The 113,162-nt window shown below is 36.2% G+C and overlaps 1 protein-coding gene and 1 long non-coding RNA gene across 4 annotated transcripts; one reads left to right on the top strand and one right to left on the bottom strand.

Moving 5' to 3' along the window:
- Positions 1–39,019: 39,019 nt before the first annotated feature.
- On the top strand, positions 39,020–112,350 carry dusp8a (dual specificity phosphatase 8a). Of its 3 annotated transcripts, none has more exon segments than NM_200880.1 (7): positions 39,020–39,090; positions 60,909–61,263; positions 75,826–75,964; positions 108,765–108,931; positions 109,005–109,164; positions 109,308–109,431; positions 109,701–111,880. In NM_200880.1, coding segments are annotated over 6 exon segments (1,890 nt in total). In that variant the 5' UTR covers positions 39,020–39,090; positions 60,909–61,032; the 3' UTR covers positions 110,770–111,880.
- Positions 79,518–92,996, bottom strand: LOC141380963 (uncharacterized). The gene is made up of 2 exons (XR_012400407.1): positions 91,926–92,996; positions 79,518–83,621 (listed from the first exon to the last, which is right to left on the bottom strand). It is a non-coding gene; the product is annotated as an uncharacterized lncRNA (long non-coding RNA).
- Positions 112,351–113,162: the final 812 nt, after the last annotated feature.

Below are 113,162 nucleotides of genomic sequence, written 5' to 3'. Positions count from 1 at the left end.
CGAAATGGGCGACGCCCAAAATGGCTGACCTGTGAAAATCAGACATCATTCGACTCGGCATGCTCTGCCGGATGTAATGAGACCAATTTCATGAGTTTCGGACGAAAGGTTGAGACGTTATAAGCCAAAAAGCAAGTTTTTTGTATCTCCGGACCACTAGAGGGCAGTGCGCCGAAACTCCGCAATTAACCTTAGACCCTAGTTGTCATAACACACACCAAGTTTGGTGTGAATTGGTGAATGCGTTACGGAGATATCGTCTCAAGTCCATTTTTGCAAGTTCTACGTTAAATTTGATTGCAAGTTAAACGAAAACGGTTGGTCAAATCAACTTGAATTCCATAACTTTTGGTTGGCATGGTCTGTAGATCATGTGATTCAATTTGGGTGATAATCGGAGAAACGGCCTAGGACGAGTTCGATCAAATAGGTTTTTCGAATAATTTAAAATAACGCGAAAAAATTCATGACGGAAAATGACGTCATAGAGTGCGTTTGAATCGGACTGATCCAAGGAATCAGTGGGAAAAAGAATTTTGATTGTAGCCCATTTGGTTCAAAAGTTATCATGATAAACATACATGAACATTTGGACAAGTGGTGGCGCTAGAGAGTTTGATTTTGAGACTTCATATTTGGTATGATTAATGTTAATGCTGTCCTCTATCATTGTGCCAGATGCTTACCATGTTTTGTAATGATATGTGAATATGTTGGTAAAATATAGCATTTTTGGCCAAAAATCGAAATGGGCGACGCCCAAAATGGCTGACCTGTGAAAATCAGACATCATTCGACTTGACATGCTCTGCCGGATGTAATGAGACCAGTTTTATGAGTTTCGGACGAAAGGTTGAGATGTTATAAGCCAAAAAGCAAGTTTTTTGTATCTCCGGACCACTAGGGGGCAGTGTGCCGAAACTCCGCAATTAACCTTAGACCCTAGTTGTCATAACACACACCAAGTTTGGTGTGAATCGGTGAATGCATTACAGAGATATCGCCTCAAGTCCATTTTCGCAAGTTCTTCGTTAAATTAGTTCGCAAGTTAAACAAAAACGGTTGGTCTAATCAACTTGAATTCCATAACTTTTGGTTGGCATGGTCTGTAGATCATGTGATTCAATTTTGGTGAAAATCGGAGACACGGCCTAGGACGAGTTCGATCAAATAGGTTTTTCGAAAAATTTAAAATAGCGCGAAAAAATTCATGACGGAAAATGACGTCATAGGGTGGGTTTGAATCGGACTGAGCCAAGGAATCAGAGGAAAAAAGAATTTTGATTGTAGCCCATTCGGTTCAAAAGTTATGATGATAAACATACGTGAAAGTTTGGACAAGTGGTGGCGCTAGAGAGTTTGATTTTGAGACTTCATGTTTGGTCTGATTAATGTTAATACTGGCCTCTATCATTGTGCCAAATTATACAACTTTCCCGCATACGCCTATATGGGCTGCCATTCAAATCCGGCGGAAGAAACGGAAGAAGAAGAAGAAGAATAATAATAATAATAATAAATATAGCTGCAAGCAGCAATTAAGGGGCCAAGCACTATTGGCCATAAGGTGGCGCTGCTCCAGACGTTGAGAACTTTCAGGGCATAGGGTTGAAGATGCATACCATGTTTTGTAATGATATGTGAATGTGTTGGTAAAATATAGCATTTTTGGCCAAAAATCAAAATGGGTGTCGCCCAAAATGGCTGACCTGTGAAAATCAGACATCATTCGATTCGGCATGCTCTGCCGGATGTAATGAGACCAGTTTCATGAGTTTCGGACGAAAGGTTGAGGCATTACAAACCAAAAAAGCAAGTTTTTTGTATCTCCAGACCACTAGGGGGCAGTGCGCCGAAACTTCACATATAACCTCAGACCCTAGTTGTCATAACACACACCAAGTTTGGTGTGAATCGGTGAATGCGTTACGGAGATTTCGCCTCATGTCCATTTTTGCAGGTTCTTTGTTAAATTTGATCGCAAAATAAACGAAAACGGTTGGTCTAATCAACTTGAATTCCATAACTTTTGGTTGGCATGGTCTGTAGATCATATTATTGAATTTTGGTGATAATCGAAGAAACGGCCTAGGACGAGTTCGATCAACTAGGTTTTTTGAATAATTTAAAATAGCGCGGAAAAATTCATGACGGAAAATGACGTCATAGGGTGCGTTTGAATCGGACTGAGCCAAGGAGTCAAGGGTAAAAAGAATTTTGATTGTAGCCCTTTTGGTTCAAAAGTTATCATGATAAACATGCATGAACATTTGGACAAGTGGTGGCGCTAGAGAGTTTGATTTTGAGACTTCATATTTGGTATGATTAATGTTAATACTGTCCTCTATCATTGTGCCAGATGCTTACCATGTTTTGTAATGATATGTGAATGTGTTGGTAAAATATAGCATTTTTGGCCAAAAATCGAAATGGGCGACGCCCAAAATGGCTGACCTGTGAAAGTCAGACATCATTCGACTCGGCATGCTCTGCCGAATGTAATGAGACCAGTTTCATAAGTTTCGGACGAAAGGTTGAGACGTTATAAGCCAAAAAGCAAGTTTTTAGTATCTCCGGACCACTAGGGGGCAGTGCGCCGAAACTCCGCAATTAACCTCAGACCCTAGTTGTCATAACACACACCAAGTTTGGTGTGAATCGGTGAATGCGTTACAGAGATATCGCCTCAAGTCCATTTTTGCAAGTTCTACGTTAAATTAGTTCGCAAGTTAAACGAAAACGGTTGGTCTAATCAACTTGAATTCCATAACTTTTGGTTGGCATGGTCTGTAGATCATGTGATTAAATTTTGGTGAAAATCGGAGACACGGCCTAGGACGAGTTCGATCAAATAGGTTTTGCGAAAAATTTAAAATAGCGCGAAAAAAGTCATGACGGAAAATGACGTCATAGGGTGGGTTTGAATCGGACTGAGCCAAGGAATCAGAGGAAAAAAGAATTTTGATTGTAGCCCATTCGGTTCAAAAGTTATGATGATAAATGTATGTGAAAGTTTGGACAAGTGGTGGCGCTAGAGAGTTTGATTTTGAGACTTCATAATTGGCCTGATTAATGTTAATACTGGCCTCTATCATTGTGCCAAATTATACAACTTTCCCGCATACGCCTATATGGGCTGCCATTCAAATCCGGCGGAAGAAACGGAAGAAGAAGAAGAAGAAGAAGAAGAATAATAATAATAATAATAATAATAAGAACACTAACGAAAGCAATAGGTGCCTACGCACCTACGGTGCTTGGCCCCTAATAAATATAGCTGCAAGCAGCAATTAAGGGGCCAAGCACTATTGGCCATAAGGTGGCGCTGCTCCAGACGTTTTTGAGTACTTTCAGGGCATGGGGTTGAAGATGCATACCATGTTTTGTAATGATATGTGAATGTGTTGGTAAAATATAGCATTTTTGGCCAAAAATCGAAATGGGCGACGCCCAAAATGGCTGACCTGTGAAAATCAGACATCATTCGACTCGGCATGCTCTGCCGGATGTAATGAGACCAGTTTCATGAGTTTCGGACGAAAGGTTGAGACGTTATAAGCCAAAAAGCAAGTTTTTTGTATCTCCGGACCACTAGGGGGCAGTGCGCCGAAACTCCGCAATTAACCTTAGAACCTAGTTGTCATAACACACACCAAGTTTGGTGTGAATCGGTGAATGCGTTACAGAGATATCGCCTCAAGTCCATTTTTGCAAGTTCTACGTTAAATTAGTTCGTAAGTTAAACGAAAACGGTTGGTCTAATCAACTTGAATTCCATAACTTTTGGTTGGCATGGTCTGTAGATCATGTGATTCAATTTTGGTGAAAATCGGAGACACGGCCTAGGACGAGTTCGATCAAATAGGTTTTTCGAAAAATTTAAAATAGCGCGAAAAAAGTCATGACGGAAAATGACGTCATAGGGTGGGTTTGAATCGGACTGAGCCAAGGAATCAGAGGAAAAAAGAATTTTGATTGTAGCCCATTCGGTTCAAAAGTTATGATGATAAACATACGTGAAAGTTTGGACAAGTGGTGGCGCTAGAGAGTTTGATTTTGAGACTTCATAATTGGCCTGATTAATGTTAATACTGTCCTCTATCATTGTGCCAAATTATACAACTTTCCCGCATACGCCTATATGGGCTGCCATTCAAATCCGGCGGAAGAAACGGAAGAAGAAGAATAATAATAATAATAATAATAATAATAATAATAATAATAAGAACACTAACGAAAGCAATAGGTGCCTACGCACCTACGGTGCTTGGCCCCTAATAAGAACACTAACGAAAGCAATAGGTGCCTACGCACCTACGGTGCTTGGCCCCTAATAATAAATATAGCTGCAAGCAGCAATTAAGGGGCCAAGCACTATTGGCCATAAGGTGGCGCTGCTCCAGACGTTTTTGAGTACTTTCAGGGCATGGGGTTGAAGATGCATACCATGTTTTGTAATGATATGTGAATGTGTTGGTAAAATATTGCATTTTTGGCCAAAAATCGAAATGGGCGACGCCCAAAATGGCTGACCTGTGAAAATCAGACATCATTCGACTCGGCATGCTCTGCCGGATGTAATGAGACCAATTTCATGAGTTTCGGACGAAAGGTTGAGACGTTATAAGCCAAAAAGCAAGTTTTTTGTATCTCCGGACCACTAGAGGGCAGTGCGCCGAAACTCCGCAATTAACCTTAGACCCTAGTTGTCATAACACACACCAAGTTTGGTGTGAATTGGTGAATGCGTTACGGAGATATCGTCTCAAGTCCATTTTTGCAAGTTCTACGTTAAATTTGATTGCAAGTTAAACGAAAACGGTTGGTCAAATCAACTTGAATTCCATAACTTTTGGTTGGCATGGTCTGTAGATCATGTGATTCAATTTGGGTGATAATCGGAGAAACGGCCTAGGACGAGTTCGATCAAATAGGTTTTTCGAATAATTTAAAATAACGCGAAAAAATTCATGACGGAAAATGACGTCATAGAGTGCGTTTGAATCGGACTGATCCAAGGAATCAGTGGGAAAAAGAATTTTGATTGTAGCCCATTTGGTTCAAAAGTTATCATGATAAACATACATGAACATTTGGACAAGTGGTGGCGCTAGAGAGTTTGATTTTGAGACTTCATATTTGGTATGATTAATGTTAATGCTGTCCTCTATCATTGTGCCAGATGCTTACCATGTTTTGTAATGATATGTGAATATGTTGGTAAAATATAGCATTTTTGGCCAAAAATCGAAATGGGCGACGCCCAAAATGGCTGACCTGTGAAAATCAGACATCATTCGACTTGACATGCTCTGCCGGATGTAATGAGACCAGTTTTATGAGTTTCGGACGAAAGGTTGAGACGTTATAAGCCAAAAAGCAAGTTTTTTGTATCTCCGGACCACTAGGGGGCAGTGTGCCGAAACTCCGCAATTAACCTTAGACCCTAGTTGTCATAACACACACCAAGTTTGGTGTGAATCGGTGAATGCATTACAGAGATATCGCCTCAAGTCCATTTTCGCAAGTTCTTCGTTAAATTAGTTCGCAAGTTAAACAAAAACGGTTGGTCTAATCAACTTGAATTCCATAACTTTTGGTTGGCATGGTCTGTAGATCATGTGATTCAATTTTGGTGAAAATCGGAGACACGGCCTAGGACGAGTTCGATCAAATAGGTTTTTCGAAAAATTTAAAATAGCGCGAAAAAATTCATGACGGAAAATGACGTCATAGGGTGGGTTTGAATCGGACTGAGCCAAGGAATCAGAGGAAAAAAGAATTTTGATTGTAGCCCATTCGGTTCAAAAGTTATGATGATAAACATACGTGAAAGTTTGGACAAGTGGTGGCGCTAGAGAGTTTGATTTTGAGACTTCATGTTTGGTCTGATTAATGTTAATACTGGCCTCTATCATTGTGCCAAATTATACAACTTTCCCGCATACGCCTATATGGGCTGCCATTCAAATCCGGCGGAAGAAACGGAAGAAGAAGAAGAAGAATAATAATAATAATAATAAATATAGCTGCAAGCAGCAATTAAGGGGCCAAGCACTATTGGCCATAAGGTGGCGCTGCTCCAGACGTTTTTGAGTACTTTCAGGGCATGGGGTTGAAGATGCATACCATGTTTTGTAATGATATGTGAATGTGTTGGTAAAATATAGCATTTTTGGCCAAAAATCAAAATGGGCGACGCCCAAAATGGCTGACCTGTGAAATTCAGACATCATTCGACTCGGCATGCTCTGCCGGATGTAATGAGACCAGTTTCATGAGTTTCGGACGAAAGGTTGAGACGTTATAAGCCAAAAAGCAAGTTTTTAGTATCTCCGGACCACTAGGGGGCAGTGCACCGAAACTCCGCAATTAACCTTAAACCCTAGTCGTCATAACACACACCAAGTTTGGTGTGAATCGGTGAATGCGTTAGGGAGATATCGCCTCAAGTCCATTTTCGCAAGTTCTACGTTAAATTAGTTCGCAAGTTAAACGAAAACGGTTGGTCTAATCAACTTGAATTCCATAACTTTTGGTTGGCATGGTCTGTAGATCATGTGATTCAATTTTGGTGAAAATTGGAGACACGGCCTAGGACGAGTTCGATCAAATAGGTTTTTCGAAAAATTTAAAATAGCGCGAAAAAATTCATGACGGAAAATGACGTCATAGGGTGGGTTTGAATCGGACTGAGCCAAGGAATCAGAGGAAAAAAGAATTTTGATTGTAGCCCATTCGGTTCAAAAGTTATCATGATAAACATATGTGAAAGTTTGGACAAGTGGTGGCGCTAGAGAGTTTGATTTTGAGACTTCATAATTGGCCTGATTAATGTTAATACTGGCCTCTATCATTGTGCCAAATTATACAACTTTCCCGCATACGCCTATATGGGCTGCCATTCAAATCCGGCGGAAGAAACGGAAGAAGAAGAATAATAATAATAATAATAAATATAGCTGCAAGCAGCAATTAAGGGGCCAAGCACTATTGGCCATAAGGTGGCGCTGCTCCAGACGTTTTTGAGTACTTTCAGGGCATGGGGTTGAAGATGCATACCATGTTTTGGAATGATATCTGAATGTGTTGGTCAAATATAGCATTTTTGGCCAAAAATCGATATGGGCGACGCCCAAAATGGCTGACCTGTGAAAATCAGACATCATTCGACTCGGCATGCTCTGCCGGATGTAATGAGACCAGTTTCATGAGTTTCGGACGAAAGGTTGAGACGTTATAAGCCAAAAAGCAAGTTTTTAGTATCTCCGGACCACTAGGGGGCAGTGCGCCGAAACTCCGCAATTAACCTTAGACCCTAGTTGTCATAACACACACCAAGTTTGGTGTGAATCGGTGAATGCGTTACAGAGATATCGCCTCAAGTCCATTTTCGCAAGTTCTACGTTAAATTAGTTCGCAAGTTAAACAAAAACGGTTGGTCAAATCAACTTGAATTCCATAACTTTTGGTTGGCATGGTCTGTAGATCATGTGATTCAATTTTGGTGAAAATCGGAGACACGGCCTAGGACGAGTTCGATCAAATAGGTTTTTCGAAAAATTTAAAATAGCGCGAAAAAATTCATGACGGAAAATGACGTCATAGGGTGGGTTTGAATCGGACTGAGCCAAGGAATCAGAGGAAAAAAGAATTTTGATTGTAGCCCATTCGGTTCAAAAGTTATCATGATAAACATGCGTGAAAGTTTGGACAAGTGGTGGCGCTAGAGAGTTTGATTTTGAGACTTCATAATTGGCCTGATTAATGTTAATACTGGCCTCTATCATTGTGCCAAATTATACAACTTTCCCGCATACGCCTATATGGGCTGCCATTCAAATCCGGCGGAAGAAACGGAAGAAGAAGAAGAAGAAGAAGAAGAAGAAGAAGAAGAAGAATAATAATAATAAATATAGCTGCAAGCAGCAATTAAGGGGCCAAGCACTATTGGCCATAAGGTGGCGCTGCTCCAGACGTTTTTGAGTACTTTCAGGGCATGGGGTTGAAGATGCATACCATGTTTTGTAATGATATGTAAATGTGTTGGTAAAATATAGCATTTTTGGCCAAAAATCGAAATGGGCGACGCCCAAAATGGCTGACCTGTGAAAATCAGACATCATTCGACTCGGCATGCTCTGCCGGATGTAATGAGACCAGTTTCATGAGTTTCGGACGAAAGGTTGAGACGTTATAAGCCAAAAAGCAAGTTTTTAGTATCTCCGGACCACTAGGGGGCAGTGCGCCGAAACTCCGCAATTAACCTTAGACCCTAGTTGTCATAACACACACCAAGTTTGGTGTGAATCGGTGAATGCGTTACAGAGATATCGCCTCAAGTCCATTTTCGCAAGCTCTTTGTTAAATTAGTTCGCAAGTTAAACGAAAACGGTTGGTCTAATCAACTTGAATTCCATAACTTTTGGTTGGCATGGTCTGTAGATCATGTGATTCAATTTTGGTGAAAATCGGAGAAACGGCCTAGGACGAGTTCGATCAAATACGTTTTTCGAAAATTTTAAATAGCGTGACAAAATTCATGACAGAAAATGACGTCATAGGGTGCGTTTGAATCGGACTGAGCCAAGGAATCAGGGGAAAAAAGAATTTTGATTGTAGCCCATTTGGTTGAAAAGTTATCATGATAAACATACGTGAAAGTTTGGACAAGTGGTGGCGCTAGAGAGTTTGATTTTTAGACTTCATATTTGGCATGATTATTGTTAATACTGTCCTCTAATAATGTGCCAGATGCATACCATGTTTTGTAATAATATGTGAATATGTTGGTAAAATATAGCATTTTTGGCCAAAAATCGAAATGGGCGACGCCCAAAATGGCTGACCTGTGAAAATCAGACATCATTCGACTAGGCATGCTCTGCCGAATGTAATGAGACCAGTTTCATGAGTTTCGGACGAAAGGTTGAGACGTTATAAGCCAAAAAGCAAGTTTTCTGTATCTCCAGACCACTAGGGGGCAGTGCGCCGAAACTCCGCAATTAACCTTAGACCCTAGTTGTCATAACACCCACCAAGTTTGTTGTGAATCGGTAAATGCGTTACAGAGATATCGCCTCAAGTCCATTTTCGCAAGTTCTTCGTTAATTTAGTTCGCAAGTTAAACGAAAACGGTTGGTCTAATCAACTTGAATTCCATAACTTTTGGTTGGCATGGTCTGTAGATCATGTGATTCAATTTTGGTGAAAATCGGAGACACGGCCTAGGACGAGTTCGATCAAATAGGTTTTTCGAAAAATTTAAAATAGCGCGAAAAAATTCATGACGGAAAATGACGTCATAGGGTGGGTTTGAATCGGACTGAGCCAAGGAATCAGAGGAAAAAAGAATTTTGATTGTAGCCCTTTCGGTTCAAAAGTTATGATGATAAACATACGTGAAAGTTTGGACAAGTGGTGGCGCTAGAGAGTTTGATTTTGAGACTTCATAATTGGCCTGATTAATGTTAATACTGGCCTCTATCATTGTGCCAAATTATACAACTTTCCCGCATACGCCTATATGGGCTGCCATTCAAATCCGGCGGAAGAAACGGAAGAAGAAGAAGAAGAAGAAGAATAATAATAATAATAATAATAATAATAATAATAATAAGAACACTAACGAAAGCAATAGGTGCCTACGCACCTACGGTGCTTGGCCCCTAAATATAGCTGCAAGCAGCAATTAAGGGGCCAAGCACTATTGGCCATAAGGTGGCGCTGCTCCAGACGTTTTTGAGTACTTTCAGGGCATGGGGTTGAAGATGCATACCATGTTTTGTAATGATATGTGAATGTGTTGGTAAAATATAGCATTTTTGGCCAAAAATCGAAATGGGCGACGCCCAAAATGGCTGACCTGTGAAAATCAGACATCATTCGACTCGGCATGCTCTGCTGAATGTAATGAGACCAGTTTCATGAGTTTCGGACGAAAGGTTGAGACGTTATAAGCCAAAAAGCAAGTTTTTAGTATCTCCGGACCACTAGGGGGCAGTGCGCCGAAACTCCGCAATTAACCTTAGACCCTAGTTGTCATAACACACACCAAGTTTGGTGTGAATCGGTGAATGCGTTACAGAGATATCGCCTCAAGTCCATTTTCGCAAGTTCTACGTTAAATTAGTTCGCAAGTTAAACGAAAACGGTTGGTCTAATCAACTTGAATTCCATAACTTTTGGTTGGCATGGTCTGTAGATCATGTGAATCAATTTTGGTGAAAATCGGAGACACGGCCTAGGACGAGTTCGATCAAATAGGTTTTGCGAAAAATTTAAAATAGCGCGAAAAAAGTCATGACGGAAAATGACGTCATAGGGTGCGTTTGAATTGGACTGAGCCAAGGAATCAGAGGAAAAAAGAATTTTGATTGTAGCCCATTCGGTTCAAAAGTTATCATGATAAACATACGTGAAAGTTTGGACAAGTGGTGGCGCTAGAGAGTTTGATTTTGAGACTTCATAATTGGCCTGATTAATGTTAATACTGGCCTCTATCATTGTGCCAAATTATACAACTTTCCCGCATACGCCTATATGGGCTGCCATTCAAATCCGGCGGAAGAAACGGAAGAAGAAGAAGAAGAAGAAGAAGAATAATAATAATAATAATAATAATAATAAGAACACTAACGAAAGCAATAGGTGCCTACGCACCTACGGTGCTTGGCCCCTAATAAGAACACTAACGAAAGCAATAGGTGCCTACGCACCTACGGTGCTTGGCCCCTAATAATAATAATAATAATAATAATAATAAGAACACTAACGAAAGCAATAGGTGCCTACGCACCTACGGTGCTTGGCCCCTAATAATAAGAACACTAACGAAAGCAATAGGTGCCTACGCACCTACGGTGCTTGGCCCCTAATAATAATAATAATAATAATAATAATAATAATAAATATTATAGTGATTTCTGAAGGATCATGCAACTCTGAAGACGGAAGCTAAAAATTCATCTTTAAAATCACTGGAATAAATGATTAAATTAAATGATGAAATACTTTAAAACAGTTATTTTATAACATTTCACAATTTTACAATTTGAACTGTATTTTTGAATAAATAGATGCAGCTTTGGCAAGCAGGAGAAGCTTATTTTAAAACATTTAAAGTCAGTGTACATCATAGTGTACATCATGATCAGACACCAAAATGGGTAGATTTTACATCATATAATAAATAATTTGTTGGGTATATTGTGCTGAAACTTTACAGACACATTCTCTTATGTTAAGAGTCTTATGTTACATCTTGTAAAAGTTGTAAAATAGGTGCCCTTTAAAGGCTTAACAAGGTTAGTTGGGTTCATTAGGCAAGTAAGGATAATTAGGAAAAACTGTATGTATAACAGTGGTTTGTTTGGTAGACAATTAAAAAAAGGAGGCTAATAATATTGACCTTTTTTAATTTTTAAAAACCATTTGGAAATTTTTAATTAAAAACCAAATGGTTTTTAAAAATCAAAAACCTTTTATTCTAAACAAAATAAAACAATTAAGACTTTCTCCAGAAGAAAAAAAATATTAAATGAAATACTGTGAAAAATCCCTTGCTCTGTTAAACATCATTTGGGAAATATTTGAAAATATTCAAGAAGGGTGAATAATTTTGACTTCAGCTCTATACTAAACACTCATACTAAATAGCCTGTATGTACTCCAATATTATATAGCCTGTATAGTACTCCAATACAATACTACAGTTAATAAAACCCAAGTGAAACTAAATAAAACATGACTACCTAGTACCAACACAATACGGACTCATCATCGCTATGATATAATCTGCTTTATTAGCCATTAAATGGTCAGATGGTAAAACAATGATCTGAAAGACACGCAATTACAGTATTTGTTTTGAGAAAACTCATTTATAACCACAAGCACACTTCCGGGCTCAGTAAAGTTTTCATATATTTAACCATGCAAAACAGTATGTGTCTTTCTTATCAGGCCGAATGCAATGGACACAAAAGACCAAATAAGTCTGCATCATATTAAAATGATTTCGAGAGAAACAGGGAAGCTGGCACCTTTAGAAATGCAAATAGTAATGAAAACCACAGACACACACATAACAACAAAAAGATCCATGAGAAAAGCAGAATAGTTCCTTTAAAAAAAGGACTGTTGTAAAGGTTTAAGGTTTGAGGTTACATTGACACACAAAAAATGGAAGTACTGTATGTATGGACGTGCACGCATGTTTTTGAAACGTCTATGGAAACTAATTTGTATAATGAGATTACATAGGTATCGCAAGGAGAAGATGATTATGAGGACATTGCACATGTTCCTAGTTTTTAAAGGGTTCATGAATCATATACATTTGCACAAAGTTAGTGTTAGTTGTATGGTTAGTGTAGAGTAGGGCGATATAAACCAAAACAGTTTATTTGATTTGAGAAATTTGAGATGCAAATTTATTGTTATTATTATTATTATTATTGTTATTATTATTATTATTATTATTATTATTATTATTATTATTATTATTATTATTGTTATTATTATTGTTACTATTATTATTATTGTTGTTGTTGTTGTTGTTGCTCTTGTAATTTATTGGCTTTTGGACTTAAGGATTGCTGACATACTGGGTATAAACATGATATGTTTTTTTTTTTTTTTACTTCATTTGCATTCGTTTAATGTTACAAAATGTATTCCCCCAGTATTGAAATGGATATTGTTCAAGGTATCATATCTAAGTTGGTAATTCCAGCATTGTCATAACGAAACCGTGCGGGGGAAACTGGAGCACCCGGAAGAAACCCACATGAACATGGAGAGAACAAGCAAACTCTACACAGAAATGCTAATTGGCTCAGCTGAGACTCGATTCAGCAACCTTCTTGCAGTGAGGGGACAGTGCTGCTAACCACTGAGCCACCATGCCACCATACAGTTGAAGTCAGAATTATTAGCCCCCCTTTAATTTTTTTTTCTTTTTGAAATATTTCCCAAATGATTTTTAACAGAGCAAGGAAATGTTCACAGTAGGTCTGATGATACTTTTTCTTCTGGAGAAAGTCTTATTTGTTTTATTTAGGCTAGAAAAAACTGTTTAAAATTTTTTTAATCCAATTTAACGTCAAAATTATATGCCCCTTTCAGCAATTTTTTTTTAAAAAGTCTACAGAACAAACCATCGTTATACAATAACTTGCCTAATAGAGGTGTGAACCTACACTACTCTCACGGTTCGGTTCGGTTACGATTATCATGCCATCGATTCGGTTCAATTCGATATCTCGATCCATCACGGTGCATTGATGATGCTTTTCATACACAGTGTTATATTGTAAAAGCTGTCTGTATAAACACACACACACATAGACACAGGTCAAATGGGCCACAGTGTGTGAGAGAGACAGAGAAAGAGAGAGAGAAAGAGAGAGAGAGAGAAAATTGAGATTACTTTCATTCTCTCAATTGCAGTGGAATAGGAGCTTCTGCTGGAAGTGTCAGTGAAAGACTGTCCAGCAAACATACACGCAGTGAAACTGAGCACAGTTTCTGCGTTTTTAAGTAGTTGGAGCGTTGTAAATACTCACGCTCGCCTCCCTCACCATAGTAAGCTATGGTGACATAGCACATTTGAGATAAATGAAGTCAGTACGTAATAACAGGTTATGATTATTACTGAACCGATACCGATTTGTCCATGTCTGCATGACGGTGCACCGAAGAAACAATACATTTTGACAACCCTATTGCCTAGTTAACCTAATTAATCTAATTCTAGTTTATTAGAAATGAGTTATTAAAACTATTGTGTTTAGAAATGTGTTAAAAAAAATCTTCTCTCTGTTAAACAGAAATAGAAATTAAACAGAAAATAAACCAGGGCTAATAATTCTGACTTCAACTGTATATGTTTGTTTATTTATATACTGTATGTGTTTAGATTTTGTTATTAACAAAATGTTAATTTTGCTGGGAGAGTGTGCGTATTTGCAATAAACAAAGGCGTAGTTTGATGACTCTGTGACTGAGAAATAACGTGAAATCTTATGAAATAATGGAGTTGTTGTGATTCCAATAGAAGACATATTCAGGGATGAGCTAAAGTATTCAACACTTATTAACATTTCTAATATGAATCAGAATAAGGCTGAAAGCTGGCGAAGTGAAACAAGAGCTCTGAAGCTGGTGCTAATTGCCGACGAGTATGAAAGAAGCTGAGCATTTATTATGCCACTGACCACCGCTTCCATTTCTTCCTGTCATGAAGCTGGCACATGGAGAAGAAACAGTGATGTTTTATCATACTAACTACATTGTAGTGTTCTGTTATAATGCTGTTTTGTGCTGTTTAATAAAATGTGCAACATTTTAATGCTTTTTTCAACCCAGGCTTGTTCTGAAAACCTATCCCTATATAGCGCCAAATATGGCCCTGGAGCTACGTTTTTTTGTAATTTTTGTTTTCTCAAATCCACCAGAGGCCACTGTGTACACTTTTTCAGATTTAAAATTTCTCTCGCAAGTGAGTGAAAGCCACAAGAGGCCGCTGTCGACTGACTGTTTGGCTGACTAAATGACTGTCTGACTGACTGAACGATCGACTGACCCATCGCGTGCGTTTTCAGCGGTAGTGTGGAAGGAGGGCTGCTCAGAAATGCTAGATGAAACGCCAGAGTGGATGTTTCCGTTCTAAAATGCCATTTAAAAACATAAATTAGATAGAAATTAAATAAATAAAAAGACATATTAGTGTAAACTGGGCCTAAGTGTGTATTTTTTACAGATTTGCAACGGGCGGGGCGGAGGATCGCGATGCTGGCTCAGCATCGTGGTGTTTCTCAAGATTCTGATGTAAAATAAAGGTTAATATGAGTGTGCTATTATTATTATTATCAAGCATATGGATTAATTTTATATCTAGGTCTACTTTTTATTCTCATGCACAACACTTTGTGTTTGCTAAGAAAGAAAAAAGCATATCAAATGCTTGTCGTAGCCTAATCATAACTCTATAATGCCATATAAATATTTTAATGATGTGCAACGCTTTCGGTTTTATTTTCACTGCTAAGTGCTGTTCATACTTCTCTCAAACTCTCAAACAATCACTCGGTTCCACAAACTGAACGTTATTTAAAACTTTCTTATGTGATATTCACAGCCTATGCAGGTTCTGTTCACTAAAGTAGACTTCATTGACAGGCGCGCACCCGCCCTCTTTGTGGTAACAGCTCACGGTCAGCAGCTTACAACACGTGTGATATCGCAGCCGCAAATACATCATTACATGAAGAAAGAAATGGCATTTTTGGGTGAATTATACCTTATGAATACAGTATGTGACTCTTTCAAGACCATTTTGACACCATTGGTGTCCATGTTGCTAAACAAAGTATGTAAAACAATGTGAAGACTTGTGCAGCCGCCATTTCTTCTATCCTAAACTACAAAAATATGATTGGCAGAATCATAAAAAATGCTGGATTAAGATCGTCTAGGGGGTCAAATCGAGATTGCGAGCTTTTTTCGATATACTGCGATCTTGATTTTCGAAAGTAATACATCGCTTTGTAAACGTTTATATTATTACCATTTGATGAGTCTCCCTATACAGTTTGATAGAGTGCTTGGACACAGAAGCCGCTTCGTATGACGTCACAATTAATAAGCTGATAAGCACATAAGTCATCATAATAGGTGACACTGTACTTGAAGGTGTATTCATAAGAAACCTTTATAATCATGAACTGACACATATCATGAATGTGAACGAGATTTCATGCCTGCTTATAACAACTGTCATTAAGTTTCATTCCCTCAGTTAGGATATATTAAATGCAAAGATGTTATGCACCCTATTTGAATGTTATCACTCAATTGAATGGGTGTTATCAGACTCAGTGTTTATCAGCTGATAGTTATGATAGTAACCTACTAGTAGGCTACTAGCCGCAGCCATATCTTATCTATAGTTGATTGATCATGTGGATGGATGATAACAGCCTTATGAGCCTACCAGTAGCCACAAAAGGCCCCTATTGGACAATATCTATCAGCTGATAACCATCGATAACGCCCATTAAATCAAATGATAACATTCAAACCGGCTGTGTTATGACAACTTGACATAAACATATATATCACAACCTGTTTTTTTTTTTTGTGTCATGACAACTTGATACTACCAAGACAACAAAACTTGTCATAAATCTGTCATAAACATGACTGTCATGAAGCTAATATAAATATTTAATGATTTTATCATAAATTTTGACCTCAACTACAGTTGTACAAGCTGAATTTGTCATTAAAATGTCATAAACATTAATGACAAATTATTAATGACAAATTAATTGATAGAGTAATGGCACTTTTAATAAGACATTTTAATGACACATTCAGGTTGTTCAACTGAAAAAGTGATCAGAAAATATCCATGACAGCTATAATGACAATCATGTTTTAGACAGATTTATGACAGGTTCTGTTGTCTTGGTGTAATGTCAGTTTGTCATGAATTTTATAGCAATAGTAAGGTATTCGTTAATGTCAAATTGTCATAACAATCAGTGTCAGCATTTAAAAATGACATAACTGAACAAATGACACTCAATAACAGTTGTCAAAAGCTTGCATAAAATGTCATGTCATGACTGTAAAGGTTTCATGACAGACTGAATGTCCGTATCAATTAAAGTGTTACCACAAAATGGATAACACTATTCTAGTGGTTTTGGAAATTTCCATTTTAAAAAAATTACCTTAAAGCTTCAAAATGTAAAAAAAAATATCATAACTAGGCATAGTATGATAACTTGTTTCAAGGTTTACCATGGTTTGGAAAAGGCATGGTTTAAAAATCGCAAAAAAATGTTCTGTTATACAATTCCTAAGGTATTTGTAAGGTTTTTTATGTATTTTTATGTTTTGTAAAGAAATTTGTGTTTCTGAAACTAATAAACATAGCAAAAGTAATTTACTTATTTAATTTAGTTAGCTTGACATGTTAAATGCCCCAAAATATTATAAAAGTTTCCTAAAATAAAATATATAGTGTTCAATGGGAAAAAAAGTTATTGTTTATACTTTATTACATACATTTAAAAAAGAACATTATTTTAGAGCAGTAATCACAATACCGTGCGTGAAACTATGATATTTTCATCCAAGGTTATTATACTGTACCATCAGAAACTCATACTGGCCCATGACTAAGCATAACATATGCTGAAAATAATCAAACCATAGCTGTATGTGAGGAACAAATTAACAAATAAGACTCTAAACCAAACAACGGGTACAACACAATCACTATGTAGCAAAGTAAAAGCCTACATCTTGATGAAAAATAGTAAATGTCATCATTTACAGAAGTGGAAGAGTATAGTAAGTAAGTAAGTGGAAGCTAAAATCTTATGCCCACACAAAATAAGCTTTTTGGAGTGATTGAGCGGTCTTCTGGAGGTTGGTGTGATTAGAAACTATATTCCTTGACTGTCTATTACACTGTTGTTGTGCTAATATCATAGAACAGCAGGCCTGAAAGCAGTTTTACTTCCTGTGGGCTGAAAGAACAAGGTGGCCAAAGCGATTGAGTGGTGAGAATAACAGGAAAAGAATGATGTAAACTTCTTGAGGCTGGGCTTTCCACCACCGTGACCCCCAGACCGTCTGGCCTGAGTTTCAGGTTCAAACTGATTTTGTCATTATTATTTTTTTTTTAAAGATGTTATTGTTAAGTCTCTGGACAGAAGGTGGTTCTTAACCATTGAAAACACATTGAGCACCAAGTACTTTCGACTATCAGCTCAGAGTCTCAATTGTGCTACAATAGCCCGCAATTGTAATTTATGCAAAACTGGGAGATTTTCAAGTGAGTTTGCATGAGGATTGAACATTTTTACAACACCATCTTTTATGACGTGCCCATTCTATAAACAACAAGCACATTTGCATGTGTTCCGAGTAATTCCATCAATCTGCTTTCCATTCAGATCTGCCAAAATCCTTTCAGTTTAAAAAAACACCTTTTAGAAATAGTACTTATGGAAATAATACACTTTATAAATGCAAACATGCGAACAGAGTGTTTTAGACATTAAGTCCTACATTGTTTTTTTTTTTAATTAAATGAAATGCTCACTTAACTCACTTAAAGACCTGAGTAGTGCTCTTTAATGATACACTATTACTAATCACATACAAAATAAAGAAAGTTATCACATAAAATATGTGTAATAAAAGTATTTGCATATATTATTATTTGCATATATTAATATTTATATATAATGATGTCAGTTTGTATGTGTATATGTATGAGCAATACCACACGAGCAGCGAGGCATGTGTTGCCTTAGTGTCCCACCAGTGACGATATACAGCCATATTGCATTGCTACAAGTGTGATATTGCATATATACAACAGTTCATGTATATGAAAAGAAAATCAAACACAAGAGTCTAAAAACCCTTTCGTATTAGGAACTACTTTATTCATATCTGCAGCTGACGTCTGAACAGCAGAAACCGTTGCTACTTCACAAATGGCTCTTTAGAGCTAGTGTTTGAATGATTCTTCTGCAAAATGTCTAAAGTCATAGCAAAACAGGTGATTTTGCTCACATTTTAAGATTATAAGGCTGAATGGCATGAAATGCCATCAGTCTAGAGACATTTCGCAGTACTTCTCTGTTGCAAACCGCATAGCACAATATCAACTCCAAAAATCAGAATCAGAAAAAGCTTTATTGCCAGGTATGTTCGGACATATAAGGAGTTTGTTTTTGTGACAAATCTTCAACAGTGCAAAAGAATTACAGAGACAGGACAAAAAAACAGACAATAAATATATACAAAAGCAGCGAGTAGTGAATGCAAATATACAAATAGACAAGTGTACTGTATGTAGAGCTATATTATTATATACAATGTTATATAAGTTAAATGTGCAGCTGTTATGTGCAAATTAACATGTAAGTGTGTCGTTAAATAAGTGTATATGTGTATAAAAGTGTATGGCAAGTAGTGATGTTGGTTCCACAATTATTAGTATCAAGTGTTCATGAGATGGATTGCCAGAGGGAAGAAACTGTTTCTGTGTTGGGCTGTTTTGGTGCGCAGTGCTCTGTAGCGAAAAAGCCAAAGCAATGCAATCACTATTAGATTACTGTTATGTTTGCAATAAGTAAAAATACTAAACACCTCCGGGCATTTATTCTTTCTTTCTGTTTACTAAACTAGTCTGCAGTAACGAAAAGAGGAGACTCATAAGAAACAAACAAATGGCCAGCCAAAAAGTAACTCAGGGTTATATGAAGAGTGGAGAACACAAAATACATACATTCCTGATATGTGAGTCCCATCTCACACTCAATACACCACAAATATATGGTAAAATAAATACAGCACTGCAACATACAAAATACAGGAATCGAATTAGAATATCACTTTTCATTTTAATAATGATTTTATCAGCTGTAGTTCCACAGTTTTTCCTCTTCTGAGGGCTTATTATGCGGTCTCTGTCACCACCTTGTGTATAGTCATCGTCAACCGCCTTAGCTCCGCTCAATGACAGGCTGACATGCTGTCTCTTAGAAATTATAAATATTTAAAATAGGCACTATCCTTATAAAATATCTGCATAGATGCAATCTAAACAACTATATTCTCGACTAAAAAAACCCTTAAAAGTACATTATGTTGCCCAATTGCAACAATATTTGTTAAACTGTAGAGTGACCTGTTTGTTGCTATATGTGGTTGGAGTTATACAAAAGGGTGAAGGGTGAAGAAGCTGGACGGGTGATATTTTTGCAGAATATCACACAGCTATCAGCCAGTTTTGATATATATATATATATATATATATATATATATATATATATATATATATATATATATATATATATATATATATATAGTTGAAGTCAGAATTATTAGCCCCCTTTTGATTTTTTTTTTCCTTTTTTAAATATTTCCCAAATAATGTTTAACAAAGCAAGGAAATTTTGACAGTGTGTCTGATAATATTAATTAAATTTAAAACTATTATGCTTAGAAATGTGCTGAAACGATCTTCCCTCCATTAAACAGAAATTGGGGGAAAAAAAATAAACAAGGGCGCTAATAATACAGGGGGGCTAATAATTCTGACTTCAACTGTATATATATACACAGTACACAACACACGTAGAAACAATGACATCATTTGTCATAATTTTTCGTAAATATTGACAATTTTTTATTTGTGTATTTGTATACACATAATAAATATATACACTACACACAAACTTATGTAAATTAAAACTTGTTTTGTGTGTGATTGGTCACAATTATTCGTTAAACTGCACTAGATTTTAAGTACATTATTTCAAATATAATTTTATACTTTTATTGTTTCTAAAATATGACTTAAGTGTTCTTATTAATGTGCTGACAAGCATTTTTGACATTATTAAAACTTGTTTGGATTCATTTCACTAATACAAAATGGTATTAATAGCCTCTTTGGTCATTTTATACAACCAAAATCAATGATTAATCATACAGAATCATTACCACAAAACAAAACGGGGAAGCATTTCCTTTTTATTTATGACCTTTAAGACAGAAATTCACCACAAAAAATAGCTATAACTGAAAAAATGGCCTGTATTAAAAACAGTAGACCAAAAGTTATATACCTACATAAAAACTGACACATAGGAGTGTTTACTATAATACTGCCTCCATCGGAAGCATGAGCAAATTTTGCTCTTTCATCCACATAATAATTTGGGGTTCATGGAGCTCAACTAGAGCTCTGTGTTACAGTAGCACAATTATTACTGATTCATTCAGGAGATCCACATAATTATGAAAAGTGTAAACTGAATACTTGGTCACTTATGTCACAAAACCTCTGCAAAATGCAAATTTTTAAGCTAAATATAGTCATAATATGAGAAAGAAACCTTGCCACACAAACGAACCCAAATTTTATTAGTAACAACAGCCATGCATCATTTTTAAGGAGAACGATCTCATTGTGTGAAAAGCTTTAATGATTATACAGTAGATGAACTTTGTAAGACAGTCTTTATAAAAGCACATTCGAGGCTATATATAATCCATTTAGAATTTGAATAAAACTTTTGTTTTTCCTGCTCCTATTTGTTTTTCCTGCTAGCTATGAGAACCCGTCTCAAAATTGTCACAGTATATGACTCATTCCACTATTGCGGTTAATTTCAACCATTAACTTTCCTTAAACAGGAATTATATATAACAAATGCATAAATTACAGAAAACCAAACATAGTATTAATGTAAAATAAAGCAAAATGCTTTAACATTTCATGGTTACTCATTTGAACGTCTGTTTTAACTTTTTAAACCATAACAGAGTTGACATGTTCCACCATTTTGTACTTTAGCTAAAGATGCTAACATGACAATATTTAGGTTGTTTCTTTATAATTTTTAAAAAGAGAACTGAAAAATTACAATAACAGAGTTGAAAAATAACTAATGACTATTGGCGTTTCCTAAATCTTTTGTACAAATTAATAAAAGAAGTATTATTGGCATGCCTCAATGCCTTCCAGTGTTTTTCATTACAGGAAGTGAAATCAAAGCACGCTACATGCTGTTTCTATCTGTGCTTCATGGATTGTCATGGATATTACCTATATTACTATGACTATTATTGTCATGAGTTTACCAGAAAACAGGTACAGACACACAAAACAAAAAATCTAATGTATTTATGGATGTAGACCTGGGGCCTTGTGTATCAACGCTTCGTATGCACAAAAACTTTGTGTATGGCAGAATTTAGCTCACGTTTGGATTTACTAACAATGAAATGAACATATGAATGTGCGCTAGTCCACACCAACTTCATGCCTGGCATAAATGCATTTTTTGTGTGTGTTTGTTTTATTTCCATTGGCGACTCCTAGAGGCAATTATGTTAACTTGCACACTACAAAGTATCTTTGAGCCGCGCAATGCCAGCTGTTTGGGACGGGATCATCCGCATGTCCAGCAGGTATATAAGGTTTCCATACCATGCTGTTGAACAGTAGTAAAGTTAGTTTGACATTCGATTTCAAATTAATTAAATTCTTTGCTCCTGTTGTAGTTTGAGCCAAAAATAGGTCAGATAGGGATAAATATGTGCCCTTTATGTTGCACAAGGCTTAATTTCTCGATAAAAAAAATAAACCATACGAATGAATTAAACAATTCAACCATATGAAATTCTAAAATAAATCCAGTACCAAAATGTTCAGAAAAACATCCTGCTTATTGCACAAGAAGTTAATTTTTAGAATTAACACTTTATTTATTATATAATATTTTAAAAATATCTTTTAATGTAAAAATTGTAAAAGTCAATTTAACGCTGACACCATTTGAGATAAAATATTCAAATTAACTCTAAAATTGTGTGTCGCCCACAAAGGCAACTCTCTCCTCAAAGGGTGGTAGCTCAGCATCCCCTGTTCCCCCCGCCTGTTCGGTCCACACTTTGATGGAGCACCGCTGTTCTCCTCTAAACCTGCACCTTTACATTGGACCATTTCTTTTTTAATTCAATCACAGATCGATGTTCAGACCCCATTGCATTAACCGCGTCAGCTAAACTCTCCCACTCTATTTTTTCTTCATTTGTTATTTATTCCGGAGGACAAACTTGCAAATAACACAGTTTTTCTCTGGTCTACCTCCAAAAGGAGCACCTCCAATTCACATTCTGTAAAGTTTCTCTTCTGGCTTGCTTTTGCCATTGCTTTTTCGTTTGGTTTTGCCAAAGTAAAGTCATTACCATATTTATACGGGGGAGGAGGCAGGGAGGGGTTTTGCGCTCATGTACGTGCCCTCAGTTTCACGTAATTCGGATGTACAAAGAGAATATAAATGGAATTCCGCGTGCACAGTTTTTCATACATCTGAATTTTTTACTGCGTACGCACATTTATAGCTTTGTCCGTACGCAATGTTTTAGTATAAATTCAATGTGAGTCTTTTTTACATGTACATGAGTACGTGAGGCCCCTGGTCTTCTTAAGTCTGCTTAAGCTCAAACTGACCATCAAATTGGAGATGAAAGAAAGATGATGTAAATTAATTTGAATTTCGTGAATTCTACGTGGATTCGGAATGTGTTGGATCCAAATGGTATTTTTTGGAAAATGCTGATACTGGGATTTTCTCTTCAACTACTGTATCTCCAGGGTTTACAAAAATGATCCAAAAAAAAAACAAAACCCAGCGAGCAGCAGTTTAGTGCAAATAAATGTTCTTGTTAATGCAGGGTTAAGAGAAGATAATGATTTGCACTGATATAAAGGCAGCACAATAGATCTTTTCAACTGTGATATCCAGAAAAGTATCCATAAACAGACACCTAAAGCTGTCAAAACCTGAAGCAGATGGACGACAGCAACACAAGTTTGCAGAAGGACTCACCAAAATTGATCTAATGAGTCTTAGTACAGTTTCTTGACACACACTCCACTTTTTGGGAAGTCTCCAAAAAACAGCTGAGTTTTATCATTTTTTAATTAATTCAACAGATCTCTGGGTCTGGCAGAAGCACTTTTAGCTTAGCTTAGCATAAATCATTGAACCGGATTAGATTTCTAGCTCATTAGCATCTAACTCAGAAATGTAAAGAGTTTCAATACTTTTTTTTCCATTTAAATCATGAGTATTCTGTATTTACATTGTGTACTAAGACCAATGAAAATGTATGTTCTAAGTAAATATGGCTAATCTTCTCTCTTTTTTTTTTTTTGAGTGAAATGCTAATGGTCTCATTTCATGATTTATGCTAAGCTAAGCTAAAAGTGCTCCCGCCAAACCGAGAAATCTGCAGAATGGATTTTAAAATTGTCAAATTCAGCTGTTTAACTCTTTGGTAGTAAAATGACCCTAATTCCAAAAAAAGGTGAGTGTTCCTTTAGACACCACAGCTAATCTGAGTTTTGTTGCTGATCATATTTATCCCTTGATGTGACCACAGCATGCGGGCAACATCTAACAAAATATGCTAAGTTACAAAGCTTGAGTCCTTTTAAACTGGCTTCTTAAACACAACTTCAATAAACTTAAATGACCTCCCCAGCCACCAGGTCTTAATCCGATAAAACACATTTAGGATGCAGTGGAACAGGAGATTTGCATCATGGATGTGTGAAATAATCGGCAAATCTGCAACAATTGCGTGATGAATTACCAGCCAAAATCTAAAAGAAATGTTTCCAGCTATTTGTTTAATCTGTGATGAAGAATTAAGGTAGTTTTAAAGGCAAAACAGGGTCCAACCCATAATTTGCAAGGCTTACTTTATAATGTAGCTTAAACACCCTTATTAATTCAGTCTTATGATTTTAAAACCAGGCCTGTTGTGAACATGAACATAACTTCACTTCCACTAACAACTGTAATTATATGAATGCTTAATACATTGCAATAAATATATAGCCAATTGAAAACAATATGTAGCCTATTCAAGTTAAAAAAGCACTAAGATCTGTCACTTTGGACAAAAGCATTTGATAAATGATTCAATGCAACTTTTATCTTTATCTAAGCGTAGAGAATGTTATCTTTCCATTTATAAACACTCATTAATGATGACTTTTTACTTGGTTAAACTTTTAGGAAAAAACATTTGGGATTGGTAAAGATTAAGAACTGACTAATTAATTTTTTAAAAAGAATACCATGTGAATGACTAGTGTCAACACAATACATTGTTTAAGGTAATAGTTTTTTCATAAACTATGTGAGCGCAATTTTATATACAGGGATGCAGACATAAACATGAATAACATCATCGTGAGAAAAGACAATGTTTACATTTTGAATTTAATTTAGCAATATTTTATTTTTACATATATATATATATATATATATATATATATATATATATATATATATCAATATCAGGATATGAGATGTTATATTTTTAAAAAGCTGCAAAATGATAATGTGTTGCCCTCCTCTAATGTCACCCTTTTCGGGAATTTTGTTCTTGTGAACTGAATGTTGCTTAATGGCTAAACTAAATCCAGATTTTTTTATATAATAATAATAATAGTGTTATTTGGCAGAGCATTGGCCCCCATTATACTTTCTTTGGTTACAGAAAGATGTAATCGTGTTGTGACAATCCCTCAAAAATAAATTAATCGTCCTGCTTCTAGAAGTTACAAATATATATGCTACAGTATTTTCCATCAATCTTTCTTCCTGTCTTTCTTCGTAGCTGACTAATAAATGTACATACAAATTCATCTATTGTTTTATATTTACCAAATAAATACCTTTTACTTAAAAAGAAAAACAAATCATTAAAAATATCCTACTGTATGAAAACAAGTAACATCTGGGTCCATACTTTATAATAAATAAATAAATAATAATGGATGAGAAAAATCAAACACTAGCCCTGGAGTTCTAAATAAAATAAGAAATATGGTTACATTTGAATAAGTACATTTATGAATATGTAATTTAAAATTTTTAAAAAGTCCTTTACATGTGATCAATATATTTAAACTATCCATTGAATAAATATTCATTCGTGCTAAAACAATTGGTGATGTAAACTAAATAATAATGTGTTGCCCTTTTCTAATGTCACTTTTCAAGAACTCTGTTCTTATATAAATGCTGCCTAATAGCTAACTAAATCCAGAATTTTTTATTTTTTTTTCCGGGTAAGAGTAGTTTTATCTGGAAGAGCAGTGCCCTCCATAATGCTCCCTTTGGTGACATGAAGATGTAATCATGTTTTGATAAAAACCTCTAATAAAATTGAATTGTCCTACTTCTAGAACAGTAACCTGAAGTTTCAAAATATATGCTGTTTTCCTTCATTCTTTCCTCCTTTATTTCTTTCTCCGTGTCTGGCTAATACTGTACATACAAATGCATCTGTTTTATATTTTTTTCAAAAAAATACCTTTTACTTAAAAAAGAAAAATAATTCATAAATATATGCTACTGTATGAAAACAAATAACATCTGAGTCCATACTACATAATAATTAAACAAATGGACAAAAAAATAATTTTGTCACAAATTGCCGAGCAAAATAGCAATATTTTTTTCTGTAAAACTTGTCATCATTCAGCAAATAACATGATAATACAGAAGATTTAGGGGAAAATGCTCACCTGCTATTTCAAGAACACGACAAAAAAAAATCTTTCAACATAAAACTTTTATGACTCACAAACTTTTCACTTAAAAAATATGCTATTGTACTAAAACATACGATAACTAAACAAATAATGGACAAAAATCATTTTGTGAAAAATTGTCGAGCAAAATATTTGTATCAATTTTATGTGAGACTTGTCATTATTCAGCAAATAACACGATAATATAGATGATTTGTGGACTTGCTCACCTGCTATTTCAAGAACACGACTGACTTAAGTTCGCTTATTCTTATCAAGGAAATAAAGTCAATATCAGTCGTTATAACCACAACAAGTGTTTTCTTTGTGCATTTGTTGTAGTTAGTGAAATGCTAGAAACAGGAAATTCAACAGTGAAATATTGAATAATAAAAATAATAATAATAAACTTACCTGAAGAATGACATAGAGCAAAAGCACTGCTCTTTTGCAGACAGTTCTGATATTAAGATGTCCCATCTTACTTTATGGATCGTAATTGTCCAGAGTAGTAAATTCACATTATCTTCAGAAAAGTTTCCCCGCAAATTTTCTGAAAAGTTAACTTCTCTACGAGCTTTTTATAAACTGTCAGGTTCTTGTCAAACCGCACAGATCACGGATGTGAGAGGTGTGAGCTCTCACTCACAAGTGAAGCTGACTACTGTCATCATCAAAGTAAAACCATACCGTTAACGTGAACACTGCTAATTCCGCCTCTGCTTCGCTTCACGGGCGTTACTAAACTCATCGCTTCGTGCAGCGCTTGACCAGAAGTAATGACGGCTATTCCGCCCCCTTAGTCCAAACAGGAAGTTATAATGTCCAGTATTTTAAACATGCCACTGTTGATTCCCAACTTTATGAGAGCATGGGAAGGTTTGTTTTTAACTTGATAAAATGAAACCCTTTGATATATTTAACCTCCCCCATTTGTGCTCCATTTATAAACAATTGCTGTTTTCTCAAACAGATGGAGTGAATGGCTAATATTTCAGCCTGAACTTAATATAAGTCAAGAGTAAAGCTTTCCTTTCTCTGTTTTAGTTGCACTAAACACATTAAACACTTCTGCTTTCCCAACACTGCGTATGTTCTGATAAAAATTTGCATAACTCTCACATGAAGCACATAACTGGCTGCATCAGTGTAGGTGTCATAAACAATCTATCATACAATCTAGTACACATATTTTAGACACATATGTAGTGTATAAAGTATGTGATACACTATAATCTATAGTGCCATAAAGGGTACTTTCAAATCATCAACATTTGGATATTCATCACGTTATGGACACCCAAGTCCCACAATTATACTGTAAAAAATGCTGAGTTCCACACAATCATATTGTGTTGTGTCAACATAAAGGAATTGAGTAAATTTATTGTTTTAAATGTAAGTGGATTGAATATAAAATAATTACGTTGTCACAAAAAAAACCTCAAGAAATGCTCATTTTAAAAGTAGTGTGGACATTTTTTGCTTCCCATGAGAAAAAAATACTCAAAATTCTACAGGATGAAATATTTTATATACTTTTTGAAAGGTAATTTTTTTTTTTTTTTTTACAAAAATATGTAGTGTATGGTGTTTATTTACTATAATCTAGTCTTGTAAAATGTAGGCTACTTGATTCAAATCATCAACATCATAATGATCACGTTGTGAAGAACAACAAGTCCCACAATTACTGTAAAAAAAGTCCACAGAGTCATTTTGTGTTGTGTCAACAAAGAAATTGAGTAAATCTATTGTTTTTTTATGAATTTAGGTGGATTAAACATAAAATAATTAAGTTGTCACCAAAAAAACTCTACAATTGTGTTGTTTCAGCTCATTTTAAAAAGTAGTGGGGACATTTTTTTCTTCGCATGTGTTTTTTTTTTTTTTTTTTAGTATATAAAGTCTATAATACACTATCATCTATGTTGTATACCTTGTAAAAGTTCAAGTCATCAACATTGTGGTATTCATCACATTGTGGAGACCCACAAGTCTCACAATTATACACTGTAAAATGCTGGGTTTTGCACAATCGATTTGGGTTGATTCAGCATGAAGAAACTGATTAAACTTGTTGGTTTAGCAAATTTAAGTGGATTGAACATAAAACTATTAAGTTGTGCCCAAAAGAAAACCTTAAGAATTGTGTTGTTTTAGCTCATTTTAAATTAGTAGTGGGGACATCTTTGCTCCACATGAGGAAAATGACTTACAAATGTAAATAAAGTATTTAGTACTTTGTGTAAGGGTTGAGTTTAGGATTAGGGTTTGGGTAACGTGACAAAATATTTCAGATAAATTGCCTGACTGAGCTTGGCCCAACAACACACATTTATTTGATTGTTACTCACTATTGTAATATGTTTCTTCCGGTAGATTTCCTAAATGCCATTCTGAATATGTTTACTTAAGTTCCAGACAAAAATAGTACTAATTATACTTGCGCAATACCCATGAGAGGAATAACCAGGCTCGCACACAAATATTTAAAAGTCCTCATGCTTTTCTTTGAGATTCAGTGTTTACTACAATGACTGTTTGATAGCGTTTTAAGATTCTTCTAAGTAAAGAGCCATGGAGACATGACTGCAGCCCTTGTCACTGTTCTGTGTCTCTTGGGTTTGGGTGGTTCCAATATCTACTCCAATCAAAAAAAAAAACAACCCCTCTCCTTTCTTTTATGAGTGGGCTACAGCAAAAAACTACAGCATAAACATACAGATCATATCAATATCATATTATTTTTCTTTCCCTTTTCTACCTTGCAAAGTATAACAATAAAATAATAATGTTACTTTTGGTAATGTTCAGTATTCCGTTTAATTCAGGGACATGTTATCATGGTGTGTTTTGAAAAATCATATGCATTTAATGCACATGAATGCCATTCCAAACTTGTCATTCTTAGTTACATTTTCTTTGGGCCTGTGTTTCTGAGATGGGCGCGTATCCATGAAAAAAACAAATATGTCAAAATTATTAAATTATTAATTTTTTATTACAGAAAATTAAGAGTACAAAAAACACAGTGTTCGAGATTATAAAAAACCTTCAACCTGCACCTTCATGAGTTTGAAACATTACATCAAGTAAGTGCATAGTGAACAAAACATGTTTTTTTTAAAGGTATGAGTGCCTCGCTTCTTTAAAATTCAGGGCCAAAATCCACTTAAGTTCCCCCAAAACTGAACATTTACTCACTGTTCTCTTGTTCCAAACCTGTTTGACTTTCCTTCTGTTGAACACAAAAGAGGATATTTTGAAGAAAGATGCAATTGTAGTATACACTCAACCGTAACTTTATCAGGTATACCTGTCCAACTGCTCGTTAATGCAAATTTATAAACAGCCAATCACATGGCAGTAACTGAATGCATTAAGTCAGGTAAACATGGTCAAGATGATCTGCTACAATACAAACCAAGCACCAGAAAGAAAGGTCATTTAAGTGACTTCGAACGTAGCATGGTTGTTGGTGCCAAATGGGCTGGTCTGAGTATTTCAGAAACTGCTGTTCTACCGGGATTTCTGTGAACAACTACCTCTAGGGTTTACAGGGAATGGTCTGAAGAGAGAAAATATCCAGTGAGTGGCAGTTCTGTGGGCACAAATGCCTTGTTGATGTCAGAGGTCAGAGTAGAATGGCCAGCCTGGTTCCAGCTGATAGAAAGACAACAGTAACTCAAAAAAACACTCTATACAATTGAGATAAGCAGAAGAGCATCTCTGAATACACAACATGTTTAATCTTGAGGCGGATGAGCTACAGCAGCAGAAGACCAACCTTTTACTAGTAAGGTGTACCTAATAAAGAGTGTATAGTAAGTAAATTGAAAGTTTTTTGTGATTGTTTGTGTTGCAACGTAGTTGTTAAGGTCTTTGCTATAGCTTGACCCAAGGTAATGATAATATTTGGGTGTACATGACTCTTTCAGTGTAAGTCTACGGGATTTAATCCCATAAAATTGCAAAACTCATTCCACATCTCACAGATGTTACTTTTAAACAATGCCATTTAAACCTATTGCATAAAATAAAGATGTATGTGATCGCGTTGATTGCTTTTATAAATACAGATCTGCATGGTAAAATGGGCACCCTGGATTACAAAGCATTCTTATGCTGCACGTTGTTATTTTTGGTTCCCTAAATAACACTGTATGGATCAAAATAATAGTTTTATTCTTTATGATAAAATCCAGAATACGTTTAAACAAAATTAAGTAAAACTTCATGTCCGTATCATATTTTGCACATGACTCACTATAAATATGTGAAAACCTTTTTAGTACTAATGTGTATTGCTAAGAGCTCCATTTGTACAACTTTAAAAGTGATTTCCTCAACAAAAAATAAAAACTAAATAAATAAATAAACTTTTACATTTTTTTCAAAACAGTTTTTGCATCCTCAGGCTCCTAAAAATTATCTTGGCCAACTATTGTCCAATCCTAGAAAGTAATCAATTGGAGGATAATTTATTCAGCTTTTACCTTTTCAACATTTCAGATCATGAAAAATCTCAACAACAAAAAAAGATGATCATTATTTGTTTTTTTTTATGTTTTAGTATGATCTTCATCTAAAATCTTATAAATGTTTTAAAATGTTCAGAAACCATTCAAAGTTTTATTCATTCATTCATTTTCTTGTCGGTTTAGTTCCTTTATTAATCAGGGGCCGCCACAGCAGAATGAACTGCCAACTTATCCAGCACGTTTTTACGCAGAGGATGCCCTTCCAACCGCAACCCATCTCTGGGAAACATCCACACACACATTCACACCCGTACACTACAGACAATTTAGCCTACCCAATTGACTTGTACCACATGTATTTGGACTGTGGGGAAAACCGGAGCTGCCGAAGGAAACCCACGTGAACGCAGGGAGAACATGCAAACTCCACACAGAAATGTCAACTGAGCCGAGGCTCAAACCAACGACCTTCTTGCTGTGAGGCGACAGCACTACCTACTGCGCCACTGCGTCACCTAAAAGTTATATTACTATACAAAATTATAAATTCAATGTTTCATTAGCACTTGTAAGTCCTCCAGGTTGCTGGTTAAGCGTTGGACTATCGACGCACCTCGTAAAGATGAAATGATACGAAACACCAACATGGTGCAGCTAAATATCAACTTTTATACAAACCCTAGGAGTAAGTATAAACAGTTGTATTATAATGATAAATTAAACTTGGTGTCTTCACTATTCAGAAAATATTCAGGTTTTTGCTATAACTTAAAAGAACAAAACTTTACTAATCATCAATAATGTGTATTTTTGTTAACTGTGGCAAAGCTATAAAACTAAACCTGCCTGCTATTTTTCCACTACAATGTAATAAAATATTAGATAAAAGGTTATGACAACGTTTTTAAATTACTTTAACTTATATTGATCAGTTATTGAATAATGAAGGTTTATACATTTAATATGATATTTAAAGTTAGCTTAATTGATGACTTGTAAATTTAATTTGATTCAACTTAAACATTTACAAATTTTTATGAACAGCATATGCTTATCCGATGTTTTACAAGCAAGAACACTTTTTGCGTGAACTGCCCAAAAGTCATAGCAATGCTTGACTGTGCAATCAGCACTTATAATAATCCATTAACCACAATAATAGATTCTGTTTAGTAAAGCATAACATTCCGATTGATCCTGCCTAGTTTGGCCCATTGTGTAACATACAGTAAACAAATTCCTGCTTTATTCTCTTTGTTTGAATTGTAAATTTAAACCTAGTCTGTTTTTTTGTGCAAACATCATTCAGGAAACAGGAATCATAGATTGTTTTTATTAAATATTTGATTTAATGCCAGTACCTCAGACTATAGTGTGCTAGAATGCATGACCGGTTTTTAGATGTCCTGCCACTCGAAGGCCGCTGAATATTGGCCTTTCTTTAGATCATTAACTCTGTATTTACATAGCTTTCTCTCCCTGAATACCACTGAGACTGACCTTGTGAGAAAAGTCATATGGAGCGTTTACAGGGCGAGCTTAATTGTGACAAATCCCCAACTGAATTCCACACGCGTTCCACGAACAAAATCCAATCAAATCATGAATCAAAAATCAATTCATATTTTCCACATTTACCCAGAGAGGGAAATCTGGCCCAGCTTTGGGCCATACCTTGGCATATATTCTGGCCAACTATAAGGTTGGGTCCTTGGCCCAAAACTGGCAGACCCACTAAAAAACTTTAACCTACACTATAAAAAATTGCTGTAAAATTTACAGTATTACACCTTGATTTTTCACGAATAGGACAACCCTCATACTTTTACCTCTAATACTTTACTGCAGGGATTTAAAACCTTAGACAATGAGTTCTTCTCTTTTACTTTTAAAGAAGCAAACTGACAATTTCATGAAAAGTTTCAAATGGATTCTAGGGCTTATATTAATTTTCGCTAATTTTCGCAGACAATAAAGTCTTTGTTGAGCTTTCCCACGTAGTCTTTCAGTATTTCAATAAAAAATATTTAATATCAATAATAGTACTTTCGACTCAATCTGGTTATCAGTCATAGAAACTAAAACTACTTCCTGCCTCCGCTGCAGGTCAAAGCACATTTCCTTAGTTTTTTTCTATGTTCAGATGTAGACCAGCCTCTCAACACCAATTTGTAAAATAATAAACAACTGGTCCATGTTTTCCCTTTTCACCAACCAACAAACTTACAATAACATCCACAAACTTAAGAATGTGCTGATTTTCAAAGGGACTACAACACTCATTTGTGTATAGGATATAAAGGAGAGGAGAAAGAACACACACCTGTGGTGAGCCCGATATAGTCATAGGATCTGAGAGAATTCTGTTAACCCTGACCCTCTGAGACATATTAGTAGGCCCACATGAAATCTGGGTTTAATTAATTTTTATTTATTCAGTTCAGTTTTTAAATTAATTTCACTAATATTATTGTGATATAATATATTAAAATGTTCATATGATTTATTTACAATACAGTTTGTAAAGTAATATTTTCAGTCATTTTGTACTTATATTATATAGGAGACTTGCTTTGTTTACCAAATTAGTGGATCTAATTGGATTTGCATTGTAGACATTAACCAGTTAACTCTGCTGTTATTTTGGGATTTCTGCCTGGGTTTTGCCTTCCCAAATTTAAAAGCTTCCCAAATCGCTGGGAATTTCTGATCATTTTGGAAGGGCACTTTCTATCCAAGACTAAAAAGGGCATGTGCACTGCACAGGTTGAGCCCTATGTGTGCATGTGCCTGAGGTTCTGACACGATTCATTCGGCAACTGTTTGATATGTGAATATAATTCAGTAAAAAGAATGTTAGAACTGTATAAGCACCGGGAAAAGCTTTCATTTGAGCTGTAACTTGTACATTTGACATATATGAACCATATGAAAAATATGAAAATTAACCAATGTTCAATACCCAGTTCAGGTATCCAAAATACAGTGTATTTAAGTGTAAATAACTTTTGTACAGCAGAATAAAAACCAAAGTGAAGCATATGTGCATAAAATATAGATTCTACATTGCAAATTGCATTACAGTGCAATGCTAGCCCTTTAAATCTTAAAGCAAAAATCGATTACGCCGCAGAGTTTAACTGATAAAAGTTAAAAATGTATTGTTTTATTTCATATATTAGGTTTTTAGTTATGATTCTCCTAAAATCATTCTGCATAAATCCACAGATTTTTTTTTTTTTTAACTAAATTCTTCACAGAAATAGCAAAAGATTTTCACAGATTCTGTCTGACCATACCTATTAGTAAGGAAATCCAGTAACAAGCAGTTTTACTTGCATTCACACCAAAATTCGACCTCAGTTTGTGAAGTGCTTGCTATCTGGGCAGACAACTGACAGACCCAACCCAGGCTTATTCTGAAAACATAGCTTTGTATACATTTCTGGAGAGTGCCAAATATGTCCCAGGAGCTACGTTGTTTTTTTTTTTCTTCAGTTTTTGTTTTCATAAAACCACAAGATGCTAATGTGTGCGCTTTTTAAGACCTTAAATTTCACTCGCTATTCGTGCCTGTTCTTCTCTTGTAAATCCACCAGAGGCCACTGTTGAGTGACTGACTGACTGACTGACTGACTGACTGACTGACTGACTGACTGACTGACGGATTGATTGACTGTCCCACCCTCCTACTTCCCTATTTCCAACTGATAGTGTTTTCAAAAGCACCAAATGACCCACCCACCCACTTCCTCAAAGCCAACTGACAATGTTTTGAAAAGCAATTCAGAAAAAGAAAAGCCTAATGATTTTTACTACGTCTTCAGATTTTACCACATTCTCACCTTGTTATTTACTTGTTTATTTAATTATTATTATTATTTTTAAAATACAGCCATATGTACTTCTGGCTACATAATTTGCGATCTTCAGAAATGTATATGGGGTACAATTTCACAATGAGTCTATGTTGGACAGACTAACCCAATCTCGCGCCAATTTGAAACTTTGTAATTTGGCTCGTTTGTTCGATCTCATTCATACATAGTACGATTTGCTTATACCCCAATGACGGTTGGGTTTAGGGTTGGAACCCCTTCTTTGTACAACGCAACTCATGAATTCATGTTAGCCACCAAACTGACAAAACGTAAAATAGTTACATTTTAAAAGACTGGACAGACTATCAAGCACACAGCTGTTGTGCATAATGGCACCTCATAAAGTGAAATACAATAGACAGAGCTTTGATGATAACTGAGTGAACATTTCATTCCCACAATACTTACTTCTGACTAGAAATGACCTCAATAGACCAAAAAAACAAAACATACATTGGTCAAAACATACATTTACAGACAAATTCAATTAATTTTTATTTCTACAGTGCTTTTACAATGTAGATTGTGTAAAAGCAGCTTCACATAGAAGATTATAGTAAATTGAAAATGTGTTAGTCCAGTTTTCAGAGTTCAGTTCAGTGTGGTTTAAATTTCACTGGTGAAAGTCAAAACATTAAAGAGCAAATCCATCGATGCACAGCTCCACAAATCCCAAACAAAGTAAGCCAGGGGCTACAGAGGTGGAAAACAAACTTCACCAATTGACGAAAGTGAAGGAAAACAACTCAAGAGAAAACAGGATCAGTTGGGTATGACCATTTCTCCTCTGGCCAAACGTCCCTGCAAACATTCATAGTTAAGAAGCTGAATAAAATGAAAGAATAATTTTATATGTGTGTATATGGCAATGTAAACTAGAACCCAGAATCTTTTAGTGTGTAATATAAAAATGTGTTTTTTTGTCATTTTCTTTGATTCATGTACACATAATAATTTTGACCATATTAGTAACTTAATTTATTAGTACTGTACTTTGTTGTCATGTAGACATACGCAATCAACCATTCAATATTTCTGTAAAACTGATCATTAAAAAATAAAAGTCAATCATTTATCATTGTCCCACAAACATGTGTGGTCTCAGTCAAATGGAGTAAACAGCAGGGTCATTGAATAAAATACTAGAGTTCAAAAGGCTAAATATAATGTGTGAACCGCACCATTCATGTCAAGCTGTCACATTTTACAAACACTGTGAAAATATGAATTATCTCTGCAAGTTTAGGAAGCATAAAGTGTTAGTTAATAAATTAGCCCAGCAACATGAGAAATTTTAATGTCATTTTAATTAATATTATCTCTAAAAATGTAGCCCAATTATTATTTTTTTTTCCAATACAAAATGCTTATAAACATATTTGAACCTATATCAAACCTATATTAAACCTATATTTAAACCTATATTAAACATATATAGGTTCTTTCCGTGTGAGATTTTTTTAAGGAAATAATATGATATGAAAAGTACAGGTTTATAAAAGTTCTTGCTGTATTTTTGTTAACTTACTGCAGATATTTATATTTGACACAGTAAACTTGCTGTCATGTGTTCATAAACTAGCTCCACACAGCAGTTTGCCTGGGTTTCCTCTAGGTGCTCCCCCACAGTCCAAAGACATGCACTAAGTGAAATGAATAAGCTAAATTGTCCGTAGGTTATGTGTGTGAATGAGAGTGTATGGGTGTTCCTCAGTGATGGGTTGTGGCTGAAAGGTCATCAGCTGCGTAAAACATATGCTGGAATAGTTGGCAGTTCATTCTGCTGTGGCGACCCCTGATTAATAAAGGGACTAAGCCAATAAGAAAATGAATGAATGAGGGTAATAGAGCTAGTCTTGGAAACAACTTGGTTAAAATAAAAGAGCGAATTAATTTATTTATTTTTAGTCTGTGAAAAACAATTTTTTAACACACATTGTATCAGCTAGACCAGAGATTCCCAAACTAGGGCCTGTGTTGGCCCATTCTTACTTTTGATTTGGCCTACCATCCCATTTGGAAAGAGTGGGAGAATGATTGGGAGGTGGTTGGGAAGAATATCTTTGACAGAGATCATCATTCCAAATTTAATCAGTGGTGGAAAGAGTACTAAAAAATCATACTCAAGTAAAAGTACCATTACTTGCCTAAAAAAATTAGTGCAAGTAGAGTAAAAGTATCTGTTGTAAATAGTACTCAAAGTATACAGACCTGTCAAAAGTACTCAAGAGTAGTCGGTAGTATTACACTGTTAAAAGGTGATGCATTTACATGTAATTTGCGGATGTGTGTAAACGTAACATTCTGTAGTGCGTTTAGTTATTGCGCAGCAGGAACACAACGTCGTAAGATGTTAATATTAGGTTAGATTTAGGTTGTGATGTCAAGTGACCAAAATTCAATGTCTAGCCAGCATCTAAGGACAACGTTGTTTTGATGTCTAATAATATTGTCAAATGACGTTGTCCAGTAATGTTGTCAAATTATGTTGATATTTGGTTGATTTTATGTTGTGTTAAGTGACCAAAATCCAATGTCGAGCCAACATCTTAAACCAGCGTCATATTGATGTAAAAATCCTGACATTTATTCGTCAGGTATGGCAACCAAAACCCAACATCTAATAGACATCATAGTGGTAACGTCCACACAACGTCAAGCTGTAACATCATTAGACGTTGACATTTGGTTGATTTTAGATTGGACGTTGATGTCAGCCTGACGTTGGGTTTTGATGTCAATCTGATTTTCATTTCCAAACAAAATACAATGTCCCCATATGGTTTGGGCACAACGTCAATTTAATGTCTTGTTGACATCTTGTGCCTGTTGGGTGTTTAGGGCCATTTTGGTCTTCAGTAAACATCCTTCTTCTTCTCATCAGTGACATGCATCGAAACAGTCTCTGAGTCAATGCATGTACAGATTTTTGACATCTTCTTGGACATTTTAATGCTTCCAAAAGAGTTTGCTGCATTTTTAAATCGCCCATGTCTTCAGGTAGATAATTATGATGAGATTTACCTTTTTGAGCGATTTGATTGGACAGGAATCACAGGACTGATTTTCCTAATCCCCATAGACAGGAAAAATAAAGTAGTGACTGCAAGTTGAAGGAAAGTAGTGGAGTAAAAGTACCAATACTGCTCTCAAAATGTACTCAAGGGAAAGTAAAAGTACACATTTTAAAAACTACTTAGTAATTTACAATTCCTGAGAAAAACTACTTAATTACAGTAATTTGAGAATTTGTAATTTGTTACTTTATATCACTGAATTTAATGTAACCTTTGATATGTTTGATTTGTATTTTGTTTGTAAATAAATAAATATATTTTTAAAGTAAATACTGTTACTTGACAGATAAAGATGAATATCAAGACTTTGACGAGGCTTAGTGTATTAAGCATACAACTCCATTGTTATACTATAATATGTTATTTTATACTTTTTATTTTATACTTTTTTTTAAATAGGAAATAAATTAGAACAATGGAAACTTTAGTGTAATACATTTGGTATATTTACCTTTGGCTGACAGCCCTCATTCAAGTTTGGTTTTTGGCCCTTCATAAGAAAAAGCTTGGGCACCCCTGAGCTTGACTGATTATGGGCATATGAATCCAAGTTACTTACTAATGAGCAGCATTCATTCATTCATCTTGTTTTTGGCTTAATCCCTTTATTAATTTGGGGTTGCCACAGCGGAATGAACCGCCATGCTTATTCAGCATATGTTATACGTAGCGTATGCCCTTCCAGCAACCCATCACCTGGAAGCTAATGAGCAGCTAAATAAACTGTGTAATACAACTTTTTACCGCTAGATGACAGACCTTCCCTGTAACTTAAAATAAATAAATAAAACGAGAACAGTCGATTCTCCTTTTCCTCCAGAGGAGGACGCCCGCGTAAAACCTTCAGCGTACTTTAAAACGAATAAAATGTAGTCAACAAAATTGAAATTGTCATAAAATGTAGCTATTACGTAGTATTAATTCTGAGTAAAAATGAAACACAGATCGTGTGATTTGTGTAATTTATTTTAGTATAAAATACACAAAATGGCTGGAAACATTCAGCACAGGCTTAAGCGCCTGTCCAGCGAGTGACCTACAAAGTGCGCACTAGCCCCAACGCGCAGCTCTCTTTAAAACCTCAGTGTCCCTTTAATCTGCGGATCAGCGCGCTGACGTCAGCTAACCCCCTGGGCCATGGGCTCCCATTGGCTGGAGGTGACGTCAACGGCATTTTTTCCCTCCTGAACCATGACCTCATCTTTAGTTCATTTATAGTGCCTAAGTGCACCTTCTGTTCCCCCCCCTCGTCTGGCTAATATCTACTATAGCTTATCTCTTTATTCGCCACGGTGTCACTCGCTGGCCCCGCGTGCGATATAGAAGAATGACGGGCTTTTGATGCTTATATTTGCATGTGACAGCAGTACCCGTCCAGACTCATGATTAGTATACACTTGTGACGTCTGCTGGCGAATGGCTTCCCGTCGGAGCACAGTGCCCTACATGGAGAGCAGCTGAAATACACGGAATCGGGGCAAACGGAGGTGAGTGCGGGCTATGAAAGAAAGGGGCGTATTGATATTTGAGCTCTCACATTTAGGACTGCATTTGGCTTTATTTGTTGATAGTCGAATGGCGACTGTAGCTTTGGGGATGGACGTACGCGTGTGTCTGAATGTGGGCAACAATGTGCCTCAATGACATCTTAAAGCAGACTGGGCGCTCGTAATGTATTGTCAGTCGGCCGTTGAATAAGATAGTATGGTCATTGTTGTGCCATGCGGTAGAATAACTGGTTTTAATGATTAATAGTAGTATTTGTTTGTTTTTATTCTTACTGACTTGTCATGTCATGTTTACATTCAGTCTCGTTGCATCTTTATTATATTTCGTCGTCTGCATGAATACCTAGCATCAGGATTGTGCAATGTTTTATTTATTTACTCCATGGAAATCCATTTTTATATAACAAAATGTCCGTCTATATTTCCTTGCATTTGTAACACATTCATTGTTTGCAATGAATCAATAACGTCGTCAAGCAATCATATTTCTTTCTCTAAATATAGGCTAAACCAAAATATTTTGTCTAACAAAGCTGTCGAAGTCTCAAATTAATTCATAATTGCTACCCAATAAATACAAAACAAATGCTCATTTTGTACTCAATATGACTAAACACTAAAACATTTATTTTGCAAATGCACTTACTGTAAAGTGTTTTGGGTTGACTTTTCTAATTTTTTTAAACAATTCTTATTTCCAACTTTAGTATTTCCCCAAACATTGTATTTTTTAGTTACTCTCTGAACTTAGATCCTTCTCATTGCAAATTTATTAATAATTCATTGCTTTTTCTAGCAATTTTACATCCTTTAAATGTAAGCTTTCAAAGAAATGGTACTTTTTAACTTTAAGAAAATACATCGATTTATATGTAAACTAAGTAAAAGACTTTAACAATTTTATTGCGTATAAAACTCTTTCTTTCTGTAAATCATTTAAGCTTGTTTAATTTGCTGGAAATTTATTTATGTATTTATTTATTGTCTCTTTGTTCATATTGTATCTTTGTAAATGTTCTTTCTTGCATAATAAAAAAAATTAAATAAAAAAATATGTAAACTATTAATAGAAACATTTGATTTTATTTTTATAATCAATTATTAACTATATTAACAATATATTGTTGTTGCTATTAATAATATAGCAGCATAAAATGCTGGTAGTAAATTAAGTAAATGTTACATATGCTCATGTTTTGTATATTAAGTATAACTTTGAATGATGCATTATAATAGGGCTGGGCGATATGGCAAAAATCCATATTGCACAAGAACAATATATATTTCGATATAAGCTGTTAATGCTTTCAAATTTAAAAGAGTACCCCAACAATAACTGAAGCCACAAAAATTTAGAGGGTTCATTAAATGAAGCATATTACATAGCATTTTTTCAAATACAGCAACATTTTCGGTACATCTCTAATCAGCACACTTTTTTACTCAGCGGATGCCCTTCCAGCTGCAGTCCAACACTGGGAAACATACACCCTTACATTCACACATATACACTATGGACAATTTAGCTTTGCTAATTCATCTATAGCACATGTCTTTGGACTGTAGGGGAGACAGAAGCACCCGGAGGAAACCCCTGTGAACATGGGGAGAACATGCAAATTCAACACAGAAACGCCAACTGACCCAGACGGGGCTCGAATCAGCGACCTTCTTGCTGTGAGGCGATCGTGCTACCCACTGCGCCACAGTGATGCATTTAGATCAATATAGAGTAAAAAAGTCCAGAGCTTATCATTGTTATTTACAAAAATTTTATCGTGATTTAATTTAATATCGTTTATCGACTCCGTGTATTTTTTTTCCTATTAAATAATCATAAGTAAGTTAAATATTTATTTATATTTATGTGTTTTAGGCCATTAAATGATATTAACAATAAACAATAGGGCTCCAAGATTTGGAAACATCTGATATTGTAATATTTTGTTTCTCTGCAATTAATATTGCGATATGAATATGGATTCACAAGATAGTTCGAACAGCACCATTTGATGGTTTTCTGGGTAGTCGAACAGTATTCGGGTAGAGAAATTGAATAATCACAATGTAAATAAATGCTTTTCTTACTTTGTTTTGTCTTGTTTCCAGTCCAAATATCAAAAAGAATTCTTAGAGCAATTAAATTATTGGTTAGGTTTAACCGTCAGAAAAAATAAACGAAAAGAAATAAAGAATTTAGATTATTTTAAGGATATGATCTGCCAGTTGGGTAAGTTTAATAAACTTGTTTTTGCTTTGAAATGTAGATACTTGGACTAAAAACAAAAGTAAGAAATTCTAAGAAAAAAAAGATTTTTTTTAGATAAATCATATAAATTCTGTATAAATACAGTGATTAAATACAATTCTGTAGCTCCTGGTCAGCTACAATTCAACCTGGCCATTGCATATCTTTGCGATGTGACTATTATGGATACACACATTGCGATATCGATGCTGAAATTATATATTGTGCAGTCCTAATAAACAATATAATAATTACTAAATAATAATGATAATAATAATAAAGTGCTATTTTCCAAAATAATTAAAATATTATTGTTGATATTGTTAGTAATAATGGAACATTAAATTGAAGACAATAATCATTAAAATAATTATGTTTTTATTTTATATTTGCATCTATTTTGATCTTTATTTGTAATTAACTTGAAAGAATAATAAAGTAAGCCTTGAAAAATGTTCTGTATTATTTGAATCTTTGAATGTAAATATAAGAATAATAGCATTCTAATAAATAGATATATAATAATGTATAATTTTATAAATTTTGATCATTATTATCAACAGTAGCAATCATATTTTTATTAATAATAATAATAATAATAATAATAATAATAATAATAATAATAATAATAATACCTACATACTGAAAATAATATTTTATTGTATAATAAATAAATAAATAAATAATAATAATACATACTGAATATAATAATATTTTATTGTAAAATAATAATAATTGTAACAATAATAACAATAATAATACATACTGAATATAATAATATTTTGTTGTATAATAATATTAATAAGTAATAGTAGTAATAACAATAAGTAATAGTAATAAATAATTAACAAAGAATCATGTGTTTAATTTTATATTTATATTTATTTTGATTGTTTATAAACAATTTTAAAATAATATAAATGTTTGGTAGATATTTTGTATTATGCTCTCCATAACTGATTATTAATCACTGATTTATAACTGATATTTCAATTAATAATGTTAGATACTGACGTTTTAAAACACACTCTCTGTTGTGTAAATTATTATTATTATTATTATATTATTCAATTGATATACAATAAATAGTGCAATATCCTCATTATTCATTGCTCAGAGATAGATAGATAGATAGATAGATAGATAGATAGATAGATAGATAGATAGATAGATAGATAGATAGAAAAAATATTCTATTTATTATTATTATTATTACTATTATTATTATTATTATTATTATTATTATTATTATTATTATTATTGATAACAAATTATGATTGCTAATGTTGATAATAATAATCAACATGTTTTAAATCTTTCATACATAATATATTTACTTAGAATGTTATTATTCTTTTATTGACATTAAAAGATTTAAATAATACGACAGATAGATAGATAGATAGATAGATAGATAGATAGATAGATAGATAGATAGATAGATGATAGATAGATAGATAGATAGATAGATAGATAGATAGATAGATAGATAGATAGATAGATAGATAGATAGATAGATAGATAGATAGATAGATAGATAGATAGATAGATAGATAGATAGATAGATAGATAGATTTCAGAGTAGTAGTATGCATTACTCTGACCCTGTAAAATGCACTAATCTCATGCTGTCAAACCCCTGCAGTCATGCCTGTCACTTCGAAGCCAATCTAAAATTACAGAGTACAGAAAATGTGGGTTGTTTGCAAGCGATTGCCTGATGATCTTGCTAAGATTCTTATAATGGTAATGGTTTGAGAAAATGCACGTTGATCATGCTGTCATATATTCATCCTATCAGATGCTGTCAGAATTAGATGTTTTACTGTACTGGTTTCTATGTTTTAATGTGAATTTGTGTTTATTTGGATGGCATTGGTGTCAGTTGTTAATGCTCTAGTGCAGTGTTTCTCAACTACGTTCCTGGAGGACCACCAACACTGCATGTCTCTTCTTCTACAGAATGGATTTATTTTAATAGTATAGATCTTAAAAGTTGCATCTATCCAATTATTTTAGATTAGTCGCTCTTGTTGTAGCCATTTGCGTGTGATTTTTAATTTTTTTATTATTTTTTTTTATTACAACCATATGAGTACGCATTAGGTATTTATTCGCTGCCATTACTGTATTTACACAATTTGGTAGATCCTGGTCAGCTATAATTCAGACTTAACATTGCATATCTAAGTGATGTGACTATTGTACCTGTATTTGTATATATATATATATATATATATATATATATATATATATATATATATATATATATATATATATATATATATATATATATATATATATATATATATATATATGTGTGTGTGTGTGTGTGTGTGTGTGTGTGTGTGTGTGTGTGTGTGTCCCAAGGAAAAAAAAAAAAAAAATATATATATATATATATATATATATATATATATATATATATATATATATATATATATATATATATAAAATAAATATATATATAAATGGAGCTAATAAAACCATTTGGTAAAATTGTATTTATGTTGCAGAAAAATTAAATATCAAAATATCCGTTTTTTCAAATAGCATGTAGCCCTACTTAAAATGATTCTAAACTAAAATCCTTCTTGTGTCCTAATGTACTAACAGATCTGCCCATGTTAACAAACCCAGTTCATCACAATGGATGATATCACTGCATCAATGATTAACAAACGCATGCAGGCTCAGACAGAACAATGGTCTATATCTATGTGCGTATGGCACAGAGTCCAAAAACAGTGATGTCACCCATACAGTTAATGAATGATCCGGATTAAGATATTTAGCTTTCCTTTTTTTCCTCCATCTGCTGATGTTTGTTGGCAGTCATTTAGGTCATTATAAAGCAATCGCTGTCACATTAAATAGAGACTTGCTTCTCTTTGTTTTGCTGTCATGAAAAATGAAAAAAAAAAACATGCTGTCATTTCCCGACAGGCTATTCAGAAGTAGTATCAAATCCCTAGAAATCAATAAAACAGATGTTTGGAGCATGTCTTGCTTTGAGATGAGAGATGATATCCTCTGAAATATCTCCTCATGGCCAGGCAACTTTTAGCGTTTTCCCTTTTTTTTCCTGTTGCCATGGCAACTATGTAATATCACTCCGTCTTCACATCAGCATTTCATACCTCTGTTTATGCCAGTGTTTTCGAGTAAATCAAGTTATAACATTACCATGTAATTATAAAAGTACATTCAATTTAGTTTAATTTCAATTAATCTTTATTTCTATAGCGCTTTTTACAACATAGATTTTGTCAAAGCAGCTTAAAGGACACGAAACCCCCCTTTTCACACCTTTAGTTTGAAAAAAGTCAGAAAAGTGGGTTTGTTCAGCTCTGTTTAGGTGGGAGTGTCAGGGGAGGGAAGGTTTGGGTACGCACTAGGGCTGTGCGATTCTTTTTTTTCTTTTTTTTTTTTAATTAATTAATTCATTAATTTTTTCGATTAAAAAAAATGAAAACAGAACCTTTGTTGCAGCACATTTATAAACGCAACACTTGCGACTCATGTCTCCAAACATTTCTTGGTATTCTACTTGTTTTGGCAACTCGACGTGGTGTCTCTCTGCCGTCTGAACACTGTTACAGATAGAAACAGTCTTCGAAGTTATATCATCTGAATAATGAAGTTGCACCTCATTTACAATGGAGCGCACTGATTGGTTTAAACCAAGTGTTTCTCATGAATTAATACTGCACACTCAAGCACGTCATGTTGTTCCCGCCGGGAACATGCTGGAATACACGCAATGGTCTAATTGCCGTTACGTGGCTTAAAAAGTTTGTTTTAAACCGGATGAATGAATTTGCTCGAAATAACGCAAAAACAAGCAATTTTCACTATTTAGTGAAATATATGTGTCCTAATAGTGTTTTTAGCAGCATGGGGCATATATATGACTAAACACCTCGAAAAATGTGTTTCGGTGTTTCGTGACCCTTTAACATGGATATACCTGACCTCAATGAGTTCTGTGAATGAGTGTGTATGGGTGTTTCCCAGTACTGGGTTGCAGCTAGAAGGGGATCCGCTGGGTAAAAAAATATGCTGGAATAGTTGGCGGTTCATTCCGCTGCCAGCCAGTGTTGCAAACCTAGTGACTTTTCAGACCCCCCCATCACCAAATTTTCCAAAAAGCTATGGAGATTTGTAGAGACTCTCATGTGTCTGTGCCATTCCTACATTACTCTTTGCGACGAACTGTGGGTGAGATCGTGGGTCTCTTCTCCGCCATATAGCACTCAAGGCTAGTGTTGGGTGCCGAAACCCGGGCCATTATAGCACCGGTACCTTTGTAACCAGTGTGTACCAGACCGAATCAGCATATGAATTTCGGTGCTTAATTTCGGTGCCACTGGTGCTGCGACAGAAATGTAGGAAGCTTCAAGGGGTGCATCAAAGGCACACATAGGTATGCGTTGTCGGTTGTCACACCATCTCTAAACATCTAATTCTAAACAGGTTTGGGAGCAACTCTCTTCAAATCAGCACGCATGATCACGTTCATCAAATTTGCTTAAACTAAGCGTTCTAAAGCGTATTACATGAAGCAGAAGCTTTACAAAAGTTGCATTAGGGCTGGGCAATAACTCGATATCAATATATATCGCGGTAGATTTTTATTCAATAACGGTGATATGAGTTTTGCATATATATATACAGAATATATATATATATATATATATAGAATTTGCATATATATATATATATATATATATATATATATATATATATACAGGTCGTCCGAAATTTAATCAATGCAACCTCATAATATATTTGGGAGCATTTGTGCGACTTCGTATAATGGGTGTAGTGCGACCTGTTTTGATTTTTTTTTCTAAAGATTTGCTGAATAGCTCTTCCCTGCTGCAATATTGGTTAATATTAGCTGTCAATCACTAAAGGCTTTCCGCTGTCTGATGGCGAAGCTTTTATGTAAAAAAATATAAAGGACACACAGGTCTGCAAACCCCACATTAACTTACAAATAAAGGCGCAGATGACAGCGATCATGACATGTGGTGAATGTTGATCCCCCAGCTGATATCAATCGAGTGTTTTAGGAGAAGGAGCCCGAATGTTGATGTGTTGCGTTCACTACGTGTTCAGCGCAAATGTCTGCTAAAGGTAAAATCTAACACTGTACACATCATCACCAAAGAATCTCACCTTTACTAAGTTTAAACTGAAACTGCGGCTCATAACAAAGAGCGGTATTGCTCCGCCTACTCATAAATTGGTGCGACTGGCTCACCAGCTTTATTCCATAAACACAGAAAAATTTAAATCAGCAAATAACGAGACCGAGCATTTAAAATGACACAAACCCAAACCCATACTTTTAAAGAGTGATAGAAGTGAGACTTTACTTTCTTTTGTCTGTTCTTTCTTGAGATGTATATTATTTTTCTATTTAGTCACTAATGACTGTTTTGCTGCTTTCAGCATTGAATTGAATGATTTATTATAGTCTTTTGTTTGTTTTGTAGTAGACTTATTATTTATTAAATTGACATGCATATAAAAACAATAGTGCAAAACAAATATTTCTTACTGCAATGCTTCATTTTTGTTTGATGCAAACCAGACATTTATTTTTTATAAGTAACAATCTTTTTTTATAGCACATAACTTACATTTAAAGCAGCATCATAATGAGAAATGTAATTCATTGTTACTATTATTGTCATTTTCATCATCATTAATTTATTATCTTTAATTGTACATTAGAAAAATAAAGGTTCTATTAAATATTAAAAATATATTTACACATTTTTGTAAAACTTGCCTTTGATTATGTCTGTAAAAGCACATTGTACAATTTTTTGAAAACCTTAAATAAACATGTTTAACATAAAAAAATAAAATAAATAAATAAATACTATATATATATATATATATATATATATATATATATATATATATATATATATATATATATATATATATATATATATATATATATTTAAAGTATACTTAAAATGTATACTTTAAGTGTGTGTGTGTGTGTGTGTGTGTGTGTGTGTGTGTGTGTGTGTGTGTGTGTGTGTGTGTGTGTGTGTGTGTGTGTGTGTGTGTGTGTGTGTAATATACTATACTTTTTAACAATCAGTTTATTTTTCAAAAATGCTAGGGCCCCAGCTTAGAGAAAAAGCCAGGCTTATTTTGGTAAGTCAGGTTTATTAATGGCGGATTCGGTTTCATAAATCAAGTTTACGATACTTCAAACTCCGTTAATTTGGCAACTTATGCTGGGAAATTAGCCTGGTCTGGGACAGGTTAACTGTCAAGTCTTAAGGTTAAGCTTTATCAAGGTAATGTTAACATTCACGTGCCGTAATTTGATGCCATTTTAATTCACTCAAACTCTTAACAAGGATTAAAACTGTAGTCACTTCATAGTAAATATATTTATACACCAAACATCTTTAAAAATAGAATGATAATGCAAATAAATTCAAACAAGTCATTGCAAATGAAACAAAAACAAGCTACAGCATTTCAACTACATTTTTAGATTTTTTGTGTTTCCCCCAACATTAATTTGGGTGTACTATTTTTTGGACTGGTCTTCAGTTTATTTTTTGTTAGATTACTTCCAAATTTAGCTTTGGCACTGAATGTGTACAATGTATATGCACAAAGATTTTATTGTAAAACATCCTCTAGAAAATAGTGATTTAAAAAAGAGATATGTTATGTGCTTGACAATATATATGGATAACAAACAATAAATAAATAAAAAATAACATTAAGAAAGCACTGACTGTTTTAAAAAAGTAGGCCACATTTCTTAAAGAATGACTTTAAAGCTGCAAACCCTGAGTGGAATAACTGGGAGCTTATTATTAAGCGCACATTCTCTCTTACTCTCGCGCGCACATACGCAAGCACAATTTCAATGTAATGTGGCAAAAGTTAAATTTAATGTTAATAGGCCTAAGTAATGGCCTATTTTTTTAAATCTGCAATTTCCTGTACGCCTTCTCTCTTGCTTTGTTGAAAGCAATTTGATTATAATGTTCAAATTATTATATGTTTGAACTCTAAAAACCAACACGGATCACCCGCTGTGAGCAGTGTCTGGTAGCACACAACATAATTGATGCATCTGTGCTCGCCCTTCAGGGTTTTACGACAGTAACGTGCATGAGCAGTTATCTAGATTATTTAAACTGAACTCAGATTAGTTAGATCAAGTAATCTTCAACTTGCTTTTAATGGAACCAATTTAAGCGTGGACATTTAGTTCGGCTCATTAAAGTCAAGATTTTGAATGTAATTCCCGCTTTTCTAAACCACTTTTATGAAACGGCTCCTAGGAATTGCTTAAGGCCCCCAAATCACTTAAGTCCGCCCCTGATAATAATAATACTAACAATGCACAGTTGATATTCTGAGAGAATGCACACCTTTTCATCCTGAACCACAGCGTATCAAACTGCAGTGCTCAGCCCCCCTCCATCCCACTGCTCCAGTTGTCAAGCAGAAGAAACGCCATTAGACACATGCAGCGTCAGCCTTGTTATACTCTGACGTGCCTCCACTTCTTCATCCATGCCACGGGGGAGGGGGGGGAGCTGTTGTCGTGTTATCGATCGGCCGATTGCAGGAGAGGTTACACTGGGGTTTTCTTCTCTCCAAGGTGTGGCTGTACATCCTTCCTGTGGAGCGATTACAGAGACAGAAGGATGGTAAGAAGGCTTTTCAGGGGTCTCTGGTGGCTTATTGCGTGCCTGGAATTAGTGAGACGCGGGTTGTGGGTAGTTCTGGTGACTGGGAATGCTATCAAAACAAAGGCGTCCATGTTGGGATGCTGGTTGCGTGAGGCTGGTCCTCTGACAGCATCGCTCGTGTTGCACCGGCTGGGTTTGTTTATGTGTGTGCGTGACGCGGAAAAAGAGCAGCTTCGTTATGAAACTGATTATTTTGAGAGAAACACTGGAAGTGAAATGGAGATTGCGTTTGTTTATGTATTCAAACGTTCTGCCAGAATGCCTGTCTTTCTTGTTTTATTTCCTGTTGCTGTTTATGTAGTGCATGTGTGTAGTTATATGTACGTAAAGACATGTTTGTTTGAGTGTTTGCTTCAATCTTTCTCCATTCGGATTTGTGCATGGCGCTGCAGATGTCTCAACGTTGCAGCATCACCCTCCCTTAATGCAGCAGTAGAGAGAATGCGAAATAGATGGGAAGAAAAGTGTGAAAGTTTGAAGTAGCTCGCAATCTTGTTGTTGTTGATGGAAATAATTACATAGATTTTATTTTGTCCAATAATAGACAAAAACTCCTTGGACGCAGGCAAAACAAAATCAAACTACATTTTTCTCTCTGTTTTGTCTTGGTTGGTTTTTGTATTGACCTTTTTGAGGGATGTAAACAAAAACAATGGTCCCAACGTATTTTTAATTTTACATGTTTAATTTCTATAGCTTCCTAAAATCAAAAAGAGCCACATGTTGATAATTAATGTTATGATAGCTGTTTTAATATTAAGTTATGATTGAATTGCCTCATATTACAGTTATGAAATAATTTGATAATACGCAGAAAATGTTCATGGGCAAATGACATCACCACATGAAAAAATGATAAGAAAATTAAACGTTAACCTATACATGTGCAATAAAACTGTTTTATTAAGTAATTTTTCTTTTTATAAATTTGTCTACAGGCAAAGTATTTTATTAGTTCATTTATTGACAAACATCAACTAATTAAAACCAGTACTTGTAAAGCATTTATTAATCATATTTCAACATTTACTAATGCATTATTAACATCCAAATGCATGCTAGTTAACAGTAGTTAATGTACTGTGAGTTAGCATGAAGTAACAGTGAAAAACTATTTTCATGAACTAACGTTAACTAACATGAACAAATACTGTAATAAATATATTGTTTATTGTTTGTTCATGTTAGCAAATGCCTTAACTAACATTAACTAATGTATCCTTATTGTAAAATGTTATGAAAAATCTTGATAAAGAGCTTGTAAAATTGGATTTTAAACAAAACGTATGGTGCAAAGTATAACCATAACAGAGTAAAATTTTATCATGTGCATGGTTTAAAGGCATTTCAAGTTTAAAGCATTTGTGCTCAAAAAGTACAACATTTGTAACTTTAATGAAGAATTATTTTACTGAATCTTGCAGCTGACGTCAGAACAGCAGAAACCGTTGTCAATTCAAAAACGTCTTTTTAGAGCTAGTATTTGAATAATTCTCTAGCGCAATGTCTAAAGTGATGACAAATCAGGTGATTTTGCTCACATTTTAAGATTATAAGCTTGAACGGCATGAAATACCATCAGTCTACAGAGATTTCCCAATATTTCTGTTGCAATCGGGAGATCACAATATTACTATGGTATAAATACAGCACTACAGCATACAAAAGAAAGAGATTGACTTAGAAAGTCGTTTACCTGTTTAATAATGATTTGATCAGCTGTAGTTTGAATTTATGCTGTTTTTCTCTTAGGGCTTATTATGCAGTCTCTGTCACCATCTTGTGGATGAACATCATCAACCAGCTTTGCTCAAAAACAGGCTAATGGCCACGGACGCACTGTCTCTCAGAAATTATAAATATTTTAAATAAACACTATCCTTATAAATAAACTGCATAGATGCAATCTAAGCAACTACATTCTTGTCTAAAAAAGCCACAAAAGTAAAGTACGTTGTCCAACAGCAACACTACTTGTCAAACTGTAGATTGTCTTCAGCTTGTCGCTGTATGTGAGCGGAGTAATACACAAGGGTGAAGGGTTAAGTAGCAGGACGAGTGCTGTCACTGACAAAATATTGCTTTGCTATTAGCGAATCAGATTAAAAAAGCAGACAGAATTGTTGTATATATTGTCCTATTGTACAACACTAATATAAAGGTGAATAAATTACACAATTGTGGGGGGTCAGCTGTTCTGTTATAAGGAGTTATATCATAGTAGCTGCAACCACATTGATAAAAATGATTCATTGGATTTTCTACATTTTTTAAGGTAACTGGTTGATAAACAATTTACATGTTCTGAATTTAAACAAACAAATTAAATGTAGTCATGTTAAACTTGATTTGTTTGTTTAAATCCAGCCCATATAAATAGTTTGCAACCAGTTACCTTAAATAAATTGAGTAAATCTAACGAATCATTCTTTTCATGGGATGTTTTTCAGCTAAAATCTGCATATTTTACTGCAAGAAACAAATGATTTCTGTTCATGCTAGATCCAAATGCTGCAAATGAGCATTTCCTTCTCTTCCTCATTCTCAAATTGGCTCTTGCTTTTGTCCTCTTCACTGTATAATGTAAACGAGTGAGAAGCGTTCGGGAAGGTCATTGCATACTCAAGCAGTTCCTGCTCTTTCAGCCCCGATCAACACATCTCCCCACTCACACAGTCATAAACAATCGCTCTTCCTCCTTCGCGGATGCCTTCCTCCAACACAGATGCATGTACAAAGCATTTCTAAAAGCGCTTTCAGTCTGCCAACTGGAATATTTAGGCTAAACGTCCTTCTGAAAGAACGGGATTATTGAAAAGGCTGTATATGATCCTTGCAGCTGAGGCTATAAATGGCACATTTTTCCAGTCTTGTTACATAATCTGTATTAGTTCCTAGTTTCCTAACGTCACATCCTCTGCTGGCTGTAACATAAACAGGGTCAATATGTAACCTATCCCACATTTCCAATATAGATCCGCTGAGCCAAAATCAATATAAATGCCATTCAGAAAGTATGCAAGGATAAGCATACAGTATGAGCCTAAAGGTTTGTATTAGCCTTATTTTTAATGTTGTTACTTTACTTTGGTAAGCAAGCACAGGTTTGTGCAAAAGACATATAGTTAATCACAAAAAATATATCAGTTTTTGTAATCTATATATGTCCAAATGATATATTTATCATAATGTTTTAAAATGTATAACAAAATATGCAAGCATGCTAAATTTATTACTGACAAAGGAGTAAAACCGAGTGGTTTTAGGGGTCTTTAAAAGTGTCTTTTAATACATACATATATTATTAAATATTTTTTGTCCTAAAAAATTTTGGCAAGATTTCTTGTTGCATTAAGTCGACTTAACTTTTGTTGAAAATTGTATTGGCAATTGTATTATGTTGAAATTGTATGGCAATTTGCTACAGAGCTTTTTGAGTTAACTTAATTTAAATTTAAATTTAAAAGTCAAGTGCACACACACGTTGGCACGCGCTGCAGCGTATGCACACATCTGAGCTCCAGGCAGTCAGCAGGTGTTTTGAGCACAAAACCACAGGTGAGAGCTGTGCGCGTTGGACAGTTCATCAAGAATCTACCGCTAGATCTATTCTCACTTGATTTTTTAAATGTGAAATTTAATTCACATTGTTGTTTATAGCTAACGACATATTCACTGACTTTGGTCTTTTGAATCTTTTACTTGTTCTCAGGTAACGTGTTTTGTCTGAGCTAGGGTTGTAACAATATACCGGTATGACGGTTTACCACGATTTGAACGTGCATGATTATCATACCATGAACAATTGCGTATCAACGGTTTTAACCCTTAAAGATCGAGACAGCCGCCCGCGGCTAAAAATAAGTATTGCTCTTAAATGTTTAATAACTTTTGATCCGCTGATCCGATTCATACAATTCAAAGATTGGCATAAAGAAGAGAATCTCAGCTTTCCAGTGATGTATCACATAACATTCGCGGACTTTCGGAGGCTCCGGAATCAGTGCGGTTACGTCATCAACATTTGACAACGCTGATTTGACAAAGAAACGCTCGTCACTGTGTCTCCGGACAAATCAGACCTGATACATTGATGCATTGTCCCTCCTCCATGCCCAGATTGGTTCAAACTCGCTATATCACAACCAATAAGCATAGGTTTCGCTTTTGTTTGTGGACCAAGCTTTTTGAACAACACGGAATGAGAGATAGGCATACATTTATGCGCGGCTAAATAAAACGCAAAAAAAAGTTTTGCATGAAATAATTCTCATACTAAGTACTTTTGCATGCACATCAGCACAGAAACATGACAAAACAGTGACACAGCAAAGACGAACTGCTGCTCTTGCTGTTTTCAAAAGACGCAAATGAAGATGCAGCTGTTTGTCTGCATTGCAGACAACCATATCCAAATCCATATCGATAGACAACCATATCCATGCTGGCACATAAAACCTAAGGATGTTCCATATTGAATCTAGTTTCGTTATGTAACTATTTATAGTATAGTAAATATTTATATCAATTTTTACTGAGGATTTGCACCATGTTTATTTGGACTTTATTTGGACTTTGACACATTATTTGTTATTTTCTTATTTTTATTTGTTCATTGTAAGTGGTGTTGTTTATAGTAACTAAAAATATATTATTTGGAAAAAGTCAAATTTGCTTCACTGTTCTATTATTTTGTAACATTTGTAACATACCGTATACCGTATACCGCGAAACCGTCAAACCGTGGTATTGTTTTAGACGCTTATCATACCGTGAAAAATTCATACCGTTACAACCCTAGTCTGAGCGTAAAGATAAGTTAATATATTAATTTCTGTAACCACTGATTCTGCACATTTGACTGATTGCCTGCCTTTATTTCTCATACTGTATAAACTTATGGTACGGTATACTTTTATAATGGCCATTTATAAAACTGATTCAGCTGGAGACAGGGTATGTTTTGTATTTTTCACTGGAAATGAAAGGAGGCAGTTATATTACAGGCTCCGTTTTGTTATCAAGATGACGGTCATATAAATATGTACAGTAGCTACACCATGACGCCTCAACATTTTTAGTGTCTGCTAAGATGTTAATATCAAAATTGAAATTATATTATATCATGTTTTCATTTTATTGCTAATAGCAGTGGTCACCAAACTTGTTCCTGGAGGGCCGGTGTCCTGCAGATTTTAGCTCCAACCCTAATCAAACTCACCTGAACCAGCTATTTAAGGTCTTACTAGGTATACTTGAATCATCCAGGCGGGTGTGTTGAGGCAAGTTGGAGCTAAATCCTGCAGGGATACCGGCCCTCCAGGACCGAGATTGGTGACCCCTGCTAATAGTGTATCAACGTAGTCAGGATGGTGTGAATGAGGTATACAAAGTACACTGTTCCCTTTGAAGATTTACCTTACGTGTCCTCGTGAGTTTGTTTTCTGTATCAAACTTGCGAAGTCTGAACTTACAAAGAAAGGATGCAAGACTGAACTTTGTGTAGACTACTTAATATTGAGGGAAAAGCCGCAATCAGATGTTTCTAGATGTCTTTGATTTACACACACTGGGTTTGAGCAGCAGCGTTTTGAAATCAAAACAGCCTCTTCAGAGTTTTTAAAAGCTCTGTTTTCGGCACTCTAAAACTCCACGGTAATGTGGACGAAAGGTGTAATCGTAGCAAAACTTATGCGTTTAAAACGTAATCATTTTAGTGTAAAATTCAACTAAAAACAAAACCCTTTTGGATCAAGGTGCATGGGGCCAAGCTGATGTGCTCACTCTCATCCCCCGGGCTCTGCAATGGTTGCGGAAATTTCAAATTGAACCAAATCAGATGAATACAATTGGCTTAGGATTGGTAAGAAAAATTTGGCAAATACATCAACCAGCAACCTGGTAATTAAAAAAACAAACAACTTGTGCAGCAAGTCGCTGTACAATTTTATTGTATTGTACAAGTTTGAATGTATTACCTCACAAATAATGTTTTTTAACTCTTTTAAAGGCAACCTTTTAGGCTTTTATCCAAATTGTGCCATTTCAGTGACTGTCGCTTTAAATTCAATTGAGATGCAGCTATAAATTCCTGTGTCAGCATAGTGGCAGATACAAAAACAAAACAATTATCGCCCAGGCCTGATCTTTATGTAAATTATCATAGCACATGTGTTTACAATACATATATTTATACTACATGTAGTTGCATTTTGTTTATTGTTCATTTGTCGTGTGTTTGTTTGAATATTGTTGGACAGATAAGAGTATTTTGGCTCATCACTGGCATAATATGAGAACTTGATAAATTTATTGAAGATTTTAGTGTGGCAGCTGCTGTTCAGGTTGCAGCTGGCTTTCATATTCCCTGAGCTTAGTTTGTCCTAACACAGATGTTTCCTGTTTCATTAATGTCATTTAATGGTAGAAACTTATGCAAATGCAGATGTAAAGTGCTAATGTGTAGCAACAATGTACATCCTTAATGTATTTTTAATTTATTTGCATGACTATGGTAATAACAAACCAAGATACTCTTGGAAGTTAGATGTTAATGTTTGTGCCATTAATCTGAACGTTACAATTCAGATTGCAAAGTGTAAACATGACATTAGCACACTAAACTAACTTGTTAAGCAAGTTTCTCTTCACACTGTTGATTGGCCATGACAGGAGTCTTGAACCTTTTTTCAGCAAAGAGCCTTAGCAAATGCATTTTTTAAAGAGCCATTTGGATGTGTGTGTGTATATATATATATATATATATATATATATATATATATATAATCAAAAATGCCTCCTTTAAAAATGCATTTACTACTGTATTACTATAAATTACTAAAAATATTATTGTATTACTACTACTAATATTATATTCTTATTTGTAATATTACTATAAATAATCAGGTTTAAACAAAACCTTAATTTATGTCTATGACCAACTCAAAAAAAAAAAAAAAAAAAGAAACAAATGAAGCATCACATGTTGGTAAAGTCCATGGATGAAAAAAGAATAATTTATAGTATTTAAATTTTCACCATCGACGCTTATGAATGTTTGAATTTAAGTTCGAATAGTAATAGAAATAGAAAATAGAAATAGAAATGTAGGTTGTTTGTCCTTTATTGGGGTCGCAATTCAAGTTTAGCCACGCTGACACAAACACACATTGATCGAAACGTCCGTTTATTGTCAACTGAGTTCTTATTCATTGTGCTGTATAAAATTACAGTTAAGAAGGGCAATTTAATTGTATTTTCGATAAGAAACTGATTTTTAGTGATGGTTATAATTTTTTAAATGGTAAAGTAATATTGAAGGAAGACCGCTGGAGAGCCAGATATTTTTGGTCAAAGAGCCACATGTGGCTCGAGAGCCAAAGGTTCCCTACCACTGGGCCAAGACATCATTTATTTGAAAAAGCAAACTGACTGACATCTCAAGTTCACTTTGTACATTTGCATTAATTTAATGCAAAACGCATAGTAAAGCACTCAACAATTGTGGTCTGAAAAATTTCAGAACATAAAGTGACGTATATCAGCATCCATGATAAAAGCAAAGAGTCAGTTTAAACATTTGTAGAGAGGTTGAACAATAGAGCACTTTAAATTTGTGTTAGTTTGTTAGTCTTGAAAAATATTGGAAAGACTTTTACCATAAGATTTCTTTTCTTATCTTTCGTTAACAATTGTTCATTAATTTATTTTAATTTTAGAATTATATTTAGATGATGGGCGACGCAGTGGCGCAGTAGGTAGTGCTGTCGCCTCACAGCAAGAAGGTCACTGGTTGGAGCCTCGGCTGGGTCGGTTGGCATTTCTGTGTGGAGATTGCATGTTCTCCGTGCGTTCGTGTGGGTTTCCTCTGGGTGCTCCCGTTTCCCCCACAGTCCAAAGACATGCGGTACAGGTGAATTGGGAAGGCTAAATTGTCTGTAGTAAATGAGTGTGCGTGGATGTTTCCCAGAGATGGGTTGCGGCTTGAAGGGCATCCACTGTGATAAGTTGGCGGTTAATTCCGCTGTGGCTACCCCGGATTAATAAAGGGACTAAGCTGACAAAAAATAAATGAATGAATGAATTATTTAGAGGATTTTTTTCAAATGTATGTTTACATTATTAAAATGTATAAATATTAAAATGTTCATTAGGGCTGCATGATATTGGGAAAATATGACATTGCAAAATTTTATTTTTCTGCAATATATATTGCAAAATAAATTACTTTAATAGGTCTATTTTGAATTCATTAGTTTAGTTTGATTGGGGGATTATATCATTTGCATAAAAATTGTTAAACTAATTTTAAGCATTTATGAAAACAATGGATCAAAAATACAAGTGGAAAAAGGTGCTTTACCATTTTCTCAGGAGTCTTAATAGTATTCAGCTACAGAAATTGAATAATAAAAAGTAAAACAACTCTGAATAGTCTTTATCACATTAATAATTCTAGAAATTTCCCCTTTAATAAAGTTACAAACTCTAACATTTCTAATATTGCTTTAAACTCACTGAAACTGAAATGCTCACACAAACACAGGCCTTAAAAAGATGTGCAAGTAATAGTTTTTTACTTTGCAATTGTAGTTCCTGGAAAACTGTAATATCAAATTAACATAGCAGATCCTGAAATATCACCATTGCTAAAATGATATATTGTGCAGCCTTAATGTTTATGTTTATTTACAGTAAAATTGAGCTGATGTCGGTTATTGGTCTTGTCAAAAATTATTATTGCTTTATTATTGATAATCCTGCATTAATTCATAAATAACCATGAACAAAAAAATGAAGTGCTGAATTAAACCAAAAGAAATAAAGTTCTTGATACAGTAACCATCAAGTAACCAACAAATTTTAGCAGCTAGTTCCCTGCAACTTTCACATGGTCGCCCACTGAAGCTACGCAAAGCTGCGCCCGGTCAGTACCTGGATGGAAGACCACATGGGAAAGCTAGGTTGCTACCAGAAATGGTGTTTGTGAGGCCAGCACGCAACCTGCGGTCTGTGTGGGTCCTAATGCCCCAGTATAGTGACGGGGACTGTATACTGCTCAGTGAGCGCCGTCTTTCGGATGAGACGATAAACCGAGGTCCTGACGCTCCAGGGTCGTTAAAAATCGGGGAGTTTAACCCCGGCATTCTATCCAAATCTGCCCACTGGCCTCTGTCCATCATGGCCTCCTAACCCTCCCTATATCATAATTGGCTTCATCACTCTGTCTTCTCTCAAACAATCAGCTGGTGTCTGGTTTGCAGTTTGGCACAAAATAGCTGCCGTCGCGTCATACAGGTGCACACTGGTGGTGGTTGAGGAGATTCCCCCCATTGTGTAAAGCACTTTTAGTGCCCAGAAAAGCTCTAAATAAATGTAAAGAATTATTATTAATAAATTTGCCTTACGTGATTCTCAGTCTTTCAAAATGAGTATTTAAAATGTATTATTCATTTATTATTAAAGACAAATGGAAGGATTACAAGGTTAGATATTCTGACTTTTTAAAAGACTATGACATTTTTTTTAGACCAAAAATCATATATTTATCTGTCAAAAAGTTATGTTGAGAGTTATGCTGTCTTAACACTTATTTAACAGACAATGCATGACATCATGACAAGGATCATTTCCTCATGCATACTTGTTTCAGTTGAAAATATTCGTGACGTATTTATTCACATTCTCTCTTCAGCTTTTTGTTTGGTAATCATTGTAATCATAATGTTTGCACATATACTGAGCGGGAACAAACTTGTTTTTGTTCTGTGTAGTTTTCCTTACAAGAAACATCAAATCATGTGATGAAAATACTAAATGAGATGTGTATTACCTATTAAAGGAACACTCAACTTTTTTTGGAAAAAAGGCTCATTTTACAACTCTCTTAAAGTTGGACAGTTGATTTTTGTAATTTTTTTTATGCATTCAGCTGATCTTTGGGTCTGACGGAAGCACTTTTAACTTAGCATAGCATAGATCGTTGAATTGGATTAGATCGTTAGCATCTCACTCAAAAACTACCAGAAAATAGTGGAAATAGTACTGAAAAATTTTACTCAAGTAAAAGTATCATTACTATGTCCAAAATTTAGTGCAAGTAGAGTAAAATTATCTGTTGTAAATATTACTCAAAATATGAGAAGGAGCCCTTTTAAAAGTACTCATGTGAGTAGTGAGTATTACACTGTCAAATGCTGATGTGATTATATGCAATATGTGCATGTGCGCGTAAACGTAACATTCTGTAGTGCATTTAGTTCTTGTTTAAGATTATTTGGCGATTTCATCCCAGTAGGCACAGGATATCAACATGACGTCAAATTGATGTTGTACACCAATGTCATGGGACATTGCATTTTGTTTGGAGGAAAAATAGAGTTGACGTCAGAACCCAACATCAGGCCAAAGTCAATGTCCAATGTCGGACTGACATTACATTTTGGTTACTTTTCAACACAACCTAAAAACAACCAAATATTAACGTCTTATGTTACAGCTTTACGTTGTGTGGATGTTACCACTATGACGTCTATCAAACGTTGGATGTTGGTTTTCATACGTGACGAATAAATATCAATATTTGGCGTCAATATGACGTTGGTTTAAGATGTTGACTCGTTGTTGGATTTTGGTCACTTTCCATCACAACCTAAAATCAACAAAATATCAATGTTGTTTCACGTAGTTACTGAACATGAAAATAATACGTTTCAATCCATCTAGTTTAATGCGCATTTTAAATATGCGCATAAAATATGGTTGATGGAAACGCTATGATGCGCATCAATTTTGAAAATACACATAAAAAAATATGCGCTTAACTGAGTAGGAAAAACTTTTATTTTCGATAAGATGTGCATAAACTACAATGGAAACACTTTTACTAAACAAATTCCAGTATGCGCATTAGAAAAGTCATGCAATTTTTGTTTTAAGAGGTCATGTGATGAAAACAATGTGTGTAAATTTATAAATCAGCCGGCTGAGAAAACTATAAAACATCTGAAATGTTGTTTTGGTCATTCTAAAACGCCTGAATTGTTTCAGTTTTAGTGTTATTGTATTATTCTTGACCTCTAGAAATAACATTGTCTGTGCTCAGTGCCTTACACATTCAAAAGCCACCACACGTTCACTGGGTTTAAGGATTGCCTTCTGAGGTGAAAGTCATTTATTAAATAAAGAAAAGATTCACACTGCTTCTCCTACCACCGCAAATTCCGTTTTTACTGTTGATATTTGGAGCTAATTAATCAGTAAGTGATGATTTTCACTTGTTGGATGGAAACGCTGCTTTATTTGCATGTCTTTTATGATATAATCCAGTTTTGCACATAAAGCTTATTCGCGTTTTTGGATGGAGGCAAAGCTACTGTGAGTAAAGATTTTGAACATCTTCTTGGACAATTTTAAAGATTCCAAGTGGTTTGCTGCACTTCATAAAGTGCCGATGTCTTTAAATTGTTTATTATGATGCGATTTACTATCTGTGTGTGATATGATTAGACAAGAATCGCAGGAATGGTTTTTCTACTGAGTAGAAAAAACAAAGTAGTGCCTGCAGGTTGAAGGAAAATAGTGGAGTAAAAGTAATGATACAGCACAAAACATTTAGTCAAAATGAGAGTAAAAGTGTACGTTTTTAAAACTACTTAATAAATTACAATTCCTGTGAAAAACGACTCAATAACAGTAATTTGAGTATTTGCATATTGTTACTTTACACCACTGTTGTTGACAAAGTACTCTCTAAAATAAAACAATTAAAAAATTGTTCCTTTGTTTTTTTTCTCCAGACACCATGTGCACCTTGATGTCTCTTGGTGGCCCGTGGCAGTGATTTAATCACTGATTCACCACCTCTGCCTTGATTGTGGTTGTGAGCACCCCCTCATCCAGAGAGGGCTTCTGGGAGTCTCCATGGCGGGGGAGAAGAGCCGTCGCAGTGCCATGGACATCAAGCGTCTGGCAGGCCTGCTGCAGCGGGGAGCCGGACGACTGCTGGTCATAGACAGTCGAACATTCTCGGAGTACAATGCCTCGCATGTGCATGGTGCCATCAATGTTTGCTGCTCCAAGCTGGTCAAGAGGAGGCTTCAGCAGGACAAGGTGTCGGTTACCGAGCTCCTCCAACCCAACGGAAAGGTCAAGGTATCAAGTGTGTGTGTCTGAAGGAGTGTGTGGGTAGTTTATGTAACTGAGAATTGAGGGTGGCATCAAAAAGGTTGATGTCGGCAAGCGGACAGCTGCAAGCTTTTGAAGGGGTTGGTTTACAATGCTGGACTTCACAAGCATGTCGCTTCGCAATATTAAAATCAAGTAATGTTTGCTTGTGAACATCCATTAAAGAGTCCCCGATTTTGGCACCAGCTTGCAAGATCTGCTGTCAAATTCTTATGCACGCACAGTATTTGACACCTCTTCATCTAAAATGATTTTGTAATTAGGTGTAGTAGTCGACGGTCAGTTTGAAGTCAAAGAGTCTAGATCAGGGGTCTTGATGTTTTCTAACTCGCAGCTATCCTTGCTTCCTCATTCGTAAATTTAGAAAACCAGTGCAGGTTTATTGGTTATCTGAAATAGGAGACTCGAGTTTTCCATGACTTCTACATTGAATATGACATAATTTTTTCTTCTCGACTGGCATGCCAAGTCTTTATATTTTTAGACACTCTGTGAAACTGACAGAACTCTTAGGGGGAAATCCAACCACCAACAGATGTCACGTAAAACTCCATGCCATGCTTGATGAGGTCAATGCCGAAATCTGATCCGCCTTTATTGCGCACCTCTCTTTCTGAAAAAATGGCACCAAACAGGGAATGCTGTGTAATTTTTAGGATTACCAGTGAAAAACACTTGTGCGTACTGCAGAGGCATGGTATATTGAAGTAGACTTCTTTTTTGATTGACCCAAGCTGAGCATTAGAATGGGTCAGAAAGGTGATTTAAGTGACTTTGAACGTGGCATGATTGTTGCTGCCTGATGGGCTGATCTGAGTATTTTAGAAACTGCTGATTTACAGGGATTTTCATGTACAACCATCTCTAGGACTTACAGGGAATGGTCCGAAAAAGAGGAAATTCGGCAGTTCTTTGGGTGCAAATGCCTTGATGATGCCATGTCACCCTGCAGCCCAAGACCGGTTACTCACTGAAGCTAAGCAGGGCTGAGCCTGGTCAGTACCTGGATGGGAGACCACTAGGGAACACTAGGTTGCTGTTGGAAGTGGTGTTAGTGAGGCCAGCAGGGGGCGCTCAACCTGTGGTCTGTGTGAGTCCTAATGCCCCAGTAAAAGTGAAGGGGACACTACACTGTCAGTGGGCGCCGTCTTTCGGATGAGACGTTAAACCGAGGTCCTGACTCTCTGTGGTCATTAAAAATCCCAAGGCACTTCTCGTGAAAGAGCAGGGGTGTAACCCCGGTGTCCTGGCCAAAGTCCCTCTATCGGCCCTTAACATCATGGCCTCCCAATCATCCCCTCTCTACCGAATTGGCTCTATCACTGTCCCTCTACTCCACCAATAGCTGGTGTGTGGTGAGCGCACTGGCGCCGTTGTCCTGTGGCAGCCGTCGCATCATCCAAGTGGATGCTGCACACTGGTGGTGGTGTGGAGAGACCCCCCCTCATGATTGTGAAGCGCTTTGGGTGTATGGCCATACACAATAAATGCGCTATATAAATACACACATTACATTACATTACATGCCAGAGGTCAGAGAAGAATGACCGAACTGATAAAAAGGGTAACATTAACTGAAACAACTACTTGTTACAACCAAGGTATGCAGAAGATCATCTCTGAATGCACAACACATCAAACCTTGAGGCAGATAGGCTACAGCAGCAGAAGACCACGCTGGGTGCCCACTCTTGTCCAATTCGCAAAGACTCACCAAAATTTGACAAAATAAGATTGTCAACACCACAACCTACCTGAGTGTCTTTGCTGACCATGTCCATTCCTTTATGACCACAGTGCACCCATCTTCTGGTGGCCACTTCCAACAGGATAACGCACCATGTCATAAAGCGCAAATCATCTCAGATTGTTTATTGAGCATGAGAATGAGTTCACTGTCCACAGTCACCAGACCTCAATCTAATAGAGCACCTTCGGGATGTGGTGGAACTGGAGATTCGCATCATGGATGTACAGCTGACAAATCTGCAACAATTGCGTGATGTTATCATTTCAATGTGGACCAACATATCCAAGGAATATTTCCAGTATCTTGTTGAATCTATGCCACAAAGGATTAAGGCAGTTCTGAAGGCAAAAGGGGTCCAACCCAGTACTAGTAAGGTGTACCTAATAAAGTGACCAGTTTACTCTTATTTATATATTACTTAATGTATCTGTTGTTTTCAAATAGCAATGGGCCCTGGGTATGACATCATCTGGCTCTTTGTGCTATTTGTTTCCCAAAAATGGGCACTTTGATTGGGTTCTTCTGGCCAAAACCAGTTCCATCTGAACTTAACAGAGTGTCACTGTTTTCTTGGGTCACTCTTTCGCTTCAGTCCCCATTACTTTTCACAGCCGGGCCTAGAGGCTGTGTGGCTTTTATTATGTCCCTCAGTAAAGAGGATAACGCTCGTGATTAATGCAAGTTGTGGATAAAGCTGGAGCTATCTGGGTGTAAGTGGGGGGAGGTGGGACGGGGCGAATTCTGAAAACTCTTTGTTATTGGATGAGCATGACATCATAATCTTTAGAGTGGCCACTGGCAGAGCGCTAGCGGAGCACGTGCAAATCGTCTACATGACTAGTGCAGGATCCAGACAAACACTACCCCCTTCATCCCCCCCTACTGCTTTGGATAGCTGCCATTGCCAGAAGTTGTGGCATCAGTGTGTGAGCTGAAAGTAACGACATCACCGCAACCAAAGGCCACCAGTGTGGTCCATTGTGAGTGAGAATAAAGGAAGGAAGTGAAAGAGGGTATTAATGGATGGGCAGCACACATCCACGCTGAGATAATGCCTGAGGTCCCCCATGGCTCTGTGTTCGGCCCATTTCAGATTACATCAGCGGAAGGCACCATATGCACCAATTGCCTGGCCTGCATTGTAAATGGGTCAGTGTTAAGTGCAGCAGATAGAGTGCAATGGTACAGGAGCAGGACTTCCTCTGCAGCAACGAACGGTCTTGGCTTATGCTAATCTGTGCTACTGAATGTTCCATTGAGCTGGTCCTGACAGATGGCTATGCAGTCGCCCAGAGCGAAGACAGCCAAATAGGCAGATCTGAAGGATGTACTAGGGATTGAACGATGGCCTAGGAAAGGAAGCTTATTCCTTAAATCACATTTTTTTTTTATTTCACATGTAGAAACAAACAGATTCAGATCAGGATGTTTTGTTTGTGGAAAATTCAAGATACAGTAATAGGCCGATCTTGGCAGAGAATTGACATTTACATTTTCACTGAATATGATTTTCCCCACCGCCCCAACCACTGACCATGATTTTGACTCAAAACAAATCGCTGCACTGGGCCCGGAATATCCAGCAGTACCACTATGCATTGTTATATGGATGGTGTCTTAATGTACAAGTAGCTAAAACTCGCTCATTCAGAACAGGGAACCCCAGTGGATGTGCAACGACTTTAATTATAAGGTAAACACAAAACAAAAGTTTCCATCTGGTGCTCCTTCACAGGACTCGACACTTGGAAACACTCGTTCCATTGGGCTTGTGGCTCTCAGCACTGCCTACACTCGTCACCACTACAAAGCCAACCAATCACAGAGCTTGCGCTATGCGTCATTGCAATGTGTAGTTCCATTTTTTAAGAGATGCGTGTCAGTGACCATATGCGTGCACTTGACACAGAAGTATAAATCAGCCTTTACAGTTATGGTTTCAGTATGGTTCAGTATATGATATATTTAGTGAAAAAAAGTAAAAGCATAAAAAAATACAATATCGCAAAGATACAACTAAAATAAACAGTACTTAAACAGTTTTTCACATATCTAACACTAGCTTTCAGGTACCAAAACTGAATAACATATAATAAATAGGGATGTCCCGATCTGGTTTTTTGCCCTTGAGTGTGAGGCTGAGTCATTTCATTTTGAGTGTCTACTGAAAGCGAAACTCTACCGATCTACCAATACCGATCTGATACTTCTATAAAACATTAGAAAAAAATAATAAGAGCAAAGAAACAGATCCAAGATGTTCCTTATATTTTATTCACCTTATTTCAACATTTAACAACTCTGTTAACATACAGAGCGCTTCTGTGAGGTAGCTTAAACAATCAAGTAATAATTAACATAAATTCTCCACTTTTTTTAGGACTTTAGTGCAACAGTAAACATAAAAAAAAAATGATATACAAACAAATTGCACCTTAAAATACAACCTAAAATACCCAGCAGGCAATCCCAAGTTTACATATCTCAGAGTTTGCTATGGAAATGTTTATAATTCTTCCAGACCGCAGACATACTTGCGCTTTCCACTTCAAGCTGCTTGTGTTGTAATTTGCCAGCATTTAACCAACAACATCTCTGCAACAAAATGATGTCATGCCGCACAAGTTGCTGATTCAAGAAAGAGGTTCACCTATGTGCCACCACATAACTATAGATGTGTTAAAAATAATGAGTATATATATATATATATATATATATATATATATATATAAATATATACTGAAACTCTGTGATGGGACCTGATTTCCAATCACATGATCGGATCTGTACATCCCTAATATAAATTAAACAGATGTTAAAACTTATTGAGCTGTATAGCTATTCTGTTTCGTTATGTTTTATGCTTGATTAAAAGCACAGAATTAATAAAAGATTTTCCACAGCACACTGAGAAAGTCACAGACAACACACAATTCCTCGAACGTTTACGTTACGTTTTAAGGCAGAGCCATATGAATACTGGTCAAGCCTGGCACATTGACAATGTTAAAACTATTGGACATAATTAAGTTTTACAGAAGCTTAATTTGCACGTTGGATCAAATCCATTAATTTTCAGATGAGGTCACTTCTCAAGTGATATTCTGATTTGATGATTTGGGATTAGGTACTTGTTTCAGTGGCATTTTTTTAGAGATTTTTTTTCCAGACCTTTAGCTATCTTCATAAAATTCCTTACCTTTGCAACACTGACAGTTATTGAACTGAACTGAATCAACGTTAAACTTCATTGAGGTTAATAATCCCAAAAAGAAATCTTCCACTGCACATTTCAATTGAAATTTGTGTCATATTTAGAACAAATTAGATTAGCACTGATATTTACCTGTTATTTAAATGAAGAACAATTATGTATAAAAGCTACATTATATTAGATAAATATGACCTTGCTTCTAAAATCACTCCAGCACTAAAGAACTGTACTGTAGCATCCAAACATGTATGCTGATGTGAAAAATAACTCCTGCATAGTTGACCGTGTCCTGATATGTCCACTAAACGTGTAAAGGGATGGAGAACATACTTGTCAACAAGTTAAACGATAACAAATGAGCCTGTCGAGAACCGAATGGCACCAGTCAAACAGTCACACATGATATGTGTCCACACAGGTCATTTTTAATATCTTGCTGATGTCACAACATGTAATTGTGTTACAGATATCTGCATCAACCTTGGGAATATCGTGTGGCTCTTGGAAAATGTAGCTTTTCCACAGACTCGTCTTTGTGGGTGACACCTAACTATTACTGAGCCTCTCTTTGTGCCTTGCTTTAGTATTAAGTGGGTACCTAATTACACCCCAAAGCACTGGCACACAGGATTTTCGAGGTGTCGCTGACTATATTTGGAATATTTTTTCTGCTGCATATTTAAAAGTATGTCCATATTTCTTTATTATGCAGTATATACACTATCTAACACTAGCTTTGCCTTGCTTTAGTATTAAGTGGGTACCTAATTACACCCCAAAGCACTGGCACACAGGATTTTCGAGGTGTCGCTGACTATATTTGGAATATTTTTTCTGCTGCATATTTAAAAGTATGTCCATATTTCTTTATTATGCAGTATATACACTACCTGACAAAAGTCTTGTCGCCTATCCAAGTTTTAGAAACCACAAATAATAACTTGACTTCAAGATGATCATTTGGTATCAGAGGTGGCTTATATAAAAGGCTAAAGCCTTTAGGTTACTTATTTTACCAAAGTAAAATATGATCATGCATTGATTTTTTTTTTTTTATTATTTGATTAGGATAGTTTGCAGAGTCAAAAGTATTGTTACTTAACAGAAATAATGTACAGTATAGAATATAAAGTCATGTGAAATGGCAAAGAAAGCCTTCTTGCAGGACTCCCAGAGTTCATTAAGATGCTTTGGATTCATCTTCAATGCCTCCTCTTTCAACTTACCCCAGACATGCTCAATAATGTTCATGTTTGGTGACTGGGCTGGCCAATCCTTCTTTGCTTTCAGGAACTTTGATGTGGAAGCTGAAGTATGAGAAGAAGTGCTATGCTGCTAAAGAATTTGCCCTCACCTGTGCTTTGTAATGTAATGGGCAGCTCAAATGTCTCTACCTCAGGCTGTTGATGTTGCCATCCTCTCTGCAGATCTCTCGCACGCCCCATACTGAATGCAATTCATCATTTTCAAATCATGATTTTTTCCTTTACCAAACTTAACTGATTTCTGTGAGAATCTTGGCTCCATGCAGGTTTCAATAGGTTGTTTGCAGTATTTGTGATGATTGGGATGCTGTTCAACAGATGATTCATCTAAAAAATCTACCTTCTGCCACTTTTACAAATTATCAACTAGAAGTCAAGTTATTATTTGTTGCTTTTACAACTGGATTGACAACAAGAGTTCTGTCAGGTAGTGTACTGTAGACTAGTGGTTCTCAAAGTGGGGGTCGGGACCCCGAGGGGTTGTGGGACAATGAAGGGGGGTCAACTGGTGATTTCCAAAAATTTATTTATTTTTGTTAAACCATAAGAATTACCATATTTTATCCATAACCTACTAAAGAAGCAAAAATAGTTGTTTATAGTGACTATATACTACTGTATATTACTATAGTAGCTTATAGTTACTTTTTGATTGCGACCCCTGGGGTAATTACATTATATTAAAGAAACAGCAATAGCGTCAGATGCAGTAGATTGATTTTATGACACCAGTTTAAAATTTCTGGCACATTTACAGCACTAACACTAAATAAAATTAAACAAAGAATAGACTTGGGTATAGTAATGTGTGTGCGCCATTGCATGCAAGGTTTCTGTATTTATAACCACCTCAGATGATATTGGGGGTCACGAGCCACTGACATTGTTATTTTGGGGGTCGCAGGCTGAAAAGTTTTGGAACCCCTGCGGTAGACTATAGGTATATTAACAGTCCTTATAACTGCACAATCTGATTTCACTGAAAAGTAAAAACAATAAATGCATAAAGCTTTACATTATTTATTAATGTTTGTAAATCATATTTAATAACTAAAACAAAATTGTATGACATTAACACTATCACATTATATATTGTCTAAAATAATGAATATAATACAGTGCTATAGATGTTTTATTAAAATATTTAATATAAGTAGTTTATATATTAGATTAGACTCCAAATTTTGTCCATATCTCATTTTCTAACATTTTTGGGCCTGAATTTTGCTGATGTAAGTATATATGCATGTGTACCTGCATAAACAATCAAAGGTGCAGAAGGTGATTGTCAGAAACATTTTTGTTGTGCTGGTTGAAAGTCTTTTCACATTCCAATAGTAATGATTAAAGTAAATGGTTTAAATGTGTTTATATGTATTGTTATATTCTGGGTAAGGCATAAAACTAAAAAATGTTGATCCAATTTAATATTGTCGGGCCGACATCTCGCATAATTCTGCTAAGCAGCTCAAATTGTCTGTCAGCAAATGTAGATTTGTAGAACTGCGCATTTCTGTTCTCGCATATCCGCCATTAGCGCGTGCAGGCCTACATGCATACAGCGCGTTCACGTGCACACGAGACAATCACAGTTGCGGTAAAATAAAATGCTGAATTAAAACTTTTTAAAATCCTGAATCAGTATTGGAGTTAGTTTTGCACGCTGGAGGAAGGACGACACCATGGCTGAAGCATTTGTTTTAGACAGCTAACGTTGTGTTTAAAACTATTTCAGTCACGCAAAGCTGATGTAGATGTTGTTGTTATGAATGGTTGTATGCATTAAAGTGTTGTTCAGCTACTGAAATCTTTGATGTGACTATTTTCGGTCTCATAAGGTACAGCATTTACAGCGTTGATAATGTAGTTTTTATTTAGTTCATAAACAAAACATCAGTAAATAGCTCTATTCCGTGTTGTCTGTTTTACTGAGGTGAATTTGCTTTCATATTCACATTGGGTCATTTTTGAACCGTTACAGCCTCCCTATTCTGTTCACCATGCTACTCTGAATATTTGTTCTTAAATAGCATGGCTTAGTAATAAGTGTAATTCCTGCACGCCGCCGGCCAACCACTAACTACATTTCTAACTGGCGAATGATGTGAGCTGGTGGGTTGTCGGTTGTCATGTCGAAGTGTGGTGCGCGCGTTCACGATTTCACAGTCCCTCCCCTGCCGTCCAAAGGTAATATGCTAACCCGCATTTTACCGGATCACCTACTGCACCTTTAATTATAACACAAGTTAACCTTTTTTTAAACAAAAAAAGAAAATCAATGTAGCATTTAGGTTTTGATAAAATATGGAGCTTTTAATATTTCTGACTGAACGTGAAAAGTCTTGAGTACCCCTTTTTTAAGTAAAAATCAATACAGATGAATTATACATTTTAAATACTAAGTAGCAGTCATTTATAATTTTTTATTTCTGCAAGCTTAGCATTTAATTAAACAGCTTGTAAATTATTTTGCCTCAGAATTTTTTTTTTTTGTGTGTGTCTAATATTGTAGATTTGTGGCCATGCAATTAATGAATAGTATAATGTACAATAGGCTTTAGATAAGATGTGTAAGACACTCGTACTACACACAGGAACTGTTTCAGGACAAAAACCTGACAAATGTTTTGAAATACAACAATCCAAACTTCAGTTGACCTTCCATGTCCAGTCAGAAATAAGGTCTATAAGTTTATTTATTTTTTATTTATATCTATTAATCCCCCATTAATTTTTGTGTACGTCTGCTTGTAATATTTGTTATTAGCTGTTGATAATTTATATATATATATATACACACACACACACACATATATTTAAATATAACAGAGCAAGAACATTTTCACAGTATGTCTGATAATATTTTTTCTTCTGGAGAAAGTCTTATTTGTTTTATTTCGGCTAGAATAAAAGCAGTTATTAATTTTAAAAAAGCATTTTTGGGACAAAATTATTAGCCCCTTTAAGCAAATTTTTTTCGATTATCTACAGAACAAACCATTGTTATACAATAACTTGACTATGTATATGTGTGTGTGTGTGTGTATATATATATATATATATATATATATATATATATATATATATATATATATATATATATATATATATATATATATACACACTCAAACAAATTTTGATTTTCAAAAAGTTAATAATTCGGTTAGTGAGCACAGTGGCTCAGTGGTTAGCGCTGTCATCTTACAGCAAGAAGGTTGCTGGTTCAGGTCCCAGCTGGACCAGTTGGCATTTCTATGTGGAGTGTGCATGCTCTCCCTGTGTTTGTGTGGGTTTCCTCTGGGCACGCCGGTTTTCCCGCACAGTCCAAAGACATGAGCTATAGGTGAATTGAATAAACCAAATTCGCCGTCGTGTATGAGTGTGTGTGTAATGTGAGGGTGTATCCCGGTATTGGGTTGTGGTTTAAAGGGCATCCGTTACATATATATGCTGGAATATTTGGTGTTTCATTTTGCTGTTGCAACCTCTAAATTGGAGACTAAGCCAAAGGAAAATGAATGAATGTTAACCAGAAGGTGTTTTGACAATAAGTAATAGACTTAAATGTGGCAGGATTCGTGTTTGCCCTGTAGGTGAACCAGGATTCAGCAGGCCTTCACAGTAGGCTATGCTTCTGAGAGGCCATAATCCCCAGGTGATGATGTCATAGTCTGAATTTAGCATTCATCCAATTAAGGTGGAACACCTTGTACAGAAGAGGAGGGGCCTGTGGGAGATTGGTAGGAAGATGAGGAGGGAGGCTTAGTTTCTCACTATCCCCTGTCAACCTGTCAATCAGTAGCCTCTCTTTAATATCTTATCTAACAACTAAGCTTCACTTGCATAATCGATCAAGGTAAACAAAGAGTGATAGCTAGCTGTGAATGTTTTCCAAGCCCTATAAAACCTGGAGCGAGGTGCTATTATTTAACTTTCACAGTCAGACGAGTTTGGCTGGCAGGGAAAGCACAGTAATCTTCCACCCAAGTCCGACCTTCGGCAGGTGACATCACCTTTTGGGCAAACTGCCAAGCTGGTGTATTGTACAGACACAGGCTTTCAGTTTCTCACACGTACACCTTCACACCTTCTTACTCACTCATAAATGCACCTTGTAATCAATAGTTGTGCTACAGACTCAGTGCTAATTCTAAGTTAAATGATCACTACATTGTCCAAATATCAATTTTACATGGCAGTGTCATAGAATTGGCAACAATTGTTCTCCTCATGTTTGCATGGGTTTTCTTTGGGTGCTCCGGTTTCCCACATAGTCCAAATGTATGTGCTGTAGGTGACTTGGTTAAGCTAAATTGTCCTAGTCCTTCAGGTTGGGGTTCAGCGTTGGGCTAACAACCAGTGTTGGGGAGGTTACTTTGGAAATGTAGTAGATTGCAGATGACAAATTACCCTATTTAAAGTGTGATAAGTGGTATACCTTTTCAATTACTTTATTAAAGTAAAGTAACTGATTACATCTGATTACTTTTTGATTACTTTAAAGTTTCTAATGGATATTTTTAACTAAATCATTTTCAAGCATTTATACCAAGCAGGTGTGTCCTTACAGTTGCTCTGTTTACCGTTAGAATTTCGGAATCTTTCATCACTTGAATTAAAATTATATTAATTTAATTTTAAAGCACAGCCACCACAAAAGCAGACATTATAACAAAAAAAAACATTGTTTACTGTTGTTACAAAATCAAAAATTGAGTTAGTTGTGCAGGGGGATTTTTGTGGCATTTGCAATGATAAAAAATACATTGAAGCTATTTTTGCAATTTTCTTTTTTAAATTGAAGCAACTTAAATCCAAGTCAACCACATCTTAGTGATCAATAAATCTGTCAATGAAACATGAGGCAGAATAGTTAAGTTAGAATATTTACTGCAAATAATATGCTGTACCAAAGCAAAAACAAAAAATCCAATAAAACCAGGTGTTACACATTTAAAATACTATAGTCATTTATAGAAAAGGGAAATGTTTCAAAATGAGCATTATATTGTACATATATTTACAACTATTCATTAATAAACTACACTACATAGATTAGTATCAATAGTAACTATCATAAATTACTTACTGCAATGCTTCATTTTTGTTTGATGCCAACCAGACATTTATTTTTCATAAGTAACAGACTTTTACAGTCTGTTACTTATGAAAAATAAATGTAAGTATAAATGAAAAATACTTAAAATGTATACTTAATATATATATATATATATATATATATATATATATATATATATATATATATATATATATATATATATATATATATATATATATATGCCTCCTCTCCCTCAGTTATCTTTCCATTAAGCTAATTTCTCTGGTTAGCCTTGGCTGGCAACATCACTGATCAGAGCGAGTAGTAACGTACCAAAAAGTGTGTTGTCGACCACCGAAAAACAGGAAGAAGAAGCTGCAGTCATTCTCACCATCATATGGCTTTATTTTCATTAGCTAGACACTGGCCTCACATCTCCGTCAATTCTAGTGCCGTCACTTATTTATCCACGATCGGTAAATGTTGCTGTGTGAACACTACTGCGCTACTTGACTAATGAAATAGATTCGCTACTGAAAAGCTATTTGATTTAGAAAGTAGCGACGCTACCTCCTTAATCTCATTAACACAAAACCACCTCAAGCGAGCAATAACATTTTATCTTAAAAAATCTTTTTAAAATTTTGTTTTTTAAATATTTGTTTTTCATGTGATACTTCAAAACACAGATTAGCACGTTTTCTCTTTGTACATCCGAATTAACGTGAAACTAAATGCACGTGCACGAGCGCAAAACCCCTCCCTGCCTCCTCCTCCGTAAAAATATGGTATTGACTCTACTTTGGCAAAACCAAATGAAAAAGCAATGGCAAAAGCAGGCCAGAAGAGAAACTTCACAGAATGTGAACTGGAGGTGCTCCTATCGGAGATAGATTGGATAAAAACTGTTATTTACAGGTTTGCCCTCCAGAATTGATAACAAAAGAAAAAAAAAAATAGAGTAGGAGATTTTAGAAACTAAAGATAGGGGACATCAGTAGTATGAGTGGCGGAGCTCATAAAATGCATAGTTTCCTTTTATCAATTGTTTTTATCTGTTTTTAATAATTTTTATTGTCTGCATTTTAGGTCCAAAACTTGTCTTTTTTATTCCTGTTTATGTAAAGCACTTTGAATTGCCACTGTGTATGAAATGTGCTATATAAATAAACTTGCCTTGCCTTGCCTTGCCTTTATTCGACAGCATTTGGGAGGGCTGAATTACACTCTAGCGCCACATCGCGGTAGTGGTAAAATGGTAATATTGCAGGGTCTTAAACTTATGTGATCAAACGACTACTCGAAAACTGGAATATTTGCCCAAGTTTTTTATTGTCAACATTGTTGATGATGTTAACTAATCCTTTCAGTCCAAAATGAACACTAGCACGATTGGTTTTATTTATTATATGACAACACAACACAATGTATTAGAGGAAATGTTTGGTAAAATAATATTAAAATAAATGTGTGTGCATTTCTATCCTGAATTAGGTAATGAGAGAGCTTTAATGGATGTTTTTTCAATATCTTTAGTAAATACTATAGCAACTTTTTTTCACCTAATTCCCAATGTTTTGCACTTCATTCCCTGTTTATTGGGCAGTGAAACAATGGTGTTCCTGCATAATGCAATGGCAGTGTAGTTTTTGCTTTACGCCAGTTTATTTTTTATTAATCATCGATTATTATCTGTTTTTGCATGACTGTCCTCTTCTCATCCCATTCTCCTCCATCTTTCTGCATCTTCTTCCTCTGCCACTGCCCTCGATTGCTCTCTCCTCCTCTCTTTGGGTTTTCTCCAGTAGTGCTCCAGTATTGTAGTGAGTCATTCTGCAGCGGCTCTGGCTGATGGTCATGTGATTAAAAACTGCCTGACAACATTGAGACTCGCGTGCAGCCACACACAGCTTCACGCTCCTGCTGCATCACAAACGCACACACATAAGCGCATCACAAAGTGCATGCACTCTGATTCGGGGTATTGCGCACTGGTGCATGCGCTAGAGCCTCACCATCGCCACTTTATGTGCCAAAGATGTGCTTTTTCTGCAAATGATTCACATATGGAGCAGAAATATTAAAACATTTGCTTGCATGTTTTCTGTTCAGCATTTTAAAGCATTGTTTAAGAGCTAAATCACATGGCAGCGTTTCTTTAAAATGCACTATAAGCAGAAATGTTATTGAATTCATATGTATTGTATTGTATTATTAGAATTTATATGGACATTTTCCTGTTTAAATAAACAGTTATGTATATATCTTTTGTTCAGTTAAATATGTTTAATACATTATGATATATTGTGTATATGGTATACAATATGGTACACTGTTGTAAACAATACTCATATACTGTATATTGTCTATATGTACTATTTTATACTATATTGTATAGTATAGAATAAAATATATAAAGTGTGTGTGTGTGTGTCTGTATATATATATATATATATATATATATATATATATATATATATATATATATATATATATATATATATATATATATATATATATATATGTGTGTGCGTGCGTGCGTGCGTGCGTGCGTGCATGCGTGCGTGCGTGCATGCGTGCGTGCATGCATGTGTGCGGGCGTGCGTGCGTGTGTGTTTTCCCCCCAGTTTCTGTTTAATGAAGAGAAGATTTTTTCAACACCTTTCTAAACATAATAGTTTTAATAACTCATTTCTAATAACTGATTTATTTTATCTTTGTCATGATGACAATAAATAATATTTTACTATTTATTTTTCAAGACACTTCTATACAGCTTAAAGTGACATTTAAAGGCTTAACTAGGTTAATTAGAGTAACTAGGCAGGTTAGGGTAATTTGGCAAGTTATTATATAAAAATAGTTTGACTATCGAAAAAATATATAGCTTAAAGGGGCTAATAATTTTGTCCTTAAATTGTTCTTAAACAATTAAAAACTGATTTTTTTCTAGCTGTAATAAAACAAGTAAGACTTTCTCCAGAAGAAAAAATATTATCAGATATACTGTGAAAATTTCCTTGCTCTGTTAAACATCCTTTGGGAAATATTTAAAAAAGATAAAAATTCTCTCTTCAGCTGTATATATTCATTAATTTTTTATCTTTATTTTGTTTGACACATTTAATATACGTGATCTTATATCCCACATAAAAATACTATAGTAATTTATAGTACATACTCTACTTTTTTACATCTGACATGACATCTGCTGATACACTCCTGTGTCTGTGCACTGAAGGTCGACCTGGGCCGCAGACAGGAAGTGGTGGTGTACGATCAGAGCACCAAGGACACCGGTCAGCTTTCCAAAGACAGCTTCGTCCACATCCTCCTGAGCAAGCTGGATAGCACCTTCCACAGGGTGTCTCTGCTTACAGGTACAGAACATCAGTGTTTTCTTACTTAAAGTCAGCGTGAACTTGAAGTTTGTGAAAGACTTTTATTTCAGTATGCTGATGTACTTTTAGCTTTGATTGTGTGCATCATTCACTCAGCAAACTAACTTTAGGTGGGTAGAGTATCCAAAAACTATACTCAAGTAAATGTATATTTAATAAATTTACTCTAAAAGTTTAAGTTACCCAAATATTTTACTCACGTAAATGAAATGAAGTAAAAATTTACTTTATTATTACCAACACAAGCTCACTGTGAATACATAGCCTCGTATACATTTCTGAAGAGAGCGAATTATGTAGCCATAAGCACCTATGGCTGCGTATCGTCGGTAAAACTTACTCTATGGGGCGGTATAATGCTGCAGATGGCTTCTGTTCCTTTTAGCGCCACCGGCTGAGTGATTACCTCAGTGTAGAAGGCCTTTTTTCTCTGCTGTTACCAGTTTGTTCAGTAGACAGTAGACAGTGACGACAGGGTTTGGGTCTGGGGAAGAACGGTTCCTAAAAAAGCAGGTAAAACTAAAAGGCAAATAAAAAATGAAACAAAATAAGTAAAAACAGGGTGAGAACAGGGTAATATCTAAAAATGTGGTAAAAATCAGGTGGTCGCAAAGGCTTTCTTTTTCTGGATTGCTTTTGAAAACATTATTGGTTGGGTTTAGTGAAGGTGGTGGATGTCGGTTCGTTGGTCAGTCTGTCAGTCAGTCGACAGCGGCCTCTAGTGGATTTACGCAAAAAGAACAGGTGCGAATAGCACTCGAGAGAAATTTTGACATCTGAAAAAAGCTTTCACAACTGACTTGGTGGATTCGCAAAAGTAATGTATGGCTAATTATTTCCACAATAGTCATTATTTTAAAAGAAGACTTAACATCAAGCAGTGTGCTTTTCGACAGTGTCGTCTTTAAATCTTCAAATCTGCGTGAGATCTTTCATTTTCAGTTCTTTTCATTTTCATTGTCCGGCTGTCATTGTTTTATCGTTCGTCAACTGGGAAAAAAAAACATATGATAACATTCCTTCGGGTCTTTAGAGTTGTAGTTGCTGTTATTTAACACTAAATGATTTGTAGAACTACATCTTTTATTGTCATCTTCATTGTTATCCTGCATGGTGTAAACGGGCCTTGAGTAAACATATTTAACTCAAATGTTAACTTAATTAAACCACTTTAAATTATCACATGATTCATAATCATTAATAAATAAATAAATAAGAATTTATTCTGCAGTACGTTCACTTTTAGGAAGGTTTTAACACAAAATATAAATCAGACTGCAGGAGAGACTTTGGAAGGTGTTGGTCTGTTTACCACCAGCAGATGGCGATTCTTACATCAGCAATTCTCAAACACACTCCTGCTTTAAAGTGTCATTTCCTCACATTTACTTTACATGTTTCTGTGTCCCTTTTTTATCGTTTCCCCCAAGGCTCCGTTTTGTCCGTGTACTTTTTTTTTGTGCTCTGTGCAAATGAATCAGAGACCTTGATGATTTATGTCGTTTACCGACAGACATTTTTGTTATGTCATCATGTTAGGAATGTGCACACTCGACTGGTCGGGTTCTTGTTTTGCACCATGCAGTTCACTAGTAAAAACACTTTTTAAAGTCTCCTAATGATTTTCTGCTTTTGACACAAGAACAAACATACTTTCCTATTGAAACTCAATGAAATCTCTTCTTTATGTTACTTTTTAATGAATGTATATTGGTCATTTAAATAGCAGTGCTGCATGTATGGCATATAGTATTGTTAGGGGTCAAAACCCAGAAATAATTTGTATACTTTTGGCTAGATGATAGTACAGAGGTTTTCAGGCACATTAGAGCATTCAGCATTTATTCATGTAAAATCCGAGAAATCCCTCTAGTCTGTTTGAGCTAAATAATTAAAAATGTTTATATATATATATATATATATATATATATATATATATATATATATATATATATATATATATATATATATATATATATATATATATATATATATACACACACGCATACATACAGTGCTCAGGAAAATTAAGTACACGCCATTATTACGATTAATAGTTTTGTAGCTTTATGTATTTTGGTGCATTTAGACAAAACTGATTTATTAAACAGATATATTTATTAAAATAATATTTTAGTCACCAAACATATTTAGAAATTAAAAGATAATAAAATTAAAATTTAAGCAAAATATTGCAAAAATAAAAATAAAATTACAACCAACAAACTTTCACCTAATTTTTTAAACATTTTTTCTTCTCTTGCTTTTTCCTCTTTTTATTCATATTTAATATTTTTCTATAACATATACATTTGGCTGTTCTAGTTTTTGGACTGTTATCGTAAGTTATATTGTTAGATAAGCTCTAGATTTGGCTTCAGTGCTGACTAATCTAATGTATATGCACAAATATAATATTGTATAGCTTCCTATTAAAAATATGAATAAAAAAAAAAGATTTGTGAGGGTGTACTGATATATGCTGAGCACTGTATATATGTATGTCAACCTTGGGATGTGAAAATAAAGGGATAATTGTTTCAGTTTTTCATGTCGAGTTCCATCACATGGGTGACACTCAGCAATAGGAGCACGTCATTTCTCAGTTACGTCCTCGGGTGCTGCCTTTAATTCGCAAGTCAGGAAATCAACAAACGGGCTTCATATTTACTAATGGGTGGGTCGCGGGTGGATAAGATCAATCATTGGTTATGCAATCTTCTCTATAACTGCCTTCTCTAAAATATTAAAGCGTTTAAGCAATTTTTGAAGGAGATTCTGAGTTTTCTCACCCTTCTGACTGAATTCGTTCTCCCGATGTAATCTGGAAACACTTTCTGTGCTACTAATACATTGTAAAATCCTGTCATACTTATTAAAATTACTTGATTAAACTAATTAAGTTGAAACTCACCAGCAATAGATGATTTTACTGGCAATAGGTTTTTCTGAAACTGAATATTTCACTTTAATTTTATTTAGGCTAGATTTCATTTTATTTAGCAAACCAGTTTGTGCTTTGGTGCTGAAGCATACGGCGGACTCATTTTGAAGCAGGTCACTTCAGATGTTATTTGATAATCTTGTTTATTTAGTAGATAACTAACCAACAACAACAAAAAAAAAAAATAGAATTAAGATACAAATTATACTAAACAAAATTCCTTTCAAAAAGATCTTTTTTTTTTCCCAAAAAGCAATACACAAATAATTATTTGTTTGTGCCAATCCACAATTTGATTTGATTTCTTCTGCTCTGAGAAAAATAAGGATTTAATAAATGCTCCACTGTAATTGTTGTATCACAAACCTCTGTCATATATTTGCTATTTTTAATTTGTCACTTTTGTATTGAGCATCTGATTTTGCTTGGTGCTGATGTGCTTTCATTTTCTCCGTCTCACAATTAATAAGCATCTTATGGCTGGAAAATATACATTTAGATTTAAAAGAAAATATCTTAAAATTACAAAGGAAAAATACTGTTGATCTTATCAATGTCATAACGAATGCCCTTAAATAACGAATGCCCCTGTGCATGCTCCCTTTAATTATTTCTAGTTAACAGCGATTGTCATAGCAAGGTTGGTCTCTCAAAGAGATGAGTCTGTAGAAAGTCTCACAGTAGGCACTTTTCTATGGGAAGCTCTTCTCGCTTATTACTAAGCGGCTTGATCCAAATATGTCAGCAGAAAAAAAGAAGCCCAAATTTATTTCAGTTAGGATTTGAGAAATTTCGGCACTTCTGCAAATGGTTGATTATGTGGCTGCTTGCGCTGAAACATCTGTCATTTTTAAAACCTAAGATCTCCTTGAGTCACGTTTAATGGTTTTCAAGTAAGCCTCTGAAACCTAAAATTAGAAATGTGTCACACTTGAATTGGGAAGTTAACACGGTCATCATCACTGAGGCTGACACAGCGGGAATTAGATTTTGTAAAAATGTCGCTCCTAATCCGCACATAAACCACTGAATGCAATGGAATGGAATGCACTGTAGCAATACAAGCTATTTCTCCATTCATAGATGTGAATTAGACTTGAATATCTTCTTAAAACTGAAATATTGCATGACATATTTATGAATAAAGCACAATTTCCATCCAATGAGTCAATAAGGACAAAATCATCACTTCCTGGGAAGCTAGTGCTTAGTGGCGGATCTAGGAATTTTTTAAGGCAGGAGCCTAGGTGGAGCCAAGACAATGATATAAAAAAAAGCTGGTTTTTTTTTTTTTATTAGATGGGATGTTTAGATGGGATGGTAAATCATACTAAACATTTACTATTTTTGATTTGTTTTTGATTACCTAAATGATTTATATTTGCAAGAATAAAAAGAGAATTTTTTATAATTTTCTAGACAGTCAAAAGTTTACACACATTTCCTTGGTAATATTTTAGCTTTGCTTTTAAACTGTATAACTTTGGTCAAATGTTTTGGGTACCCTTCCTCAAGCTTCTCACAATAGTTTGAGGTAATTTTGGCCTATTCCTCCTGACAGAATTGTTGTAACTGAGTCAGATTTGTAGGCTGTCTCGCACGCACAAGCTTTTTCAACTCGGCCCACAAATTTTCTATAGGATTGAGCTCAGGGCTTTGTGATGGCCACTCCAAAACATTTACTCTGTTGTCCTTAAAGCACATTGTAACTAATTTGGCAGTATGCTTAAGGTCATAGTCTGTTTGGAAGACCCATTTGTGGCCAAGTTTTAACTTCCTGGCTGATGTCTTGAGATGTTGCCTCAGTATTTCTACATAATGCTTCTTCTTCATGATGCCATATATGCTGTGAAGTGGACCAGTCCCTCCTGCAGCAAAACAGCCCCACAACATGAAGCTGTCGCCCCCATACTTCACAGTTAGGATGGTGTTCCTAGGCTTGTTAACTTTCCCCAATGTCATCCAATTGTAACACTGGTCATTATGGCCAAACAGTTCAATCTTAGCTCCATCAGACCACAGGACATCACCAAAAATTAGTCTTTTTCCCAGTGTAATTTTGCAAATTGTAATCTGGCTTTTATTATTGATTCTGACTTGTTGATTTTCCCATGTTGTCACACAAGGAAGCAAGGAACCTGTATTTGCTTTCACTATCGATTTCGCCATGAAACCCACCTTTACCGTTGACATACTGTAACAACTCAAAATGGACATTTAATATAACACATATGACAGTTATGAGCGGAATTCCAGTAAATAAACCTTGTAACTCAACGAATGACATGTTTAGTGTACTCACATGTGACTATCAATTTTGGTCCATTTTAAAACATTTGTCTGAAAGCGAACCATGCCAAAGCAACATTGCAACAATTTTAATCCCGTTTCAGAACAAGCTAGTCGATCAACACCAGAGATATTCAATTAGTTTGTCATGGGGGCCAGTTCATGAAAATTATCGTAAATCAGGGACCTTTTTATACATTAAATTGTTAATATTTTGAAACTACATAACATCACTGCATTGTACAATGTGGCTTTTTTACAAACATATTCAAATGTTGTATTTCGAAGCACAACAAAATCAGTGTATAGTTCATGTACGCTTCTTTGATGTTGTTTTAAAATACAATAAATTCCTTAAAATACAATTTGCAGTGGTGCTCATTCATTTTTGGTGGAGCTCCTAAATTTTTTCTTGTGCTCCTAAAATTATTTTGGTGATCCTAAATATTTGAAGTTGGGAGCAGCAATGCTACCAAGTAAAAAAAGTCAATTTCGAGCCCTGCACACTCTAGGGACATCAGAGACGTTTTTTACGTCTTGTAAAAAGGGCATAATAGCTCCCCTTTAAAACATTATCCACATATGAGTACATCAACACAAATGCATCTTACTAGCAGGTGTAAACAAGTTATAAAACTGTGAACCGTCATCAATTTTGTCTTTGTTATCTGTGAAGCTGGCCTTGGAGCATGGACTCAAATGCTGTGCGTGCTATTGTTGAATTTGATCTTCCGTCTTTCTCCACAGGCATCTTGCTCATGCTGTCCATCTTATTGCACTGCAACATTATTCACATTTACACACTCAAGAGTTCACAGCCTGAAGCTTTCACACCTTACCCACAGAGTGTACGTGCGTGTCCTGCAGATGTGCAATCACTCTTCTTTTTCTTTATCGCGCTAGCTGTTACCATCTGCTCATCTGTTTTTCTGTGCATAGTAGGACATCAAGCCCACTGGGTCACCTAATGTTTTTTTTTTCTTTTTCTTCAAGGACATTTTGGGGACCTACAGTTAATACATTCACTGGCCACTATATTAGGTACACCTTACTAGTACTAGGTTGGACCTCCTTTTGCTCTCAGAACTGCCTTAATACTTTGTGGCATATATTAAACAAGATAGTGGAAATAATTCTCAGAGATTTTGGACCATATTGACATGATAACATCAGAGTTACTGCAGATTGCAGCTGCTCATCCATGATGTGAATCTCCCGTTCCATCACATCCCAAAGGTGCTCTGTTGGATTGAAATCTGGTGATTGCGGAGGCCATTTGAGTACAGTGAACACATTGTCATGTTCAGGAAACCAATTTGAGATGATTCGTGCTTTATGACATGGTGCATTATCCAACTGGATGTAGCCAGAAGATGGGTACACTGTGCTCATTAAGGGATGGACATGGTCAGTAACAATACTCAGGTAGGCTGTGGCGTTTACATGATGGTCAATTGGTACTAATGGGCAAAAAGTGCATCAAAGAAAATGTTTCCCACATCATTAAATCACCACCATCAGCCTGAATCGTTGATACAAGGCAGGATGGATCCATGCTGTCATGTTGTTAACGCTAAATTCTCACCCTACCATCCGAATGTTGCAGCAGAAATCTCATCAGACCAGGCAACGTTTTTCCAATCTTCTATTGTCCAATTTTAATGAGCCTGTGTAAATTGTAGCCTTAGTTTCCTGTTCTTAGCTTATAGAAGTGGCACCCGGTGTGGTCTTGTGCTGCTGTAGCCCATCCGCTTCAAGGTTCGACATGTTGTGCATTCAGAGATGCTCTTCTGCATACCTCAGTTGTAACCAGTGGTTATTTGAGTTACTGTTTCCTTTGTATCAACTTGAACCAGTATGGCCATTCTCCACTGACCTCTGGCATCAACTAGGCATTTGCTCCCACAGACCTGCTCACTGGATACTTTCTCTTTTTCAGACCATTCTCTGTAAACCCTAGAGATGATTGTTTCTGAAATACTCAGACCAGCATGTCTGGCACCATCAACCATGCCACATTCAAAGTCACTTAAATCACCTTTCTTCCCTATTCTGATGCTCGTTTTGAAGTGTAGCAGTTCGACTTGACCATGTCTACATGCCTAAATACATTAAGTTGCTGCCATGTGGCTAATTTTGTGTTAATGAGCAGTTGGGCAGGTGTACCTAATAAAGTGGCCGGAGCTAGAAAAAATTGGGTTCCCATTTTTATATATTTTCTTCGTTAAATTGAATTTTATTGAATCGAACAGCTTGTCTGATCAATTGAAATCCTAAAATATGCGCTGTTTAAAATGTTATGTTTATTTATCAATATAATAGTGTTTTAATGCTGGAAACCAATCCCTCTTTATTTATTTATATTCATTCATTCATTCATTCATTTTCTGTTTGGCTTAGTCCCTTTATTAATCAGGGGTTGCCACAGTGGAATGAACCGCCAACTTACCCGGCATATGTTTTACACAGCAGATGTCCTTCCAGCTGCAACTCATTACTGGGAAACATCCATACACACTCATTCACATATATACACTACGGACAATTAAGCCTACGCAATTCACCTATAACGGATGACTTTGGACTTGTGGGGGAAACCGGAGCACCCAGAGTAAACCCACATGAACATGGGGAGAACATGCAAACTCCACACAGAAATGCCAACTGACCCAGCTGAGGCTTTAACCAGCGACCTTCTTGCTGTGAGGCAATTGTGCTACCCCCTGCGCCACCGTGACACCCTTTTTTTATTATAAATTATTTAGACTTGTGTTATATGACTGATGTTTATGACTGATTTACTTTATTAGCTTTATATGTTTGTCTCAAGAGATAGTGGGACTATCCTGGTAAAACATTTTTTTTTCTCTATTTAAATTTTATTCCTGTCAATTACATTAAAATGTGGGGAAAATGATTAATTCTGAATAATTTAAACAGTATTATTACTATTATTCTTATCATCATCTTTATTATACTAGATACAGTAAGTGATGTTCATACATGCAGTAATACTACTTTGGGGTGGGACTTTTCAAACATTTTCCAGATACTGTACATTATTTTACAGCATAGTTTGAACAAATTCCACATATTAAAAACATATAAAACATCTTCAGTACCAGCCAATAGTTAATGCAGCTAAAGTGGGAGGAATTGGGCAGAAAGTAGCAAATTATGCTCAATTAGAAGATGAAAGTTTTAGCTTGGCAGGGAGCAGAGTGCGGCTGTTCCTTCCCCCTTTGTATTTCGCTGCTTTTGGAGCTGAATTCAGCTTTGTCTCGCTCCCGGGCTTCTATTATGCAACTGGGCGTTTCTTGCTGAAGTGTTTGTGTGTGTTCGCCAAAATGAGGTAATGAACAGGTGGTGACGCATTCGCTCTAAAACAATATCAATATATCCTTTCACTGTAAGCCTGCCTCTCGACATCGCGTTCTCTCTCAGACTTGCCACGGTCAGCCAAAGCTGCAGCTTAACCACCGTTTCTACGCCCAGTTGAGGTAAAGGACAGGAGGGCATTCATGATTCAAACCAGCGCAGGAAAAGTCTGACAGACTTTTCTGGAAAAAGTGTTTCCTATTATACTCGTTTAGCTGGAACTGATTTTTAAAGCCCTGAACATAACAGAAGTCTGTTATATTTTTAGCCCACACGTTCAGTTTGTGTATTTTTTTAAACATATTTATAAAGTCAATAATCAAAGTTTGAAGTCATGTCAAAAAAGAATGCCACCAAATGAGATGTGTGGCAAACTATATTTAATGGTAACTAAATCCAGGTCACTGTGCATTTAAATAAGAAATGGGAGTTCTTTCATTTTTTAAATATGTAATATTAGCTTTGTGTTCATGAAATGTTAATTCTATGAATATTTTCAAAGGATATTATTAATGGAGATGAAACATTTTAAAGGGACTGGAGTGCAGGCTGCTTATGTTTTTAAGTCCTCATGAACTAGGAGTTGCAGCGACATTTATTTCAATAAGTTGATGTACTTCCAATTGAAGCGGGATATTAAGAAGGGCGTGGGGCTTTCTTTTTGCACATCATTCGCTCATAAACTATAAACAAATACTGGGATCTATGCAATTACTTCATTCAATTCAATTCAGCTTTATTTGTATAGCGCTTTTACAATGTAGATTGTGTCAAAGCAGCTTCACATAAATGGTCATAGTAACTGGAACAGTGTGGTTTAGTAACTGGAACAGTGTGGTTCAGGTTGTAGTGTTTAGGTTCAGTTCAGTTCAGTTTAGCTCAGTTCAGTGTGATTTAATCATTACTGAGAGTTCAAACACTGAAGAGCCAATTCATCGATGCGTAGCTCTACCAATCCTGAACCATGCGAGGCAGTGGCGACAGCGGAGAGGGAAAAAAAACTTCACCTGATGGGAGTGAAGAAAAAAAACCTTGAGAGAACCAGACTCAGTTGGGCACGACCATTTTAATTTCTCCGCTGGCCAAAAGTCTTGTGCAGAACTTCATTCGCCGTGGTTTAGGCTGGAAGATGGCCTCAGTGAAGACTCGTCTGTCCCTGGAGCGTCGCTGGAATCAGACTCATGTTCTCCACTCCCCACGACCATCAGCGCAGCAGCAGCTCAGGATATGGCCTGGTCCCGGATATGGAATCCTTGGGATCATCACGTCGCTGGTCTTGGATCCAATCAGTGACTCCGCATAATCTGAGGACCTCGGGATGAGTATCCCCAGGTATCCTTCATGTTGTCTCAACACAAATCGATTAAGTAAACCTAATTGTTTTTACAAATTTAAGTGCACTGAGCATAAAACAATTAAATTGTCCCAAACAAACCCTCAAGAATTGTCTATATAGCTCATTTTAAACAAGTAGTTTGAACAAGCAGCAAAAACTATTTTTTGAGGGTAGTGTTGAAGGTAATGAGTTAATTAAATACCTCAATACTTAAATTAGGTAAGTTCACAGTACTTATATAAATTAGTTTTTTTTACTCAAATGGTTTGTAGCAATTAGTTTCCTCAAACGGTTTGAGTTGCCTTAACTTATTGGGTTTTACAGTACTGAGTTGGTTTGAGTTCTCTTCATTTATTGGGTTTTACTGTGGTCAGATTGCTTCATTGAATCAAATGGATTAAGTTCACAGTACTCATTAGGGTAAGTTTTTGAACTTAAATGGTTTGTTGCAATCAGTTTTCTCAAATGATTTGAGTTACCTTAACTTTTTTGGTTTTACAGTGTAGGTATTTTTATTTTTGATTGCCTTATGTCTGTTTTAGAGACATGTTACAGGTCGTTGATAAAGATCTAATTATTTTCCTTTTGAAAAATGTTCCAGGTTCACACTTTAAATATTGTTCAAGAAATTTGTGATAGGTTACTTTTGCCCATATCGCACAGCCATATTATTCATTACTTTTAATCAAAGTTTGAAATACTGTGATTCACCTAGCAACTATGTAAAATCTGCTCAGACAAATGCTACATTTTCTTGAAATGCCCCATAATCATCATTAATTTGTTTGCTTTTTAGCTTAGTCCCTTTATTAATCAGGGGTAGCCACAGTGGAATGAACCACCAACTTATCCAGCATATATTTTTCGCAGCAGATGCCCTTTCAGCTGCAACCCTTCACTGGGAAACACCCATACACTCTCAGTGTTTCCTCTAGGATTTTTTCAGGCCTTTTTTACACAGATTTACCAACTATCTGTGCCGTTATTTCAATGACAAATGTCTTGAGCGCAGTACTGGAAGTCGAGCATTTATGTAATAGCATAGAGCATGTGGAACCCTTTTGCATGAGTGTCGATTTCCTCTGCTTGTGCTTCAAGAGCGCGCAGATCTTCTTGTGCGTTCTCAAATTAACGTTGCTAAAATGCGATTTAGTGCGTTTACGAGTATGTCCAACATTTATAAGATTTGCTATGAACATTTATGAATGTCTTTAATAAACCTACAGAGCGAAATTAATGCGTTCTGAAGAAAAGTGAAACGGCTATACGTCGTGTTTGCTGGCCACAGGCATCACGCAATTGTCTGTCAGTCAGTCAGTCAGCACGTAACATTTAAAGGGTTAAACAAATTATGCACAGCATTACTACGTTTACAGAAAAGTTTGGTCTGTTATAATTGACTTACCTTTTAATATGTTTTGGTGCAATTATTACCCACTTTAAAATAAAATTAAGAAGCTGTCTGAGAGACATGGTTTCCACTACATACATTCTTCCTTGGCAGGATGAATTTTGCCGTGGCGCCCCGCCAAGGAAGAATGTATGTATTGGAAACCATGTCTCTAATTCACACACATAAAATACGGACAATTTAGCCTACCCAATTCACCTGTACTGCATGTCTTTGGACTGTGTGGGAAACCAGAGCACCCGGAGGTTACCCACGCCAACATGGGGAGAACATGCAAACTTCACACAGAAATGTAACTGACCCAGCCGAGGCTCGAACTAGCGACCCTCTTGCTGTGAGGCGATTGTGCTACCCACTGCGCCACCGTGACGCCCCTATAAGTGAATTGAATAAACTAAAATGGCCATAGTATGAGTATGTGTGTATGAATGTGTCTGGGTGTTTCCCAATACTGGTTTACGGCTGGAAGGGCATTCGCTGCGTAAAACATATGCTGGAATAGTTGGCGGTTCATTCCACTTTGGCAACCCCTGATAAATAAGTCAAGTCAAGTCAACTTTATTGTCAATCAAACCATGCAACAGTACATTACACAGCAAATAAGGAACTAAGCTGAAGGAAAATGGAATGAATGATTTTTTTCTTAGACAAATGCCACATTTTCTTTGAATACCCCATAATCTGATTCTTAATAAGACTGTATAAAACATTTTGAATCAGTTTAGGCTAACATGTAAACCGTTATCCTTTAGCAGCTTGACTTCCTGTATAACCCATGTCCATTATGGTCCCAGGGCAACACAGGGATCAATGTTTCTATTGAAAAAGAGCCACTGTTGCCATTAGGATGAGGTAAGCTCTCGAGGGACGGTCTCGGTGCTGTTACTTTCAACAAACACACACATACTCACTCAAGTCGTTCTCTCTGTGTCTTTCTGATTAGAGCATGCCTCTATTTTTAGCTCAGGTTCCTGTGGTCATCACATCTGGCGCCAGTTACCTACTTAAACAGGCACACACACACGCCACAGATTTGCAAAGGTCGAAAAGATGACCTTTCAGTCTCCACCCTGTACCCTCAACATACACATACACCACTTAGTGGTACGAAGAAACGAGGAACGTTTGTCCTACGTTTGGCCCACTTTAAACTTGGCTCAAGTTTCCCCGTGCTCTCATAGACCTCAAATTATATGTGTTATGTCAATTCTGAGAAACAAGCTGAAGAAATGAAGAAATGTCAGCAGCCGGCCAGTGCCAAATACTTTTAGCATGACATGATCGTCTCTCTGCTACCGTCTCTTTCTTTTTCACTCTGTTCTTTCTGTTTACTTCTCAGTTTTTGCATCTACCTAATATCCACACACACTAGGTGCATTGAATTCAACAGAAGAACACCAGTAAGCATTTAAATACTGAATCAGAGAGACCATAATTAATCATTTTGTAGCCTTTTTGTGGTCCCGTTTATGCTTCCAGCACCACAAAATCTAAATCCGCCCCTGTCCTCGTGGTTAAAAAGCTGCTTTTTGCTGTTGTAAAAGATCTCTGTATGTAAATGGCTTGTTATAATTGGCTAACCTCCAAGCGCCAGCATATTTCATTCAAGGCGGGCCAAGTGAAAGCATTAATGGTTTGTGAAATTCTTATAGCTCAAACAGTTGAGGTCATGCATCTAAAAATCATTTCTGTAGATAAAACAAGGATTGATTAGTATAGGATGCCTTCCAAGAACAGGATTTTTCCATTTCTCTTATATACACATTTAAATTCTGCATTAAAATATTCAGTGCAAGTTTGATTCTCAACCGGTAGAATATATGAGACACAATGTTATAGACAAGATGTACAACCCATTTCCATTTGAAAAAGCATGCCTCAGCTGACATTTTTGTAAAATACGTTGCCTCGGGTACATTTCATTGCACATTTCAGATGACAAATCCACTAGAGGGCGCTGTCAACATTTTTGTGAATCTGAAAGGCTTCACTTAGAATGTGTTGTTGTCAGTGTTTCGAATATACACCGTTCTTGTACACATCGATGAAATGATGGGGCTTGTCATGCTTGATCAAGTAGCAAACCACTGATCTAAATATTTCCAAACCCAAACAATAGTGTTTTTCGAAAGCAACTGTAAAAAAGTGTACCAAGACCACGTAGTTTATCTTGATTTTACATTGCTTTAAAAGAACTATACTTTACTGGATCAAGAACTCTGTCTCACAAGTACAGCACTGTACAAAGTGAGCTACCGAGCAAACTGACCATTTCAGAAAAAATTGTCCATACTGAGATAGTTAGTTTTCATCTGGCAGGACCTTGCTTGCTGGCAAGCACTAGTATCTTGAACAATAAACTAAAGGCTCCTACACACAGGGACGCTTTTCGTTTGCGTTTATCTTCAGCGTTTTATGAGACGTTTTTTAGTGTTCAAACCTAATCGCTTTTCACTGGCTTCAAGCAGAAGAGTATGCAAAATCACTCTGCGTACAGAGCAATACGCAGCTCCTAGTTCATATTGCCTCTTGGCATCTTCTTTAATGTGCGCTCGCATTGACAGTTTTGCGATTGAGCGCCTCCAAGTGCTGTTTACTGTAACTTCAGCAGCTCCGAGCACGTGAAAAAAAGAGCCGATCTGATTAGTGGAGAAGGTTTTGACGAGGTGCATCAAAACAAAAAAATGAGCATGAGGCATCTCTGTGTGCACGGGCCTTAAGGGTGTACTCACACTAGGCACGGTTGCCTTGAACCGTGCCCAGGTGCGATTGTCCACCCTCCCCCTTGGCCTGCACTCACAGTGCATTCTTACCTTCCGAGCCTGTGCACTCTTACATCATCGGCAGGGCTTAATTTGTGCCGGAGCAAGCCAGAGCAAAATAAACTATGTTGCAAGCAAGGTGTCATGACCAAGCATATGCTGCGGTTGGTTCACAAAATCGAAAAAATTCACTGTGTTAGATTCATTCCTTATACTAGGTGCAACCAACAAAGTGTATTTTGAGTTCACTTTTTTCAGTGCTGGTTTTTGAGCTGGTTTTGGTAAACCGAAACAGTACATTCTCTCGGCTGCTCACTCAAATCTGACTAAAGAAGTTTTAAAATTTGATTTCAGATTTGTTGTTGATAATTATGATAATTATAAAGATGCGAGTTGAACAATCTTTAATCCTTTTCTTTTGCAAAAACAAACATGTATGCTTCATTCTCTTCATTCGCTCTTGTAGCACCTGTCAACTGGTGCTTTTCATAAGATACAGCTTTGTGAATCTTTTATTTATTTTATTTAATATTTTATTATTGTTTATTTTATATAGCAATATTCAGTGAAGCAAATTTAGCCTCAAAAACGTTATATGATGGCATTAAATGTGTTATATGATTGTTTTTGTTTATTTATATATATATATATATATATATATATATATATATATATATATATATATATATATATATATATATATATATATATATATATATATATATATATATAAAACAAAAGTATATATACATGTTAAAACTGTAAAACAGAATAAAGTGTGTAGATCTAATAGACTGGAAAAAAGCTTCTTGTAAGGTATTCTTCTTGTAAGGTATAAAAATGACATCAGCTTTTGCATTATTAGAGTAAAAGATAAGAGAAAGCCAGATAAATGGTTGAAAGTGAACAAAACAAATTTAGGTAAGAGTTGTGAACAGTAATGTGTCTCCTTTGTCCACTTGTGAGCAACTAGACTAGAACTCTATGCCAATACCATTGTGAACAGGGCCAATATATATATATATATATATATATATATATATATATATATATATATATATATATATATATATATATATATATATATTGTTACTACATTAGAATTTGAACTGGAAATTGATACAAATCCAAATTGGTTAGTGGATTTTAAACCATAATTGTTAATATTTCTATCATAACCCACCCTATTGAAAAGGTGTAAAAAGGACAAGAAGTCACCATGAAGTCTTGTCCCGCGCCGCACTGTTGCATTGAGTTTGAAATAAATTATTTCGCTTATTTAGCTGTAAGAGCACAGTAATTTGCATTGATTTGAATTTTTTTCCAAGTTTAAACCTAATGCAAATGAAGTAGATTATTAAATGAGTAAAAAAAATAAAATAAAAAACAGGCAAAAGGTAAATATGTTTAGAAATAATGAAATAAATGAACAATTAATTAAATGGAATACTATTGCACACGATATGGCGATCTGAAAATTTCATATATCGCCCAACATTAAATCACGTATTGCCAATAAAGTGCCTGTGTTGATGTTGGGGGATAAGAAGTGGTCAGGAATAAAGATTCCTGACTAGGACCAAGTTAGTATCGCTGGAGGGTGGAATGGTGGCTCAGTCAACATTGTCGCCTCACAGCAAGAAGTTCGCTGGATCGAGTTCCAGGTGGGATTCCTATGTGGAGTTTGCATGTTCTCCCCGTGCTCCCGTGGGATTCCCCAGTGTCCCACTTTGGTTTACAAGTTGGCTTGCAGCAGAAAGGGCATCCGCCGCATAAAAAAACATGCCAGAGTAATTGGTGGTTCATTCCACTGTGGCGACCCCTGATAAATCAGGGACTAAGCCCAGAGGAAAGTGAGTGGAACTTAAAGTGTTGTTTAGTTCTATAATAACATGTTAGCGTGTCCTAGTTCCAATCTCTTCCAAAAGTTTCAAAGGTTTTGGTGGCTCTTCAAGAATGCTATGAATTCCAGGAAAAGTTTGCAGAACACAGGACACGCACACACAAACAAGTGACGCCACTCGGCGCTCATTTCCTGATTGAGGCCCAAAATCCTTCCATTCCATCCTCAGCTAAATTTGGATTTCCAGCGGAGCCTGAAGCCCCTGTGTGAAGAATGTGGGCTTTGTCATAATTCCGCTGTCTTATTGGAAGCATTAATACTCCCTCTCCATTTATCTCTCTCTTTTTCTTGCTCTCTGGCTCTCCATTTCAATCCTCATCTCCCCCTTTCCTTCCCACCCTCACAAAGCACATCCTCCCAGTTGTGTAACCCTCTCTGGAGACCTCTATCCTGGTTTACATGTGGCCCGATGACATCATAGTTCTCCATAGGGGGCTCTAGATTGCTTTTATTCTCTGTCTTTTATGGGGGAAGGGTGGTGGAACAGAGATCTTTGTCCATATTAATAGATGAACCCTTGTTTCTCAATCAAGAAAACATGGCAATAGTTAATGCATGAAACAAAGAAAAAAAAAAGTTATTGTATGGCCTGATGCACATCACCAGTTCACATTAAAAATACATGTTAATCAATTCATGTTGCAGGTCTTAATTCAAAGCTTGTAGATATGTTAAATTAAAGTAATCTTTTTTTATGCATCAAGCATATGTTCACAGCTCTAATAGTAACAGTTATTATTTCATAACTCTTCCTATCTGCTCTCAATTGAAGCGTCTTCTTTTTTATATTTGGACTTCTCACAATTCTTACGCCATTATTGTGAAAATTGGATGAAGGAAGGAGTTTGACAGTTAGTCAATAATGTTTTCTGGACGCTTTGTCTTTCTTCACAAGCCTCAGTGACATAAGAAGTACATATTGCTTGCTTAATATCATTCATTTCATAATCAGCTCGGCTTAGGATTTTGGATGTAAAAATGCCTTTACAAAACAATTGAAAACTCTAATCTGGTGTAACTGGCCTCCAAAAAGAACATTAAAACCGGTTAAAACTGGCTTCTCCTTCAGCTGTCGGTAAAGTTAGCTAAAACATGGCAGACCTTGATTAATGAACTTGACCTTTGACATGAACACTGTGTTTCAGTTTAGTACTGAGTGACGGCATCCTGTTGAGCTCTTACTCTTGGAAGCTTTAGTCTTTCTCAATGGAGCAAAATCTGGTTCATTACTTATAACTTATACTATATATATATATATATATATATATATATATATATATATATATATATATATATATATATATATATATATATATAGTGTTGGCTCGTCAACATTGCTATTTTTTCAACTCATTGCTAAGTTTGCTTAAAGAAACCCTCCACTTTTTTTTAGAAAAAGGCTCATTTTACAGGTCCTCTAGAGTTAAACAGTTGAGTTTTACCATTTTTGAATCCATTCTGCAAATCTCAGGGTCTGGCGGGAGCAATTTTATCTTAGCATAGCATTGATCAATAATTTGTAGCATTAGCATCTCGCTAAGCAGTTTAAAAAAAGAACGTCTATCGTTTTTCTATTTAACTGGTTCACACATGAGTTTTAAATACTCTAGCTGACCCTCCTGTGTGACAGTTACTTAAAACCCATTGCGTTCTAAAGTTCTCATGGCAACGCGTCAAGTTTATTACGTGACCAAAGAGCTTACAATGACCAAGAGGCGACACTCTAGTGCAATTTGGGAAACAGCCACTAGAGGGCACGGCGGCCATTTTGGAATGAAAACTCCAATTGTACAACAGCATATTATAAGTCAAAATAAACTATTAAAAGTGCTGATGTTCGTGATAATACGTGTTGTATTGTCGTCTTTCAGGTTGTATCTCAGCTTTAATGCGCTTTTTAAATAGATAAATAAAAAACAAAGCAGCTGCTTGCCATTGTGTAAGTAATGAGATCCAATGGACAGCCGATCACTTTCACTCCAAAATGGCGGAATCCAGGGCTGTTGCTGGGCGCTGCTGTTGCAATGGAACGTTCTATTCTGGCAAATTCCACATTTAATGGACACTTTTAATGCTTCCTTCACATAAACCTATTTTTGCCAGTGCCCTGCATGCTATACCAATTGCACTGCAGTGTTAAACACATGGAAAATGGAACTGGAAAACTGCTTGTGTGGTGATCATATTTTGATACTTCCAGATCTTAAATCGTGCAGCTATGGTTTCATTAGCCAGAAGTGTGCATTTCAGTGTGTCACCATCACGTGTGTGGAAACTCCTACGCCTGGAAACGTCTAACGGCTGTAGTTGATACTTACAATTAAAATAGCGCATTTGTCACTCTGTGTGTCTTTATAAAGCAAGTCAGCAGGTGGGTCTAACAAAGGATGTTGGTGATTCAGTAATGTGAAAGATAGAGCAGTTCATGAGATGAGTAAGGACATACTTTTTGGATTGAAACTTGATAGACCTAAAATACTTATTATGGGTTTCAGGTGACCCACATAGAAATATTATATGTATGTAGCAATATATGTAAATTACATTAAAGACATACAGGTTCGTATTTGGATTTCACATATATAAAATACACGCAACAAATATTTTGAAAAATTGCAAAAATGGCCATTTTATATATATATATATATATATATATATATATATATATATATATATATATATATATATATATATATATATATATATATATATATATATATATATATTAGGGATGTGCGGAGCAGCCGGTATTTGTATTTGTTGAGGGGGAAAAGTATTTGTATTTGTATTCGAGTAAAATTCAAAATGGCGCAGAAATATATATTTTTTCTATTACACTTCTAATTTACGTTATAGTGAAAGTATTGTTTAATTATACCCATTATATAAATTATAGATATGCAATATTGGTTGTTGTTTTTGAACATGTGATAAGAAATGTCATTGAAAAGAAAATAACATAGAAGCCATTATCTCATCCATGGTTAAACCAACAACTAATAAAATACCATTGTGAATATTATGAACCCCACCACCACCGTTCTTGTTTAAGGACACTGAATAGACAGAATAAAAACAAATAATACTTCAAAAAACTGTTCTTCTTCTGAAAGAACTTTTTTCCAATGGACAGAATTCCAAAAACTAAAATTAACTAAACAAATCTAAATAAAACCCTGCCTGGGAGATCTGGCAGAACAAAAGTATTCTATATAATACTAAAAGATGCAGCCTTGCTATTATCATCTGCCAGCCACAAAAAAGACACAAAGTTTGTTTGTTTGTTTATTTAGAGATATCTGCAAATATTTTTTAATGGAAGTCAATGGAGGAATATGACTAGTCAGTCATAATATATTTGCAGATATTTCCAATCTGAATTATAATTATGACAAGTCAAAATATAATTAGAGATATCTCTAAATATATTTATGGATAGTCTGAACAAGGTTTAAATGCTAAAACGGCTTGCCATACGCACAGTAGCACAGTGGAGATTTCTCTAGTTATATCCTTTCAGTCGTTTGTTATGCAGTGACATGCAGTCAAATATTTCGCCAAACAGTCCTTAGGGATACGGTGACACGCAGTCAGATATTTTACCGGACAGATCCGCCACTTTTGGCGCGCATAAACAATCATAAAGCTCTCGTGCTGCAGGAATGAGGAGGTCTGCTGAAGGCGCACAGCTGACGTGCAGTGAGAGGTTTGCGTCTTTAATAAACTACGGCAGTTTGCGATCACTGAACAGTAAGAATGATTAATAAATCCATATGAAACAACCCCTTAAAAGTCACGTCTCGCTTTCAGTTTCGGGCTTTGGCGCGTTTTGCACTGAGCGTGTGTCTTTCTCTCTCTCTCTCTCTCTCTCTCTCTCTCTCTCTCTCTCTCTCTCACTCACTCACTCACTCACTCACTCACGCGGGCATGCACTGTGGTCTCATGAGGAAACGCTGGTTTTTGATAGTGTTTTTCTTGCTCCCGAATACAAATAATTTTTCAAGTATTTGTTAGAATCAAGTATTCGTAAAAACACGCTATTCGTGCCTTTCCGAATACCGTATTCGGGTTCGGCTCCACCCTTATTATATATATATATATATATATATATATATATATATATATATATACATACACACACACAAACACACACACACACACACACACGCACACATTTGGAACTACACTCACTGGCCACTTTATTAGGTACACCCAACTAGTACCGAGTTGGACTTCTTTTTGCCTTCAGAATTGCCTTAATCCTTCATGGCATAGATAAAACAAGTTACTGAAAAAATCCTCAGAGATTTTCATTAATACTGACATGAGAGCATCACACAGTTGCTGCAAATTTGTCAGCTGCACATCCATTATGCGAATCTCTCATTCCACCACATCTCAAATGTGCACTATTAAATTGAGATCTGGTGACGGTGGAGGCCATTTAAGTAAAGTGACCTCATTGTCATGTTCAAGAAAACAGTCTAAGATGATTCGTGCTATATGACGTGGCACGTTATCTAGCTGGAAGTAGCCATCAGAAGATGGGTACACTGTGGTCATAAAGCTGAGATTTTCTGCTGCTGTAGCCCATCCGCCTCAAGGTTGGACATGTTGTGCGTTCAGAGATGCTCTTCTGCATACCTCGGTTGTACCGAGTGGTTATTTGAGTTACTGTTGCCTCAGCCTGAACTAGTCTGGCCATTCTCCTCTGACCTCTGGTATCATCAAAGCATTTGCACCCATACAACTGCCGCTCACTGGATATTTTTTTCTTTTTCAGAGCATTCTCTGTAAACCCTAGACATGGTTGTGTGTGAAAATCCCAGTAGATCAACATCTTCTGAAATACTCAGACCAGCCCATCTGGCATTAACAACCATGCCATGTTCAAAGCCACTTAAATCACCTTTCTTCCCCATTCTGATGCTGCAGCAGATCATCTTGACCATGTCTACATGCCTAAATGCACTGAGTTTGTGCCATGTAAATTGCTGATTAGAAATTTGCATTAATGAGCAGTTGGATAGGTGTACCTAACAAAGTGGCCGGTTTATTTGATTAAAAAAAATCACTGCCATTTTTGTAATATTTAAAAATGATATGATATTTAGTTTAGGGATGCAACGATTAACTGATTTCACTATTAACCGTGCTTTAATTAATCGTAAAGACTTCTAAACACAGCATTTCCCTTGCACGGAATGAAAATGCTGCAATTAAACAAAGTTATGCCAACTGTGCACTAGTTCTGAGTTTATACACTGAGGCTAATACACACGCATACTGGATTAACTATAGCTGAGACACCTAGCAGCAGTGGGCAGTTAACATATTGCATCTTTTTCGCACACAATTTTGCTATTTCCAATGGATGTGCGCGGCTTGTGCTCACATATAGGGAGCGACACACTCACGTCTTCCAGGCACACTCAGTTGAAAACCTCTCACGCTGCTGCGGCTTTCAGTGCATTGTAAACCAAAGATGTATACGACAAATTTTTATATAAACAATTAAAATGATTATGTATGTATGAACACAGATGATAACAAACAAATACGATTTATTTTAAATAAATTAATTTATTAATAAATATTTTTATTGTTCTGTCATTTATTTTAGTGTCAAATTACCTATATTAAAAGTCACTTATTTTAAAGTCCAAAGAGAGAAATTAACTATTGTTTGTTTTTATTATTTTATTATTATTTTGTGCTTTATTAGTTGGTTACTGAGCAGAAATAAATACCACTTTAATATATAAGGAGTTCATGTGATATTTTTTTTTCTAAAATAGTAGTGTTTTGAAATGAATGAATGCATAATAATTGTAATAACCATGATTATTCCTCAGACTATTACCTTACAACCAAAACCTATAATCATTGCATCCCTAATTCAATGTATATATGTGAAATTAAAACATGATCTCCTATATGGCATTTGCAGATATTTTCATGTACAGTATATTCGTTCATTTCAGTGTATTTGCTTTGTTTCAGTGATGGTAAAATGATATACCCACGCATGCGTAGCAAGTAACGTCTGAGTGCACGTGTAGTGTTTCTTTTTTCCATGACTTCATCATGACTTCACTTATGGCTTGTATACATAAGACATCTAGAAGCTTAATCATGCGCTGAGAGTTCTGGTTCCTCTGCCCCATATCATGAGCTTAAATGAGAGATGCCCCATTGGGATCCATTTATGTGATATGTATGTCAAACTCCAGCAAAATTTCACGCTGGTTTATCACAGACAGGGGGGATTTAGACACACTTAGACTGATGCACACATGTGAGTGTTGAGTGATTGGAGCTGGCGTTGCGCTCAACTGGAGGCTACCTCACACCTCAGGCATGACAGCTGGGGCCCTGTAAGCATTACATCATAGACTGATGTATCCGCATATCGCATGTCACTGGTGCTCCGACAACAAGCGCTATCAGCTCTAGCCCTCGCCTACTCTATACTCCATTGCTTTTGCACATATCCTTTGTTAAAGCCTTAAAGCATAGATTTTGTACATTGCATCAACACTCTATAAGCCACACATACAGTAATGTGATGTTCCTTTGTGTCACCTGATAAATAATCCTGCACTCTTATGATACATCTGCTCCCAACTAAACGTTTACAAGAGTCAAACTCACCCATAGAGAAGTTGCTCTTGAAACATGCTCAAAAGACTGCAGTTTCAAAGTTGTGAGTGATGCAGTTAAACCAGAATTAGTTAGCGCAAACCAGCCTGGACCTTACTTGGTCTTCTCAAGAGTTAAAGCTTTAAGTGTTTCACAAAAATCCAGCAGTGTTCTTAAGAACAGACACTGCAAATCTTTCCTGCAGAGCTATCACTGCGACTAGCATTTTGAGCATTTTTGTAGGCTGACGTCCTATTTTATTTACAAACCTAAAGTCTAACTCGTTTATCTATGTTCATTCATTCATTCATTCATTCAGCAAGTTTTTACACAGCGAATGCCCTTCCAGCCGCAACCCATCTCTGGGAAACGTCTATCTATGTGTTGAATAAATAAAGGAGTTAAGACTTTAAAAAATACTCCACATTTTTTGAAAATAGGCTAATTTTACAACTTTCCAAAAGATAAACTGATGTGTTTTACCATTTTTGCATTCCTTAAACAGCCCCTATTATGGGTTTTTAAAAATGACCTTCCAAGTAGTGTGTAACACAGCTCTAAGTAAAGAGAAATATCCAGCTAAGGCTTAAATCTGAAAGTGGACAGTTTTTAAATCTATTGATTTATTTATAAAAGAGTCAACTCGTAGTGCTTTAAATGAATCGTCTTGATAATGAGTCTTAAGCCGCTTCGGCTTGATCGGGACTCAATCCCCGCCCATTTGTTGCACGCGCAGACCTGGGAAAATTGAAACCTGCAGCCCCGCCCACAAACACTGTAGCAGATCCCGGTTGAATCAAGTCATGAAGACGCTGTGCTCAGCTGGATATTATTGGAAGTGTGAGGGGAAAGTTAGTGTTATTTTTTTCTACCCAAATATGAAACAGTGAAGAGTCAGTGGTTGAGGTTTATTTTTGCAAAAATGCCTCAGTGTTATCGTCCCAGCCTTGTGCTGTGTCAATGGGGGATTCGTCTGCCGTTTGTTAAAGGAAGGATCAGAAAAGACTATTGATGTGTGGGACTTTGTCAGAGCTTGACAAGAACTTTACAGTACACAGTTCATAGACCAGTTTCTTCCTCCATTTTACAAGTGTAAGTGTGATTAAAATGGTTGCCTCCTTGTTTTCTTTAGCTTGCAAATTATGTATTTAATTGTGTTTTGTTACTTGTAAATGATTGCTCTGTATCAGGTTAACTCTTTATATTCTCATATCGTGTCTAAACGTTGAAAACGCAATGCGTTCTGCTTTGTTTACGGATTTAAATGCGTTTGGGAGCTCGCGATCCACTGCTGTTTGTCATTGCTATTGCCACTGTCAGCTGTTCCTACACACGTGCAGCGGGCAAGGTTCAAAATAGTTTAACTTTTGCGACTGTGTGGAGTACTACTGAATTGGTGTCATGGTTAAGAATAGAGCAATATGCTGGTGTTTTACTGCACTGCTTTAATGCACTTCTGCATTGGGCTCACACACATACCTGCCAATATTTGTCCTTGAAAATTCTCGAGACTGGGGAGTGTTAGGTTCGGGGTTGAAGTGTCTAATTAACACTGTTGAGAACTTGGTACTGTGTACTGTGATGTAAGTAACTATGAACTGTCTTTCGGGTCACTACTGTGATCGGATTATATACCAATGCAGGCGACCCGGGTTTCACAGACCATACCAAAATGCTGAGGACCGCAGAGGGGTTTAAATTACGTGAGTTTTCCAGGATAAATAACAAAACAGGAGGGTGGCGGGAGACGGGTCTGAAATACAGGAGACTCCAGGGGAAAACAGAAGTGTTGGCAGGTATGCTCTCACATACACTCTGACTACTTCAATATTGTTGATAAGCCACGGTGGGCATTTCCCTCTGTCTCACGCTGAACGCTTTCAACCAATCGCAACATACTTTAATCGGTCCAATCGGTGCAGATTAGCTTCGCGCTAAGGAGGGGCTTGGGAGCAAATAAATCACTTACCGAATTATATAGGAGTCGCTGGGGTAATTAGGTAAAAATAAATGCATATTATAAGACAATGAAAGTGTTTTTCAACCGTGCATGCATATCGCCCTGTTGGAGACCCTTAAAACCAAAATATGATAATTTTTATTGTATAATAGGAGGTCTTTAAGGCAGTGGTTTGCAAAGTGGGGGTTGGGGGACAATGACAGGGGGTCTCTTGGTGACTATTAGAATTAGCATATTTTATCCATAACCCACAGAAGATAAAAATAATAGTTAATATTTACATTAAAAACAACCCATCAGCCTTTTAATTATTATTTTTTCATATGATTGGTGTGTTTACATTAGATTAACAACACAGCAATAGTGTCAGATGCAGCAGATTGATTTTATAGCACCAGGTTAAACTTTCTGACACCTTTACGGTAATCAAATACAATAAAAATGAATACAGGCCACAACTGAACATTGAGGATGATCTCTGAGTGGCAGTCTCCAAAATTAAACCAAGAATAGACTTGTGCTCAAAACGTCTCTTTAGGTGTGGTTAATATTAAATTAAACAATAAATAAATGACTATAACAATTATATGATTGTTAGACTGTTGCACTTTTTTTTGTTGTCAGTATGCTCGTGTTTATATAGGCCTATTGTCTTGTGTGCTACGTTTGTATATTTATAGCCACCTCCAAGAAATGTGTGGGTCGCAAGTAACTGGCATGGTTATTTTGGGGGTTGTAGGCTGAAATTTGGGATCCCCTGTGTAAGGTGTTCCATGGGTATGATGGGAGCACTTTAAGCTTAGCTTAGCATAGAACAATTTTCCTATTTAAGGCTTGACACATCTGTAGTTACATCATCTATTAAAACCAACTGAAAAAAGGCCAATATGGGTAAGATCTATGCTTCCATTCTGGCATAGTAATCATAGCTTGGCATAAAAAACAAACAAACAACCAAACATCAGGATGAGAGTATATTTCCTAGCATATTGTCTTTGAAAAATAGCAACTTTTCTTTTCCTGTCAGTCTCGGCACACAAGGTATCAACAGAAGAGCTTTAAATAGAAAAAAATATAACTTTTATAATTTTTTTTTGAGGGAGAGGCTAATGGTCTAATCTGATATAATGATCTATGCTAAGCTAAGCTAAAATGGCTCTAAATTGATTCAGATCAACTGAATTGGTTCGAAAATGGTTAAAATCAACTGTTTAACTTTAAAAAGAGCATATTTTCTGAAATAAATTGAGTGTTGCTTTAATTTTGTAAATAAAACTAGATATTTTACATTTATTAGACACTTCTAGTGCTTCCTGCACATACATTGTGTTTTTTCTAGCATATCAGCATGGAGACAGTAAGTTTTCATTTCTTGGCACACAATGTATTAACAGAAAAGCTTTAAATAGGAACACTGCAAAAAATGCTTTTCTTACTTAGATTTTTTTCTTGTTTCTAGTCCAAATATCTACAAATTCTTAAAACAAGCAGCATTTTCTAGACAAGCAAAACATATTGTCTTGTTTTTAGAAATAATATCCCAAAATGAAGTGAATTTTTCCTCAAATCAAGCAAAATAATCTGCCAATGGAGTAAGCAAAATAATCTTGTTTTTCAATTTGTGATAAGATTATTTTGCTTACCACATTGGCAGATTATTTAGCTTGATTAAGGGAAAAATTCACTTCATTTTGGCATATTATTTCTTAAAACAAGCCAATATGTTTTGCTAGTCTAGAAAATGTTTCTTGATTTAAGAACTTTTAGATATTTGGCCTCGAAACAAGACAAAAATCTAAGTAAGAAAAGCATTTTTTGTAGTGAAAAATATAGCTTGAAACATTTTTGAGCGAAATGCTAATGGTCTAATCTGATTCAATGATCTATTCTTTGCTAAGCTAAAATGGCTCCAAATCGTTTCAGATCAACTGAATCAATTCAAACATAGTTTAACTCAAAAAAAGTTGAGTGTTCCTTGAAGTTTTTAAATAAAACCACATATTTTACATTTATTAGACTCTTCTAGTGCTTTCTGCACATACATTCATGTACATACATATCCTGCTATACTAATTGCACTGCAGAGACATTTAAATGCAGGATTTTTACTGATTTACAATGTTTCCAAGTACTGGGTTGTTTGCTTCGCAAAACATATGCCAGAAGAGTTGGTGGTTCATTCCGCTGCAGCGATTTATGATAAATCCGAGACTAAGCCGAAGGGAAATGAATGAATGAAGGATTTACAATGCACCGCAATGTAAAGCATTTAACATTATAGCATTGTATTAAATTTAGCATATTGTAATAAATTTACTGTTGGTAGTGTGATCACGCTGAAACATGCATCTCTCTGTACATGTATAAAGTGCACGCTTGCAGTCTGGTTCATGCTTAAAGTCGTCGAGAGGGTGTTATATTTTTTCATTTTCAGAAAAACATTGAGTGGGCCCCTAAGGTGGCTGCATATTTGCTCGGTGAGTAAGGAATGTGGTTGCATGCCTTACTCATGAGCCAGATTCAGCTCATACACAGTAAGAGCGAGCGAGCGAGAGAGATTGGGGGGAGACAGAGTGAAAGTAAGCGAAAGAGGAGAGAGACAGGGCAGACTGTGCTCACGGCAAATGAGCTCATTCACTCTAAGGTCATAGAGAGAGAGAGAGAGAGAGAGAGAGAGAGAGAGAGAGAGAAGGCGGGGAAAGACTTGAATGGAGGCTGTACAACAATAGCGAGCTCCACTTTCAGTTGTTGCCACACAGAATGAGATCGAGGAAGGATCCGTGGCACTCCTGAGGAAAGACCACACACTTCTTCTGCTCTGAGTGGGGGACATAGCTAGGATCGTACTTTTCGTGGCATTCAGTGGACATAATTTTTTTTTTTTGGACTGCGGTTTGGTGCTTTCTGAGTTGGTGCAGATGCCCATAGACGTGGTCATATCGTCTCCGGAAAACTGCTTCTGGCCGGGGCTTCAGCAAACAGACATGAGGCTCAAAATCAGAGTCCGCAAGATGAGGAAAGAGCGCAAGCTTAGAGGTGTGTAACGTCTGTTGACACCTGGTCAACGGTGCTTTCCCCATTTGAGCCTGTCAAACATACTGATTGTGATCTAGTTTTATTTTAATTCTTGAGATCGTTGTAGCTATCTAGTAGAGTAACATTTGTGCTTCTTTAATAGTCTCTAAAAGCAGTTGTAGTTAAATGGGCATGTGTGGGAGTGTTTTATTTTAGTACATTCACTGCAGCTGATTTGTTTGTGTTCATAGTTTGGAGCTTATGGTGCATTATTGAGCGCACATAAGGTGTATATGTGACCCTGGTATGCAAAACCACCAGTTTTATGTTGCACAATTTTTATTTTATGTAAAAAATCATTCAAATATTACGTAAAGATCATCTTCCATGAAGACATTTTTACTGTAAATTTATCAAAACTTTCAGGTTTGGTAATTTGCATTGCGCAGAACTCAATATGCACAACTTTCGTGCATAGTAATTCGATTTTTAAAAACCCTCAGAGATTCCAGATATTCAAATACTGTAGCTGTATCTCTGCCAAATATTGTTCAATCGGCTTTCAGATGATATCAACATCTCAATTTCTAAAAGTTGGCACTTATGACTGTGGTTTTTGTGTTCCATGGTCACATATTTGAGTTTGATATATCACGTATGCTTTGTACTGATGTCATCAAGTACAAGTTAAACAGTTGGACTTTGCTAAGCAGTTGACTTTTATTGCAGTGACGTCTGTGTTTCCGTAACGGCTTTAAAGCAGAAATGTAATAATTGTAAAAGCGCCAACAGTTAATGATTGGGAGATACAGAGTCCCGGGGTTTAACACTTCTAATCTGTCAAGCATGACACAAAGCGCCGGGAGTGATGAGGTAGCCACCAACCCCCTGCTGTTTTTTGTGTTCCTCATTGTGCAGCATGCATGTGTGCAATGATGTCATTGGGCCTTTATTGAGATGCTAATAAGTGAGTGCGTGTGCGTGGAGATGGGGACAGATGGGGTCTGCTTCTCAATGGCGTCATGTCTTCTGCATCTAGAGACGTGCGTGCGTGTGTGTGTGTGTGCGTGTGTTAATGTGCATTAGTTTCATTCAGGGGCCCATCAATGCCACTAGATGTAGAGGCCCTGAATGGAAGCCTGTGTGAGAGTGGCTATAGAGTTCAGATGAAAAACTGAGGGGCTCCTAAAGATGGAGGTCAGGTGCCAGAGGACAATGAACTAATATCAGAGGCTGTAGTTAATGAACTGTGTTATTAAACACCATCATGTCTCCATAGATCCAAAATAAAACTCATTGTTTGCACAGTAGGGGAGGATAGAATTGCAGATGCATTAAACATTCAGGTAACTATCATCAAACAATTAAAGATAAACACTTCCATGATGAAACGGTTTCTCTAAAAGAGTTTAGAGGTACGTCAGACAAAGCTGGATGGCGAATGGAGGTTATGTAAGCTTTGGACAAACAGACAGAGAAAAAAGGAAGTGTGCAAGTGGCACATTGCCTTTTCATCCAGCATGAGGTTGACCCTGGCACACTTCTCTTGCGCAAATGCATGTATAGTGGTTTTAAGAAACGTCACTATTGACCTCTTACGCAACTATTTTTGCTTAAAGGCCACCTATTTTACCCCCTTTTCAAGATCAAGTCTTTTTTGTCTCCAGAGTGTGTCTGTAAAGTTTCAGCTCAAAATACCCATCAAATGATTTATTATACCTTAAATTTGAGCTGTTTTTGTTGACTCTGCCTTTAATGGAAATGAGCTGGTTCTCCCCCTCCCTCAATCCCTCAGAGTCAAAGAGATCGCTCACTATTGCTGTGGTGGGTGTAGCTTCTCCTGCTGCGTCTCACACATAAGCAGCACAGTGACATACAAGAATGAAGCAGATCTTTCTTACTACAGAAAGAACTTTCCCAATGGTTATTTGATGTATTTGTTATGGAATTAATTCAAGCCTTCCCGCAATACACGTTAGGATACACGTCAATATACACTGGTGTATGGACATTTATTATGTTAAACCTGATTTAACGCCCACAAACCGGGAGTAAAGTGTCTTATTTTGTAATTGTACTGACATTATGCGGCTGTGGTGAAGAATTATAAAGTGATATGACAAGCATGCACTGTTTTAAAAAGGTTTTAAACTGGACCGGGAGGGGCAAGTCGTAGTACTCACTCTGCTCCCATAAGCTCTGCGCTGGTTGGGAAAATTTCAAATCGAACCAAAGCAATTGATTACAAATGGCTTAAGGTTGGCAATTAATATTCGGGACGTTGCAACCTGCAGAACCTATTAAGTTTTATAAAGATAAATAAATAAATAAGAAGTTTTAAACTCATTCTAGAGGTGCTGATGATCACAGAGTGCTGAACAGATCTTTTAATCCCAGTTGCTTTGTGCACGTCCTGTCTTGTGGATATGATTATAAGCGTTACTATGAAGACATGTTAATATGCTGCTGTCAATCAATTCGGTGGGTGGGGAAACCACACTCCTACATCACATTGCGGTGGGCCTCAAAATGGGAGAGATTTCGATCCTATTTTAACATCAGGAAATAAAAAAAATTAGATTTATTGTGTTTCTATCACTCCAATATGACTGAGTTCTGTCAAAACAACTTACAAAATATGATTTTCATCTCTTTAAGTCAGACATGGATGTGAATTGTGCTAAATTGTGCTTAGTGAATGTGTATGTATATAACTGTATTTTAACCGTGTGATTATTGCAGGAGTAAAACCGGTCATTCGCTTATTTAACTTCATCTAGACAGATACGGAAGCTCATGGTTTCCTTGTAATCCTAACTGTCACCACCACCGCCCTGTTAGAAATGATAGCTGATGACCTCACTTAAGTATTTCCTCTCTTGGCTTTTCAACAATGTGGTGCTGTACGTTTTCCTGTTAGTGCTGCTGTGGTCTAGAAACATTCTTTTTCCTTTTTTTTTTTCGAGGAAGCTATATAAAGGATCCCTGTAGGTCTTCGAAGCCGTTTTCCAGACCGTTCCAAAGGGGGAGCCTGTTCACTTGTTTTTTGAGCTGTGGTCTTGCTTTTACAGATCTCCGATAGCCTTTGAAATCCCTGACCTTTGAGTTCAAGGAAGAGGGATGGGAGGTCATCATTGTTTCCCTCTTTTGGCACAAGTAGTACATTTGGGAGATCGGAGATAGGAAGCCACACACTAGGGAAAATTTGAAGCTTTACCATGGATGGTTGACAAAATGCCCAACCCCAGTTATGTCACTTGACTCATAAAGACGGTTAAATTTTCAGAAGAGGGGAGTAGACATCCAGGATACGGGGTTTGTATCATTGTGTTAGAATTAGGCATGAGTCGGTATAAGATTCTGAAAGTATGATAACCTCAGACAAATATATCACGGTTTCATAGTATTGCTGCTCCAAAATAAGTTATTTTTAAATGTCTGGGTAAAAACCAAAAATCTTTTTGCTCTTTTAACACAATTTATGTTATTTTAGAAACTGGTTATTGTCCCATGCATAGTTAGAATCTATATGTATTTGTGGTTTTTGAGGGGGGAAGGGTGCATTTGAACCAGTATGGGGGGTTGTCGAACATTTGGTTGGCAATCATTCATCTACCACTGGTTTGAAGGGTGTATGGCGGAGGCACCAGGGGCCTGTTGGTTCTGCTTGAGTGACATGCAAATCACCTCTCGGTCTTCTATGCTGAGAGATGATGTCATCGTACTTGCCATTGCCATTAATAGCAGGAAACAGACAGGTTGTCGCTTACGCTCTTAAAGCGATAGTTTACCTAAAACTGAAAATTATGTCATCCTTCACATGTTCCAAATCTGTTTGAGTTACTTCCTTGTGTTGACCTCAAACGAAGATATTTGTTGAATGCTGGAGACCACAGACTTCCAGAGTTGTTATTTTTCTTGCTTTGGAAGTCAGCGATGAGAATATCTTCTTTTTGTTTAACAGAAGAAATAAACTCATAAAGGTTTGGAACCACTTGAGGGTGAGTGAACAGTGAGCAAATTTTCATTTTTGTTGTAGTTGCTCAGTTGGTGATTTGCACATCAGTAAGCTGGACAGATGTTCCTTAATGTCAGTTGGCGCAAAGCAGGTTAAGTAAAGGGTTAGGTTCACAGCATGATGTCATGTGATAACGTTTGACATGGCGTACGCTTTTCTTTGTTCTAAATGTTATCATCTCACTTTTTATTTGCCATGACTCACTTTATTGACTTGTTCGTTACAACTCCTCCCTCCCATCGAGTTCTGTTCAACACAGTCACTTTTGTTTGGACTATTGCACTGTTTCCTGGCTGGGATGAAATGATTTCATGGCTCCCTGGTTGACTGCTGTGTATGCACGCTCCCAGGGTTACCATGTCCCAGATTCTCATGAAGCTCATCTGAGATTAAGGTCTAAACCCATCTGCTGGGGCTCACACTTTCTGGCAGCAGTGCACAGCTCGATGAAGTCTTTTCTTACTTGCTCTGTAAGTTAAATCCACTTGTCCATCTTTCCCTGTTACACAAATACATTCCAGGTTTTGCTTATAGATACATTTGTAATAGCATTCTATAAGTTTATACTTCTTTGCATTGATATGTGGGTATTTTGTTGTCCAGTCAGCCAAGAACTGTGAATCAAGGGCTTGGTCTGCACCTGTGACCACCCTCATTCTCAAAGCCTGACGCAATTGTTCAGTTGAGGATATTAGGTCATTCAGGAAAAAGAGCTCAGGCAGACAAATGCCAAAACTGGAGCCACCCGCCTCTTAAAGAGACAGGATTCTTTTATAGGCCAAACGGTCTTTGCTCTCTTGACTGTTGCGTTTATACATGCACTGACCTAGATTGGCATAACCGTTTTCAGAACATCTGAATACTTTCTTGATTGGTTTTTGACAAATGACATATGACATCAAGATGTTTTTTTTTTGTTAGCATGAAAGGTTTTGACTTGAAATAGTTCTCCTATTATTGTAGTGTCTTTGTTTAGTTGTTTGAGCGTTGTCGAGTTACATAACATCTGTTTCAACAGTGATGATGTTACCAGCCGCAGAATTCTTCACAGTCTCTTATTCTTGTCTTAAAACTCTTTTTGTTGCTAATGTGTTCCTTCTTTTCTTTCTGTGTTTCTTTAGGTGGTTTTGCAGCATTCTCATCATGTTTCCCAGGCCTTTGTGAAGGCAAGCCGGTGGCCACTCTGCCTATGAGCTTGTCTCAGCCGTGTTTGCCTGTGGCAAATGTTGGTCCCACACGAATCCTGCCCCATCTCTACCTGGGATCACAAAAAGATGTGCTTAACAAGGTACGACTGCTCATTACTGACATCTTAGAATGTTAGAGTTCATATTTTATATCTTAATTCTTTGCTCCCTCAGGATCTGATGGCTCAAAACGGCATCACATATGTGTTAAATGCAAGCAACACCTGCCCAAAACCAGAGTTTATCTCCGAAAGCCATTTCATGCGCATTCCCGTCAATGACAACTACTGTGAAAAACTCCTGCCATGGCTCGACAAAACAAATGAGTTCATTGGTAAGAAAATGCTTGCTTCAGTACCTTAAATGTTGATTATATTTTCCCTTTGCTACTTTCTCTTTTTTTGGCTTGTCAACAGAAGAGGTATTTGAGTGTCCTGCATGTTTTGTTTACTCACATGTTTTCTTTCTTCCTTTCAGACAAAGCCAAGGTTTCCAACTGTCGAGTCATTGTCCATTGTTTAGCTGGCATCTCCAGGTCGGCCACCATCGCCATTGCTTATATTATGAAGACAATGGGCTTGTCATCAGATGACGCTTATAGGTAAACTCACTCAGACACCCTGCAGCTTAGATTGCACAGTCTTAGAAAGATATTTTCTGTAGCTGTAATTTTATATCTATTTCCTGCAACATGGAAAATGGATCACATAGAAACTTGCAAACAATACCTGCTGTAGGTTTCCTAAAACGTATCTTTATTCACGGCCTATACATCCTCACATGATGCCTCTTTGTGTTGAATATGTTGTCCTATGCACATGTGTGGATTTTGCCTCAGGGTAATCATTCTTACTCTTCTTGTGTTTCCAGGTTTGTAAAGGACCGCAGACCTTCAATATCACCCAACTTCAATTTCCTGGGACAGCTGCTGGAGTTTGAGAAAGGTCTGAGGTTGCTGAAGGCTCTTTCCTCAGGTCAGGAGAAGTTGGAGCAGTTGAAGGAATTTTCAGAACCTAGAAGCGAATCTTCCAGTGATCCCGAAAAGGGGCGCTTGGAGGCTGAGAAGGATGGCACAGAATTAGATGGCAAGCTGCCTTCTCCAACCTCCCTCCAGCAGGGCTTTAATGGCTTGAATCTGTCGGCAGAACGTATTCTAGATACCAACCGGCTCAAACGCTCCTTCTCACTCGACATCAAATCGGTCTATGAGCCCAACCACTGTCCGCGCCTTGCACCTGCACACACCGAGGATGTCCCCAAACTCTGCAAACTTGATAGTCCGGAGGCCAGAGAAGTCAATGGTATATGTCAGCACTCACCTGTTTCCATCAGCCCTGGGTTAGCTGAATCTCCAAGCATCTTTCCTGAAAGCAGCTCCAGGCCTCGTTCGCGAAGGAAAAGCAAGCACAATGGTAGCAGTGCTGGAAGTTCTCCCGTGCACTCGCACAGTCTAAACCTTGGACGCACACTCTCTGCACAAAAAAGTTCCAGTCTTAATGACAATCTGAAGCCCTCCCTGCTGCTTAGCCTGCCCACCGTGGGTTCCGGTCCCATGTGGACCAAGCATAGAGACACCGTACAGGCCACAACCCCTGTTACACCAACAGATGAAGCCCCTTGGTTCTACGGCTCAGAATCAATGAATGGTAACGGAGGTGGAGGAGGGATGGTACACTTTCCTGCACTAGGCTGTAGCAGTCTCCCCGGACCGTGTGAGTCTGTGCGTCTGCGGGAAAAGGTTGGGGAACCACGGGACTCAAGGGGCAGTTGGCATGAGGATGCTCCCACTTCCAGTGCTGCTGATAAGCAGTTCAAACGGCGCAGCTGTCAAATGGAGTTCGAAGACGGGATATCAGAGACACGTTCAAGAGAAGAACTGGGAAAGATTAGTAAACAGTCCAGCTTCTCTGGGAGCATGGAAATCATAGAAGTATCCTGACATCACCTGCACAGTCTCTGGGGACTTTACACACTGGCAGATAGGCACCACTTATGAGCAAAGATGACTAAGAGTTGACCTGGAGATGCTCTTGTGTGGAACATTTTCATTTTAGTCATAGGCTTGTTGTTAATGACTGGTTCTCAAAAATGAGACTTTTTTTTTGTTTTTGGCTGGTCTTTTTAAACCGGTGGACCCGGACACAGATTGACTTTGCTTTTTTTCTATTTTTAAGCCATAGCCAACCCCAAGATGACAACAAGCTGGGACTCCAATTGCAGAAAGAAATCTTGTTTCCCGACTTTAGAAACAGATCCCCAATCCCTCATAAAAGCTTTACCAGCCTTTTGGTCTATTGAGATTTGAGCATGGCTGTTACGCTCACACTTGTTTCTTTTATTATGCCGCCCCTGGACTCAGTGAAGTTACACCGCCACAGCACGAGGAGTCAGCACAGACTGAGCATTGGTGGTACATTTACTAGCTGAATGAAGGCCTCTTTGTGCACCCTGCTCCTGCATCCTAGCATTCTCGGAATCCTGGAGGAGGACCCAGGCATGTCATGAAGGAAATGCATTGTGGGCGTTTTCCCATAATGTTCTCTGTCAATCTATTGTTACCCAGATTTCAGGGTCTCGTCCTTCCCCTCCTGTGCCCAAGTGGTGATGCTCGAACTCTTGTGCAACCCACGTTTCTGTCACTGAGCATGCTTCAAAGCTGCTGTGTTCCTTACAAACGAAAACTACACGAACTCTACACAGTGATTTCAATGGACAATTTTTTTGTCATTTTCTTAGTTACAGTTTTAATTTATTCTACTGGTTCATTCTGGTAATGAGAAATAATATAAAGATTGTGGAGTTTTTATTTTTCCTCTTTTTTCAGTGTTGATCTCACTTTTTCAGTGACATTTATAAAAATACATTCGCAAGGCCGATACGCAACTACAAGCAATATGTGTTTTTACATACCTTTCTCTTTGTCCTCCTTTTTGTTTCTAAGGGAGTGCCGTAATTACCAGGAATTATCTGATGTTTAAATGCACTTTCTGTTGCTTTAAGAGGGACGTTTTTATTAAAAGGGTACCACAACGCTTTACAAACAAAAAAAATCTTGTGTAACCATTGATGTCCTGCGGTGTGTCACAAACTAAAGCATTTCTTACCGCTTTTGTTTGTCTCTCCAGCCTGCTGGCTTGAATTATTAAAGACTTTAATCCAGCATGAACAAGTTCTAGAGTAATCTAGAAGAATATGTATGATACCCCAGCATCGTAAATTTGATTTTCAAGAATTCGAGTTTTGTATTAACAAGCACACAAGACAAAATGAAGGGAAAAAAAATTGACAGGGACTCTTGAAGGGGTTTGTCTGTGTCCCCCATTTGTTCTGCATATTTATGACATTATTTATTGTTTGTTTGGGTCTGATTGTTGGAGGATGTTTGGATGGATGTTGTGAATGATTGGTAGACTGACCCTTTGCTCATGTAGAGTGACATTTTGGAGAGGAGATAAGCCCCTAATATTCCATATGAAAAAAATTCAATAAATTAAACACAACTAGATGTGTTTCAAACATGGCTAATGGCCCTACATATGTCTGTTGATCATCTATGTTTACTTGGTATCTAAGGCTACTTTTACAAGACTATGACGTAGCAAAAAATGGAAAGGTTTTCCCCTTGCATTTAAAATAAGTTTCATATTTACATGACAACGTTTTCAAAATGATCCATGTTTACCCATCTCCAAAAAACTGCCAAAGATGCTGGATTACATATGCCAGGCCAGTATTTATTGATGTTACACTCAGTGCCGAGACTTCAGAGTGTGTGTCGAGAAATCTTCTAAAACTTTTAGGAGAAGCGCATGTTGAAGCTTGTATCCTTTTGGAGAATTTTGGCATCCAAAGCCTCATTTTTGTTCTGCTGTTTTCATTGCTAAGTTATACAGCTAACTATATAATCATATAGCACTAGATAACAAATATTACACGGCTAAAAATGCATGAGTCTATGTGAAAGTGATTTTTTTATTCTTATTTAAGACTTAACTGGAGAAAAATGTAGAGCGTCACATCAGGTCTGCTTGTTTTACACTTTTCAGCCCCAAGGGGGTATCTTGAGCAAACTAAGACTCCAGAAATGAACCCTTTTGTGAGGGCTGCATCACTTACAGTACTACTCAGTAGGTACTGCATTTGCATTTAAATGTACTACTCAGCCGTTAGAAAAGCATGTCCTTTTTAAAGTAAGACTGTAAGTAGTATGAATGGAACTCAGACATACTACATCCGCCATTTTGCCATCATCAGTCGCGTTGTTTCACTCCCATTCATGAATTCTCTCGCAGTGCATCAAATGATAGCAAGCGACCATCTGATGTGCATAGA

This window comes from Danio rerio, chromosome 25, assembly GCF_049306965.1.
Source record: "Danio rerio strain Tuebingen ecotype United States chromosome 25, GRCz12tu, whole genome shotgun sequence".
NCBI classification, from domain to species: Eukaryota; Metazoa; Chordata; class Actinopteri; order Cypriniformes; family Danionidae; genus Danio; species Danio rerio.
Note: the sequence above shows the minus strand (reverse complement) of the source record. Positions and strands in the feature narration are given on the sequence as shown.

What these genes read in the sequence shown, in the direction of transcription:
- dusp8a (XM_005170679.6), top strand. Translation starts at nt 61,033, where the DNA reads ATGGCGGGGGAGAAGAGCCGTCGCAGTGCCATGGACATCAAGCGTCTG. An exon ending in AACCCAACGGAAAGGTCAAG is followed by an intron (nt 61,264 to 75,825) that starts GTATCAAGTGTG and finishes TGTGCACTGAAG; the next exon opens with GTCGACCTGGGCCGCAGACA. An exon ending in TCATCAGATGACGCTTATAG is followed by an intron (nt 109,432 to 109,700) that starts GTAAACTCACTC and finishes TTGTGTTTCCAG; the next exon opens with GTTTGTAAAGGACCGCAGAC.